The 110465-nt window shown below is 38.7% G+C and overlaps 4 protein-coding genes across 10 annotated transcripts; 2 read left to right on the top strand and 2 right to left on the bottom strand.

Moving 5' to 3' along the window:
- Positions 1 to 33205: 33205 nt before the first annotated feature.
- LOC127442365 (glutamate decarboxylase 1-like) lies at positions 33206 to 53509 on the top strand. Of its 3 annotated transcripts, none has more exons than XM_051700335.1 (15): positions 33206 to 33240; positions 33673 to 33816; positions 34640 to 34882; positions 37586 to 37676; positions 37819 to 37931; positions 38083 to 38198; positions 38479 to 38558; positions 42950 to 43004; positions 44056 to 44172; positions 44265 to 44329; positions 46605 to 46683; positions 46771 to 46920; positions 47667 to 47774; positions 48740 to 48829; positions 49008 to 53509. In XM_051700335.1, the coding sequence occupies exons 2-15, from the start codon at positions 33681 to 33683 to the stop codon at positions 49161 to 49163; spliced, it is 1599 nt and encodes a 532-aa protein (XP_051556295.1). In that variant the 5' UTR covers positions 33206 to 33240; positions 33673 to 33680; the 3' UTR covers positions 49164 to 53509. The 3 variants fall into 3 exon arrangements, with proteins under 3 accessions (XP_051556295.1, XP_051556294.1, XP_051556296.1); XM_051700334.1 differs by having other exon boundaries at positions 48990 to 53509; XM_051700336.1 differs by lacking the exons at positions 33206 to 33240; positions 33673 to 33816; positions 34640 to 34882 and adding an exon at positions 35551 to 35682 and having other exon boundaries at positions 48990 to 53509.
- A 1228-nt stretch (positions 53510 to 54737) lies between these two features.
- LOC127442378 (E3 ubiquitin-protein ligase rnf152-like) lies at positions 54738 to 69259 on the bottom strand. Of its 4 annotated transcripts, XR_007897474.1 has the most exons (5): positions 69152 to 69242; positions 67883 to 67983; positions 64495 to 64820; positions 64324 to 64384; positions 63910 to 64166 (listed from the first exon to the last, which is right to left on the bottom strand). XR_007897474.1 is itself a non-coding variant. In XM_051700365.1 (3 exons), exon 3 carries the CDS (start codon positions 56057 to 56059, stop codon positions 55442 to 55444), a length of 618 nt encoding a protein of 205 aa, XP_051556325.1. In that variant the 5' UTR covers positions 56060 to 56223; positions 57962 to 58069; positions 69152 to 69259; the 3' UTR covers positions 54738 to 55441. The 4 variants fall into 4 exon arrangements, 1 of the variants encoding a protein (XP_051556325.1); XR_007897473.1 differs by lacking the exon at positions 67883 to 67983 and having other exon boundaries at positions 69152 to 69245; XR_007897475.1 differs by lacking the exon at positions 67883 to 67983 and having other exon boundaries at positions 63910 to 64162; positions 69152 to 69245.
- A 2334-nt stretch (positions 69260 to 71593) lies between these two features.
- Positions 71594 to 75892, bottom strand: LOC127442714 (bucky ball-like). The gene is made up of 6 exons (XM_051700905.1): positions 75828 to 75892; positions 74423 to 74610; positions 72822 to 74348; positions 72624 to 72725; positions 72412 to 72519; positions 71594 to 71649 (listed from the first exon to the last, which is right to left on the bottom strand). Exons 1-6 carry the CDS (start codon positions 75890 to 75892, stop codon positions 71618 to 71620), a joined length of 2022 nt encoding a protein of 673 aa, XP_051556865.1. The 3' UTR covers positions 71594 to 71617.
- Positions 75809 to 103157, top strand: LOC127442352 (E3 ubiquitin-protein ligase RNF31-like). 2 transcript variants are annotated; one of them, XM_051700309.1, is made up of 23 exons: positions 75809 to 75948; positions 76629 to 76828; positions 77284 to 77430; positions 77520 to 77675; positions 77768 to 77824; positions 79215 to 79371; positions 81066 to 81225; positions 81323 to 81468; positions 81685 to 81827; positions 82027 to 82278; positions 82690 to 83013; positions 88425 to 88610; positions 88851 to 89057; positions 89505 to 89678; positions 89868 to 89966; positions 92624 to 92713; positions 92833 to 92947; positions 95138 to 95250; positions 95481 to 95591; positions 98924 to 98972; positions 99464 to 99557; positions 102252 to 102417; positions 102511 to 103157. In XM_051700309.1, the coding sequence occupies exons 2-23, from the start codon at positions 76631 to 76633 to the stop codon at positions 102559 to 102561; spliced, it is 3195 nt and encodes a 1064-aa protein (XP_051556269.1). In that variant the 5' UTR covers positions 75809 to 75948; positions 76629 to 76630; the 3' UTR covers positions 102562 to 103157. The 2 variants fall into 2 exon arrangements, with proteins under 2 accessions (XP_051556269.1, XP_051556270.1); XM_051700310.1 differs by lacking the exons at positions 102252 to 102417; positions 102511 to 103157 and adding exons at positions 101721 to 101782; positions 102103 to 102135.
- The last annotated feature ends 7308 nt before the right edge of the window (positions 103158 to 110465 follow it).

Genomic DNA, 110465 nt, shown 5'->3' with positions numbered 1-110465 from the left:
GCAGAAACAAGAAAACGAGAAAATTAATTAAAATAATATATTACAATAAAAATAATAAATGAACGAATGAAAAATTAATTAGGCCTAAATTAATAAACAATAGGCCTACCTTTGTGCACGAGTTGGTACAAAGTGGCCACATGATATTGTATTAAATTCAGAAGGAATGACGTCGATGATACTGTATCTATGGGGAAATTGTCTATCTTGGCGCATCATCCCACATTCCTTCTCTTTACAAACTCTCGTCTTCTTCTCTGACACCGAAGGGCGCTGTCACGCGCACGTTGTTATGCATTGAAGTCACCGGAATCAGTTTGGGTGCAAAGCGCAGACCTCTGCTTAATCAGTTAATGTTTGTACATTTACCCTATGTCAGTGCTTCCAACGCCCTATTGTGCACATGAAATAGGCCTGCCAACACGTTAACCTCTTTATACATTTTATATAGTCTTCACACACCCTAGAAGATTGCACCATGATGGTCGACCCGCAGATGATAAATGAAACATTGCAAACGCACATGTGATGAACAGATCCTAGCCTCCAGCACAAAAATAATTACAAAGTTATGCACAAATCTATGAATGAGCGACACTATACGGTCAGATTTCAGCACTTCACAATGGACAGCAAAGAAGCACTTAAAAGGGCGTTGCGCATTCGTGTTAAGAGCAGGTTTGGGGAACGCACGAGAAAAAGAAAAGAACGTTGGCAACTTCGCATGCTAAGACCCATAGTTGTCGGGAAAGCATACAGCCTTTGTTTCTCATGATCAGTGCACTTGGCTGGGAGCGCTCTCCGTTTCAGTTTTAAGTGTTTAGAAGCAGTGGCGGCTTAGAAATAAATGGCATGCAAATAAAATAGTGCAAAACAACGTACATAAATTAAGAGAAATGTCAAGAGATATAAAACTCTCGCTCCCTCATTACACATGAGATTTGTGCAGTGTAGGCGGTGCTCGCGTCGCGGTTTCAGGGGCGGCTGTGGCCATATTTACACACACTCACATATTTGTATTTACTAAATCCAATGTAATTAAACACAAATTTCATTATCCAAAGTCGTTTTGGATCTGTTTAACCTTACCTCAAAGAGAAGTGCCCTGTCAACACTCTTTAATTAAGATACAGTTGACCACAGATTTTAAACTGGGCTCACTTTGTTTCTTCAACTGTTGCACTTCATATAGTAGTTAAATAAAACCAGCAGATAGTAAGTTAAATAATAGAAGTCAGTTGAATCATAATCGGTTGTTACATGAGATAAACAAATGACAAAATAAAAACGGCACTTGTGTTTATTGTTGATGTGTTTGTCTTTGATTTGCCTACGAGAAAACTTGATGCACATTTTGCGCAGCATTTATTTTTATTTGTTTATAATTTCATTAGAATTCAATAAAATATTTTATGGGTATGGTTTATGATTAACATTGACGACATGTCACCCATTGAAATCAGTTCATTTTAAAATTAGGTTTCATTTTGCAGTTTATTTTAACCTGGCAAATCTACTTATGCATTCATATGCTCCCAAGCCCTGGCTTTCAAATAATATCTCTTTGTGAGATTTTCAAAGGATCATGTCATTCGGGAAATTTAATTACCTGTATCTTTTCTTCCATGTTTTCAGCAATCTGATATGAGCTCAGTAAATTGATGTATGATTGGCTGTGAATAATATGCCTTTCAATGACTGCTGCAGAGGCTCAGAAAAAGATAACATATTTTACCTGTTGCGGTAAAAAAAAGAGGGTGCGGTCAGCCTATTACTGCTCATATGTGGCTGTTGTTTGTGTGTTGGATGTTAAGGAGCCAACTTCTATAGAGACAAAACGTGATCAATTATCTGCTGAGCGGAACAAACCTATTCGGTGAGAAGCACGACACGAACGATTTCAATTCACCAAAACCATATACATTTTCTTATTTTAAATAAAATAAAAAATAAAAATTCTAACTACATTTGATGATAAGGAATATGGTGATTATCATGTGAAATATTTTGCGTGCGACAAAATGCAGTTTATTTTTATTTGCAAACTATTAGTAGCCTTTATTCTGGCAGATTTTATTGGGTGGACCAGCCGTCAATATAACATCATTATATTTGTACATAACTTTATAAACATTTGTAATTTACCTCCCTGGAAATGTTTAAAGATATATTCATCCTAATTAACTACATAATTACATTTTGTTTCGCGGTAGTTTTGTGCAGAACGATTGTGTATTTATTTTATAAAATTAATGCTTCGTTAATTAGGTGTGCATTTATCTGCATTTGTATTGTTTAGTTTCACAAATTGCTCTGTGGGTCGAGATGAAAGCTTTCAGGACCAATGAACACAGTAGAGGCCGTATAGTCCTGCCAATTACATTAATTGATTATAACTCACCTTGTTATTGCGGAGCGCCAAACAAGGAGACATGTGGAACCTGTGCTTTAGGGACATTCACCAATTGAGAGGTCTGCTCTTTACTCCCAGAGGTGATAACGGTTACAGAAATGTGGTGCTTCACAGTGCGTGGTGCGGGCGAGAGCGCCCGGGTGTCAGAAAGGAAGAGGAGACGATGAGAATAGTCATTGACATTTTTCTGCTCAATCTGATTTAATTTTATCTGTTCATCTGTTTATATCTATTTTATATATCTATCTATTTTATGCATTATTATTATTATTAGTATTAGTATTAGTATTAGTATTAGTATTAGTATTATTAACCTTGGCTGGGTTTCCAAGCACTAAGTAGGACTTTAGTAGCACTTAAGCAATACTTAATCTCTAAGGCATGTTTCCCAAAAGCATCATAATCGGGGTTGGGGAGTAATGGAATACATGTAATGGGAATACGTATTTAAAATACAAAATATAAGTAACTGTATTCCACTACAGTTACAATTTAAATCATTGGTAATTAGAATACAGTTACATTCAAAAAGTATTTTGATTACTGAAGAGATTACTTTGCATTTTACTGTCATTTGTTTCATTTAATATTTAGTCCTTTCAGATGGAAAACATTTATACATATAAATGATGTAATCCAAAGTGCATTTGAACAGCGGTGAAACACTTTCTTATGATGTGTTACATTCATACGAGCAGACAGAGAAGTAAGTTTGAAGTAAGTTTGGAGCAGAAGAAATAGAAATAAACCTTGTGTAATTTGTCAGCTTTATGCTAAGCTAAAATGCTATTTCTAGCCATTTTACATGCACGTTACCAGGCATGATCATATAAGAAAATTCACGTTGGATCATAATTTCTTTTTTTTTTTCTAGTAAGACCTTTGATATTAGGGCAAAAATCGTATTCTTGATAATAATTTTTGTATTGTTTTCCTGTAAAAATATCTAAAAATCCTTAAAACAAGATCAATTTGATTTATCTTGTTTTAGAAACAACACTGCATAAGATATTTAGGTTTTTCAGAGAATGTATTTTTAACGTGTATTTTGTCTTACTGTACTGGCAGAGTTTTTATAGTCAAAACAAGTGAACAAAATCTACCAGGGCTGAAGAAGTAATCCAAAGTATTTAGAATACCTTACTGACCTTGAGTAATCTAATGAAATACGTTACAAATTACATTTTACAGCATGTATTCTGTAATCTGGAGTGGAATACATTTCAAAAGTAACCCTCCCAACACTGATATTATGGTTTGTAAAAACGTTTGTAAATTAATGCTCTTGAACCGCTCTTAAATCCATTAAGTGCAACTTAAACATATCTTTCTGGCATCTTTCACAGTTTATCAAAAACAATGGGACATTTAATAAATTGTATTAATATATTTTGATCATTGGAAAGCCATTGTAAACTATTCCAGAAGATAAAAAAAGTGTTGAAAAAATCGATATGAAATCAATAGGCAGTCTCTGCAGTCTTAACATGCAACGTGATAGATCTAAATTTACAAGACATGTAATACCATGTATCGTTATATTAGCCTTCTTTGATAAGCATAATTGTAATGGCAATAGAAAGACAACATGTTCTTATTAAACAGATTATTTAAGAAGACATGTGAGTAATGTCACCACGCAGTTTAAAACTTAAATAAATATGCCTTAATAAATAATTAAAATATGGTTAACAGAGGAGATTAGAGCGAGAGTATGCAATCAGAGATCCTCTCTCTCTTCCTCCTCTTCTTGCTTCCTCCAGTGGCTGGTTCAAATCAGCTCGCCTAGTCTTTTTACAAGGCAGTAACAAATTGCTTGATGCATAATGATGCCTAATTTCTTTAATAAAATTCTGTGATAGTTAGGCGATACATTTTGGCGCCTTGACAAGGTTACAAACAACGTCCATGTTTGTCAGTATTTCCACCTTATTTTCATTTTGAGAAGACAAACACCTGAACATACTGGCCAAAGTGATCAGCACATTTGAACTGGACAGCTCCCATAACAAAAACTTAAGTTCTACTTTATAACAAGCGATCTACGTGGTTTGGGAAACAGACATTACACTATCGTAAAATAACAAGCGACATTAGTTAAGATGATCGTTAAAGCTTAAGTTGCAACGTTATCGGGAAACCCAGCCCTTGTCTATTAAGATGCTTTAGCTCTGTAGGATTACTCCAGAGCACTCGTAAACCTACAAGCATTTTCAAGTTCTATTTTTTTTTTTTTTTGTTTGTTTGTTTGTTTTGTTTTTGTTTTTTGCCAATGTGTGAACGGCTTGTAACGCAACTTGAAAAAAATAGCCCTTCCCTGACTTCATAGGTTGCCTATAAAAGCCTGTAGACTGATTTTCATGCAAAAGGAGCAGGTCGCTTTTGCCAGGAAAATCCAAATGATGCGAAGTTTATGCGCGCTCCGAGAAGCTTGCCTCAGTGCTTCTCTTCCTCTATTCAACAGTACCAACAGTCTGCAACACTAGGTAACGTTATCTTAGAGATGGAATCCAGCAAACCTGGCTCCCAGCACAACACCTACTCTTACACAAATTCTGAGTAAGCAAAAATAAATAAATAAATAAAACATTTATCTACTGAATCTTGTCTAGCTAAGCGGGAACTTGATCGTGGTCGAGCGAAAACTAGAGTGAACATGGGCAGGGCATTTGATTCATGGAGGGACCTTTATTTGGTTTTGGGGATCAAAACCGACCCTAAATTGGCATTCTTCTTATTGGACAGGTAAGCTTACACAACTGCAAAGCATGTGAAATATAGTGCCATAAGGATTGATCTGTGTAATTTTAGCTAACTTGATCTTGCCTGCTAACGCTGACGAATTGCAAGCTACCTTGCTTCATAACTTTCAAATAATTTCAACGATCTTCTCTTTATACTAAAAGTCAGGTATGCTGATTCACAGTAACTGACATAATGTTCATCTGTAATTATTCAGCAAGGTAAACTACAATAACACATGAAATGAATGCTAGACTATGTTCAAGATAAATCTCCATTCATTAGTGTAACGTAACTTGGTTATACAGAAAATATATACATTCTATTATTATAAAACAATAGCGCATCGAAATATCAAAATGACAGTTGTCATGGAATCACCAATACTGAATTGTGTCAACATATTTATAATGTGTAGTCTATTTTATAAACCGCTACTGTCATCATCCATCAAATTTAGCTAACAGATATTGATAAAGCTGGCTAGCTATCTAACGCTGACATAGGCTATCGTATAAATGCAATCAATGTATCATGCAAAGAAAAGTAATTACTTCAAACTACAGTCTCACATAGTCAGACCTATATCCACACTGTGTTTTAGCCCTGTTCCAGCACTGGAGAATCAAATATAATATACAGTCTCAAAGTTTGTAGTAAAACAATCATAACTGTGTAATTTTAATTATGCTACCTCATCTGTCAGCATGATGTCGATGAATCACATTCATTCTCTTTGTACGTTACGTCATTGTTTTGGTCGATGCTTGCTGGCCTCCCTATGGAGTGTGTGCGTGAGCAACAGGTAGCTGGCTGCAGTTCACTTAACGGCCACAGATGTCATTAATAACAAGGGTTTCTGAATCTTACATACGGGCACGGCTTTGGGAAACAGGAGGCAAAACTAAGATGGGCTGCGTTTCCCAATAACGATTAATCTTTGCGGTTAAGAGCGTTTTCTACTAGCGATTTTACGAACGTTCGTTATTATTTACATGCGTTTCCCAAAACTGCACTTAACATGAATGTGCAAGGACGCGCTTTAATGCTACTTAAGAGAGGCGCTGTCCATAAAGGTGAAGTGCTGAAATGTGACCATATAGTGCTGATCGTCATTGCAACTTCATTATTTTTGTGCGTAACTTTAAAAACGTTTCTAATTTAGTTAGCTGGAACTATTGTAAAATATTTTCTTAAAGGTACAACTTAATTCACCACATAATTGCATTTTGTTTCGCAAGCGTTTTATGCAGAATGATATATTTATTTTACACAATCACTGATTCGTTCATCAGATGTGCCTTTTAATATTTAATATTCAAAATTTGCTCTGTGGGTCGAGATTAAAGCTTTCAGAATCAGTGAAGACAGCGGATGCCTTGTGTATGTTCTTGCTAATGACAGCAAGCATTAATTGTATATAACGAGGTTCACCGTGTTATTGCGGTGCGCAAAATAAAGAGATGTGTGGAAGCTGCGCTTTAGGGACATTACCCAATCAAAGGGAGATCTGCTCTTTACTCCCAAAAGTAATAACGGTAACAACAATGCTACACAACATGTGCGGTACTACACAATCCGTGATGCGGGCGAGAGCGCCCTTAGGTGTCAGAGAGGAAGAAGAGATGAGGATGAGGAGCCAGTATACTGGACGGATGATGTTCATGCACTGCAGCAAGTTATTGACTTTTTTCCTTCTCTCTCTCTGATTGTAATTTTTACAGTTCTCTGCAACAATCATCCCACCACTTTGTTGTTACCAACTAGTCCACAGATAACTTTTATTTGTTTACTTATTAATTTATCTGTTCATCCAATATTGACTAACAATTTTATGCATTCATTATTATTATAATTATTATTATTGTTGTTATTAGCCTTGTCAGTTGAAAATAATAATAATAAAACAAAACGTATGTATACGGATATTAAATTAGCATAAAGTGTAGCTAAAGGTATTTAAATTGTATTAGGTGTAATTTCGCGATTGTCCTGCAGGTGTCTGCATAAGTCTGTGGCCTTACGATGCTCTTAATGCTGTAGGAGTACTCCAGAGCATTCGTTAATCTACGAGCATTTTCAAGTACTACTTAAGTTACGATGCTTTTGGGAAACGGGTCGCAAAACTAAGATGAATAGTAAGATGGATTCTACGATCTACTTAGGCTTACGATGCTTTTGGGGAAACGAGGCCCAGAGCTGCGCAGTGCGCTCACATCTGTTTAGGCTAATAAATTCGTTAAAATGTAACGCGGGGCTGAATAGAAAATACATTTAACGCTAAAAATGCTTACATTTGTGAATTGCAATAGTTCTTGAACACAGTTTTCCCTTAGCACACCCAAAGCCTTGTCTCTGGCTATGGCTTTCTAATGATCCAAATATATCAATACATGTTATTAACCCCCAGAGACCCAGGATAGCAGAATTGCAACGTTTTTACAAATAATACCTCATTTTTATTACATACTGGTAAAAAACTACAGGTAACAGTAGCTGACACTCAGTGCTTTCTCACTACATCAGTTTTGGCTAGAAAAATTTGCATGTTAACTGCCACAGCTTGCTTAAGTCAAAACAAAAAGGTTCCAGTTTGCTGACACAAAGTTTAACACTTCTGGAAAAAATTAAGCCATTTTTAAAGTAAGTATCTGACATCTTAATTTCTGACATGTATAGTGATTGTAAAAAGCTTGCATGCATGAAATTATCAAATTAATTTGATTATTACAAATTATCAATCTGAGACCACTTTTTTAAGTGTAGCAAAAATGCTATGTTTTCTGTGCTGTTTTCTCATTACTGTCTCATTAATTAATTTGTTTTATTTAAATTGTACAACATATATTATATTGCATACAGTTGGTAAGAGAAGGGCATATTCTAAATCTTTTCAGAATGCCATTGACAAAAGGAGGAAGATGTTTTTTTCAGTTCAGGATGTGATGAAAGCTATTGTTAACGGAGATACAAGTGATTTTGAAATTGAATCAGAGGACAGTGATAGTGATGAAGAAAGTACAGAAAATGATGTAAGAAAACAGAATCTTACTAATGAAAGTGAGGAAGAGGGACAGGAACAAAGTCAAAGTGAGGAAAAAGAGGAAAGTGAGAATAGTTCCTCTGATGAAAGGTGTGATTCAACACGTAGCAAGAAGAAATCTGACAGGTGTCGCTGGTACCACAACCAGTAGAGTAGATTAAGCATTGGGACAAATGCACAAAGCCTTATCTTGAAGTCAGCAGACCTTCTGTTGTGAGGGTGTACAACCAGTGCATAGGTTGCATTGATTTGCTTGATTCCTTCACAGCCAAGTACAAGCTGAACATCAGGTCCAGACGTTGGTACTTGTATATCTTCTGGTACACTATCATACTTGGAGTAGTCAATGCTTGGTTGCTGTACAGGCGTGATTGTAAAGCCTGGCAAATCCCAGAAAAAGACACCCTGAAAAGGAAGCCGAGATGGCTTGGACTCAAGATGGCGCCGAGTATGGCTGCTGCGTTGCGAGCTCCGACACAACATAGCAATGGTTTGTTTGTTTTGTTTACAATTCTTATGTTTTTTGTCTTGGATGTTGTCTGCCTTATTGTCTATGACAGACAAACACTTTTGGACATTGGCTCAGCGATCTCACACCGTAAACCGGACTTCACATTCCTCAATGCCGACCCGCTGTTTACAAACACGCAAGCGGAGCCCTTTGTCTGGGCAGCACGGCCGCGGAAACGCAGGAGGAAAAGGGGAAACAGAGCCGGCGTTCTCATCAGAGTAAGACGCCGCGCAAATCGACCCCCGCTACCCACTATTCTACTGGCAAATGTTCAGTCTCTGGATAACAAGCTCTGCGAGCTGAAAGCGCGGATCTCTTTCCAACGAGAGACGAGGGACTGCTGCGTTATCTGCCTTACGGAAACTTGGATGTCTGCGGAGATTCCAGACTCAGCCATTGAACCCGCGGGGTTCTCCATGCTCCGAGCGGACAGAGCGAAAGACCTCTCAGGTAAAACTAGAGGAGGTGGTGTATGTTTTATGATCAACAAATCCTGGTGTGATCAGAGGAACGTACATTCCATCAAGTCTTTCTGTTCTCCTGATCTGGAATTTCTTATGCTTCTGTGTCGACCATTCTGGCTACCGAGGGAATTCACAGCGGTCATTATCACTGCTGTGTACATTCCCCCACAAGCCGACACAGACCGGGCACTCAAGGAACTGTATGGGAGTATAAGTGAGCAGGAAACCGCGCACCCTGAGGCCGCATTCATTGTGACCGGGGACTTTAATAAAGCCAGTTTAAAATCAGTCGCACCAAAATATCACCAGCACATTAGTTTCAACACACGAGGGGACCGGGTTTTGGACCATTGCTACTCTCCGTTCCGGGATGGCTACAAATCCCTCCCCCGCCCACCATTTGGCAAATCGGACCACTCTTCCATTCTGCTTCTGCCCGCTTACAGGCAGAAACTGAAACAGGAAGCACCCACCCTCAGAACGATCCAGTGCTGGTCGGACCAATCAGACTCTATGCTACAAGACTGTTTTGATCACACGGACTGGGAGATGTTCCGGTCCGCCTCTGATGACGACATCGAGCTTTACGCTGATAGCGTAATGTGCTTCATCAGAACGTGTGTAGAGGAAGTGATTCCGACCAGAACTGTGCGAATCTATCCGAATCAGAAGCCATGGATCAACAGCGATGTTCGCGCGGCACTTAATGTGCGGACCTCCGCTTTTAATTCCGGGAACGCGGAGGAGCATAAACAAGCCAGTTATGCCCTCCGAAAAACTATCAAAACAGCAAAACGCCAGTACAGGAGTAAGATTGAAGGACAGTTTAACACCACCAACTCTAGAAGCATGTGGCAGGGAATTAACATCATCACGGACTTTAAAGGGAATAAAAACTCCGCCATGAACACCGCTGCCTCTCTACCGGATGAGCTAAATACTTTTTATGCTCGTTTCGAGGGAAATAACACCGCCCTCGCGGAGAGAGCTCTCACGGCCGAAGCTACAGAGGTTAGTTCACTCTCCGTCTCTGTAGCGGATGTAACCCGATCCTTCCGACGGGTGAATATCCGCAAAGCCGCGGGTCCAGACGGCATTCCGGGCCGCGTCATCAGAGCGTGCGCGAACCAGCTGGCTGGTGTTTTTACGGACATTTTCAACCTTTCCCTCTCTTTGTCTGTAGTCCCAACATGCTTTAAAACATCCACCATTGTGCCTGTTCCAAAACAATCGAAAATAACTTGTTTAAATGACTGGCGTCCTGTTGCTCTGACCCCCATCATCAGCAAATGTTTTGAGAGACTAATCAGAGATTACATCTGCTCTGTATTACCACTCAATCTTGACCCGCTGCAGTTTGCTTACCGCAACAACCGCTCCACTGATGATGCCATTGCATCTACAATACACACTGCTCTCTCCCAACTGGAAAAAAAGAACACTTATGTGAGAATGCTGTTTGTAGACTACAGCTCAGCATTCAACACCATAGTGCCCTCCAAGCTAGATGAGAAACTCCGGGCTCTGGGCTTAAACAGCTCGCTGTGCAGCTGGATCCTGGACTTCCTGTCAAGCAGACGCCAGGTGGTTAGAATAGGCAGCAACATCTCCTCATCACTGACCCTCAACACTGGAGCCCCGCAGGGCTGTGTTCTCAGCCCACTACTGTATTCCCTGTACACACATGACTGTGTGGCAACACATAACTCCAATGCCATCATTAAGTTTGCTGATGACACGACGGTGGTAGGTCTGATCACTGACAATGATGAAACAGCCTACAGAGAGGAGGTGCACACTCTGACACACTGGTGTCAGGAGCACAACCTCTCCCTCAATGTCAGTAAGACAAAGGAGCTTGTGGTGGACTTCAGGAGAAAAGACAGAGAACACAGTCCAATCACCATCAATGGAGCACCAGTGGAGAGAGTCAGCAGCTTCAAGTTCCTGGGTGTCCACATCACTGAGGAACTCACATGGTCCGTCCTGAAGTCGTTGTGAAGAAGGCTCATCAGCGCCTTTTCTTCCTGAGACGGCTGAGGAAGTTTGGAATGAACCGCCACATCCTCACACGGTTCTACACCTGCACTGTGGAGAGCATCCTGACTGTCTGTATCTCCGCCTGGTACGGCAATAGCACTGCCCACAACCGCAAAGCACTGCAAAGGGTGGTGCGAACGGCCAAACACATCATCGGAGGTGAGCTTCCCTCCCTCCAGGAAATATATACAAGGCGGTGTGTGAAAAAAGCTCGGAGGATCATCAGAGACTCCAGCCACCCGAGCCATGGGCTGTTCTCACTGCTACCATCAGGTAGGCGGTATCGCAGCATCAGGACCCGCACCAGCCGACTCCATGATAGCTTCTTCCCCCAAGCAATCAGACTTCTGAACTCTTGATCTCCCACGATCAAAATACATCAGCCCTGCACTTTATTACTCTTTTATCTCACACCGGACTGTCATAAATTATATTACTGTCATTATATTATGTCTCTCTTAACAACTGACTATCAACCGACAGCCTGAATGTCAATACAGTACAATACTGTACATTCTATATATATACTTTTTTCATATATATTTTAATTTTTATTGAATAATGTGTATCTATATAGTATCTATATAGTAAAAAAAAAAAAAAAAAAAAAACAGCATATTGTACACTGTACAATGTATGTTATTATTGTATATTGTTGAGTGTAATTGTGTATAACAGATGTTTAAATTGTGTTGTGTTAATTTGATGTTTTAAGTTGTGTAATTATGTATAACAGATGTTTAAATTGTGTTGTGTTAATTTGATGTTTTAAGTTGAGTGTAATTATGTATAACAGATGTTTAAATTGTGTTGTGTTAATTTGATGTTTTAAGTCGAGTTTAATTATGTATAACAGATGTTTAAATTGCGTTGTGTTAATTTGATGTTATTGTAAATTGGTATATGTCTCATCACTGTCACGACTGCTACGTTGATCGGAACTGCACCCAAGAATTTCACACACCATTGCACTTGTGTATATGGCTGTGTGACAATAAAGTGATTTGATTTGATTTTGATTTGATTGAAGCACTTCCAGGCTACCTCCCTCATTCAGATCAATACCAACACACTCTCATGGCGAAATCGTCAGGATGCGTACGACTTTTCTAAATTTGGCTAATTCGCATGATATTGTGCAACTGCACTCGTTTGAACTCCTATGACTTTCACTACAGCCAATGACATCGCTGGACATTGTTTCCATCTAATACACGACAATTACTTGCTTCTGTCACACACAACAGCTTCCTATCATGTTTACACACTCTACTGATTGGTTACGTTTAGATTAGGGGTTTGAGTAAGGGCATATTGTTAACAAGTATGTCCTTAACACCTCATGCGTAACTCATGCTTAATTCCGCATTAGACATCCGGGAATTTGCATGTGATGAAGTCGTACAAGTTTATGCGAACAACATCGTGCGAGACCATACGAAATAGCCAACTTGTAAATTATGTTTGATTTTTCATGAGATCGGGTTGTCAGTGCTGCAAAGAGAGGCAGACCATCCACAGCTGAAGAGAGGTCATCAGCTCCCAAAGAGAAAAAGATGCGCTGCAACGTCCCACCCCCCAGCATTCGGCAAGATAATGTGGGGCATTTGCTGGTGAAGACAGAAAAAGAGCCAGATGTAGGCATGGGAAAATGTACTATCACTACGAGTTGTAGTGTGAGCATGTTCCGGGCCAGTTGAACTTGGGGGCGCATCTGCTGTTGGAGAATAGACATTACATCCTCAGATTATGGAACAAATCTAGAGGAGGTTCGGCATACCAGAAGTGGACCTGTTTGCTTCGAGAGAGATGTCACACTGTCCCCTCTGGATTTCTCTGTCACCCCCGGCACCACTGGGCATCGATGACCGAGAGTGCATCTTTACGCAATCAGTCTGCTGCATGCAGTTCTGCAGAGGGTTCAGGAGGATTGGGTTCAGCTTCTGTTTGGTGCCGTATTGGCCATCTCAAGTATGGTTTTTGACTCTGGTGTCTCTCCTAGAAAAGATGCCTTGGGAGATTCCAGCCAGAGCGAACATGTTATCTCAGGCGTGGGGCAGCATTTGGCACCCCCGGCTGGACTTGTGGAAGTAATGGGTGTGGCCCCTCAATGGGGTGCACTTATGAATGATGGGTTATCCCCCGCTATGGTTGATACCATTCTAAATGCTAGAGCTCTATCACCGAGGAGGCTGTATATGTTTAAGTGGCATATTTTTGCTTCTTTGTGTACAGCACAGAGTGAAAATTCAGTTCACTACCCTGTCGGTACAGTGCTGTAATTTTTGCAGGAGTGTTTCGGGGCCAGGGTTGCCTTAAAGTCTATGTTGCCGCTATAGCAGCTAAACATGCGCTTATCAGTGGAGTCTCTGTCGGTAGACATTCTCTTGTCTCTTGCTTTATGCGTGGAGTACGCAGGTTTAGACCTTTTTATCTGTTGTTTTAGAGGCGATCTTGGGTGCTCAGTTCGAACCCTTGACAACAGTTACTGATACGTTTTTGACTCTCAAGATGGCACTGCTAGTGGCATTGGCATCGTTTAAGAGAGTCTGTGATTTGCATGCCCTGTCGGTCAATCCTTTGTGTATGGATTTTGCACCAGGGTATTCAAAGTTTGTGTTAAGACCTTGTTTGAGCTTTTTTCCCAAGACTATTTCTAGGTAATTTTGCTTGCAGACCATTAATTTTCAGGCTTTCTCTCCTCCCCCATTTGAGTCGGAGGAGCATGAAAAGTTACATATGCTTTGCCCAGTTCGGGCACTGCAAGTTTATCAGAATCAGAATGAGCTTTATTGCCAAGCATGCTTACACATACAAGGAATTTGTCTGACAGAAGCTTCCAGTGCACAAACAATACAACAACAAGACAGAGTAATAAAAAATAGAATAAAAATTAAAAGTGAATAGAAAATATAAGTACATATAGAAATACACAATAAGACACATATATATATATATATATATATGTTATATATATTTATTAAGTCACAAGCTGGGCTAGAACCCAGGTCACTGGTGTGGTGGATGAGAGATCTGCCCCTGAGTTTTATTAAAAAAAAAAAAAAAAGCCCTTGTAAAAACAAATCAACAAAAGTTCTTCTTGGACCGAGGTATAAACCACATAAACAAAAAACAATGGGCAAAACCAGAGGAGAAAATAAAACTCCACGAGGGGATAAAACAAAGCCAGTGAACAATAACAATCAGTGAAAGGAACACAGGATATCTTACTTTGGGTAGCTAGAGAGGGTTTAGCGAGACAAGGCAGGAAACACAGGGCAGAGACTCAAAAACCGAGTGAGGAACCAAGGGAAAAAAACACAGCTTAAATACACTGGGGGAAACAAGGCACAGGTGAGCTGGATAACACTAACAAGGCCACACGAGGAATAACTAAGGTAGAGGAGAACACAGGGGACCTCTAGAGGCATGGAGGCAAACTACAGGAGGTAGGATGCTGACATATATATATATATATATATATATATATATATATATATATATATATACAGTACATACATATGAACAAATACAAATCTGTTATATACAGATAGTGCAAGGGAATGTAATGGCAGAAGAGGTAGGATATGCAGGATAAAAATAAATAGACTAAGCTGTGTATTGCACATAATTATTCCTCAATGGAACAGTTTTAACTGTTCATGAGATGGATAGGTTAAGGGGAAAAACATTTTCTTGTGCCTGATGGTTCTGCTGCTCAGTGCTCTGTAGGGCCTGCCAGAAGGCAAAAGTTCAAAAAGGTAGTGGGCTGGGTGAGTGGGGTCCAGAGTGATTTTTCCAGCCCTTTTCCTCACTCTGGAATTTTACAGTTCTTGAAGGGAGGGCAGGGGGCAACCAGTAATCCGCTCAGCAGTCCGAACTGTCTTTTGTAGTCTTCTGATGTCTGATTTCATAGCTGAACCAAACCAGACAGTTATAGAAGTGCAGAGGACAGACTCAATGACTGCTGAGTAGAACTGTATCCATAGCGCCTGTGGTAGGTTGAACTTTCTCAACTGGCGAAGGAAGTATTACCTCTGCTGGGCCTTTTTCACAAAGGAGTCAATGTGGGTCTCCCAATTCAGGTCCTGTGAGATGGTAGTGCCCAGGAACCTGAATGACTCCACTGCTGCCACCGTGCTGTTCAGAATGGTGAGCAGGGTCAGTGTTGGGGTGTTCCTCCTAAAGTCCACTATCATCTCCACTGTTTTGAGTGGGTTCAGCTCCAGGTTGTTTTGATTTCACCAGACAGCCAGCTGTTCAGCCTTCCTTCTGTATGCAGACTCATCGTCATCCTAGAAGAGGCAGATGACAGTAGTGTCATCTGCAAACTTCAGGATCTTGACAGAGGGGTCCTTGGTGGCACAGTCATTTGTGTACAGGGAGAAGAGTAGTGGGGAGAGCACACATCCCTGAGGGGCACCTGTGCTGAACGTACAGGATAATGAACCCATTATCACTAGCTGCTGCCTGTCCATCAGAAAGCTGGTGAACCACTGACAGATAGAGGTGGGAACAGAGAGTTGGTTTAATTTAGTCTGGAGAATAGCTGGGATGATAGTGTTGAAAGCCTAACTGAAGTGCACAAAAAGGATCCTTGCATATGTCCCTGGACTTTTTAGATGTTGCAGGATATGATGCAATCCCATGTTGACTGCATCATCCACAGACCTGTTTGTTCGATAAGCAAATTGAAGTGGATCCAGAAAGGGTCCAGTGATGTCCTTCAGGTGGGCAAACACCAGTCTCTCAAATGACTTCATGACCACAGATGTTAAGTCCTGTGATTTTGGGTTTCTTTGGGACAGGGATGATGGTGGAGCGTTTGAAGCAGCAGGGAACTTCACGCTGCTCCAGTGATCTGTTGAAGATCTGTGTGAAGATGGGGGCCAGCTGGTCAGCATAGGATTTTAGACTTATGTTGACTGTACTAGCCAGTGGCATAAGTCAGAACAGTTGTTTGTGTGCTTTGTTGGCCACAACAGAGGTGTTTCAGTGTCCAAGCAAAGAATGTCTCATTGGCATATTGATGCAATTTTTAGTGTTTATGAAACGCAGGTTTACCTTCGCCTTCAGGTATTCGAGCCCATTTTATGAGGAGCATGTCATCCTCATGGGCTTTGGCTAGAGGTGCGTTCTTGGAGGACATTTGTATGGCAGCAGGGTGGTCCTTTCTGCATACATTTGTTAGATTTTATAATCTGGAAGAGGGACTGACTCCTGCTTCCCAGGTTCTCTCTGTTGGAACAGGAGTAAATGCATAATTCCTTTTTTTATTCAGATGCATTTGCTTGCTTGTGCGCCACTATATACTTGCCACGTGGGCTTAGACAGTTGGCAGCTACTGTTCCCATGGCGTGAATGTATTCGTTCCCATAGCGGTCATATGTAGCTCGAGTTCTCCGAAATGGAACATCTTGGATGCATACGTAACCTTGGTTCCCTGAGGGGAACGAGACGCTGCGTAGCTGGCCATAATCTCTAGCAGCTGCATAGGCTCATGACTTTTGCAGAAAATCTGACTCGATGGTGCGAAAGCGAGCGTCTTTATGGAGCCCATGATGTAGCTCCCTAGGGGGTGTTGCTTAAGCGCCATCAGCCAATAAATTGCTGTGATTGTATAAGGGCTTCAGACCACGAGACACTCGGATGGTGTCCTATAGCGATTATACACAATGTCTCATTCCCTTAAGGGAACCAAAGTTACGTACGTAACCGAGACGTTTTCATCAACACCTGTTTGCCCCACCTAGTGGTGAATATCATCAGCAGCAAATAAACAATGTGCATTGGCACTCTACTGCTTTTCCTGCAATGCCAGGATGTAAAACGTTGAATTTACAGGCGATTTTGCAAATTGAAATATAATCGACTGAATATTATCTGTTGAATTATAAAGATATTAAAAAAATGGACGGTGATGAATTGTTTTTAATAATGATGACATTTTCTGCTAAATGGTTTCAATTGAAATATTCACAGCTTAAATATACAACCATATGAAATTGCATCACCAAAAAATACAAGTACTGTTAATGCAATGCATTTATTTTTTAATTAGTAAAATTCAGTGTGCTTTTTTTTTTCAAAGATATTTGTCATTAATTTACTTCCATACTTTATAATGTTAAATACAGATATTTCAAATATGTCAGATAAAACACAGAGCTGAAGCATTTTAATTAGACAGGCTACATGTTTAAGGAATAGTTCACCCAAAAATGAAAATTCTCTTATCATTACTCACCCTTATGCCATTCCGGAAGTGTATGATTTTCATGAAGAATTTTAGAAGAATTTCTCTGCTCTTTTGGTCCATACAATGCAAGTGAGTGGGTGCCAAAATTTGAAGCTCCAAAAATCCCATAGGTCAGCATAAAAGTATTCCATTTGACCCCAGTGGTTAAATCCATGTCTTCAGAAGTGATTTGATACAGTTGTGCTCAAAAGTTTGCATACCCTTGGAGAATTGGTAATATATGTACCATTTTAAAAGAAAACATGAGTGAGCAGGCAAAACACATTTCTTTTATTTCTTATGGGATTCATATTCAACTGTAGGTTATAACAGAATGGCACAATCATAAAACAAAACATGTTAACAATGAAAAAAATGAAAATACCTCTGTTCAAATGTCTGCATACCCTTAGTGCTTAATACTGTGTATTGCCCCCTTTAGCATCAATGACAGCGTGCAGTCTTTTGTAATGGTTGTCTATGAGGCCCTAAATTCTTGCAGGTGGTATAGCTGCCCATTCGTCTTGGCAAAATGCCTCCAAGTCATGCAAAGTCTTTGGTCGTCTTGCATGAACCACATGTTTGAGATCTCCCCAGAGTGGCTCGATGATATTAAGGTCAGGAGACAGTGATGGCCACTCTGGAACCTTCACCTTTTTCTGCTGTAACCACTGAAGGGTCAACTTGGCCTTGTGCTTAGGGTAATTGTCATGCTGGAAAGTCCAAGAGTGTCCCATGCGCAACTTTTGTGCAGAAGAATGCAAATTGTCTGCCAGTATTTTCTGATAGCATGCTGCATTCATCTTGCCATCAATATTCACAAGATTCCCCATGCCTTTAGAGTTCACACACCCCCAAAACATCAGTGAGACACCACCATGCTTCACAGTGGGGATGGTATTCTTTTCACTATAGGCCTTGTTGACCCCTCTCCAAACATAGCGCTTATGGTTGTGACCATAAAGTTCTATTTTGGTCTTGTCACTCCAAATTACAGTGAGTCAGAAGCATGTCAAGGTGTTGTCATTTGTGGCATTGGCACAGTAAAGGCTTCATTCTGGCAACTCAACTATGCAGCTCTTTTTTGTTTAAGTATCGTTGTATTGTGCTCCTTGAAACAACCACACCGTCTTTTTTCCAGAGCAGCCTGTATTTCTCCTAGGTTACCTGTGGGGTTTTCTTTGTATCCCGAACAATTATTCTGGCAGTTGTGGCTGAAATCTTTCTTGGTCTACCTGACCTTGGCTTGGTATCAAATGATCTCCAAATTTTCCACTTCTTAATAAGTGACTGAACAGTACTGACTGGCATTTTCAAGGCTTTGGATATCTTTTTATATCCTTTTCCATCTTTATAAAGTTCCATTACCTTGTTACACAGGTCTTTTGACAGCTCTTTTCTGCTCCCCATGGCTCAGTATCTAGCCTGCTCAGTGCATCCACGTGAGAGCTAAAAAACTCATTGACTATTTATACACAGGCACTAATTGCAATTTAAAAAGCCACAGGTGAAATTAAACTTTAATTGCCATTTAAACCTGTGTGTGTCACCTTGTGTGTCTGCAACAGGGCCAAACATTCAAGGGTATGTAAACTTTTGATCAGGGCCATTTGGGTGATTTCTGTTAACATTATGATTTAAAAAGGAGCCAAACAACTATGTGATGATAAATGGCTTCATATGATCACTATCCTTAAATAAAAGACAGTTTTTTTGCATGATCAGTCATATTTTCAAAATCAATGCCAAAATTTCACAATTTCTGCCAGGGTATGCAAACTTTTGAGCACAACTGTAGGCATGGGTCAATGTTTACAATAAATTCTCCTCCCTGCTCAGTCAACCTCCACTTTAACTTTCACTTTCATATTTTTCTTGTGTTTTTGGTGGTTCACATTCTTCATGCTCATGCCCACTACTGGGCAGGAAGAAGAATTTCTAGCAAAAATGGACTTATATATTGATCTGTTTCTCACCCACACCTATCATATCACTTCTGAAGATATAGATTTTACCACTGGAGTCATATGGCTTACTTTTATGCTGTCTTTATGTGCTTTTTGGAGCGTCAAAATTTTGGCACCCATTCACTTGCATTGTATGGACCTACAGAGCTGAAATATTCTTCTAAAAATCTAAATTTTTGTTCTGCAGAAGAAAGAAAGTCATACACACCTGGGATTGCATAAGGGTGAGTAAATGATAAGAGAACTTTCATTTTTGGGTGAAGTATAAAATATATTTGCATATCATTCAAGATTGTGCTTTTTCCAATTCTGCTGTGGACATTTTATCATTGAGATGCTGTTTACTTGAGTGAAGACTGAAAAATATGAAAGTTCCTTACCCATTGTCAACAAAATAACGAAACACAGTATGGAGAGAGCTTTTGACATGTTGGAAAGAGTTTCTGAACAATCAAATCACCACCAACTTTGGGAGCGTGAAAAGAGCAAATTACGTAAACTACATCACTGAATTAATGTGAATATAACACTTTACAATTAGGTTGTAGTCATTCATATTTGTTAACTATATTAGTTTACATGAACACTTTTTACTCCTGGTTAATGTTAATTTTAACATATACTAATAAACCAAGATTAATAAATTCTGTAAAAATATATTGTTCATTGTTAGTTCATGATAAATAATAAATTTACTAATGTTAACAAATATAAATATACTGGGGTACAGCGGGGCTAAAAAGCACACCTTAAGGAAAATGTGTATTTTTCTGGTCACAGCATGTATCAAGATTGAAAAAGTTTTCTTTTATTTATTTATTTTTAATTATTGAATATCAATGGAACAACATCATCTGTGTGAAAAGAAATAATAAGGTATGGTTGTTTTGATTAAAATTCAGTTTTTTTCAAAAAAAAAAAAAGTGGTGAGGGGGCCTTTTACCGCACACTTGGGGTAAAATTTGGTGATAATATCTCATTCCATTCAAGAGTTATAACCGTTTATAACCGAGTAATTCGTCATAATCCAAGGAATCACAGGAAAAATTATTTTGTTTCTAGCCCTTATTGTTCAAAAGTTATGACCCAAAATGTGAGATTGTTTTTTTTTTTTTTTTTTTTTTTTTCGCTATAGTGCCATCTGTTGGCTGATCAGGTGGATTCCATGCGTATGGGTAGTCCGCCAGGGTACTACCATTCCCCAAAGTTTAATGTCTTAAGCCTTAGTTTTGGTCCGCACAATCAGTTTTAGGTCATAATAATAATAAAAATCCTAGAAAATACAATAGGGTTTCAGCACTTCTAGCTTGAACCCCTAATAATAATAATAATAATAATAATAATAATAATAATAATAGGAAAATCCTAAAAAATACAGTAGGGTTCCAGCACCTTCGGTGCTTGGCCCCCTAATAATCCTTACAAATACAATAGGGTTTCAGTCCTTCAGGCTTGAACCCCTTATTAGATCAAATTGCCTACAAATCAAACTTTAGATGCCACATGCAAAGATCTCATGGATCAGGAAAATGTTGCAGCATATACTGTCAAACAGGTGTTTAGGAAAGTTCTGTGATAGGTTTTGTTGCTATTTAGTGTTTTGGGAGAAAATAAAATCAAAGGAGCATTTTACCCCGTGGGGACTTTAGCCCTGTTGTACCCTAAAGTGAGTAACAGTTTACAATAAGGTTCCATTTGTTAACATTAGTTAACAACATTAGTAAACATGAACTTACAATGAACAATACTTTTACAGTATTTATTAATATTGGTTCATGTTAATTTCAACTTGTAGTAATAAATATTTAAATCAAAAGTTGTATATGTTAAATTCAGTTAATGCACTATTAACTAACATGAAGTAACAATGAACAGTTGTATTTTCATTAACTAACATTAAGATTAAGAAATGCTGTAAAAATATATATATATATATACTTGTTACTTGTTTTATGGTTTTATCAAAAAGTGCCTTGTTCTCGCATCACTTGAATAAGGGCATGTACTCTCACCCTCTTTCACACGCGCAGCGTGCGCACAGAGAGGGAGACACGCAAAGCAAAGCTGGTTGAAATTACACTGATACACTGTATATAAATGGCAAACAAACACGTATTTATGACATGTATCCATGTATGACTACAGAGAGCACTTCAATATGAAAACAAGAAAATCCCAGGCATTTAAGGCGATTTAGAAATCCTGGTCAGACTTTTTTAAAGTCCCTTTCGGGGGTAAGGATGTATTGTCACCCTAGACAAGGAGATACTGTATTTAAGCTTTTCCTACTTACATTACAACTTGTGGACAGTTTTTCCACTTCCTTTGGTGATTGTTGTGTTGCCCTGATAGACTGAACACCGGGGCAGGTGAATGCTCTGACATCGTGATCAGCGTATATCTTCTCCCTCCTAATGAATATTATCCACAACAAGCTAATTAAACATTAAACATGATTGTCACTAGAGGGCGAAATGCTGCTGTCGTATCCGCAGGTCGGAGATGGTGAAACGGGGGTGGTTTTGCCTGTCAGTCATTGATGCTCTAAGGCAGTTTGGGCATACTAAGATGGCCACTGGAACACTTCCAGTGGCTTCACCTCCTGCTGGCAGTTTAAAGTTGTGTCAGCAATCCAGTTATATATATATATATCAGTGGGAATAACCCTGATTTTAAATGACAGCTTTCATGCTTATTGTCATACTCTCTTCCAGTCTTTCACATTGCTGCTGGGTGAATTTATGCCACTCCTGGTGCAAAAATTCAAGCAGCTTGGCTTTGTTTGGCTTTGGCTTGGCTTTGTTTCAACAAGAAAACTTGTTTCCTTCTGCTCTGACAATGTTCCCCAACTCTGAGGATTGGATTTTCCAGCAGGACAATGCTCCAAGCCACACAGCCAGGTCAATCAAGGTGTGGATGGAGGACCACCGGATCAAGACCCTGTCATGGCCAGCCCAATCTCCAGACCTGAACCCCATTGAAAACCTCTGGAATGTGATCAGGAGGAAGATGGATGGTCACAAGCCATCAAACAAAACCGAGCTGCTTGAATTTTTGTGCAAGGAGTGGCATAAAATCAACCAACAGCAATGTGAAAGACTGGTAGAGAGCATGCCAAGACGCATGAAAGCTGTGATTGAAAATCTGGGTTATTCCACCAAATATTGATTTCTGAACTCCTTAGTTAAAACTTCAGTATTGTGTTTAGAAATGAATATTAACTTGTTTTCTTTGAATTATTCGAGGTCTAAAAACACTGCATCATTTTTTGAGCAGTTGTCATTTTCTGCAAATAAATGCTCTGTCAATATTTTTATTTGGAATTTGGGAGAAATGTTGTCAGTACTTTATAGAATAAAACAAAAATGTTCAAATACATAATACTTGAATTCTCTATATAATAGTATGCAGATGGTGCAATACTGGAGAAAAACCTCATAATTCAATTGCACTTGACCCAGCCTATTAATGCTTTGCGAGCACAATTTCACCAAACCCACTTGCGCCAAGACTTAGTGCATGTTTTCACGAAAACACAAAAACTTCATGGCCATGCCCATTGACTTTACGTGAATGAATTATGGCATTGTGCTGTGCTTAGTGTTAGCTCTCTTAAAATAGGGCCCTGAATCTGAATTCCTCTGAATTCAAAACTCCTGTTTAACACATATGCAACTGAAGAGATTTATAACCTGTTGTTACCTGCCATAACTAGCTGTTGTGGGGTGCGGGAGGAACACAATGTATAAAAAAACACTTACTTGAGAGTTCTGGAATCCATAAACTACCCCAACTCTATAATTATCTATCAATGTTATACAATCTTTAAAATAAATTAAGTTTGGTAAGCAGAATGGTCATGCAACTAAACAAGTACTGTAGGCTGTCATTAAGTTTAAGCATCTAAAATGTTTAGAAACAGTGCCCTGAAGCAACCTGAGTTTAAGTGCCTAACTCCAGGGAACAATGTGATTCTGTCCTGAACATGGGTCTCAAATTTGCTATTAATATAATTTGTTTTGGCTAACAAAGCTAGATTTATCACAATTAAAACACAAGTATTTTTTGCAGGAGGGTACATAGATTTGGAGTGATGGTTCAAGTGTATCCTACACCTTGTGGGCTCCCGGCCAACTGGATAATAGTGAAAGGGGTAGCAAAGGAACAGAGAGTGTCGAAATACATTTCCAAGGTGAGATCTCCTGTTTGTCCTATCATTTATTGCACATGTCAAAACCAAATGTCACATGTTGCTCTTTTCAAAAAAGCTGGAATTTCTTTTCTTTTTTTTTTTTTTTTGGTAGACTCTGGATTGTGGAATGATTTCATGTGTGACCAAAGACGACCATTCGTCTGTGCCTGCAATTAAGAAGCATAATGGATCATATTCCATAATCTCTTCACTTCCTGAAATGCCTATAATGAAATCAGAGCTGTATCATGTACTAATAATTAAATGCATCAAAGATGTTTCAAGCTTTGGAAAATTTGTTATTTAACGAGGAGATATTTTGACAAAACACACAATTACATTATATATATACAGTACTGTGCAAAAGTCTTAAGCACATAAGACGTTTCACAAAAGCATTTGTCTTAAGATGGTTATTTATATCTTCAGCTTTAGTGTGTCAATAGGAAATATAAATGTTAGACTCCCAAACATTACTTTTGCAAATAGAAAAGATTAGAATAGAAGAACAGAGAGCCCTGCAACAGATGCCATGGCCCCCACAAAGCCCCCCACTGAACATTGTGTCAGTCTGAGATTACATAAAGGGACAGTAGAAATTGAGACAGCCTAAACAGAACTGTGGCAAATTCTCCAAGAAGCTTGGAACATCCTATCTGCCAACAACTAAGAAAAACTGTGTCCAGGTGTACCTAGGAGAATTGGTGCTGTTTTAAGGCAAAGGTGGTCACACCAAATATTGATTTTTATTTTTTATGTTTACTGGACTTTGTATGACATTAAGTGATAAGTGAAAACTATTTATTTCATTATGTTTAAAGACATCCTCACTATGCAACATTTGTCACAAGAGCCTAAAATATTTGCACAGTACTGTATATATATACTCCTATTGACACGCTAAAGCTGCAGATAACAACACATGACCACATATATACAGCACTGTGCAAACGTTTTAAGCACTATATATATATATATATATATTATAGTTGAAGTCAGAAGTTTACATACGCTTAGGTCAAAGTCATTATAACTCATTTTTTAACCACTCCACAGATTTAATATTAGCAAACTATAGTTTTGGCAAGTTGTTTGGACATCTACTTTGTGCAAGACACAAGTCATTTTTCCAACAGTTGTTTACAGACAGATTGTTTCACTTTTAATTGACTATATCAGAATTCCAGTGGGTCAGAAGTTTTCATACAATAAGTTATCTGTGCCTTTAAGCAGCTTGGAAAATTCTAACAGACAATTAGCCAGTTAGCTTCTGATAGGAGGTGTACTGAACTGGAGGTGTACCTGTGGATGTATTTTAAGGCCTACCTTCAATCTCAATGCCTCTTTGCTTGACATAATGGGAAAATAAAAAGTAATCAGCCAAGACCTCAGAAAAAAAAATTGTGGACCTCCACAATTCTGGTGCCTGAAGGTACCACGTTCATCTGTACAAACAATAGTATATGAGTATAAACACCATGGGACCACGCAGCCATCATACCGCTCAGGAAGGAGACGCATTCTGTCTCCTAGAGACAGTGCAAAAAGTTTGGTGCAAAAAGTGCAAATCAATCCTAGAACAGCATCAAAGGACCTTGTGAAGATGATGGAGGAAACAGGTAGACAAGTATCTATATCCACAGTAAAACGAGTCCTATATCGACATAACCTGAAATGCTGCTTAGCAAGGAAGAAGCTAATACTCCAAAACCACCATAAAAAAGCCAGACAACAGTTTGCAAGTGCACATGGGGACAAAGATCTTACATTTTGGAGAAATTGCCTCTGGTCTGATGAAACAAAAATTGAACTTTTTTGGCCATAATGACCATCATTATGTTTGGAGGAAAAAGGGTGAGGCTTGCAAGCCGAAGAACACCATCCCAACTCTGAAGCATGGAGGTGGCAGCTTCATGTTGTGGGGGTGCTTTGCTGCAGGAGGGACTGGTGCACTTCACAAAATAGATGGCATCATGAGGAAGGAAAATGATGTGGCTATATTGAAGCAACATCTCAAGACATCAGCCATGAAGTTAAAGCTCGGTCATAAATGGGTCTTCCAAATGGACAATGACCCCAAGCATACTTCCAAAGTTGTGGCAAAACGGCTTAAGGACAATAAAGTCAAGGTATCGGAGTGGCCATCACAAAGCCCTGATCTCAATCTGATAGAAAAGTTGTAGGCAGAACTGAAAAAGCGTGTGCGAGCAAGGAGGCCTACAAACCTGACTCAAGTTACACCAGTTCTGTCTGGAAGAATGGGCCAAAATTCCAGCAACTTACTGTGAGAATCTTGTGGAAGGCTACCCAAAATGTTTGACACAAGTTAAACCATTTAAAGGCAATGCTACCAAATACTAACAAAGTGCATGTAAACTTCTGACCCACTGGGAATGTGATGAAAGAAATAAAAGCTCTCTACTATTATTTTGACATTTCACATTCTTAAAATAAAGTAGTGCTCCTAACTGACCTAAGACAGGGAATGTTTTCTACGATTAAATGTCAGGAATTGTGAAAAACTGAGTTTTAATGTATTTGGCTAAGGTGTATGTAAACTTCTGACTTCAACTGTATATACAGGGTTAGGGAGTAACAGAATACATATAATGGGATTACGTATTTAGAATACAAATATAAGAACTGTATTCCAAAACAGTTACAATTTAAATCATTGGTAATTAGAATACAGTTACATTCAAAAAGTATTTTGATAACCGAAGAGATTACTTTGCATTTTATTGTCATTTGTTTCATTTAATATTTAGTCCTTTCAGATAGAAAACATTTATACATATAAATGATGCAGTCCAAAGTGCATTTGAACAGCGGTGAAACACTTTCTTATGATGTGTTACATTCATACGAGCAGACAGAGAAGTAAGTTTGAAGTAAGTTTGGAGCAGAAGAAATAGAAATAAACCTTGTGTAAATTGTCAGCTTTGCGCTAAGCTAAAATGCTATTTCTAGAGATTTTAGATGCACATTACCAGGCACGATCATATTTTTTTTACCAAGAAAATTCACGTTGGATCCTAATTTCTTTTTTTCTAGTAAGACCTTTGATATTAGGGCAAAAATCGTATTCTTGATAATAATTTTGTTAATTTTGTTAAACAATAATTGTATTGTTTTCCTGTAGAAATATCTAAAAATCCTTAAAACAAGATCAATTTGATTTATCTTTTTTAGAAACAACACTGCATAAGATTTGTTTCAGAGAATGTATTTTTTACATGTGTATTTTGTCTTACTGTACCGGCAGAGTTTTTTATAGTCAAAACAAGTGAAAATATCTACCAGTGCTGAAGAAGTAATCCAAAGTATTTAGAATAAGTTACTGGGTAATAAGTTACCTTGAGTAATCTAACAAAATATGTTATAAATTACATATTACAGCATGTATTCTGTAATCTGTAGTGGAATACATTTCAAAAGTAACCCTCTCAACCCTATGTGTATATATATACTATATGAGCCTATGTATATATGTTGTGCTGGATGCTCAAACTAACTGATAGGGCTACAGAGACACAGTGTTTACACTTTCCAGAGGAATCAGCCTACAAATGGCTTACTTACAGTATGTTTGTCTCTGCATATAAAGGTGGGAGGGAAGAAAGTATATTAACATTGACAAAATTACACACTTCAAGTCACCCTTCAGTTATACTTCATAAGTATGCTGAGACTTGGTTAAGTTTTGTTGACCCTGTTCAGTCGGATATGATAGCATCATACCGGTAAGAAAAGGAGACAATAGAGACTGAGACACAAAAGAAGGACCAGGAAAAGGAAAAATAATTGGACTGAATAGTAAAGAATAGTGGCAATAGCCGGTGATAATTACAGTGTGTAATGATTAAGTTAATTGAGACTTGCAGTATCCTGAACATCAGAAAAAGAGAACATGCTTATTACATTCAAGCTTATTACACATAATAGACAGGAGATGATTATTAATGTGCAATTTCATTCATTTCTAAATACAAAAAGCAGCAATAAATAATAAATAACAATGAATGTACAATGTGTGGTCAAACTAAGATGAGTGCAAAATACAAAAATCCAGAAAATGTTTGATGTAGCTTCAAACATTGATTTGTGATATGTGAGAAAGTTCATATAAATATATATATATATATATTTATAACTGGATTGCTGACACAACGTTAAACTGCCAGCAGGAGGTGAAGCCACCAGAAGTGTTCGAGTGGCCATCTTAGTATGCCCATACTGCCTTAGAGCATCAATGACTGACAGGCAAAAACACCCCCTTTCACCATCTCCGACCTGCGGATACAACAGCTGTATTTCGCCCTCTAGTGACAATCATGTTTAATGTTTAATTAGCTTGTTGGGGATAATATTCATTAGGAGGGAGAAGATATACACTGATCACGATGTCAGAGCATTCACCTGCCCCGGTGTTCAGTCTATCAGGGCAACACAACAATCACCAAAGGAAGTGGAAAAACTGTCCACAAGTTGTAATGTAAGTAGGAAAAGCTTAAATACAGTATCTGCTTGTCTAGGGTGACAATATATCCTTACCCCAGCAAGGGCAAGGAGCGTGCACGCGCCACTGAAAAGGACATCCTTCTCTTCCTTTCAAGGGCGGTTGAAGAGCTCGGTCTCGAGTAATCTCCAGAGAAACCTGAAAAACCTTGCCTTGATAAATGGTTCATGCAGTCCGGACGCTGTCAAGAGGCTGCATTCCACAGATCTGCCCCACTGAATGACTGCTGAGTAGAACTGTATCAGCAGCACCTGTGGCAGGTTGAACTTCCTCAACTGGCGAAGGAAGTACAACCTCTGCTGGGCCTTTTTCACAATGGAGTCAATGTGTGTCTCCCACTTCAGGTCCTGTGAGATTGTAGAGCCCAGGAACCTGAATGACTCCACTGCTGCCACAGTGCTGTTTAGAATGGTGAGGGGGGTCAGTGTTGGGGTGTTCCTCCTAAAGTCCATAATCATCTCCACCATTTTGAGCATGTTCAGCTCAAGGTTGTTTTGACTGCACCAGACAGCCAGCTGTTCAACCTTCCTTCTGTATGCAGACTCATCGTCATCTCGGATGAGGCCAATGACAGTGGTGTGGTCTGCAAACTTCAGGAGCTTGACAGAGGGGTCCTTGGCGATGCAGTCATTGATGTAGAGGGAGAAGAGTAGTGGGGAGAGCACACATCCCTGGGGGGCACCAGTGCTGATTGTACAGGGCTGGAAGTGAATTTCCCCTGTCTCACAAGCTGCTGCCTATCAAATATGAGACACTCCCATATTCGTCAGCTTAGTGACGCAATGTCTCGTTCCCCTCGTCTCAGGGAACCGAGGTTATGTACATAACCGAGACGTTTGCTCACCCCTGTGTTGTTATAACCCCATATGACTTTCTTTCTTTTTCTTAACACAAAGGGAGAAATTGTGAAAAAAAAAAAATTCTCAGTGATGTCATGCAATGGCAGTTTATGGTGACCACCTCTTCAAGCTTCAAAAAGACACAAAAGTATAATTCAGAAGCCTAATAAATTATTCCATGAGTCTCCTGAATGTTATGAAAGCATACGATAAGGTTTAGCGAAACAAACTGAAATCTAATGTATTATTTAGTGAAAATATTCACTGACTGGTATTCTCGTGTGCGCATTCATGAGTCTGCATAAGAGCTTTAGAGCTCTTTGCACAAGAAAAAACAGTAGTTACGCACCATGTACGAGATGGGGCATTCAAGCGAAAACTTGTTTTGTTTCACTCCAACAGGACCACCAGCGATATTAACAACAGAATACATAACATAGCTGCAAACAAATCAGAGAACAGAGCAGAGTCCTCAATCAGAGAGATGGGGCTGAAGGTAGCTACAGTCACATCGTGTCCTACTCAGACGCAAAACGACATGCAATAAAAGTTATCTTTTCTATGTTAATCAGAGTTTTTTGTCCTGAGCAGCTGCGAAGAGCAACGGGACACTCTGTCAATCGCTTGGTTTCTATATTCGGTGTCGCGCCCATAACCCCGGCCACTATGAACTGGCACCGCAAGGCGATCGTATGTGTTCCATGACTGCTTTCGGGTCCTTGAATAAGGTATAATGTGTGACAGCCGGTGGAGTTTCTGGTAGCCCCCTCGGGTAAGATGGTACCCCCACTAGGCACTTGGTGCCCTACGCAGACTGTGTAATATGCAAATAGTGTTGAAGCGAAACAAAACTCGCTTGAACGCCCCATCTTGTGCATGCTGTGTAATTACTGTTGCTCTCGTGCAAAGAGCTCGCATGCAGACTCATGAACGCACACAGAAGAATAACGGCCAGTCAACATTTTTGCTAAATAATACATTAGATTTCGGTTTGTTTCGCACCAAACCTTATCGTATGCTTTCATAAAAATCATGAGTCTCATGGAATAATTTATTAGACTTCTGAATTAAACTTTTGTGTCCTTTTGAAGCTTGAAGAGGTGGTCACCATAAACTGCCATTGTATGACATCACTGAGAACAACATTTGTTCACAATTTCTCCCTCTGTGTTAAGAAAAAGAAAGTCATATGGGGTTATAACAACACAGGGGTGAGTAAACAATGACTGAATTTTTATTTTAGGGTGAACTAATCCTTCAAAAACCCTTCAGTGAACTAATACTATATGGAAAATGTTTGCTAGTCAGGACCATCTAACAACAGTGGACAGAGTTGTATAAAACACAAAATATTACAAATTATTAAACCACTGACTTTGGAACCATTTAAGGTCTACGATCTTTTATGAGTGGTTTGGAAACTTCTTTTCCTCAGGTGCTTTCACATGCAATGAGCCAGTCAAACAAATTCATGTAAACCGCATTGCAAATGAAAAACACTTCTTTTAAATTTTCAAGTTTGCCCAGGGTACTTACTTTTATAAAACTTGTTTACAACCATGGTGCATGTCATATGGTAAAGCACATTCAGACTGTTAAAAAAGTTAATTGTGAATATAATTCTCTTCTATGCTATTACCTCAAACATACAGTCAAGAAAGTCAGCAGAGATCATTATTTATATAAATTGCTAATTAGGATTGCTCAGATTTACTTGCTCACGCTGGGTTAATCTGAGAATGTGACTTTAAAAACTTTCCCATACAGGACGTGCTCTAAATATACACCTTGCATCTAAAAAAAAAAAAGGCTCTCAAGCATACAGTGCTACTAAACCTGCTGGGATGATTACCAGATGCATGCTTGGGAAAACAAACTGCTCTTCAACTTGAACTGCGTGCTGGAGGAATTATTTTCAATAAACAGACCTCTTGCATTGAAGTGGAACCTTTAGACCTAGGAAAATGAATGTGGGAGTGTGATAGGTTTATTTATATGGTGGGCACATTGCACATATTGGATATTTCAGTGGGCCAAGCCAAAGGTTGCCATAGGCCAACTCCTAATTTTCTAGCTCATGGAAACTTATTTGCACATCTGCATGGACCAGAATCTAAAGCCGGTACGTCTAGCACCAGGTGCACATGTATACTTTGGTCTACTGTGACACATGACGCTTTGTCTCTCTGAAAACATAGCATACAGTATCATTGTTATGTTGTTCCATCTATTTTAGCAAGCATCATATATAACAACAATTTTATAATTTCCCATTGGGGAATAATAAGCAATATAGATGAAGAAATAAGATTAAAAATATTTGATGTCCTCTCTTGCAACTTAGAAAACCCGCATCACTCCATTAGCCAGTGCTTTTACAAAGATGTGGAATCTTCATTTAGAGAGGAAATGCACAAAAGGGAGTACTCCACTGAATGAAGTTACCATGGCTGCGTGCGTTCCAGGCAAGGTACTGTAATATTCAAGGACAAGCTATAGAAATCATTCTATATTAATGAGGCTGATGGAAGCAGCATGGTCAGTCAGATTAAAAAACATATTAAAAAAAATAAAATAAAAACAAGCCTTCGTCTAGCACTCATCAATCCCTCGACTCTATTCACTTTGCCCAAGCTATTTGCACACTATTTGAAAAACAGAGCTGCTTTGTGTTCTCTTAAATGGGATCTCTGCTGGCCTGGCAGCATTGAAAAGCTAACTTGCCTGGTTTTGTATCTCAAAAAGAAGACATACGGAAAGAAAATTAAACCTAATATTAGTTATATGAGTAAAAACAGCTAAAAACCAAAACAATCCCACATGTACAATGAATGTACAGGGGAAAAAATGTCAAGAGTACTTACATTGTATCTGTTTCCGTAATAATGTGATTTTTCACATTTAAAAAATCTGGTTCTTCATGTGGTAACATCTAAATTAACTGGCTTTATTAAAATCTTAGATGTTTGTTTTAAATATGTGGATTTAAATACAGCTATACTCATTAGAGAGACCAGTATGAAAAATGAAAACCAGGAGTCAAAGTAGAGTTTCAATCAATTGAGAGAGTGTTTACTGAAGACAAAGTTCTCCACATTGCCAAAGGCACAAGAGAGAAACAGAAAATGAGTTGAGGATCTAACCTCGAATTAACTTAGACTACTAAAACAACATTAATAACAAGAATATGCAAATTAATTGACATCATCTCTTACAATTTCAGAGATCTGATAGGTGAACAGTACAGATAATTCTAGAAACGTCCAAACAAAGTTCAACTACGTAAACGCAATCATTCAAAAGATTATATTGTTAAAACACTAAGTCAAGTTGGTCAGCCGATAAGGGTCAGAGGTGAGTCATAGATTGAGAGGGCTCTTCTCCTTTTAGATACCCTTGATGACCAGATCCTCTGGCTTAGTCACATGACTCTCAAAACTCCAAATAATCCTGCAATGACATCATTAGACAAAACAGGGGGCTATCTTTTCTTCAAGGTTAAGGCAGACCTTATCGCAGGCCTTATCCAGCTGGAACAATAGTGATGAGAGAACAATACTTCCAAACGCAACAGAGCAAAGTTAGGCTGAAATATACTTGTAGTTACAAATACTAAGAATTCATTTGAACATATAACCTGAATAAATGAACATGGTAAGAAGACTTTTGATAACCTTTTGATAACATTTGCTAGTATTCAACACATCAATAGGCCAAAGAGACAGAGGTGAACCCAACTCTTCAAATATGACTAAAATAACCTGATAAATCAGGTTTAGAGCAATGAGAACTATCCATTTAATAGATCAAGGCCTGACAGCAACAACAAAAAAACAAAACAAAAAAAATTCCCCATGAAAATAGCAGCATGTGTTAACCAAACCAACAGGTTTCAAGAATGAGAAACATTTAGCCTTGAGGCTTAGAGCTGCAGACTGTTGAATGCTGCAAGATTTGGCCATGTTTTGTTCTTCACATAAACTTATATTTTTACACTTAGGTGTCTGAGGCTGTGTAGAGTATGTGCATATGCATATCAATTAGCAATGGAAGACCAAGAGATAGTCTGACTGTGGCCGTTTTATCCTTGTGTGATAGCATAGTTTCCATTTAAATGGAAAGTTGTGCGCTATGACAGAGTCCACGCCTAGTTTGATTGAAGGTTGGGTGAATTTTAGCCCTGGGGGGTGAATGGAACTTGAAAAACTCTCAGCCATTTGGCAAGGAGTCTAGTTACTAACAATCTACAACAGTGGATGACTCGATGAACAGGTAAACCATATGCTGACTTTTTGTCTTTCTTTTATAAAAACTCAGAATGTCATTCAATAGTTTTAAATAGTTTTTATTAATTTTGTGCAATATAAAAGAAAATGATTGGGTACAGGTAAAATAGGACAATTTCAGATACTTTTTTCATTGGCATTGCTTTTAAAATGTGACCCAAATGCCAAAAATAAATAAATAAATAATAAATAAATAAAAATGTCATAACATACTTGTCCAATATAATAAGGGAAAACAGTTGTTGGGGCCCTTATTCAGGTATGTTGTTGTTGTTCATCAAACAACTTAAAACCAAATAGTTTAGGTCTTGGTTTTTAATTTATGTTATATTATGTGATTGTTGAAGTTTGCATGTTTGTGTGTATCTGTCTGCACTTGTTTGTGCTTGCCTGTTGACATATACATACATGTTTCCAGGAAACATTATGGAGCTCAAACAAGCTGATGAGCAGCATTTAGGCAAGAGCAAACAGGACAGAAGTTCTATAGGAAACACCGATGACGGCCTGAAATATAATAGTGGGCGCGTAGCCTATGACTTCAGCTGCATCCATAGCAAAGGTACAGCAAATACATAGATAAAAGGGTGGTGAACTCTCGAGCTACTCCCACATGCTACAACAGAGGTACTTGAAACCAATTCAGCACAGGAATACAGCCCAGTGTTGTGGGATATTTCTTTTCAGTTTGATACCCACAGTAATGATTGTTTTGCTTGATTAGATACGAATTGGAAATTTTACTCTGACACTCTGCACTTAAACTAAAAATAGTTCTGCTATATAAATGTTTACAAGTTAAAGCAACAGCAAATGCGAGTTCAATTCTGCATGGTCTGACACTGAAATTTCTAGAGTATTCAGATATTGTTCCCAGGGAACACACTGATAAAATCTATATGGTACATTTGAATAAATAAAAGTGTCTGCCAAATTCATGGATGTAAATTCAATGCAAATGTAATTATTGATATCCAGCTTTCAAGAGATTGATTTCTAATGCTGCACATGATCTCATATAATATAATATATACAATGTATATATTTTACCCACATATGGTGCATTAAAATCATTTTGATTCAGAAAGCTTTTGATTAATTTTAAAAATGTATGTTGTGTAATTTGAAACTATTTCAAATGTACTGTAGAAAGTAAATTAGACCACTGAACTACTTTGCCATGGCTCAAGACACAAGATGCTGTACAAACGAATAAATAAGACTTGCTGATAGACAGTAAATTATAACCTAGACCCAACACATTGATTGACAGCCCATACCTGTTAATTTGCTGCAGCTGACACATACCTACAGTCTTAGTGGACTAGTCTTGGCATATAAATCACATAAAATGAGAGATTGATGTGCAGTTTGTGTTTGCTCAGATCTGCTCCCAGCTGAGGATGGAGAGGAGGCAACTAAGCATTTCCTGGAGGAGCTGGTAAACATTTTGCTGGCCTACATCACTAAATCCCAGAAACGCAGCTCCAAAGTTCTGGACTTCCATTATCCTCACCAGCTTAAAGAAGGTCTGGAGGGATTCAGCCTGGAGCTCCCTGACCAGCCAGATAATCTTGAGCAAATACTGGTGGATTGCAGAGACACACTGAAATATGGAGTTAAAACAGGTGCAAAGAACAAGCAATTTATCTTCATGCTCATCTGTTTGTTTAGTGCAGGTTTTTTTATTTTCATTTTATTAAAGTGACAGTTTACCAAATAATGCAAATTCTGTCATAATTTAATCACCTGTATTATTTTCAAACCCTTATGACTTTATTCCATGGAACACAAAAGCTATCATATGCAGCAGAATGTCCAAGCTGATGTTTTCCATACAATGAAAGTGAATGATGACCAAAGGTGTCAAGCAAGATATTTAATGCAAGATTTTCAGTGATAAACAACTGAAATTTCAGTCTGTTCCCCGAAAAGCTATCATATGGCTTCACAAGACATGAAATAGACTGCACAAGTCGTATGCACTTGTATGATACTTTAATGGTGCTTTTTTTCCCTTTTTGGAGTTTTTGCAGCCCCTAGTCTTCATCCAGTAAGACTGATCTCGCTGTGAATTCAGCAACAGTATTTCTAAAGTTCTTCAGCTGAAATCAGTTTATGCAGGGGTGTGTCCAGATGCTGGGCAAGTGTAATTTGATTGGCCACCACAGGTGCCTCCCCAAATTCTAAACTATGATTGGTCATTTCCCAAGCCAGAGGCGGGCCATCAATAAGACTTCAATAAAACCAGGTAGAACCTCGTTGGTTTAAATCGGAGCCGGAAGCAGTGAAATGACAGTTAATCGAGTGGACTCGGGAAACACTGCGTACAGTCATCCGAAATGAAATATGGCTTGATCTCATGGCATGTCACATCCGCGACACCGGAACATTGAAGCCAACCGTGAAGCGGGCTCGATGAAATCAGGTAAGGGATCATTTCACTATAAACAATGGTTCCATTCACTGCAAACACCATACAACATGACAACAAGCACATATGATCATCCGTCCCAACACCAGTGCTTGAAGTGAACAGGCCGGTACTCTCAGGCCATTCTATGCTGTAATATTGTGCATCATCCTATTCTGCCCAAGAACCATTTATTAAGATATGAAATTTCTGACTGACATGTTAAACCATTCATACTTCACTTTTTAAGTGATGTTTTAGCTTGTGTATAACATTGGTGTGCATCATAAGTAGTTTGTCAAACATGCAGGGATATTCTCATTTACTTACAACTATCTAAGTTTTTAAATATCACACAAACCTTGTCAATTTTGGCAGGTTCTTTATCATGATCATGTTTTGGAGTTTTTAATTAATAGGCCTATACATTTTTGAATTTGCAGAAATTTGCATCTTCATATAGCTTATATTTATTTTCTTTTATAATGTAATGCATTCAGTCTAGTCTAGTATATCTTTTAAGAAAATAAGCTAAATAAAAAAAAAATTGGAGATCAGGAAAAAAAATGATTAGTTTAAAGCAACGTTTAATTAATCAGATGACCTTTGGCAGTCCCAAATACACTCACTGAGCAGTTTATTAGGAACACCTGTAAACTTACTTATTCATGCAATTATCTAATTAGCCAATCATATGGCAGCAGTGTAATGTATAAAATCATTCAGATATGGGTCAGGAGCTTCAGTTAATGTTCACATCAACCATCAGAATGGGAAAAAATTTGATCTTAGTGATTTCGACCGTGGCATAATTGTTGGTGCCAGACAGGCTGGTTAAAGTCTTTCTGTCACTGCTGATCTCCTGGGATTTTCAAGCACAACAGTCTCTAGAGTTTACTTAGAATGGTGCCAAAAACAAAAAAACATCCAGTGAGGGGCAGTTCTGTGGACAGAAATGCCTTGTTGATGAGAGAGGTCAACACAGAATGGCCAGACAGGTTCGAGCTGACAGAAAGGCTACGGTAACTAAGATAACCCCTCTGTACAACTGTAGTGAGCAGAGTAGCATCTCAGAATGCACAACAGTTCAAACTTTGAGGCAGACTGGCTACAGCAGTAGAAGACCACATCGGGCACTTTATTAGGACCACAGTGTTCCTAATAAAGTGCTTGGTGAGTGTATATGTCTATATTGAGACACAAAACTGAAATATATGCACATTCTTTATGTGCAGACCTATGATAAGATTAAGAAATATCTTCAATATTATCTTTATTGTCTAAAAAAAAGCCTACTTGATAGTATTACGTCACACCACAGTAGCTTAATCTCTAAAAAAACTGCACAAAACTACCATGTGCTCAGTGTTACGTGAATCGCTGTTATTAAAGAGACAGTAACCATATTAGCAGTGTCCATAACATTAATGCAGTTTTAAGAGACACTACATACATCAAAATTATACATTAAAAAATGTATTCTGAAAATATTTTTAAAATACTGGACGCACTACTTTGTCTGTGCTTACCTAAATGCAACATGTGATTACTTCCTGGTTTCAATTGGTCCAGAACTCGTGTCTTGAAGTTGCTCGCGCAACACGCTATCAGTAGTGGCACAGGAATAGGTAAACACATTTGAGTTAACGGAAAGGTGTCTGATGGGAGATTGCGCTTGTCAGTAACTCTGCAGAATGGGGTCAATGTCAGGTTACTGGAACATTTGTAACAACATGTCGACTTCCCGTGTGATCATGTTGATCCAGTTTTATTGTATGGAAGAGAGCAGCACGGACATTCTGATAAACATCTCCTTTTGTGTTCCAAGGAAGAAATACATGAGGTTGAGTAAATGATCACAGAATTTTCATTTTGGGGTAAAAACTATCCCTAAATGATGTCCTTCCTTAACCACCAGGTCATCCTAGGTTTTTCAACCAGCTGTCAACTGGACTTGACATCATTGGTCTGGCCGGAGAATGGTTGACGTCCACAGCAAACACAAACATGTCAGATTAGATTTATGTCATTTCTTTTTATTTCCTATTTTTTGAATTAACAAAAAAAAAAAAAATTAATAAATAAATATATATATATATATATATATATATCTTATATGTACATTTCATCAGAATACTTTTCTGCTTACAGGTTTACTTATGAAATATCCCCAGCCTTTATACTAATGGAGGAGGTAATTCTGAGAAAAATGCATACAATTATTGGATGGCCTGAGGAGGACGGAGATGGCATCTTTTGTCCAGGTAACAAGCTGATAGCACAAAATACCAAAAGCATTTATATAGTGAAAAGCAGACCTAGTGAGATCTTTTTTCAAAATTAGAAAAGTTTTGAAAACAATAGAACTTTTCCATCATTAGTATTTCATTAAATAATGAATAGCTTTCTCCGCAGGAGGTACCATGTCCAATCTGTACAGTGTGTTGTTGGCTCGGTTCCATTTCTTCCCGGCGGTGAAGACCCATGGGATGTGCGCCATTCCTCGCCTGGCACTGTTCACCTCTGCGCATGTACATGATCTCATTATTGTTTCCACCACTCTCAGCAGGCATACTGTGACAGTTCCACTTACTCAATCAAACACATAGCACAACACATTTCAGCCATTATCTCCTGACCCACTGATTAGGAGGTCAGACATTACATGTCACAGCAGTGTTATAAAAAGTCCCGATAAACTGGTTAATTCAAATTTTTCATGTCTTATTATGGTAAAGTAAAAGGTCAGGTCATGTTAGCTGTTTGCAAGAAGATTGCCTATGTATGTGTAACATTTGCTTTCCTTATTAGAGTCATTATTCAATCAAGAAGTCTGCAACGGTCCTCGGAATTGGCTCTGAAAACGTTATTGTCATCAAATGTGATGAAAGGTAAGTTCCCTATCTGTCACTCACTCGACGTTGTGTTGATGTAGTAACACTAGGGGTCACTCTTGGGAGCCCGAGACACCTCTGGTCTTTGATAAAAGGCCAATGAAAATTGGCGAGTGGTATTTGCATACCACTCCTCCGGACATACGGGTATAAAAGGAGCTGGTATGCAACCACTCATTCAGATTTTCTCTTCGGAGCCCAACGGTCGATGCTCACTGAGCTGAATTCCCACGGCTGTTCATTCACCTCTGCTGGATCTGACAGCGCATTTCAGCGGCTTCTCCCACCTCTGCACTGGTGCACTGCAGAGAACGCCCCTGGGCGCTTTGGCAGAAATAAAAGAGTATATTTCTCTAAAAGAGTATATTTCTCTAAAAGAGCTGCACACACGGAATGTCTTTTTAAAGACGCGTCTTTTTAAAGATGCCTTTCCGTTTGTGTGTTATTCCTGGTTGCGCTCGTTATCTCTCGCCCTCTGACGGCCACGATCACTGTCTTTCGTGTCTGGGCGCTGCACAGACAGAGACAGCGTTCGTGGATGGGTCATGTAATCATTGCGAGAACATGTCCATGGCAACGATGTGGTCGTGGCTTACCTTTGTAAGAAAGCAAGCCACCCTTGAGGCTCCCCGCCTCGGTCCTTCTACCCACGGGTATGAGGCCAGCGCTGTTAGCACTGGGGGCGATTTGGGGACCCCAATGGGACCACCTCCACCGGGTATCCCCCCACGGACCTCCCATTCCCCAGCACGCTCATCTGCCCCGATCAGGCTTCCGGACGAGTCCGCCGGCTCGTCTCACGGCAAGTTCGATCTCTTATTCGGAGCCCGTGAAGGTGATGAGCTCTTGAGCGCAGCATCGGAGAGCGGGCTCATCCAGTCGGACGCGGAAGCCTCAGCTGGGCTCCTCCCTTCAGGTGTGGTCGCCCAGTCACAGGCTGACGTGGAGATGATGACATGCTTTCCTGGGCAGCCGCGAGTGTCGGGCTAGAGTGGAACCCTCCGCTCTCCCCTGAACTCTCGCGGCTCGATGATTGGTTCCTGGGCTCGCGGCACTGCTCACAGCCACGCCCCGCCCCCGTTCCTTTCTTCCCGGAAGTGCATGAAGAGCTGACAACCAAAGGAGGCACCTTTTACTGCCCGGTCCCAATCTTTCAGCTTCCCCGCCCTTACTACCCTCGATTGTGGGGCAGCCAAGGGCTATTCTAAAACACCCAAAGCTCCCGTCCAAGGCCTGTAGGTTTACGTTGTCCCTGACGGCCAAAGCCTGTGGTGCCGCTGGACAAGCCGCCTCCGCCCTGCACACCATGGCTCTCCTGCAAGTCCACCAAGCCAAGGCACTAAAGGAACTGTACGAGGGTAGTTCCGCCCTGGGATTGATGCAGGAGCTGCGCTCGGCGACCGACCTCACTCTCCGGGCGACGAAGGTCACGGCGCGGTCTCTCGGGCGGGCGATGTCCACCTTGGTGGTCCAGGAGCACCACCTTTGGCTCAACCTGGTCGAGATGGGAGAGGCTGACAAGGCACGGTTCATTGCTGCCCCCATTTCCCAGGTTGGCCAGTCTGGCGACATCATCGAGGACTTTGCCCAGCAGTTCTCAGTAGTGAAGCAGCAGACGGAGGTTATCCAGCACATCCTGCCCCGGTGCGGCTCAAGATCCTGCACCCCGTCTGCTCATCGCCAACGGAATCCCCCTGCGGTGACTGCACCGGCTCCACCACAGCCCGCCCCTGCGGCCCAGCCCCGGCGTGGAGCCCACCGCAGAAAGCAGACGCCACCCGTCTCACGGCCGCCAAGAACCTGTGAAAGGCTTCGAAGCACCCCTGAGACGGGCAACCCAGGGATGACAAAACCCGCTGCTCTGGAGCTGGTAAGCAGACCACTCCATCACCCGGTGGAGGGCCGGGAGGAGAATCTTTTGTCACCTTTGCATTTAATTGCACCGCATGCCCAAGTGGCTGCTGTACCCAAGAGTTCAGCAAGAGCGGTTTCCTTGTTCCCTGGATCACATACACTGTGTGCACGGCCATCATCACGACCACCGTCCACCACTCCATTTTGGCAGGTTTGGCGCTCCAGCGGCGGTCTCCCTGCTCCTGAGCGCCCAGCTGTGGCACAAATCCGCCCCCGACGTGACAGTCTCAATGGGTCATGAGGACAGGCCTCTTCCTCCCCCGTCCCAGGCTGTTCCGGGGGTGGTCACAAGGAGCCAGGTAAGTACTTCGATGTCCCTGAACTCCTGTACCGAAAAAAGGCAGTGGGTTTCGGCCAATCTTGGACCTGCGAGTACTGAACTGGGCTTTACACAGACTCCCGTTCAAGTTGCTGACGCAAAGACGCACACTAGCGAGCATCCGGCATCAAGATTGGTTCGTGGCGGTAGACCGACACAGTGGACAGTAAGTCCTTAGGGAAGCACGACCTGATCATCAGGTTCCTGAGAGGTGCCAGGAGGTTGAATCCCTTCAGACCGCGCCTCGTTCCCTCATGGGACCTCTTTGTAGTTCTTCAGGGTCTACAGAGAGCCCCCTTTGAGCCCTTGCAGTCAACTGAGCTTAAGGCACTCTCTTTGAAGACTGCCCTCCTGATTGCCCTCACTTCCATCAAGAGGGTAAGAGACCTGCAAGCATTCTCTGTCAGCAAAACGTGCCTGGAGTTCGGTCCGGGCTACTCTCACATGATCCTGAGACCCCGACCGGGCTATGTGCCCAAGGTTCCCACGACCCCTTTTAGGGACCAGGTGGTGAACCTGCAAGCACTGCCCCAGGAGGAGGCAGACCTAGCCCTGACGTTGCTGTGTCCGGTGCATGCTTTACGCATCTATTTGGATTGAACGCAGAGCTTTAGTGTCTCTGAGCAGCTCTTTGTATGCTTTGGTGGACAGTGGAAAGGAAGCGCTGTCTCCAAGCAGAGGATCGCCCACTGGCTCACTGACGCCATAACAATGGCATATCACGCCCAGGACGTGCCGCCCCCAGTAGGGCTACGGGCCCATTCTACCAGGGGTGTAGCGGCCTCCTGGGACTTGACCAGTGACGCCTCTCTAACAGACATTTGCAGAGCAGTGGGCTGGGCAACACCCAAGCCTTGCGAGGTTCTACAATCTCCGGGTGGAACCGGTTTTGTCCCGTGTAGTGAAACACAAAAGCAGGTAAGTCCGGGACAGCCAGCCGGGTGTATCGCTTGTGATTAATGCTTTTCACTTCCCCTGAGTTGAAGACGTGCGCCGTTGACTCCCAGTAGTGTTCACAAACTGTGTTCCCTGGTTGATTTCCTCCGAGCCCTGTGGCAGACGAGTTTGCGGAGAAATTCGCTGCCAGCTCAGTACACGTGCTAACTAAGCCCTGTACTGGGGAAGGTGCTCCGCATGTGGTGGTTCCCCATAGGTAACCCCATGCGACGTATATCTTCCGCTAATCCGTTTACCTGTTGGTAAACTGCATCTTCCTTGGGCAGAGGCCTCTCTGCCCCAGTCACCATGCTTGTAGTAACTCCTCTCCTGTAGGGTAGGACCTACCATGGGACTTCTCCACATGGCATACTTCCGACAAAGCTCGGCAAGACCATGTGACACATTTCCACTTAAATACCCCCCCCCCCCCTTCTCTGGGCGGGGTGTGGTCTCTGCGGTGTCTTCCCCTTGGGAGGGACACCCCCCCCCCGACTAGACCTGGTGGCCCCAGTCGGTTAATTCCCTTTTTTTATGGGGGAGAGGGAAAAAAAAGGGGAAAAGATGCCACGACTGGGCTAGCCCGTCTCTATCTTTTGGGTAGTCGACTGGGCCGTTCGACACTCATAACAGTGTTGGGGGAGGTTACGTGTTGGCCTGGTGTGCTGGCTATGAGACACACAGTGGTCTGACCGTCACACACCGCCAGTTCAAGTTACACAGTTCAGCCAGTTGCGGCATTTCGTACAGGGACCCCTAGTGTCACTACATCGACACAACATCGAGTGAGTGACAGATAGGGAATGTCCTGGTTACTTGCGTAACCTCCGTTCCCTGATGGAGGGAACGAGATGTTGTGTCCCTCCTGCCACAATGCTGAACTACCCGCTGAAATGGCCGGGACCTTGTCTCGGCTCCTCAGCACAAATCCTGAATGAGTGGTTGCATACCAGCTCCTTTTATACCGTATGTCCAGGGGAGTGGTATGCAAATACCACTCGCAAATTTTCATTGGCCTTTTATCAAAGACCAGAGGTGTCTCGGCCTCCCAAGAGTGACCACTTGTGTCACTATATCGACACAACGTCTCGTTCCCTCCATCAGGGAATGGAGGTTACCCAAGTAAACAGGATGATTGGTGGACAGAATCGTAAATTCAGAATATGCATTGTATCAAGTTTAAAAACATTCATAATACTCGTTGATTTCTCTCTGCAAGGGGGAAAATGATCTCATCAGAACTGAACTTCAGCATTGATGCAGCAAAGGCGAAGGTTGGTCAAATAAGCTGATATAAATATAAAAAATGGCACATTCCATGAATATGATACACTTCGGTGTCCCGTTACGTTTTTTAAGGAATTAGAGTCACAAATGACATGTTAGTAATATTGACTGCATTCAGTTTTTATACAATTTGTCTATTTAATTTTGATGTTTGGGCCTTTGTGACCAAGGCAGTCACAAGGAGATTCACGCTGGAGAGGAGTAATGGCTGTCCAAAAGGTTGTTTATTCTTGTAGCAGAGGTACAAATGTGCAAATAAATAGTGTTTTAAGAGCAAATAAAAACCAAGGTCATTTTAAAACTAGAACAGTGGGCACTAAAAGCAGTACCAACTCCCTGCCTAAACAATTAGTGCCAAAGTCCATTCCACTCAAGGAGCACTAAACATTTGCAAATTGGAACATACGATTATTTTAAATAAAATTAACCCTCACCTCCCCATTCTTAAATACAATATAATTGAATAAATACATAAGAACAAGAGATAAATGAGAGTTAAAAATACCACAAGTAAATATAATAAATAGGATGGATAAAAACATTTTCACAATAAAACCCCAATAAATATTGAAAATGGTGGGTAAAACAATAAAGAAGTCCTTGGGCAAATTAAAATCCTGTGATGGAGAGGGTCCTATTTTATGTTTATTGCAACGTAATGTATAGGCCTAAAAAAAAACTAAACTCTGAGGCTTGTCGCAAATCTTGGTACGAGGGTTGCAGAAATTGTAAACCTTATAGAAAATGATACAAAAATAAACACCTCATAAAATATTTTGTTTGACTTCCTTAGGTTTACTATCAACATTTGCTAAAGTTTAAGCACATAATTTCACTGATCATTAGATGAGAAAGGAATATATATTAAAAAAAATAAAAAATAGGATTCAGACACATTTTTTTATATACTCTATTCATGGCTAGCTCCCAATAGTAAAGCAAGGATTCTTACTTGGTTTCTACACTCTATTAGAATGTAACAATATATTTTGTATCAATTAATCTTTGTATTTGTAAATGCCTGTTTGCTGTCTATAGGGTCTGGTCCCATTCTATGTCAATGCAACTGCAGGAACCACAGTCTATGGAGCTTTTGATCCTCTAAATGAAATTGCAGACATATGTGAACACCATGGCCTATGGATGCATGTGGATGTAATACAGTTTATCCTATTGTGTACATTTTATTAAATATACAAAAAAAACAAAAAAAAAATGCAATTCCTTAATGCTATGATCTCATTTAGGCTGCCTGGGGTGGTGGTTTGCTCATGTCCAACAAGCACCGTGTAAAACTGCAAGGAATTGAAAGGTAACCAAAATCTGGCATTTGATTGGACAAGGGAGCAACATTTAGGCTAACAGGAGAGTCGTTGCCATTGTTTATATATTGTTTAATAACCTCTTAAACTCTATGTACCCGCCGGTGGATCCAAAGGGGGCGCTATATTGCAAATAAAGTTTACACTTAAAGCGTTAAAGTCCCCGTATGTAAGTCAGGCATATGAGGTATCATTTGAAAGCTTAGAATCTGAACTTTTCAGAGATAACCATAACTTCTGCATTTATGTTACATAAAATAACAAAATAAGGTGTCAAAATGTTTGCATTGCAAATAACTGCCCTCAAGAGCTAATGAAGTAGAAATAAAACTCTGGTGCATTTTTAGGCTGCTGCCCACAATTTCTCCCACTCAAATTTAAAAGCTCACAATTCACACATACTGTGGACTTATTACAAAAAATTATAAAAAAGACTCCAATTGTTCATAAATAATATTGTATGTGTTTATAATCTTATGATAAACAAAATGTGTGTGTGTATATATATATATATATATATATATATATATATATATATATATATATATATATATATATTATTATTATTATTATTATTATTTCTTTCTTTTTTTTTTTTTTTTTTTTGTCCAAATTTGTAAACATAATTCTGGTTCTGTTCACTCTACTTAACTTCGAAAAGTCTCATTTCATTCCACTAGATGGCAGAAAGTACTAGAGAAAAGTTCACATTCCATCACAATATACACATCTGAAATGTAGGTGGTGCTCTTAATGCATTTTAGCCCTTACAGAGTGGACTAGAAGCTCAATCTAACTGTCATTAGAAAGCTGCCATGATATATATAACATTTTATCATCAATAGTTGAAAACATATTTTCTGATGAATTGTTTGGCATGCTTTTCCTGCTGGATGGCATATTTTGTTCTGGACATAACACTGGAGTAAGCTCACAGACAAGTAAAAAATTGCTTTTGTTTTTTATTTTATTTTTTAGAAAACTGCCTAAGATATAAAGTATTTGGCTACTTGGGGTTTACAGCAGCAGTGATCAGCACATACAAGAGACGATTGTATTTAATGACTTACAGAAATAATATATCACTTTGTGATTCTTTTGAAAATATTTTGAACTGTGGTATTAGGGCAAAAATATTGACTGTACAGTCACATTCCTGGGAATGAGAGCTCTTGGTCCACAGTATGTGTGAATGGTAAGCCTTTAAATACGAGTGTAAAAACTTTTGCAGGCGGCAGCCCAAAAATTTGCCAGAGTTTAAGAAAATTGTTTTTTCTATTGGACTGGAATATACTGCGTGTGGCATTTCAGGTTTAAGCTTTATTAACTTCATGATTTGTCAAAGGTGAGCAATGCAATTCACCATTGCACTGCAAGCTGCAGGGCATTTACAAATCCAAAGACTGCACTGTGATCAATTTAAAGGGATAGTTCTCCCAAAAATGAAAATTCTGTCATCATTTACAGAGTGTTCAGCTGGTGTCCTAGTGTCCCTGGTGTTCAGTTTTCTTTGACAGCCTTGGACCAGGGCCACACAGCCTGAGACTTTGGAGGCCCCGAGGCATTGGCCCCATTTGCCCAGTCCATAATCCAGCCCTGTCAATCATGTCCATAATTTCACCACTCAGAAACAGTTTATTCCAAATGAAATTCCTGCCATAAAACAATAAACCTGTCTGATTGTCATGTTTTACTCGTGATATTTGTGCTGTTCTACCAATTAAACTTGTACTGTTCTACCAATTCATGTTCCTGTACATATGCTACCTGCTCATCACTAGTTGATTTTAAATCCTGTTGGGTTAATGTGAGCACGGGCTGCTTCATCTACCTTAAATGTCAGCAGCCGTTTCTCTGAACACTTCTCTGACATCCTTCTTTTTCATTTTCTTTTAATCAACATAAAGTGCAGTCTTTATCGCCATTAAGTTTGGAGTTCTGCTGGATAATTCAAGTAATTTCTTTGCAATTTGCACTGTACATCTCCAGGAGTGAAGTAGTAGTTTTCTCTGTGAGGGAGTATTAAAAAAAACTCACTTAACCCCCTCAACCTGAAAAACTTCCTTAATTTGTGTCCCAGTGGTTGATCAGAAACTGCAGCTACAGTCTTGCACCTAGAATTCAAAGTTATAACATTTTCTGTCTAATGGATTCTAATGCAGTTTCACCCCGGCTTCTAATATACTTTTTAAATATGTGTACTTTGAATTGGTGAAATTATTTTGACATCTAACATCATCTTGATTTTCATATGCTGTCAACCAGGGCTGATTCTGTTACCTGGAACCCCCACAAAATGATGGGTGTCCCATTGCAGTGTTCAGCCATTCTGGTAAAGAGGAAGGTAGGTTGAGCTGTACAGATACATTCATTCAGTCATAATGACTATACACAGCACGTATTCTAGTAGCTGGATATATGTTGTTCTCAGGGCCTCCTGCTGGAGTGCAATCAATTGTGTGCCGAGTATCTCTTCCAACCTGACAAGCAGTATGATGTGTCCTATGACACCGGAGACAAAAGCATTCAGTGTGGAAGGCATGTGGATGTCTTCAAACTGTGGCTCATGTGGAAGGCGAAGGTAATGCCTATGACAGCTTTAAAATAAATTAAAGAATCTCTTTACTTAGGCAAAATGTACACTGACCTAAAGAAATATTTGGGTACTTAAGGCACACTTGAAAATGCATGATTGATTTGTGTCACTGTATATAACAATATCACAAACTCACTTTTCAACTAAAAAAAAAAAAAAACATTCTTTTAAAAAATGTTGAATTAAGACAAAAGGTATTTGGGCACTTTGTAGAACTTGTCCATAGTTTATGCCATGAAATATACCCATGGTTTCTCTGCTTAGGCACCTGTGTGAACTGACTTCATACACCCAATAAAAGTCACCTTGAGGCCAGTTAGCTGAAAGTGTTAAAAAAGAAAAAATAGTGGTATATGTATTCTTCTGTTGACTGGGGGGAAAATATTGTATAAAAAAGACAAAAAGGTACAACACCAGAATTGAAATGTACATTTTGTTCCCCAAATTACTAAAAAATATATTTAAATTATTTACTGTAAATATGCTTTTTTCTGTGAACAAAACTTTTAAAATAATTTTCAATTCAGATTTTGTTTAATGCTTCAAAAAAATACAAAAAGTTGGTCCAATATGGGTACTCAGGACTGATTTTCAGTTATTTAAATAGAGCACCACAAACAGCTTTCATTCAACAAGGTCTCCTCACTGAAATTTGATGCACACCATTCCACAAAAATTGTCTCTTTTCCTTTAAAAATTGAGTGAAACAAAAATGAGTGAATTCTTTTCAGGGCTCGGAGGGTTTTGAAGCACAGGTCAACCACTGCCTTGAAAATGCAGAGTATCTTTACAACAAGCTGAAGAGGAGAACAGATTTTAAACTTGTCTTCAAAGCAAAAGTAAGTGCTAGTTTTAAACTCATCACCTTTTAAAAGTGGAAAAGTGTCAAATGATTTAAAAGGATAGTTCACCCAAAAAAATGTAAATTCTGTCATAATTCACTTACTGTATTATCATGTTGTTCAAAACCTTTGGCTTGGAACACAAAAGAAGATGTTAGGCAGTCTCTATTCACTTCCATTGCATCTTTTATCCATATGAAAGTGAATGGTGACCGAGGCTAACATTCTCTCTAACATCTCCATTTGTGTTCCACATAGGGCTGTCAAAGTTAACGCGCTAACGAATGTGAGTAATTTAAAATGTTTAACACGTTTTCTTAAACGTGCTTAACGCATTTACCGGTTTGAAATTAGATTCTGGCATTTTATCAGCTCCGTTTGAGTTGTAAACACTGGTTGGGATGGCGGAACCTTTGTGATGTCAATGATGAAGTGATGGAGAAAGGGCCTCTTAACGCTATTTGTTATACAAAACAAGCCCAGATGGGACTTGTGACAGAAATCAAGTACTTTGCAGCCTCTGTAAGGTACAATTTAATTACCACAGAAGCACGTCAAGGCTTAACTATCACGAAAATGCAGAATTAGACGTTGTCTGCAAGCGCTTTTCATGTGGAGTTCAAAGCTATGCTTGATGCTGGCGTTGATGCCCTGACACGAATAGTGAATGCGGCTGCACGACTGCTGTAAGAAAAGTGGATGGCCACAGTCTGCCAGCCAATTAATATTGAGGAGTATGAGAGGTTAAGAGATTTTATGCCCATTGCAATGAATACTCATCTCGACTGACAGCACTAATTCCGCACAAATGGAAAGTCATTCAGATTTGGAACAACATGAGGGTGAGTAAGTGATGATAGAATTTGAATTGTGAATTATGTTTACTTGTCTGCGTAACCATTGCATATGCATGCCCCCACTATAAAGTTTAAAGATTTAATATGCTTCCTGTATTATTTCAGCCCGAACACAGCAATGTCTGCTTTTGGTATCTCCCAAAACGAATGCAAAACTTTCCTCCTGGCCCAGAGCGAGACAAAGAACTTAATATGGTGAGTCAAGAAATGGTGCCTTTAATAATTCAACCAGTTAAATTACCCAACAGGACACAGGTAGACTGGGAATAAGCCTCCATTTAAATGTAAATGATATAGAGACCTGCTCCCATTATCTGCTTGTAGCTTTACATGTTCAAGTTATGAATTCCCACAGGTGGCTCCAAAAATCAAGGCAAAGATGATGGAGGAAGGATTTGCAATGATTGGCTATCAACCTCTCGAAGATAAAGTGAATTTCTTCCGTTGCGTTTTCTCCAACGCAGCTACCCAGAGGGAGGACGTAGACTTCCTATTAGATGAAATTGCTCGTCTGGGCTGTACACTCTAAATCTGCCAGAGAACGATTTCACTCCTGTGTGGGGAAAGTATGCAGGATAAATAAACTCAGCAAAAAAAGAAACATCCTCTCACTTTCAACTGCTATTTTTACGTTAATTTTCAGCAAACTTAACGTGTAAATATTTGTATGAACATAAAAAGATTCAACAACTAGGACATAAACTGAACAAGTTTCACAGACATGGAATAATGTGTCCCTGAACAAAGGGGGGTTCAAAATCAAAAGTAACAATCAGTATCTGGTGTGGCCACCAGCTGCATTAAGTACTGCAGTGCATCTCCTCCTCATGGACTGCACCAGATTTGCCAGTTCTTGCTGTGAGATGTTACCCCACTCTTCCACCAAGGCACTTGCAAGTTCCCGGACATTTCTGGGGGGAATGGCCCTAGCCCTCACCCTCCGATCCAACAGGTCCCATACATGCTCAGTGGGATAGAGATCCGGGCTCTTCGCTGGCCATGGCAGAACACTGACATTCCTGTCTTGCAGGAAATTACACACAGAACAAGCAGTATAGCTGGTGGCATTGTCATGCTGGAGGGTCATGTCAGGATGAGCCTGCAGGAAGGGTACCATATGAGGGAGGAGGATGTCTTCCCTGTAACGAACAGCGTTGAGATTGCCTGCAATGACAACAAGCTCAGTCCGATGATGACACACCACCCCAGACCATGACGGTCCCTCCACCTCCAAATCGATCCCGCTCCAGAGTACAGGCCTCGGTGTAACGCTCATTCCTTCGATAAACGCAAGTCCGACCATCACCCCTGGTGAGACAAAACCATTACTTGTTAGTGAAGAGCACTTTTTGCCAGTCCTGTTTTGTCCAGCGAAGGTGGGTTTGTGCCCATAGGCGACGTTGTTGCCGGTGATGTCTGGTAAGGACCTGCCTTACAACAGGCCTACAAGCCCACAGTCCAGCATCTCTCAGCCTATTGCGGACCGTCTGAGCACTGATGGAGGGATTGTGCGTTCCTGGTGTAACTCAGGCAGTTGTTTTTGCCATCCTGTACCTGTCCTGCAGGTGTGATATTCGGATGTACCGATCCGGTGCAGGTGTTGTTGCACGTGCCACTGCGAGGACGATCAGCTGTCCTTCCTGTCTCCCTGTAGCACTGTCTTAGGCATCTCACAGTACGGACATTGCAATTTATTGCCCTGGCCACATCTGCAGTCCTCATGCCTCCATGCAGCATGTCTAAGGCACATTCACGCAGATGAGCAGGGACCCTGGGCATCTTTCTTTTGGTGTTTTTCAGAGTCAGTAGAAAGGTCTCTTTAGTGTCCTAAGTTTGTGACCTTAATTGCCTACCGTCTGTAAGCTGTTAGTGTCTTAACAACCATTCCACAGGTGCATGTTCATTAATTGTTTACGGCTCACTGAACAAGCATGGAAAACATTGTTTAAACCCTTTACAATAAAGATTTGTAAAGTTATTTGGATTTTTACAAAATTATCTTTAAAATACAGTGTCCTGAAAAAGGGACATTTCTTTTTTCTTGCTGAGTTTATTTAATGGCTTTTTATTTAATGTCTTCTTTCTGTATGTCTCTGATAGCAGCTGACATTATACTGTATGTTCTGTGAGAAGAATTTACTTTTTCTTTTTGTTTTTTTTTTTTTGACTTTATATATTAAGAAGGAATTATTGATGGTTTATTATTTGTGGAGGTAAACATAGTGTGGTATAAAAGTCATCCTCACTACCACTGATCTTGTAGCTCATGACAGATAAACCTGTTAATATATCAATTACATTTGAAAAGCAGAGTTGATGTACTGTACAAACTCAGTGTGTTCTTGAAGTGGAAGCTTGAATTACTTACAGTAGGACTTAAATGGCGTGAGATAGCTCTATTGTTTTGCAGTCTACTAGTGCCTTCTGCTGGAGAGTTGTTCTAATGTCGGGAGCTTCTACATTGTTCAAGTGTCAAAGTAATTTTTTTCCTTCAATTATGAGACTGTACTGAAACACTGTAGAGGAGTAACATATTTAAGCATAAGTATAGTATATTCTTATAGAATATAAACAATAAATGTTAACTTAAACTTCAATTCTGATTTAATTTAATTTATTACAGTCGATGTGCTTAAATCAAATAGCACTTTTTTTTTCTGCTTTTGAATTTTCTCAGCTTTTTGGTTCTTCACGCTTGCCTGTTTGTCCTTGATAAAAGCAATTTCATGACAAAGTGACTTTATTTATTTATTTGAATACCACCTACTGTTCTAACCCCATTACCACAGTAATAAAATTATATAGCATGAAGGTCCCTCAGAAAATTGGTTTCTTACCACAGAACAACCAGTAAATTATTCATCCATTAATACACAAAAGACATTTTAGATGAAGACAGTCACCCATTTTTACCCCTAGCTCCTTTTATTGATGGTAATATTTATCCATTTATTTATCAAATCTAACTTTCAAAAGCAGATGAAAACATCCTTGTGCAGATGACATGATTTGTGACTGTGTGACTGTGAAGATGGATTGTGTCAGTGTTGTGTGTTAATGGCCTGTTAAAGCTCCCTTTGGATAGGTGATTTACTAATGTTACAGAAAAGAACTCGTGTTCCAGCATTTAGACAACACAATCAATCACGTACAGTGTGGCCTGACACTCTTGCATGATTTCAGCAAATGTATGCAGTTTTCTGTAGCATGTTGACAGATGCAGAATGAGGTAAATGAGGTGTGCTCTTTTGGCATTTTTCTGTGAATGGACGGAGCTCTAAATATGCATACTAATATATGTTTGAATATTAGAGAGCTTAATGATTGTCATTTTTCTTAAAGGTATAATTCACCCAAAAATTTAAATTCTGTCCTTATTTACTCTCCATCAAACAAGGTTATTATAGCTTTAGGTTTTTAATTTAGTTTTAATTTTAATTTAGTATTCAATTTCAAATTATTATTTAGTTTATATTCAGTTATTTTACCAAGGACTTACAAATGTGGAGGTTCACTTTCACTGACCACTTTATTAGGTACACCTACTTATTCATACGATTATTCAATCAGTGTGGCAGCAGTGCAGTGCATAAAATCATGCAGATACGGATCTGGACCTTCAGTTAATGTTCACATCAACCATCAGAATGGGGAAAAATGTGATCTCAGTGATTTAGACTGTGGCATGATTGTTGGTGCCAGTCAGGCTGGTTTGAGCATTTCTGTAGCTGCTGGTCTGGAAAAAAAATCCAGTTGTACCTTTTGTCTGAAAATCTCATCTGAGGTAGTATAGATCAAGAATTTATTACCTAAATTAGATATATTCAAATTAAAAAATTAATGAAATGGAACACATTTTAAATTTGCATAGTGCAGACACAAAAATGAAATAAATGATATGTGCAGATCAACAGCAACACAAACACTTTATTTATAGTGAGAGAAATCTGTTATTGATCTGTAGTCAGACAACTTGCTGATAACATCATTAATAATGTCTGTGGCACAATGATGTGATGTGATAAGGGTTTGTCAATTAAATGTCCTGGTGGCTGTGTTTCAAGGAGGCAGTGTCTGTTCAGAATGGAATATTTGCTTCTTAGAATACTGTAAACTACACTGTACTGCCTACTGCTCACTGTTATATAGTAAGTAAAGCATTGGTATTATTCCACAATACACATTTTAAACAATAGTTTTCTTGATTGTTGTCATGACCTCATCATGTTGCATGTTTATTGAACAAGTGCCATTCATTTATCATCCAATTTTGTATATAAACGACTTAACATTTGGCAGTTCAATAAAATAATGAGTCAAGAAAAATCCAGTTCACTTCCAGTTCATTCATCATACTGAAAATGGAAGGTCAAGTTAAGCGCAATGTTGTGGAATACAGTATTCCACACATTAAGCTCTGTCATATCCTCCTGAGACCTGAGTGTGACTGATTTATGCATTTTTCCATTTCCCTTTTTGATTTGTAACTAGTAGCAAATTGTCCACATATTTGGACAGCAGGAATACAGCAAGTTATACAATTGTAAATAATACCAAGCTATAGAAAGTCTTTATTAAAGTGTTTATTATGTTTCCAGGAGTGTTGGTTATTCATGTTTTTGAGACGTTACAGACATTATAGCGGATTTACTGTAAAGTTGCTTTGGAATAATGTGTATTTGGAAAAGCACAAATAAAAAACTACAAATAAAAATGATTTGACTTATGTTGCAGTGGGGTTTTTCTACTTTGGCAACAAAATCTCAATGTTTGCTCTTTGCACTGTCAAACAAACAAGTGATAGCCAGTGCTGAAGCATTTTACCAGTCAGAAATAAGCATAATTAATTCTGATACAAGTAATGGCCATCATCATCCAATCACTGCCAACCATGTTAAAATAAAATTATAAATTCTATGTACTGATTATCATTGTACCTTGTCTGCCAACCATGTTGAGTGGTTCAAACATCATCTGCAGCCTGAAACTGAACTTTTGATAGGAAGTTTGGATTGAATGCACTTGGCTCCATAGGTAAGCTATAGGTTTGCTCCCTTGCTCCCTATTTAGTGAATGACTTAACCTCCAGTGTGCTGTCTGTCTTCACTTGTCTTAGAACAGTTCACCCCATATTTTCATCCTAACTACATTTAAAGCCTCTGAAAGCAAGGTTTTTCAGCTTTTGGATGAACCCACTGATTCTCAATGTGATAATGCCAAGTACATATTGGATTTCTAAGAAAAAAAAAGAACCCTAAAAATACACATTAGTGTACATTGCGTTTAGCAGCCTGCCGTTTTCACGATAAATCGCTCAAATTTTAAAAATGGCAAATCTAATGAAAAGAGACTAATCTTTTTGACTCAAACAGGTATCAATCTAAAAACGTAATTAAGTTTCTTACCAGATGTAGTTTGTCATTTCTCCCAAAGACAAACTCCGCTGTGATCAGCGCCATGTTGTTTTGTCATATGACGCCATATGTCGAAAGTTTAACCCTTACTGACAGCCCAGAGTCTTCTGAACTGAGATCAGTCGGTTTAAATGTAACTAAGTTAACAGAATTTGCCAATTATTTACACTATATACACAACAGAAATAACAAGAGCAGCAAGATAGTATGCAATTTCAAATATGCCATTGGTTTTGGGGTTTTGAAATGGGCTATTCCTAAACAATATTACATCAGCAATGCAAAAAAGTCTTATAAACAAATCTCTTGCTCTCATACTGACGGCTTTTACATTAACATCATGTTATATTATTATCATCACACCTTGAAATTACATAAAGCAAAGTGTAAAAATAGAGCCCAGAATTAATTCAGTTGAGCAGAGTATTGAAGAAATATTATTCAAGGCAGAAAGCCTATTCTTCAGGCAGTTCAAGAAGGCCTACCAATATTCAACCCATAAAATCAAGTTCAGGGCACCAGGGCAAAGGGACCCATCACACTTGGGTCATAGCAGAAACTAACAACAAAGCCATTTAGACATATTTAAGTAGCTTTAAAATAAAACAGCCACAAGGCTGACTGTTTTGCATCCTAGTACTTGTATGAAGAGGAACTGTAGCAAAGCGATGAAAGAAAACAAGATCTGCCATGTTTAATAACATGTTTTTAATCGTTTAATCAAGGACAAACTCAAAAAAAAAAAAAAAAACACACACACACACACACACACACACAATACAGTTTGCTACCATTGAAAACACTAAATTTGTGATATTTTATTATACAGCTTAGCTGAAGCGCACTGTATATTTCGATTACGATCCCTAAAACAATGACTCACTCAGGCAGTGGAACTATGTTATTTTGTAACATCGTATGCTGTATTTTAGTTCAGACAAACTGCACAAACCTATTACAAACTGTCAACAATACACAGGTCTAGTTAAGCACTAGAGATTATGGAAAATGAGATTTTTCAAAGCTAGTTTCCCTCATGTACATACAAGACAAGCAAATACATTGCCAATACTGCTAGATTCATTAATGACATTTCTGCCCATTAACTGAACTAATTCCCCAAGTAATTGCTAAGAATAAATCAGTGCTTTCATTAACATTTGAAAAACCTTTATGTCTGCATAGATAGTGCCCTTAACTTCTACTTGAAGTCAAGTATTCTTTTATTCCCTTATTCTCTATATATATATATATATATATAGTTAGCATATCCTTTCATGTACTGTAGGTCTGTATGATGCACATAATTACAATTTAACATCAAACAAGACATCTCAAACTACAAGAGTTCATCGATCCATTTAATTTCTTAATTGTTCCACAGTCTACCATCTCATCCACAGGAGATTATGGTGAACCGTTTGGACATACAGGACATGTTGTGCAACACAATGCCTAGTAGAAAAATTAAAATAAATGCCACAAGTAGCACAGTGCAAACTCCTGTCCACGCCGTGGTCTGAACCGCCACCTCCTCCTCCATCCTGTCCTCAACCTGCTCCTCCCCCAACACCAGGCTCCTCCCATCCGAGACATTTAACACACCAACACTTTTGGGGGCAAAACGGCATTTCTGATCTCCAGGGAGAAGCGCCCCATCTGTGTCCAGAGGAACGGGAAGCAGGTAGCAGCCATTGTTTGGTAAGTGTATAAAGATGGGCGTGTGCTCCGAGGACTGAGAGAGACTGATGACCGAGAGCACTTCCGGGTCATCGGGAAGATGGGCGACAGAGATGCCGTTGGGGAGATGTGTTATGCACCTGCACCAAGGACAGCGGATCTCTCTCTGACTGAGCCTCATTTGGCTTAGACACATGGAGCAACAGGTATGCTGACAGTGCAGGAGCTTGGGACGGCGCCTTTGGCTAAAGTTGTTAAAACAGATTTGACACTCAAGCATGGAGCTCTGCGACAAGGTCTCCATCATCCTCAAAAAGTGGCTGTTGCACATAAAAATCTCAAGTCATAAAATCTGTAAAAACTTTCTTGATGTAGTCACGCAGACACCTTTGGCTTCTTTGACGACAGTCTCCTTGCCAATTTCTATTGCCACACTCCTTCGACCACTCTCTGTCTTTATTGGCCGTCAGTGCTTTAATCCATATCTGGCTCTGCCTGTGAAACCAAGATGAGGACGTTGCATCAAAACAGTCAGTCAAGAGTGTAATCCAGGGTAAAGCTTTTGGCACATACACAAGTAGGCTGAGTGGTGAATTTATTATGCACTAGCTGTGAGCTGTATCTAAACTGCTGTCAGGCTTGACTCAGATGCAGACGTTTTGGATAAGTAAACAAATCAGCAGGGATTAGGACTGTCCACAGTCACCCTGAGCTTAGACATGGACTGTGGAGAGAAAACTGATGCTAGATAACTAAACGGTGTAAGTAGATTCAAAACAGATCACTCAAATAGCACTTTTATTTTCATGTTAGGCTGATTCTTCAATTAGGGGAACTTTTCTGCCCAAAGTTTGATTTTAAAGAAAACAAAATAATAATAATAATTATTTATGGCACTTTATGCCATCCCAGATGTATATGACCTTCTTCTGCTGAACACAAACGAAAATTTTTTAGAAGAATATTTCAGCTCTGTTGGTCCTCAAAATTAAGTCAAAGGGTATCAACATTTTGAAGCTCCAAAAAGCACATAAAGGCAGCATAAAAGTAATCCAAAGGACTCCAGTTGTTTAATCCATATCTTCAGAAGGTTTGGGAGAGAAACAGATCAATATTTAAGTCCTTTTTTTATTATAAATTCTCCTCCCTGCCCAGAAGGTGGCGATATGCATGAAGAATGTGAATCGGAAAAAACTAAAGAACAATGTGAAAGTGAGTGGAAAGATTGATAGTAAAAAATAATTTATATACTGATCTGTTTCTCACCCAAACTTACAGTATTATAATCACAGAAGACATTGATTGAACCAGTGGAGTCTTATGGATTACTTGTATGCTGTTTATGTGCTTTTGGAACTTAAATTTGATAACCATTCACTTGCATTGTATGGACTAACAGAGTGGAGAAATTCTTCTAAAAATCTGTGTGTTCAGCAGAAGAAAGAAAAGTCATACACATCTGGGATGGCATGAGGGTGAGTAAATGATGAGAGAATCTTCAGTTTTGGGTGAACTATTCCATTAAGGTTATGATACATTTTATTAAGAGAAACAGCTAGCTACATTTTTGGGTCAATAAGTTGGGTCAAGCAAAGTAAAGAAATTCTCAAATATTTGTAAAAAAAAAAAAAAAAAAAAAAAGAAAAAAGTAATTACCATCACACACACAATATCAAAACTCCACACCATATTCCAAAATCTACCAACTCTAAAATGTACTTGAATATTGATCAAGGCCATGTTTAGATCCTTATTCCACGACGTGATAATTGTTTATAATGTGAATTAAAATTATTCTTCAAGATTTTTAGTCAAAAGTGCCCCTAATTTAAGAATCACAATATACATGTTAAAGGGTTAGTTTACCCATAAATAACAATTTTGTCATAACTTGCTTATCCTCGTGTTGTTCCAAACCCATATGACATTATTTCTGCCATGGAACATAAATGGAGATGTTAGGCAGAATGTTAACCTGTACCTGTATAATGTTAATGTGTGCAAATACTGTAAGATGAATTAAATCAATGAAAGTCAATGGTGACTGAGACTAACATTCTGCCAATCATCTCCTTTTGTGTCCCACAGAGGTCAGAAAGTCATACGGCTTTGTAAGAACATGATGACGAGTAAATGAGATTTTTAATTTTTGGGTGGACTATCCCTTTAATTATCAATGATTCATTTTCTCAGTATACAAAAGTTCTCGATTGCTTCACGAAGTGAATCTTACCTTGAGTTTAGCACAAATCTAGGCAGGTATTCAGATAATTTGATGAGTGCAATAAGAAATAAAGGCAGTCCAAAATAATCTCCTGTCCCATTAAATGACGAAATCAGTCTGTAAAATAAAAGGCCACTACATGAAAAAGAATAGGAAGTTATATAGTCGTGTACAGGTTTTTTTCCACCAAAAAGTGTTATGAATTTACATTTGTCATTGACTTACTGTACATTACTTCTGCAGAATTTCCAGTTATTATCGCAAATTGAATACATAAATTATTTTTTGTAACATTTTTTTTTTAGTTTTGTAGAAGAAACTTCAGATATGCAAAATATTTACATAGATTTCTTTGACACATGTAAAAACTTGTTGCTAAACACAACATTTATATTTTATGTGGTGGGGCAGTATTGGCATGGCAAGTAAAAATCTGAACTTCTTACCCAATCAGGCCCTCAGATGAAATGTTTATTGTTGAGCCCTGTCTTATGTTATCAACATAAACCTGTACTACAGTTGTTTCATTGCATAAATGCTGTACTTTAGGATGGGCAATATAATGCACATTCAGTAAGTATTTATGTACACATAATGCACATAAAAAATTACACTGGATGAACAGACTCCTCTTACAAGCACCAGCCAAATATGACCTAGTTTAGTTGAGCCCGTAGGCAAAATTTCTGAAACCTACATGACAAATGACTATTAGCATGCATGAAGCTGACTAATGAATGTCCAAAAATCCCTCAAGCACCTCTGCTTCCTTCTGACCTTAAATTCAGAGCTTCAAAATATTTCCTAAACTCATTTAAAATTGATTTGAGGGCATTTGTTTCCTTCAGGTACTGTAAAGCTAATATGCATTTTAATTGCTTGGCTCAAAGCTCATCACTAAGGGAGGAATATTTAAAGCAAAACTGAAATGTGCCAGTGCCACAAATGTCAATCACCTGAAGCAAAAGCGTAAACAGTTGTCAAGTGGCTATTTCACAAGATAAAAATAAAATTACTCATGTCCACCTACACTTCATTCCAGAGTTCTTATTGTTACACATACTACCATACCTTAATAACTTGCTCATGTGACCATGACATTCAAAACAAAGTGATTTAGGGCTGTTAATGTATTGTACTCTTCTCTTTCAAGTGTATGGGTAAAACCATGTGAGTAATTGCTCGTATAAGTATAATTTTCCACCCACCTCCTGAGAGGAAAAATAATTAATAATGCAATTAAACCCGCTAAAGTGCAATGAATGGACGGACACCCCTGAGGGTTTATTCATTATTAGGTGCATATTATCTTGTGAAAGGGAAGTGGAAACATTTCCCTTTTTTTGGGACTTCCAATCAAAACACATTAAAACAATTTCACAGAAAGCTTTAGGGACTTACAGACATTAATATATTTAACTTACAAATAATTCAGAGGGGTGCGGAAAAAAAAAAAATTGTCTTTAATTTTAGTATATTAAACCAGTTTGATACTTAAAGTTATGATCATTTCATGATCACCAAACTGCTATCATAAGAAATCTGGTAAAGAGCATCTGAAATGAAAGAAATGTGGAAATTCAGTGCTGCATATTACAATTCCATCTTGCTGTGGAAGAGAATTGAAGTGCACCATGGTAATTATGTTGCCATGAAAACCACTCTTACAGTAGCTCAATTTCACATTGCATAATTTCCTTCAGCAATTCTGGTACAGCACACAGGGGAGAAAATGTGCCAATCTATTAAAAGTCCTGTGGGCAAATTTACTAAATCATATTAAATCTTTGAGAAGACTTAACCTTGACAATGTGTCCTTGGAGTTCACACTTTCATACTCGCATCAATCTCTCCTTTTATGCTGAGCATGCTGGCTTTCACCTGCCATCTTGTCCTACCGTGGACCTGGAATATCCATTGCTTTTTTTTTTTTTTTTTTTTACTATAGATGAAAAGCAACAGAGGCACATAACTAAGGAAATAAAATTATAACGGGATTGGTACCTTAGATGCACATCATATGATATCATCAAATGGGAAATCATATTAACAACATACTTATATAGACTTTAAAGAAATGTGAATATCTCAAAGGGAGCTTCTCTGTAGGTCAATCTTTGGTCTGTTGTCTCACGATACTAAGACAATAAAACAAGCAGTTAACAAACTGTCAGCTGCATGCTACAGCGGACCATCAACCTGATGGATGCAGCTGAATCAGGGATTTGTCAGAAAGCGGGTAAAGAAAAGGGGAAAAAAAATGTCCTTTACTTGAGCAGGTGGGGTGCTATCCATGCATGCCCACGGCCTTTACTTTACTGATAACCTTTTTCATGCAACATACTGTAGGATGCCTGTGGGTTGTTTGTTCTACATACAGTGCTGGGTAGATTACTTTTGAAAATGTAATCAGGTACTGATTACAAATTACACAAATTCAATTGTAATCCATTATGAAATCTAGTGGTGCAGTAACTAACTAACTTTTCCCACACTATTTTTAAAGGTATTAAATATGGTGCCATGCTATGACGTAGAAAAGTTAATAAAAGGTGATAATATTAACATTACACTTTTTTGTAGATGTCTTTATGAACCCAAGAGCATCATATACATATTGGTGCAGTATATGTCTGCAGTGCCTATATTGTAGGCTTTCTTTTATCATATCAACTACAGAGCAATGCAATTTAATTACAGTATACGCCTAGCGCCAAAATACGCTCTAAAGTAAAAAAATAATAATGTTCTTGAAAATCTGAGAGCGTAGTGGGAGAGAGAAAATAATAGACTTACGAAATTAAACATTACATTTGTGTATTTCTATATATACTTTATTTTCTATTTGCTTTATTATATATATTTTGTGTGTGTGTGTGTGTGTGTGTGTGTGTGTGTTTTCTCTCTGTTTTGTTGTTGCATTGTTTGTGCACTGGAAGCTTCTGTCACCAAGAAAAATTCCTTGTATGTGTAAGCGTACTTGGCAATAAAGCTCATACTGATTCTGACTGTGATCATTTTCTAGATATATGAATCCAAGAACATAATATAAAATAGGTAAAGTATATTGCCTATCCAAAGCCCATAACTGTAAAATAAAATTAATAATATTATCAAAAGATGGTGGTGGGTTTGAGTAAATTATGGATTAATAATTAATAATTAAACATTACATCATACTTCATCATTGAGATATGAACCTCAGTACACAGTGATACACAGGTACAGTGTATGCCATTGCTTATTTGCATGGCTATTTTATTTCAAATAATCTAAAAGAAATCAGAGGACATTGTGCCATAGAGGGACTCATACACAAACGAAATGAACAAAACCACCATATTCTGATGTGTTATATTTGAAATATGATCCTCGCAACACAGTCATCCACAGGTACAGTTTATGCCGACTGCGCCTATCTGCAGAGCCCATAATTATATTATTTCAAATATTTAAAAATAATAATAATAATAAAAAAAAAAAAGATCGTAGTGGCATAGAGGGACTCATACACTAATGAAATGAGCAATTTCATCATACTCTGATATGCCATTGTTTCAATATGATTCTCTGAACAGAGCAATACATAAGTAGCATGTATGCTGATTGTGCCAAACTACAGAGCCCATAACTAATTTCTCAAATATGCTAGATAAATACATTCACTAACAAAATCATGGATTACATCAAATTCTGATGCAAGATTATTCAAAAATGATCACCAGAACACAGCCATCTGTGCCAATCTACATAGCCCATAACACATTTTTTTCAAATGTTCTCAAAAATCAGAGACTGTAGTGGGCTAGAGAAATACATTCACTAACTAAATCATGCATTGTGTCATATTCTTATGTGTTATATTTGAAATATGATCCTCGGAACACCGCCATCCACAGGTACAGTATATGCCAATTGCAGCAATCTGCTGAGCCCATAATTATATTATTTCAAATATTCTCCCAAAAAACGAGATTGTAGTGGTCTAGATAAATCCATTCACTAACAAAATCATGCATTATGCCATATTCTGGCTATAAATTAATAAATTAGGTAAAACCATAACAAAACTGAATAAATTAGCTGTATTTACTGTAAATGTAGTAATCGAAACAATTATTTCTATATAATTTGTCAATTGACCGTACCTCAATACCGTTATTCTACGCTACCTGTTGTCTAATAATAATCAAATAATTATTTTGTATATTATATATAATGAAAGAAGCACCCTCTAATGCAGAGGTGCCCAAAGTTTTTCCTATGAAGGGCCAAAAATCAAACTTGATTGAGGGCAGTGGGCCAAAAGTAAACGTTGCATATATCAAACTGTATTATTTTTTAAAATAAATATTAATACTGCAAAATACACAGAACTCTAAAATCTAAATCATCAAGTGTCCTATACTTGCATAATTCACATAATTGATTTCAATATAATTTTTATGCATGTTTTTTCTCTCATTTGCGAGAAAAATGTAAACGTCTCATAAAACATGGTTACTGTCTCTTTAAGAACAGCGCATCTCCTCACATTGAACACACGGTAGGTCTGTGCAGTTTTGGAGAGATGAAGATACAATGGCATGACGTAATACTATCAAGTAGGATATTGTTTTGTTTTGGAACAAAGAAGATATTAAAGATCTTAATCACAGTCCTGGATTTCACTCAGTACTACCATTTATTGGGACTGCCAAATGTAATAGGATTACTGAATTAAACAATGCTGTAAAAATGTTTTTGCGTAGTTAATGCATTTAGCCTACTTTTATTTGACATTAAAGCTGTTTTCCTGTTGTGATATCAAAAACTTGAATTGTACTTTTGCTTCTTGAGAGGCGATGGATTAAGGCTGAATGCATTAGCCTACATTATGAAAGGAAATAAAAGCTGCGAAGCACATTTCTGAAAATTTAAAAAAGTTGAGAGGCATATTAATTTAGTTGACTCCAAAATATGATTATGATTAAGAACCTGACGAAATATGGCATTGAATCTTATGGTTATTAAAAAACTTTTGAAATTAAAAACGTGTAAAACTCACGTTTGACAAACGAATTACAGTATGATGCACACAGACGTTATATACACCCCAAAACGGGCTAAAGTCAGAATAAGAAGATGAAATATGAAGAATTAGATTACTGGCAGGGCAGAAAAGGGGTTATTGAGAATACTGGTCTGTTCAGTTATTGTGCTTGTCGTAATGTTGTGCTGTGTTTGGAGTGTCGTTTAGACTGAAATGACTCACCTGACTTTATCAAGCCCGCTTCAGTAATCGCGTTCACGCGGATATGAAATGCGGCACAACGTATTGAAGCCATATTTCATTTCGGATGACTGTACGCACTGTTCCGTGAGTCCACCTAATTACCAGTCATTTCTTGACACTGCTTCAGTTCCCGCTCCATTTTAAACCAACAAGGTTCAGTCGCGGTATTGAAGGCACACCTCCGACTTTGGAGCTGGCCAATCGCAGTGAAGATTTTGGGGTGGCACTTGGGATAGCCAATGGAGCGAACTTTCAGACAGCACTTATCATTGAAGGTCATTGAAGTACACATATACATTTAAAAAAAATTAAATCACTTACACTCTCTACTTTTTAAATATGCTATAGTTTTTGTAATGCAAAAATAAAACAAAAATGTTTAAACAAATAGATTAATTAAAAACAAAGAGCTGCATCAATGCCATATTTTATCCCCCTTTTTTCATCTATGGCAAGGTGGGCCAAATCAAAGGTAATCACGCGGGCCATTGTTTGGGCACCTATGCTCTAACGGCTGTGGGTGATCACACTTAAAATTAAGAGTTAAGGTTCATGTTGCTCGTGATGCATGATGTTCATGATTCATGACACACACACATTTCTTCTGTACCCCTCTATCTGGTCTCATAATACATTGTAGTCACTATTAGGGTTTTACGGTGAAAAAAAATAACAGCAATGCTTGTGTCAATTAAATACTTTTATTTTCAATTAAAATGGAAAACTGTAGTAAGAATGCTCTTGTATCAATTATTAGCTGAATACATTAATAAATGATTGGGATGAAATAATTGAAAATCGAACATGAATAAATATTTTAACAAATAAATATTCCATTGAAATATCAGTCCTCTATAATGTCTTCCCTGTGCATCACTATATGTGTGTATTTTGGTGAGTGGTAGTTCCTCTCTCTGGAAGTTGTGTGACAGCATCTGTCTGGGTAGAAACACACAACTCTGTTCAGAGACAGTCTGTCTCTTACAATATGAAAAAAGTGATAGTCCCAGGCTAGCTTTTGGGTAAACAAATTTTGGATAAAAAAAAGAAATATCTCCATCACTTGCTTAGTGGTGAAGAGGATAGAAGTAGTTACCTATGTACTTCTATACCATTTAAGTCAGGGATATGCTGCATACTGCTTGTGGGATTGATACCTGAGATAACAATAAAAATGAAAAATATGACTTCCTTTTTTAGGACATGATGCCAGAATTTTAGTCTAAGTAACATGAATGATCATGTATCTTTAAATCATATAACTTACATGGTTATGCCAGTGACAGACTTTTTATTAGAATGGTCCTCAGCTTAGATGTCTAAGGGCAACTGAAAACCTGCTCTCTCCTCTCCAGTGCAGTTACCAATATGGAGGAAATAAAAAGTTACACTTGTCCAGCTCTTTGACTGGTTACAATTGTTCTGGTACAGAACTTTATAGAACAAATAATTAGGACAATATGTTTGGTAAAAAGTTCCATAAAGTTTTGATTTGTAAAAGTTAGAATCTAAAGTCATTAAGAAGATGTATTAAGTGTACCTTGAAAGTGTGTTGACCATCTGCGTATGGTTGAGCTACCAGGAGTAAAGTGCCTTAGAAAAGCAGTTGCAAAGTTACAGAGTTAAAAAAAAAAAAAAAAAAAAAAAATCAACAATTATAATAACCATTTCAGTATAAAAGGGTTATTCAGGAAGATGTGATTCACAAATTCACAAATGATTAATGACATTCATATACGAGTATTTATTATAACCCTACTTAATTTAAATGTTATCATTCATGTGATATATATATATATATATATATATATATATATATATATACACACACTGGCAGCCAAAAGTTTGGAATCATGTACAGATTTTGCTCTTATGGAAAGAAATTGGTACTTTTCTTCACCAAAGTGGCATTCAGCTGATCACAATGTATAGTCAGGACATTAATAACGTGAAAAATGACATAAAAAAAAACAAAAAAAAACATTTAACTACTTCACATAGTATTCATCAAAAAATCCTCCACGTGCAGCAATGACAGCTTTGCAGATCCTTGGCATTCTAGCTGTCAGATTGTCCAGATACTCATGTGACATTTCACTCCACGCTTCCTTTAGCACTTGCCATAGATGTGGCTGTCTTGTTGGGCACTTCTCACGCACCTTACAGTCTAGCTGATCCCACAAAAGCTCAATGGGGTTAAGATCCATAACACTCTTTTCCAATTATCTGTTGTCCAATGTCTGTGTTTCTTTGCCCACTCTAACCTTTTCTTTTTGATTTTCTGTTTCAAAAGTGTCTTTTTCTTTGCAATTCTTCCCATAAGGCCTGCACCCCTGAGTCTTCTCTTTACTGTTATACATGAACTGGTGTTTAGCGGGTAGAATTCAATGAAGCTGTCAGCTGAGGACATGTGAGGTGTCTATTTCTCAAACTAGAGACTCTGATGCACATCTGGCCTTACACATCTCTTTCTGTCCTTGTTAGAGCCAGTTATTCTTTGTATTTGAAGACTGTAGAGTGCACCTTAGTATAAAATCATTTGGCAACTGCAAGCATTGTATAGCCTTCATTCCTCAAAACAATGTTTGAATGATGGGTTTTTAGAGAAAGCTGTTTCTTTTTTGCCATTTTTGACCTAATATTGACCTCAAGACATGCCAGTCTATTGCATACTGTGGCAACTCAAAAACACAAAGACAATGTTAAGCTTCATTTAACGAACCAAATAGCTTTCAGCTGTGTTCAATATAATGGCAAGTGATTTTCTAGTACCAAATTAGCAATTTAGCATGATTACTCAAGGATAATGTGTTGGAGTGATGGCTGTTGGAAATAGGGCCTGTCTAGATTTGACAAAAAATAACTTTTTTCAAATAGTGATGGTGTTGTTTTTTTACAGTAATGTCCTGACTATACTTTGTGATCAGTTGAATGACACTTTGGTGAATTAAAGTACCTTATGAAACAGCAAAATCTGAACATTATTCCAAACTTTCAGCTGCCAGTGTATACACTACCGGTCAAAAGTTTTGAAACACTTGACTGAAATGTTTCTCATGATCTTAAAAATCTTTTGATCTGAAGGCGTATGCTTAAATGTTTGAAATTAGTTTTGTAGACAAAAATATAATTGTGCCACCACATTAATTTATTTCCTTATAAAACTAAAATTTAATTAAAATAAATAAAAAAAGTTTTTGAAATTGATGACTTGGACCAAATAATAAAGAAAAGCAGCCAATAAGTGCCCAACATAGATGGGAACTCCTTCAATACTGTTTAAAAAGCATCCCAGGGTGATACCTCAAGAAGTTGGTTGAGAAAATGTCTAGGCAAAGGGTGACTACTTTGAAGACGCTAAAATATAACACAGTTTTGATTTATTTTGGATTTTGTTTAGTCACAAGATAATTCCCATAGTTCCACTTATGTTATTCCATAGTTTTGATGACTTTACTATTATTTTAAAATGTGAAAAAAAAAATATAATAAAGAATGAGTGTTTCAAAACTTTTGACCGGTAGTGTGTGTGCGTGTGTGTGTATATATATTTCATTATTGACTCTGGCAATGTTCACACTGAAAGATTGGTCCAGCTTTTTGCATATCTCCGGTTGCATTAGTATATATTGAGTCAGGCACAATGTTAATTTTTATTCAAGCTGTATATGCAATACATGTGACATTGTTATATGTTTATATTTGCAGAAAAAAACCATATACACAGCTTTAAGCCATTTACTATTTACCTCGATTTCTGAATTTCTCTTCCTTTCTACATTTTTACATTCAGATTTTTGAGAATATTTGCCACATATACAGTACCTGTGGGTGGCTGTGTTCCGAGAATCATATTTCAAACATAACACATCAGAATATGATGAAATTGCTCATTTCATTAGTGTAAGAGTCCCTCTATATGCCAAAGTTTATTTTTTATTTTTTATATTTTAAATAATATAGTTATGAGCTATGCAGACAGGTGCAATCGGCATATACTGTACTTGTAGATGGCTGTGTTCCAAAGATAATTTTTTAATAATGTTACATCAGAATATGATGTAATGCGTGATTTCATTAGTGAATGTATTTCTCTAGCCCACTACGGTCTCGTTTTTTTGAAAATATTAAAAAAAAATTAGTTATAGGCTATGTAGTTTGGCACAGATGGCTGTGTTCTGATGATAATTTTTGAATAATGTTACTTCAGAATATGACATAATCCATGATTTTGTTAGTGAATGTATTTATCTAACCCCCTACAGTCTCATTTTTTTGAGAATATTTAAAAAGAATAAAGTTATGGGCTCTGCAGATTGGTGCAATAAGCATACACGCTACCTGTTCAGAGAATCATATTGAAACAATGACAGATCAGAATATGATGAAATTGCTCATTTCATTAGTGTATGAGTCCCTCTATGCCACTACGATCTCTCTTTTTGCTTTTTTTTTTTTTTTTTTTGAGAAATAATATAATTATGGGCTTTGCAGATAGGCGCAGTCGGCATAAACTGTACCTGTGGATGACTGTGTTGCGAGGATCATATTTCATTTCGTTTGTGTATGAGTCCCTCTATGGCACAATGTCCTCTGACTTTTTGGATTATTTGAAATAAAATAGCCATGCAAATAAGCACTGGCATACACTGTACCTGTGTATCACTGTGTACTGAGGTTCATATCTCAAATCTACATGCAAAGAGAAAAGGGCACTCGATGTTGAGTGGATCATTCAGCATCTGATAGCACATCCCTGAGATGAGATAATGTAAGATAATGTCAGTGGAATTTACTAATCAAGCCACAAGGACACAGTAAAGTCAAAGAGCTTTGCAAACTGCCCCTGATTTCAAAATGTCTGTTAAAGTTGGAGACAGAAACACATTTTAAGAGACAAAGGTTGGGGTTTTAACCCAAATATTTTGCATGGCGTGACATGCACAGGCATTATCAAGGAGAGTCTGTTTTCAAAGACTTGCATATTTAGACTAGTTCCCATTGGCTGTGTCTCAAAACCTGAGCTGCTTAGCATTTTTGTGCGTTAGCATAGGTGCGCAGGACTCGGAAAGCCCCTATGATACCCAAAGTTATGTCTAGGTAGGCAGCATACTAGGTTATTTAAACACACCCATTGTGGTTTTTCTCTGAACAATCAAAACAAAACTTCAACCGGAACAGAGACGGAGATACAGAGCTGCTCAAGATGATCCTGGAATTAACAGTGCAAGATCCTCCTACCGTACTACACGGTTGCAATAAAATAATAAAACAAATTAGGCGCCTGTTGTGTTCTCCAAACAAATACTATTTTGGAAAACAATCCATTACATATATCGCCTTACTTATTGTAGTCAGGTTACAAAATCGGTGTAATAACAACAACAACAACAACCTCATAACCAGACGCATGGCATGTCGTAGGGGCCGTTCACACCGAACACATCCTTGTGCTAAAAAAAAAAAAAAAAAAAACAGAAAAAAGTGCCACGGAGAAAACACGTCTCGAAATGCGTTTTTAACTTGACAAGGCGTCTTGCACGAGACGCTGAAAAATAAATAAATAAATACCGAGACGCGTCGCAACGATCAAAGACGTCCGTCTAGCGCATGATTACATGCGAAAACAATTTAAAAAACAGTGCGGACGGGCGTAAAAACGCATTGTGTGTGAATGGCCCCTTACACGTTAAGCGCAGTTTATAACTGCAAACCCGCTGCTAAGGATGTTATCCAACAAGCATATGTCGATGTACTATAACAAAAACTGATTTGGAGCACAGAAAGGTTTTGTTTGTTGTTTACTATGTCGATCACATGGGGGAACACTGATAATTTAATTTAGCACAAACTTTGTGCGAAAACACAAAGCAGGAAAGCCATTGTGTCTCAATTGTTTCTCTTACAGCATAAAAATAACTCACCCTCTTCTAGTTCATAATGTCTTCTTTCATCTCTCCAAACGCTGAATATCGTATGAAGAGCAGCCTCGTCTGTCATACTTCACTCTCTGCCTTCTTCAAAGGCTATACTGTAAAAGCTATGTGCTACTCCCGCAGCAAACGTGACAGCCAATAGAAAAGCCCTCAAACCCTATTGCCACGCCCTTAAATAGCAGTAGTCTTCACAGGTTTGACACCTTCAGCCAGTAAAGCGGTTTATTATATTCGTCAACAAAATAAGACAATGCTCGATATGCGCTAGTAGGATAATGAATATTACAATTCGTCAGCACAATTACAATAAACAGCGTGAATAAAGAAATATTAACCATAGACAAATACTTCTGTAGTTTATTAGCTCGCTTTGAGCGCTAAGTGGCGTATTAAGTAGGATTTATAGAAATGAATCTTAAAACGACCAAACTGCTGTGAATAATTGCAGACACTAAAAAATGTAGTTAGTGAAAGAGTATTTCTGAGCACTGTTGAACAATATTTCACGGCGAGCCATTTATCCATCTCCATATCAGTCCTATGGTCAAAACTAGGTTTTTAGTGCCAGAGATTCTTTAAAAGTCAAAGATGCCATTTAATGTGATACCACAATGCTAAAATAATATTAAAAAATCAGATTAAAAATCCATGACAGTTTGGCTAATATACTTTTGTCTACACCATAGATAGAAAAGAAACACACAATCACAGAATGTCAATTTTTTTTCAGGTAAGTGGGTTTATGGTTGGTCGTGTGGTGGCTGTCAAACCAGTCACATATAGTCAGTTTCCTGAGGTGTCTCACAATCATTTTTTTTTTCCACCTCAGGGTGGACATCACAACCCTTATGTCATAGGTTTCCACTAATGTAAGCACTCGAAATTCCCACCTAGATCATTGACACAATGCTGTTGTTATCTTAGCATAAAGTGTATTGTTAAATTATCCCCAACATCAGCTGTGGTTCTAAAATTTGTTGTGGGTTTGAGTGGCCTGGATGAGTGCTAGACTCCCAGCCTGAAATTATGTCCCAGTCCAGCCTGGTGCTCGTGTACAGTAACGGACAAATAGTTGTCCGGTAGTGTTCCATTCTCACAGCACAGGTTTGCCAAGAATGTGGTTGTGAGACCTGAACAGAATTTGGTTTGGTTACAGAATGCAGTTTTAACACACAAGATGGTTATTTGAGTGTGAACAACTGTATTAAGCACTCAAAAACAGGTCTGACAACCATATTCTACTGCTGTGTGAACAGGGACTATTTGAAAAACTAGACCCTGGGAATTCAGTTGAAATAGGGAAGTGAATGGGGCCAATTTTGAGTTTTCTTTTTTAAAAACCTTGTGACTGAGTACTTCCATTAAAACCTATGCATTGAGCTGTAAAAAGTCACTTTTAACAGTTGTTTAGTTTGTGGCATCATGACTTGACAGCACCAAAGCTGTAAAACTGCATATAACTTAAAGGTTAGCAAGCAAAATTCACTAAAATCATGTTACTGCACATTTGTGTTAGTTTTGAAGCAGTATTTCAACATTTATGGATAGACCCCAATGTAATGCCTCACCCAGATTTAATTTTTGTAGCTATCACACCATAAATGTGGTCCTTAGTGCTTTTCACAGTAGTCCTTTAATTGGTCCCATTTTAAAAGATCAATACCCATTTAGTTTGAGGTACACACAATGGTGAATACTAATCTCAGGCTAGAGTTAGTTTCCATTGAGAGTTCACCACCAACTGAGATACTGGAATCACAACAAATCCCCACTAATAATGCCCTCTCAATTAAAAACCACATCAAGAATGAATCCAAACAAACAATGCACCTTCGAGGGAGAAAACATCCTTGAAACAAAAGTTCAGTGCACTTACGAGACACAGATCAAGTGCAATGCATAGACTTTAATGACACAATAACACTGTACAGCTAAATTGATTAATTTTCTGCATGTCGACATTACACTGCGATGTATAAAAATGGCGCAGTAGGCCTAATAAAACAGACACATCTGGACTAAGAGTGGCCAAACTGCCAAATTGCCCACTTTATTTTTCCATCCTCACTTTTTTTTTTGCATCACCCCTTAAACCAGCTGCATCTCCAGTGCCCAACATTTGAAACAGTCTCAGTGGACCAGGCCAAGACTCAAGAGCTCACACGTCAGGTGAAAGTCACATCTCCCAAAATCAGGCCACATCAGAAAGGGGCCTTTTGGGCATAGGTCAGGGCATGGTCCAGTGAGAGTAGCCTCCATGGAGTAGATTAAGATGAATGCATTGCACTCAAAATAGAAAATTAACATGAGCACTGGAAATGCAGCAAGGTATACATCATACATTTTCCAGTTACATACAGTGGAGAACGGTGTCCATGTGTTCATTTCACAGTGAAGTGCATTTTACACAAGCATCGGGTAATACATTTAAGCATTACAGAAGTGCATAATGGTTCAGTATCTTGTGCCCCTTTTCTTCAGTGCACCTGATGGGACAAGGCAAAAATAAAAAGCATAAATGCACAGCACCTGTAAATGGTGTAATATAGTCACACACACGGGGAGTAACGGAACACATGTAATGGGACTATGCACTTAAAATACAAAATATAAGTAACTGTATTCCACTAGTTACAATTTAAATCATTGGTAATTAGAATGTTATATTCAAAAAGTATTTTGATTACTGAACAGATTACTACGCATTGTCATTTGTTTCATTTAATATTTAGTCCTTTCAGATGGAAAGCATTTATACATAGACGCAATCCAAAGTGCATCTGAACAGCGGTGAAACACTATGCACTACATTCATAAGAGCAGAAGACATAGAAATAAACCTTGTGTAAACTGTCAGCTTTACACTATGCTAAAATGCCATTTTACATGCACGATCACTTTAAATAAGAGTCACATTGGATCATAAATTTTATTTATAACCTTTGATATTAGGAACAAAATAGAACAAGTTTCTGTAAATCTCTAAATCAAGAGCAATTTGATTTCTTGTTTTAGAAACACTGCATAAGATTTAGGTTTTAGAGAAAAATTAACATGTATTGTTTTAACTAAACTCTGCCAGTACAGTAAGACAAGTGGGGGGAGGAAACCCCCCCACTGCTGTAGTAATCCAAAGTATTTAAAATACATTACAAATTACATTTTACAGCATGTATTCTGTAGTGGAATACAAAGTAACCCTCCCCACCATGAGTGCATATAATATTTAAACCCCCACCCCAACTCACCTCTGCCCCTTTGGCAGTAGGTAAATTCAGTCTCGCAGTCATCATATTCACTTCTTGGCCTCTGCTGGAGGAACGCCTTACAAGATGGCCTTCTCAATGGCGTTCTCCCTTTAAAAATTTGGACATGGACAAAATGGAATTTATACTTGCACTGAAATCATTTAAGCATCTAGATAAAACGCATGTGAACTGTTCCACAGTACACATCCTACCTTGATCTTGAGGGCCACCAACTTGCCTCCAAGACCTTGGCTTGACTCCACAGCTTGCCCAGTTCTCTTGGTCAGACACAGCACCCTCTCTCCATTGCCGTTCTTAAAAAAAAAAAAAAAAACCACACACACTTTGCATTAGTGGACCATCTTAAGCAGCATTAAAATGCAAATACAAAAAGGCAGTTAAACCCTTACCAATACAAGGCCTGCACAAGGCACCCTTTTGAATTCTCTTGTCCACTTTAGCCAGAGCAACATACTCCTCACTGCACTCTCCCTTGGGATGTCCCCGAACCTGCTCGCAGCTCTCTTGGCCTTCACATTTCAGCTTCCTGTGCCTGTGCTTAGCACAGCAATGACCACAAGGGGGCAGTGCATGCCTGCTGTAACACTTCCTCTTGGAAACCCTTGGAGACTCACAATTACTCCGCACCTCTCCCTCAACATCATACTCAATATCTTGATCAGACACTTCATTAGCAAGGTCCCTCTCAGGATGGCTGCAGTGCTCAACCATTTTGCTCAGCCCTCCCTCATCCTGTAGGCTTGAGCCACAGCAGGCACAGGTTTTCTGGCAGACCAAACAGGTTCTCTCTACACTCAAGAGCTCTTTTCGGGAGCGAACGGGCACATCACTGGTTTCAGCCAGTCTGCCACCACCCACATACACGTGCCCAGGAATGAGATCAAGATCCTCCACATCCGTAGAGAACATTTCATCTCTGGAGGAAAGCTCATCTATGGAGGGACTCAGAACACTCTGGCGCTCTTGGGCCACCGGAGGGTAGTAGCTGTAGGGATATGCACCACCAATTGAGGACAAATGGTTTTGGTGGGGCAAGAGAGTAGATGGAGAATGGAAGTATACAAGTGGGTCAATCTCTCGTTCAAGACAGAGGCCAGTTGTAGTCTTATTGCAGGGCAGGCGAAGAATTTGATATTGTAGGTCAAAGTCTTCAGAAAGATTTATCAGAGGTTCCACAACAGCATCAGTGGAAATATTTTGTACCTGCTCATCAGGGACCACACCCTCGTGTGAGGCAGGTTTTTCTAAATCATGACTCTCTGATGGACATGAAGTGCTTTTGGCACCACTACAAAACACATTGCCAGTGGCATTGGTTGCAGACATTTCACTTTGGTAGCAAGTTTCATCAGCAATGCACTGTTGATTATCTTCCTCATTCACATCCTCTTCCTCATGGACAGAGGAACTGTCAAGAGGCAACACATCTGATAACACACATTCATCCAGTCTGCCTTGGCTTGACTCTGCATCATATGCAGAGTCACTGTAGGTTGTGGGCCTGACTTGATTGACCTGCTCCTCCTTGCCCTCCTTTGAAGCAAGTTGCAACATGGACTCTTCATTTAAAGATGTCTGCTGCTTCTCTCCCTGAATCACATCAGGAGTAGAAGAGACCACGGTGTTCAACCCCTTGTCACTTGCTTTCTGTTCACAGGCCTTGAGACACTCAATTTTGTCTATCAGTTTGTTGACTGAATCACTAGGGTCTGTTTGGACCTCAGAACAGGCCGTCTCATGCTGCATACCCTGATGTTGGAAGTGGTGGCGGACTCGCAAATCATACGACGCAACCGAGGGGAAGTGGGGGCTGATTCTTCTGTAATCAATTGGCTGCATGGGTGCATGTGGAATCACATACCCAGGATACTGCATAAACTGATAAGGGGGCATGTAGGGACGGCCATAGTGCAAAGCTGTTGAGAGTGGAACTTAATGGTTGAGAAGCTACAAAAATAAGCAATGTTTTAAATAACCAGACTGAACTTACCTGGCCCGGGAAAGCCATAGTGGCCATATGGATTCATGGGCCACTGATACATGTAATAAGGCTGAGATGGTGGCTGAACGTAGAAAAATGGTCTGGTGTGGTTTACTGGATGGTGAGGTTGCCCAACTCCCATTGACTGTGAAGTGTTGTTTATGCCTAAAACAAAGATGTTAAAATTTTTGCTCTGCCTAAAACAAGCAAAAATAAGACTGACTATCATAAGCATTCTTACCTTCCATTGTTCTGTGAGGAGACTTAAAGACAGCACAGGATACAAAACACCACAATACTGTAAAAAATTAGCAAAACTTTAAATATTATAACATGATAGATTAGAATGACCATTTAAACTGGAACAGCATGTTAGTTTTATTGTAAGGATCACATCAAATTTAGAATGTTATAACTCAACACATTACTAACCTTAGCTGTGAAGGTGACAAAGTGGACTTAAATGTGTTTACAGCGAGAGCAACTAACTCTGCAGTTAAAGCTTTGCACTTTAGATTTATAGGTTCTGTGACCGTTTTTCAGGGAGCAACATTAATGCAATCAGTGGCTGCCAACAGGTGTGCCCAATCTAAACACCTGTCATTTTTTAAAGCCTGCGCATGTTGGTTTTTTATTTAAAAGCAAATGTTGAAGTGCGAGCAATTTCTACTTAAAGGTGCACTAAGTAATCTTTTTCCTCGTTAAAAAAAACTGTACTCCTTAAGAAATGAATTGTAATTTTGAAACATATGTAGGAAATCATGACCACTCACATTAAAATGAAGACTCCAGTCATATCATTATCCTTCTAAAAGCTGTTTTATTCTACATGGAGAGGGTCCGCACATGAGGGCTGCCATGTTAGATTCACATGACCAGCCAAATACTACTTTGTTAATCTCAGTAACCATCCTGTTATTTGACACTTTCAATAACTGCATACAGGCCACTAGGTGTCACTGTAACTCTAAGATGAACAAGAACTTATTGCACCTTTAAGGTTCGTTCACACCGAACACGTTTTTGCTTTTGTGTGTTTTTTAGTTCCTGTGCGCTAGGTGGATGTCTTTGACCTTTGCGCGGCGTCTCGAGCAGGAGAGTGGCATTGTTTTGGACGCCATGCTGACTGTTAAAAATGAGTCTCGATATGCTTTCTTTTAAGCGCAAGGATGCCCTCTCTGTGAACAGCTCCTAATATCTCTCAATTTTAAAAAAGTTACTAATAAATGTATAAGTATTTTTTTTTCTGTGACATTCTAAAAGTTGCTTTATTGACCATTTTTGTTTGGTAATAAAATTAAATCCCTTAACACCACTCCATTAGAATCCATAAACCCTGACTTTGGTTTATGTAATACCTCTTGTCGTTTATTTATTCATCTTTAATGTTTTAAGCATTTATCCATTCATTCACCATTTGTTGGTGTAATGCGGCGCGTGAGTCATCACAGCGCCTCTATGCGGATTGATAACAGTCATGTCACGTGTTTCAGTGTTACTTGTGAGTGAATGAGTGCTGCGCTTCTCTAACTACGGTAAGTATATAAATATTTATTGACAGCTGCTAGAATGCTCCAAACAGTTGACCTAACTGAACAGTATTAACGCATACGTATTTAGACTTTCCTCTATAATCTCGCTGGCCAGTTTTTGGAGATATTTCTTCAGCATTAGCTTGTTAGCCTACGAGTAGTTCGTAGTAGACGCGTTTAACCAGAGGTACATGTTTTGTTTTTGTATACTGTATACGTCTGTCAACCTGTGTAGGTTTGACGAATAACAATGGAGACTGTAAAACATCCCTTTTTCTATGAATTGAGATTTATTTTGAATAATTAGGTAGCTAACTTAGCTTCGGGTGAGTTGTTATGGTTTCACTTTCCATTCACCAGATAGCTTCTTAGCTAACCTTGATTTGGTGTTAATAAAATCCATTCATGTTATGTAAACGAGGTGACAGTCATACATGCCTATTAAATATAAGTATTAACTGTAAATAAGCGGTAAAATTTATGTGTATGTTTGACAAGTTAATCAACAAACGTCTGACTCTCTTTGTCTATGCCTCAAACATTAATAAATCACTAAGCCACCTTGTACAACGCCACTAAACTTTAACTATAAAGTTTATATTTGTTTACTGCTGCTTTGTCATGAGAAATTGTGATCTCAGGGAATGTAGGCCCTGTTTTTAAATGCTTTGAATCACTTTCAGATATGGCTTCTCTCAGTGATCAGCTGGAGGAGGTTAGGGCAAATGCGGAGGAGAGTTTATCTTCTTTAGGCTCTGCCCATGAGATGAGGGCAGGGGTGGCTGCCATGGCCAACATCCCCCTCCCTCCATCCAGTAAATACCGGTGCATAGCAGCTGAGTGCATGCTGAAGGAGAACTGTAGTGGAAACTCCAGGAAGGAGGTGAGAGCTGGTGTAGTGAATAATTTTCTTGAGAGTTTATGATTATACAACAGGAAACAACTGTTGCAAATGTTTGACTTGTTTCATGCTGCTCTCTTCTCTGTCATGTTTAGGCATCAGGCACAGTTAAAGTCATTTGCACATAGTGACTTATATGTAATGTATGGGGTTCTATTGGCCTGGCTGTGTGATTGACTAACATAAAGCTCATTATAATGCATAGTGCTGGGTAATGTGTCACAGTTTCCTGAGGTATTTTGCAATAATATGTTTTTTCATCCTAGGGTGGATATCCCATCCCTTAAGTCTGTCATCCGTTTCCACTAATATAAGCACTCAAAATTCCTGCCTAGTTCATTTTTGACACATTGTTTTGTTTTAGGGTTGTGATGTTGAACTCAAGCATTCTTGTGCAGGCCATTTTGTTGCATATTAATATCTCCTGATCTTTTCAGACCCTTGGCTCCCTGCAGAAACTTTCCACAGCTCTTAACATCTTGGAGAAGTATGGTTCTAATCTTACCAACTCCAACAGGCCAAAGTACTGGCGTACAGTGAAGTACAACAACCCTGTCTTCAGGACCACCGTAGATTCTATTCAGGTGTGAGGTGGATGAGATCATAAGACAATAAATGTCCTCCCATAACCCCCACAAAACATCTGAAACCTACTTTAATCATCTTCTTTTAGGGTGGCAGAGCAGTACTGTACCTTTATGGGTACACCAATCAGCAGCCTGATGGCTTGAGCTTTCCTGATGATGTTCTTGGGCCAGATGTTGAGACGGTGGCATCGGTGACTCTTGAGGTCATGAGCCTCCGAATGGAGCTGGACATGTTCATCAAGGTCTGGTACAGCAAAGCATAAGCACTCTACATAACTGTGTTATTATTACAAATGAACTGAAAGCTCATATAGATTCTTTTAATTTCATGTAGGGTGCCCATCCTCATCCAGAATTCTTTGAAAGACTTATTCCCTCCCTCACTCTGCAGGTACTGTTGTTTTGTCCTTCTATTCAAAGAGTTTATTTTTCTGACTGACTAAGTTCTAACTAATTCACAGTTGTGCATCTTAATTGTATTGGGTTTATAATTTTTGTGGTTAAAGGGATAGTTTACCCAAAAATTAAAATTCTCATCTCATCGTTTACTCACCCTCATGCGATCCAAGATGTGTATGACTTTCTTCTGCTGAACACAAACAAATATTTTTAGAAGAATATCTCAGCTCTGTAGGTCCATACAATGCAAGTGAATGGTGATCAGACCTTTATAGCTCCAAAAATCACATGAAGGAAACATAAAAGTAATCCATAAGGCGCAGTGGTTAAATCCATATCTTCAAAAGCGATATGATTGGTGTGGGTGAGAAACAGATCAATATGTAATTCCTTTTTTATTTTTAATCTCCACTTTCAAATCTCCAGTGTCACGTGGCACCTGTTTAGTTTCACTTTCACATCTGAAAGTGATATTGATAGTGGAGATTTTAAGGTAAAAAAGGACTTAAATATTTGTTGCTCACCCACACCTATATATATCACTTCTTAAGATATGGATTTAACCACTGGGGTCTTATGAATGACTTTTATGCTGCTTTTATCTGCTTTTTGGACCTTCAGATTTCTAGTCACCATTCACTTGCATTGAAAGTACCAACAGAGCTGATATATTCTTCTAAAAATCTTCAATAGTGCTGTGCAGAAGAAAGGGAAGAAATGCACATCTGGGATGGCATGAGGGTGTGTAAATTAAATTAAATTTTCTTTTTTGGGTGAACTATTACTTTTAAAGGGATAGTTAACCAGAAATGAAAATTCTGTTATTCTGTCATGCTCCAAAACCAATTGACTTTCTGTCTTCTGTGGAACACAAAAGGAGATTTATGACAGAATAACAGCCTAAAACAAAAATTATACTTCGATTTTGACGCGTCTGCGTACAGTCGAAAACTAGCCTGTCAAAGTATACTTGACTGTGCGCGCATACACAGGCAGTTGGCACATGCGTGCTATGACTGCTATGAGACACCGGACTATTTCTTCAGGAGTTTAGACCCATAAAGATGTCTTTATATTCTTTCAGACTGGAGTTATATAAATGCAGGGATTTCCTGACATCCTCACACACGCGTTCTTGAGGTGCACGTCCACTGTTGCTGTCTTTACATTTGTCTCCTGTTGTTTAGTGGCGATTAAATCTTCTAGCACATGGCGAAATTTGAGGCATGCTTTGCGCTTCAGTCTCCATTTATTTAAAAAAAAAAGTTGCAATGAAACTGAATGGTGACTGAGACTAACATACTGCCTAACATCTTTTTTTGTGAAATATTTCTTTAAGATTTACTTCACAAACTCTGTATTGTCATATAAAATATGTACAGGATGATGAGGAACTCAGTCCAGATGCAGTTGCCTTCTCTTCTAGTGAAAAACCATGGGACAAACAGACTACCTCGCCCGTGTCAGGTCCTTCTCAGCCCAAATCTCCATACAGTCCAGCGCTACCTCTCTCTTCTCTAGTGCCCTCTAAACAGACAGGTGAAAATGTCACACTCACCATTGTATTTCGAACAATACTGCCTTTCCCTTTAAAGGAATAGTTCACCCAAAAATGAAAATTATCTCATTATTAATTTACCCTGATGCCATTCCATATATGTATTACTGTCTTTCTTCAGCAGAACACAAATTAAGATTTTTAGAGGAAGATAGAGCTCTGTCAGGCCCTTATAATGGAAGTACATGGGTGCCAGCACTTTGTTGGTCCAAAAGTCATATTTAGGCAGCATAAAAGTAATCCACACGACTCCAGTCGATCAATGAATGTCTTCTGAAGCAAATCGATATGTTTGTGTAAAAAATAAATAGATAATTAAAACATTATTAACTTTTAAAAAGTGCTTCTTGCCGGTAGCTGATGCGAAGCGTGCCATAAGCATGTCGGTGAGTTCATGCGAGAATTCTGAAGTGGCACTTATTTACAACAGAAAAAGGAATGTCACACGTAGGGCTGCCCCCTAATCGTCGACCAAATGTTAGCCAATGAGAAGAGTCTTGGTCGACCAAGTTTTGATTGGTCGGTTTGTCTCAGAAAAAAAACTCCACAGGAAGTGGCGAAGTCACGCAAACAGTGACAGACAGACATGATCGTTTACATGGCTGGTCTATGTGGTAACTAATTATGTCGGGCAGGAAATCCAAAGTGTGGGATCATTTCGAGAGGGTAAAGGATGATCTCAAGAAGGTGACATGCAAACTCTGCAGGCAAATATTTGCCAATCATTCATCAACCTCAAACATGGCTTATCATTTGAAACATGTAAGTAGCCTAACGTTAGCCATTTAGCATGGCCGCTCGCTCTAATGTTAGATAACCTAGATAAATATGCGCTATTAGGCTTATCCAAGTGTTCGTGGGGAGTGGGGATGCTAAATTAGTACCTCGCTTGCTGCATGTTTAACTTAATGTGCATTTCTCTCTATAAATTAATGAAATGTTCAGACAGTCTACTTGCTGGTTTTTCCGACACATTCAGAATCATTACCGCTTTTGCCAGTGTCACTGTGGCTCGCTTCGTGCGTGCGCTTGTAAAATGTATATTTTAAAGGCTCATTATTATGGTTTAGTATTTCTCTGTAATGTAGAACAGTGGAACTCAAACCATTTTCTGATGTCCCCCAAAAAATATTTATTTATATATACGTATTTAATGTGCAACAACTAGTCAACTAATGGCTTAAACTAATGACTACTAGTCGACTAGGAAAATCTTTGGTCGGGGGCAGCCCTAGTCACGCGAGAGTTAGGTTATTTCAAACCGCATCAGAGCCCTGGATGGAAGCTCCGAGTTAAAGTTAAAAACATTTTAATTATCGACTTGTTTCTTACATAAACCTATCGGTTCGCTTCAGAAGACATTCATTGATCGACTGGAGTTGTGTGGATTATTTTATTGCTGCCTAAATATGACTTTTGGACCATCAAAGTGCTGGCACCCATGTACTTATATTATAAGGAACTGACAGAGCTCTATCTTCTAAAAAATCTTCATTTGTATTCTTCTGAAGAAAGACAGTCATACACATCTTGGATGGCATCAGGGTAAGTGAATAATGAGATAATTTATATTTTTTGGTGAACTATTCCTTTAAGGAATATGTTTAATTGTGGGTATCCTCTCTGTTAGGCTTTTTTCTGTTTCCAATTTCATTCATTTTCAAATGCTCTACAGACAACTGCACCATATGTGGTATTAATCCGGTCTCCGCTCACTGTCCCACCTGTACTCAGCGGCTGTGCACAGAATGTGACAGGCTGTATCATTCCCATTCAGGACGATCCACACACATCAGGATCCCTGTGACTTCCTCCAAACCCACAAAACGGCTTAGGTTAGCATTTTTAAAGAAAACGTTTTTTAACCTGATTTTTTATTATTATTATTTTTTTTTCCAAAATACATATTCTCAGTCTCTGCTATTTCTTTAGCTCATCTCTGTCTACATGGCAGTGTTCACACTGCACTACAGTAAATACAATGCAGCAGGTTTTGTGTGAAACCTGTGATCGACCACGCCTGTCCTCCGCTGCCCCCTCTGTACAGGAGGATCCATCACAGCCCTCCACAATAGCTGGTGAGTCTGTACATTCTGTATAGGTTTAATTTTTCAAAAATCCTGCATTTGTCATAGTTTCTGCACCAAATAGGCTGGATCCCACTTTGTTTAAAATGCATATATGACTTTTTAATCAGTTTTGCTTGAGCATTTAAAAAACATATTTATTAGTAGCTTATTTTCCTTGTTATCAACTTGAAATCTAAATCTTTGAACACTGCCTTTGTCAATTAGAGTGGCAGTGTAAAAGCTGCACAGTGGTGAACTCAGGCAGCAGTATTCTCTGTGTGGTGTGTGAGCGCCCTCGTCTGGCCACGCGGCCTCCTGTCGCACCCTCACGGCCAACTCCCTCTGCTACAGGACTAATGGACAGCAAGGTGCCAATTTCTGCTTTACACTAAATATTTTTTCAGATTTGTAGGTACAGATAGTATTACAGTTAATGTTGCCACTTCTATCTATGCATATATTTCATTCATGAATTTGAGGATGTGATAATCATCCTTTTGTTGAGCATTTGTAAGCTTAAAGAATTGTTCCTGTTTTTACTTTTTCTTTTTTCCTTCTCTCATTCAGTGGGTTTGCCAGTTCTGTACATATGTCAACCACATGCCATCACCTGTCTGTGAAATGTGTTGTCTTTCGAGATCAGACCCTGCCCCGTCACTCTCTAAAGTCCTGCCACTCTCTAAAGTCCTGCCACTCTCACCAGTCAAGGACATCACACCGCTTTCAACCACACTCAAAATCACACCCACTGAGGACCCTGATATAAAAAGACAGAGACTAATGAGGGAGGAGGGGCTTAAACTGATTCAGCTTATTCGTGTAAGTCTTATATTTTTACTATGTACAGTTGTTGTAGCCTGGACACCATCCTTATAAGCTTGCAGGGATAGTTAATGCCAAAAATGAAAATTCTGTCATTATTTACTCACTGTAATGTTGCTCCAAACCCATATGAGGAGGAGGTGAGCTGCAGTCATCATTCACTTCCGATGGATCTTTTTTCCATAAAATGAAAGTGAATGGTGACTGGGGCTGTCATTCTACTTAACATCTCCTTTTGTGTTCCACAAACGAAAGGAAGTCATACAGATTTGGAACAACATAACTGCAAATTATTTGTTTATTTTTGGTAGAACTGTCTCTTTAAATCCAAGTGGTTGCTTTCACAAGAGAGAAGTTCCTCTCTGGATTTATTATTGGTACATTTATTATTTCTATTCCTTACTTCAGGAGGGAGAGAAAAAAGGGGTGAGCCCAGAGGAGGTATACACAAGCATGTGTGTGTCAGGGAACAGCAGTGTGACCCCATATGACTGGCTGAAGGCAGAGCTTCCTCACGTGCTTGATGAGATCTGTGTGATGGCTGCATCCTGTCAGCAAGAACTCAACGCACAATCCAATCTGTCAAACTTTTCAGGGGAGAACGAGGGCCAGAATGGACAGAAGAGCATCGCTGTGCCCCTGTCTAGAGCAGAAGCCAAACGGGCCTGGCTGGCAGCAGGGGGCGATAATGAGAAGGCTGTCAGACAGGCTCTCCGAGACCGCAGAGCTAAAGTGAGTTCCTGACAGACCAGCCTTGTGCACCTCATCACAATGAAAAACTTGCTGGTTTGACTACCTATTACATTAATATTATGACTTCATAAATGTTGCTAGACCTTTCAGAATGGTTTATGATGTGATTTAAAATGCTAACAAATGGTCTGTATGGGCTGCATCATGAAATGGATAATTGTTAGTTCTCGTCCTCTAATCTGATTGAACAAGCGGCATTGAAAGAGAGCTGATATTTAGTATAACAGTATAGCACTAGGATGCTTTACTGTTTATATCACTCTGCTTGTCTGTTTTTGCGGCTGTTAGTCTTTGCGTTTCTATGTCACACACTACGGTTGATCCTGCTTTGGCTTTGTTTGGAACTGTTTTTGTTAGCCAACCAACAATAATCAAAATAACTGTCCATATTGTGCCTAATATGTAAATGCTTCGTATTAACTTCTTTTTCATAGAACTGTTGTAGAAAAGCAATATTAGATTCGTAATCATGCTATTATAATAAATATTAGCATAACTGTGATTACCTGCAGCCTCATGTCTATGGCTGAATAACAACCATGCTGCTATTCAGTACAACAGCACTCTTGCTTGTGTGCCATTGCATAATTATATTGGTCAATGCAGGGACTTGTCATCCATTTAAGCAAGTTAAGCAGTTTAAATATAATTGTTAATATAAACTACTGTTTTCGTTAAAATTCGTCATCTTTCATCTCACTTGCGCTGCAGACTGTTATTCATTTATTCCCTTTAGCACCACCCTCAGATATAAGCACTTTAGGTTATGCTTTGATTCCATTGTTTACCGCCCTTTCAACAATGTGCGTTCATCCAAACTGAATCAGGCCTGCTACTACAAATGGCCAAGGTAAGCATGCTTACCAAAATGAGTAAGCTGATAGTCACGCTATCTGCTAGGCTAGGTTTTAGATTGTCAACAGGTTCAAGTTCACACAATTAATGTATTAAGTGCTAAAATGGATATCTGCAGTGTAAGCATCGGCGACCTATGCAGATTTCGGTTATAAATTTGAGTAAGAGGGGCTATCGAAACTTCAACAAGTGAGCGACTTTTACAACAAAGTTTTGTGTTCAAGTAAAGGTAAGTTAATGCAGTGTTTCCCAACCACTGTGTGCCGTGGAAAATTATCAAATTCCACGAAATAAACAAATGCATGAAAAAACATTTCAGGGATCCAAACTCCTCACCTTTCGGAGACATTCGCCGTTTTGAAACCATAATCGGTCACTTTTGTGATTGTGAAGAGCAGTGATTAATGTGCAAAAGTTATATGTGTTAAGGGTCTTTCACATGACTCACGTCAGCGCTGCAGAACACAAGTGTTTTCACACACACGTTTTTGCTTTACCAATAATGTCTTAGAGAGTACCAAGCAACAAAAAATATTTAAAAACTGTCCAAATTTGTGAAGAGACATTGAATGTCTCATAATTTCTTTTAATTGAATATTACCTTATCGTTTACGAATATCGGAGACCCCAGTTATTGAACTAATTTAAATTTACCAAGAAAACGCTTAGACCTAAAGAGTCCTTTTATTACTTTCTGCTATCAAAGCAACTGCAAGCTTTTCTCTCTCTTCCAAATACATGTTTTCAACGTTTATTGTGCACACCTCCCGCTTTTTTACGTGGCAAACTCGTAAAATCGCCCCTCTGTGACGCTTTCTGCTACTCTTGTCATGTGGAGGGCAACGCGGCGCTTGACGCTTCCGTTGAACGGAGCGTTGACGCCTCGACTCAACTCATGTGAAATGCGCTTTACAATGACGAAAGAACATTATTGAAACTCAAAATTATTTGTCTATTATTGTGGTCTTTTCTGATAAAAGCCATGCTCAGCAGTTTAAATAAGCTACTGTAGGAAAATGATACCGTAGATCTGCTTTGTGTTTGTAGTCCTTATACTGAAGTCAGTAGATTTGTAGCCATGCAAGTTTTAATAAAGGAGAAGGTAAGGACGTTTTTGAAACTCACTATTATTAGACTATTATTGTTGTCTTTTTGGATGAAAAATAATGCTCAGCCTGAAGGAAGAACTATAGATCTGCTTTGTTCTTTTAATGCTTAAACACTATAAAGTATCTTGGTAGGTAAAATGAGTTTGGAAGGCTGCATCCTCCGGAGGTCGCATTTGTCGGCCGCATACGTCATCGAGGCTGTCTCGTTTCATAAAAGCTGGTAGGACACTTCGAATGCGATCTTCTTTCACGGGAATTCGGAGGATGCATGAGCTGTATCTTTCGTGGGTACTCGCAACCCACAATTCTTTGCTTCAACGGAAATGTCTAAAAAAATAAATAAACCGCCAATTTCTACGTTACATTTGCCTTGTGCATTCAGGTTAAGATCGTTGTCTTTGGTGGTCAGATTAGTTAGTTGCTACTGTCCATTCCGGTGTTTCTGAACTGTGGGAAAAGTGAAGTGTGTGTTATCTTTTCCTGATTCGGCCGCTGGTCTGTGATGAAGCGGCTCAGGTAAGCTGCAGCTCTGAGCTCCAGGGCAGAGCGAATTGATGAGTGAGACTACATTCCTTCGAAGTGCTCGCGTTTATTCTTGCCATCAACAATATCTCGCATGGTATGAACATAAACGTCGGGGTGGGCAAAACTTAAAACTTTTCTCTTACACCGAGCAGCATGGCTTGCACACACACCCGCACAACACTACCCAAAATCCTCGAACTACAACAAATCCCACAATCCTTACACATCATAAAGTGGTACACCCCGATTTCTCATAACACGTGAGGACAATGATGTTGAAACTAGTAACTGGCAATCTTTTCTTTTTGTTGTATGTCAAAACAAGCTTTTCTGGCACTATAGTTCATTGTATGATTTAATGGACATAAACACGCTCGGCTCAAAATACTGCATGACAATCTTTTATTTGTGTAATATGAGCAATATTACTGTCCTGAATTGAAAACAATTTGGTCATGAAGTTTGCCACTGTGACTATTGTTTTCATTGGCTGGTGGGTTCTAAGGCAACAGTTTACGTCAATAACATTTCCACAATATTACACTCACCCGTATAACGCATTTTGAGCACAGCGTTATATAATGCTTATTAAAAGTCTTGATGCTTGCCCAGTCTCAAAGCCCACGGCACGTGCCTAGGACAATGACGGTTCTGTGCTCGATATATATATCAAATGAATTCCATCTCATGCTCTGATTATGTGCGTACAGATCAGCTGTGCTCTGTGTTCGGTTCGTGTACGTCGCTAACGTGTGCTGACCGCGTTATATTTACAGCGCTCCAGATGTACTCAAGTTGCACATTTGCGTAATTGACCCTTCGGGAAGCCCTGCCTTAAAACCGTTTATGACCAGTCCTGTCTTAATAACGGTTGCCCCGCCGCCATTTCTCTGACAAGCGTTTGCCTGTTTACAATTAGAGCCTATGGGTGTAATGTGTGTTTGAGTAGTTTTAAGCTGGATTTGATCAAAATGATCCAAAAAATGTAAAAGACGTTGTTGCTGGTCACTTGTTATAGTGACACGGGGTACCTAGAGAGGATACATGCAGTGTGTTTTCTTTCTTTTTTAAAACATCTTTAAATAAATACTGAGAAGGGCATGCTATGGATTAGAGTGTGTCATTCCTCATTCCCATGTGAACATGTATAACATTAACGAGTACACCTACATTTGCTCCAGGGTAAATTAAAGCTAATAACTTAACATTAATTCATTTAGGTATTGATTCAGGTCTTAGTAAAGGTGATAGTAAATAAAGATTTCACAGCAAATTGGATAAGACGTAGCGCGATTACGAAAATAGAGCCCCATATATAAATATTTTGGGCACATTTTGTTCACGTCATTTGGTGTAACCCTGAGAAAACTTTTTGATATTTTTGACCAAAAAATGCATGATATGCATGAAAAAAACAAAAACATTTTTTTATAATGATTAAGTTGCGTACACTCGTGTATTCAAGGTGCAAGGAAAGTATTTTAATACTTTTTACATGATGTTTACACCACATGACATTTTCATTAAATGTCATTAAATAAATTATTATTATTATTATTATTATTATTATTATTATTTATTTTTATTTATTTTTTAGAAAAAGCTATAGATGTTTTTCAAAAATTTGGGAAACCAAACTGGACTCAAAGACCCTGTTTAAACCATCTCGGGTGATCTGATCACATGTGGTCAGGCGAGACACATCGCTGTTTACATGTTATTAAACCGTAAAAAAAGTCATAAAAGACAAAGGAAGCGCAGATAAAACAGTTTCTCCCAGATGCAGTTGAAATTTAATCTAAGCAAATGCAACATTCCGAGCAGAATTATCCGTTGTTTTAGTGGAGTACTTGTATAAACTTGAGCTTCAGATGTGTGTGCTTGTCATCTGTGTCCCTACATGTTGATATCAGACACACTGAGGAAGATCCTTATGTTCTCATCATTGTGCATGTATTTGCTTTTTTGAAATTTCCGATCGCACGGTTATTTTTTCCGTCCGGCAAATTTTAAACTCTTGTTGTAGCGCAGCGGTTGATTAACAGGTGAGGGGGTGGCGCTTCAATGCTTTCTGGGACGCATTCAGGACGGATTAGTGTTTACACTTCAAATGCGATGTGGTCACTTACGTTTTTGACTACCTCCGTGTGCGTTTTTTGTGTGGTCCGATCATATAACTTTGACCACGTTTACACCTGTATTTAACGCTGACAACTTGTGATCTTGTGAAAGCATCTTAATACCAGGTGTAAACGGCATCAAAGATTACATTTCTACAAACTTGACGTGTTTTAAACTAGACTTTTAAAAGGTTTCTTATTTTATCACCTCAAATAACCTTATTATTCAATGACCCATATAGTCAAGTCAAGTCATTTTTATTTGTATAGTGCTTTTCGTAACACATCCTTTCAAAGCAGCATTACAGAAGATCAGGCATTAACAGAAGATAATACTGTAATATCTAATGTCTTAGAGTCATCATTGTGTAGTTTGATAAAATGCGATTGTGTATCGTTTAAAAATAAGTAATTAAATAATAATTGTATTTATAACCCCAGTGAGCAAGCCGAAGGCGACTGTGGCAAGGAACACAAAACTCCATAAGATGTTGGTTAATGGAGAAAAATAACCTTGGGAGAATCCAGGCTCACTGTGGGGACCAGTTCCCCTCTGGCTAAACAACATGAATATAATATTAATATAATATGCTACGTAATTAGAAATATCATGAAACTTTGATTTATTTATATATCCCGGAATGTCTATCAATCTAAGCTTTTAAATATTGTTTGTAATTGATTTATCAGTGAAAGTAATTAAAGTTTTACCTAGGTTTTCATTTAAACAAAAGCTATTTTTGAACATGACGTCTTGTCTTTCTTTGTATGTGTTTGTTAGGTAAAAGAGCTAGGTTCTATGGGCTTTAATGATGTAGCTCGCTGTGAAGAAGCCCTGAGGCAGAGCGGAGGGGAGGTGAGGGGTGCTCTCGTCCTGCTGCAGCGGCATTCATTGGAGCCCTTCCATCAGCGCATGTGGAGCGATGAACCAGAGCCCCCCATCGACATCAACCATACTGATAAACAGGTGACTGACCTTTTACCTTTGTGTGGATTCACTGAAAGACTGCATTGTGATCTCGCCAGTAGATGCACAAAATAGTTTAAGCAGCTTAGCCTATTATCTTTTTTATATGTGGCAACTTTACTTTTTTTTTTTACATTTTGTAACATTGGCTGCTTAAGATATTTAAGGTGGTCAGTGGTAAATTGACTGTTATGTTCAAAAAAATACATACTAAATAGAGTATCCTTCGCCTGTGTTCAGCGTGTTTGCCGTAGGTTACTGGCGGTGTATGATTTGCCCAGCTGGGGGCGCTGCGAGCTGGCTCTATCTTTGCTTCGGGATCCTGCAGCCCCATACACACTGGAGGATGTGGTACAGGCCGTGCGTGAGTCACATGATCGAGACTTCATTCGCCGCGTTCTGAACAAAGAATGCCCAATCTGCCTGTCCGTCTTTCCCCAAAGTAAGGTACTGAACAAGTTTTTGGTGACACATCAATTTTCTGTCCACACTGACACAGCAGAAACAGAAATCAAGTAATCAACAAAATGTCATGTCACTTGCTGCGGTCGCTGCTGGTTGGGACAAATCTCAGATATACATAGAGAATGGAGCTTTTGTAGCTTGTGGCTTTATCATGTCATGCCTGGTTAGGACAGTGTTTATGATCTTGTTTATAGTTATTCTATTTAGAGTGGTGAGTAAGACTGGTATCAGCCACTTTCGTATTTGAAGCTTATTAAATTCCCACTAAATTAAAACTCCTTGAGCATTTTGGCACATGATGACATCTAAATGGAAAAATGCTTTCTAGTTTACAGCAAAGACTGTATGTGTAAAAGCACTGTCAGGACTCTGCTTAGTATTAGTACAATTTTGTTTTGTGGTCTCTCTGTCTCATCTGCTGTGTCTCAGATGCAGTCTCTGACATCGTGCCAGTGCTCTGTGTGCTGTGGCTGTTTCAAGCAGCATTTCACCATAGCAGTGAGGGACAAGCATATCAGAGACATGGTGTGCCCTGTCTGTACTGAGCCTGACATCAACGACCCAGAGCACCTTAACAGCTATTTCTCCACTCTGGACATACAGGTAAAAAAAAAAAAAAGAGAGAGAAAAAAAATAAATCGAAAAAGAGATGCTGCGGATATGGACAGCGTAATAATGGGAAATTACTTCCTCAAAGAGCAAAGCAGCATGTAACTGTGATTCAGGCTACTACTCTATGTGACTTCTAAAATTAGCTCACTGTGTATTTTTTGTGTATGTGTGATTGCATAGCTCAGGGATTGTCTGGAACTGGATGTGTACGAGCTTTTCCACAAGAAGCTGACTGAACAAGCTCTCATCAAGGACCCAAAGTTCCTGTGGTGCAGCCATGTGAGTGGCATTGCTACTAAGCAGTAGTCTCATTCAAGAGCATTTTACAATGATCTGAATTGAGCTGTATGAATTAGTTGACGCTAACAAGTGAGGTGCATTTATGTTTGCTGTTTGCATCACAGTATATGTGTGTCGAGGTCCAAAATTAACACTTACCAAGCACCAAATGAGAGTAAAAATTGCAGTTGGCCTGTAACTTTTCTAAGAACTGCTAAATAATGCTTGGTTGAAATCGCAAAGTATGGGAAAAAAATTATATGATATTCCGCCCATGTTTTATGTTAAAATGTGTGAATCAAATCAAAGACATTCAAACATCTCCTGAAGGCAAGATCTGTGGCTATTGTGTGTCTTTTATGGCATTGGAACATTTATGGTAATAAGTTTATTATTATGGTAATAAAATGTTTGTTTCTTTTATTGTCGTAACTTCAGAACTTCATGTGGAGACACATTTCTGGTGTTATACCACCTCAACGACAATAACAAGGAACAAAATCACAAGGTGGGGTTTCAGCGAGAGATGCTGTGAGTAGAGGTCAACCAATTTTACCAATACGATAATTAAGGTGGAAAAGGCCAATAACGGATTAATCAGCCGATAGTTTTTAAGATCGATTTATAGAATGTTAAAGAATTTTCTTAATCTTTCCTTACTATAAGGGGCACAGACATAGAGGCTACAAGAGTCCAAAATGAATAAATTAACGTTTTCAGCCAGCAAGTGGCGACAAAAGACCGTCTTTTATTTATTCATGTGTTTAAGAGCGAATTGAGTTGATGTTGAGAGAGACTGCGTTGTTAGTCAGTGCACAAGGTTTATTGAACTCATTGTCTCTCGCTCCATGATTGTTCTGGTAACTACTACACTAAAGCTGAGAACTACCGGCAATTATAATATAGCTTAACTAACAGCTTCAGCATAACTGCCGATCACAGCTGTGAGCCGCAAAACACAGAATAATCAAACACGTTCATGGCACCTACCTGATACCCAAAGTTTCTGAATTGGGAGGATACTAGTGAAGGACTACTTTTAACAAATCTTTTACAGACTCTGGAAGAACGTGTACTCTCAGAGAGTGTTTCGTTTATTTTGTTGTAGCCGCACATGTGCAAAATTTATAGTTTGTGTTTCGTTCATTTGACACTTGACAGCCACATACTGTTGGCTCTGAATTGGAAACAGAAATTAGTTCATAACCTTCCTTAAATACTGGCATTTACCCTGGTTTTATTTTTGCCCTTACAGTTAAAGAAGCGTTTCTGGTTTCATATTTTAGCTTCTTTATTTCTTGCAATTTATAACTTCGTGAAAATAATTTTCCATAACATTGAATCTAGTTAAAAAATTAGTTCATAAATGCTTTAAACTTTATAAGTATGGTGGGAAAAATAACATTGTTTAAAAAAATGAACACTAAAAAAATTGTTTCCTGTAAAGCCTATACGGCTGTCACGTAACAAATGAACGAACTGACTTAAAGATTTGTTCATAATGCTGAACGAGATTCATAGATCCAAGTCAGTAAAATTACCTGATCTTCCCATCACTAGAGGACACGTAAACTTTCAACATGGCGAAGGAGAGTCTGGTGTCTGTGTCAAAATAAAAGTTCCCAAAGAAATATACAAGAATGAAACTGGCATCCTCCATGTTTTCTCTCCTACAACAAAACACTTAAACATGAGTGAAATACTCATGTTTAAGTGATATTTCTGATAGCACGTCCAATAGGCAGCATCACTCCATGATCGCTCGGAGCGAATTACTACCACACTAAAGCTGAGAAATAGAGTTAAACTAACAGCTTCAGCATTACTGTTCATCACTGCTTGGGTATCGCTACAGATGCAGGTACTTACACACTCAGTCTCTCTCTCTCTCTCTCTCTCTCTCTCTCTCTTCCACACAAACACACACACGTCCTTGTTACTCTAATCATTTGTTAGAAACAGCCTAAGCCGTAGTTAATACTTCTAAAGGGACGCTTTTGTATTAGTAATGGAGGCTTGGGTGCATCTTTTGAACTAGCAATGGCAGATCCTGATCCTTGATGTAAGAAAGAAGTTCCACACACAAGTGTTTTTTTGGGACAGTCTTTAGTTTTTACTTATTTATTTGCATGTTTGTTGAACTGTTGTATAAAAGCAAGATCTCGCACTCAATCGTGCTGTTGTCCGTATATCAGCACTGCTGTAATTACCTATGATTGAATTGCAGCCGTGCTGATATACGGCCATAACAGCACTCTTGTATGATATTGCTGTAGAATTTTCTTGAGGAGGAATAAAATGGAAAAGGCAACTATCAGCATAGATGTGTGCTGATAAACGATAGTTCCAATAAGGAACTAATGGCACAAATTAATCTGTAAAACTGATATATCGGTCTACCTCTAGTTGTGAGTGACATTATAACCTGCCGCCTGCAGTAACAGAAAAGCATCTGAATAATTTTGTCATATGGTCAAAATAATATAGATTATAAGAAAATTGATATTTTTAAGGAAATAATTCAAAATACAGTTTCATGGCAAATAAAAAATATTAATGGCTAGTAAATGTTCTCAGTTCACATGCCATTTAACAGACAAAAAGTTTATTCTTGAACCTTTGTGCATCTCTCTCACTCTCTCATCTTGTTCCCACAGTGCTCGTACGGCTTTATCTACGATGGCGATCAGCTCAAGGTCACCTGTCCGCAGTGCAGGAAAAGCTTCTGCGCACAGTGCAAAAAGCCGGTAAGCATTCTGAGGAAGCAAACCATGTATCAATCATAGTCCTGCATGACTGAAGGAGATGAAGGAGATGATTGTGTTTTCTTCTGCCTCACCATTTGTCTCTCTGTCTCGCTCTGCAGTGGGAGCCCCAGCATTTGGGGCTCTCATGTGAGCAGTTCCAGCAGTGGAAGCGAGAGAATGACCCGGAGTACCAGCGGCAGGGGTTGGCCGGATACCTGCGTGACAATGGGATCAGTGAGTCACTTTTTGATCTGCTGCAGAAGCCTCTTGGACCTGTGTTAATGCTCTTTCCCCATCTTCTGACAGCTAACAGTACCAGCACCACCTCAGGAGCTCAATATCAAATACTACCCCCTACTCCTCTCTGACTACCAGACTGGATATGAGCAGAATTAACCCTAAGAAACATGTTGTTTGCTCATATAGTCTGTTTGTTTGTTTGTTTTTGTTTTGTTTTGTTTTGTTTTGTGTTGTTTTGTTGTGTTTGGGTATGGTCCAGTGTAAAACCCTTAAATAAAATATTAATGTTGTGTATTTCTCACTTGCAGGCATTTTTATTCTGACTTATTCACACCTCAAAAGAGATAGCCGAGTTACTGCCTGAACAAGTTGTTTATAGTGGTGCATGTCACTTACCACTTACATATCAAGGCTGTCTATCTTTGTTTCTATGAATCTGTCTTTCTTTTCTCTGAATCTGTCTCTCTCTCTTTATCTGTCTGTCTGCTCTTCTGTATCTATCGTCCTTTCATTCTATTGCTCTATAAATCTATCTTTCTGTCCTGTTCTTCTCTCTGTCTGTTCTTCTGAATCAATCGTTCTGTTATTTTTAAAATTTTCATTCTGATCCTTTGATCATGTTACATATGCACCGATCAGCCACAACATTAAAACCACCTGTCTTATATTGTGTAGGTCCCCCTCGTGCCGACAAAACAGCGCCAACCCGTATCTCAGAATAGCATTCTGAGATGCTATTCTTCTCACCAAAATTGTACAGAGCAGATATCTGAGTTACTGTAGACTTTGTCAGTTCGAACCAGTCTGGCCATTCTCTGTTGACCTCTCTCATCAACAAGACATTTCCATCCACAGAACTGCCGCTCACTGGATTTTTTTTTGTTTTTGTCACCATTCTGAGTAAATTCTAGAGACTGTTGTGCGTGAAAATCCCAGGAGATCAGCGGTTACAGAAATACTCAAACCAGCCCATCTGGCACCAACAATCATCCATGCGAATATCTAATCAGCCAATCGTGTGGCTGCAGTGCATAAAATCAGGCAGATATGGGTCAGGAGCTTCAGTTAATGTTCACATTAACCATCAGAATGGGGAATAAATGTGATCTCAGTGATTTGGAGCGTGGCATGATTGTTGGTGCCAGACGGGCTGGTTTGAGTATTTCTGTATCCGCTGATCTCCTGGGATTTTCACGCACAACAGCTCTAGAATTTACTCAGAATGGTGCCAAAAACAAAAAACATCCAGTGAGCGGCAGTTCTGCGGATGGAAACACCTTGTTGATGAGAGAGGTCAAAACAGAATGGCCAGACTGGTTCGACCTGACAAAGTCTACAGTAACTCAGATAACCGCTCTGTACAACTGTGGTGAGAAGAATATAATCTCAGAATACTATTCTGAGATGTCTGCTGGCACTGTTTTGGTGCACAAGGGGAACCTACACAATATTAGGCAGGTGGTTTTAATGTTGTGGCTGATCGGTGGGGCTAGTTGTCTCAAGCACTATATGTCAATATCAATAAGAATTGGAGATTCAAAATTCGCAAATGTGTGTTTTCTCTAGCAGAGGATTTGTATGTTGGTTTCAAACAATTACATTTTCACTGAGATCATAATTTTGTTATCGCTCTTGGATAAACAAGCTAACATAATCAAACCACACTGGCATACACCAAGGCAAGAGTCAACTTTATGTTGGCAGATTTTTTTGAATTTTAAAGGTTTAAGTGTGTTCTTAGGAAAAAAAGTATTTTTTGTGAAAGTGACGTTGGGGCATGTTGTCACATGTGTTTTAAATGTCATAAATATATACAGTTGATCAATTACAATATTTGTTGGCCAAAACATTATTGTGATATTTTTGTGTATTACCTTTTTCATTTTCCTGTACTTTTTGCCCACTGTTGGGGCATGTTGTCACAAAAGGTTAACATGTGTTCAATGAACTGTAGCTTTTTCCTGGCCAATATTGTTGGAAAGGTTCAATAGCTTCTTTTTTTTTTGTAACCAATACCTCAAGGAAAGTTGCTATGCAGAAACTGACTTTCAAAAATAAACCTGCCCTGAGAAATATAAAGTAGATAGTGTGACAACTAGGCTGGTTTCCCTATATTTTTATATGCAACTCTGAATTATTTATAAATTAGTAATATTAAGAAATCTCTCTCACTTTCTTTTAAAGCTTGTCCTAACTGTAGGTTCCAGTATGCCCTGGCCAGGGGCGGCTGCATGCACTTCAGTTGTTCCCAGTGCAGGTATCAGTTCTGCAGTGGATGCAACAACCCTTTCCACACAGTGAGTCTCTCTCAACTCAGTGCTTGTCTGTTCTTTTCTGTCTTGTAGTGGGATTGTTCATGCCAATTTTTGGGTTTGTGTGCATGTTATAAAGAGTCACATACATGATTGTTATATTCAGTTTGAGGCCAGCTATGTTTGTGCTAAAAGTGGAAGCCTTCTCCTCTCTTTTCCACTCCCTCTCTCCTTCCCTCACACTCTTCCTCACTCCCTCTCTATCTCTCTGGCAGACATGTGCAGTGAACCAGTGTACTGTGACAGGTCTGCATGCCCATCACCCCAGAGACTGCCTCTTCTACCTCCGAGACTGGGAGCCAGCCAGGCTTCAGGCCTTACTGCAGGTACACACACACACACACACACACACACACACACACACATACTCTCTCTCTCTCTCTCTCTCTCTCACTTTCAAAAGTAACAAAGCTTTATTGGCATGATTGTCAGCCTTAGTCATTGAAATATTGAGACAATACAAAAATAATTAGACTAAAGCAAATAAGGAGGTACAAGAAAATAAGGGGACAATTAAAGAAGGACAAGGTAAAATATAATAAAATATAGTAATAACCTCAGACATCTCAGCTCAAGAGGTGCTTTGAGTTCAGTTCACTTTATTTCCACAGAGCAGTTCATTGTGACCACAACTCTGCAGTCTATATATCTGTGATTAAAACATAAAATAATATGAAAACACGTTCACCTCGAACCATGATTTATATTTCATTGATTATTACTGATTATTATTACTTTTAATCGACTTTTATCAGTCGAATAAAATATATAATCGTGATTAATCGAATGCTTTTTCATAGTTAATTGCGATTAATCGCAGATTTTGAAAGTGCTGAAATTTGACTTGAAGTATACATACTACATTTCCTGTCAAAATGTACTTAGTTCCTTCTTAGAAAAGAAAAGGAAACAATATGTAACAAAATTGTATAAATATTTTCCAAACAAAGCATTCCACAGTATAAAAATAGAAATGCACTAAAATAACACCAGTTCATGTAACATTAAATGTTTCCTAACGTCTAAGTGGGAGGTTAACTAACTGAAATATTTAGTCCCTGTGGTTTGTGTTTTCATTGCAATGGGTATTAAATCTCTTAAACCCTCATTCTCCACAATATTATTAATGGCTATTCACTAGGGCTGCCACCTAATAGTTGAACAAACGTTAGTCGATGAGAAGAGTCTTGGTCGACCAAGTTTGGTTGGTCGGTTGGTCGCAGGAAAAATAAAACTCCACAGGAAACCGACAAACACCGGTGGTTGGACGCTAGGTGGTACTATGGGGTAATTTTCATTAAGCAGGGTTAGGGTTAAGCCTACACAATAAAGCAAGACACCTTGATTTCAAACTTTGAACTTTATTTTTTGTTTATTTTAACTTAAAATTCAAATGAAACTGGAAAAAAATTAAGTGCAATTAAAATGCGTTGTTCAACTTTTTGAAAGATGGCTTTACAACAGTTGTGAAGGGCAACATCTCTCTGGCAAAGAACCTACTTCATCCACATTCACTACCGGTCGGGTATTTTATTGTCCGGTAAAATACATCATGTGTGAATAAATTCATTTTGTTCCCTACTTCACGATATATATATATATATATATATATATATATATTCGCAATATCCAATTACATCAGCAACCCCTGGGCTGAGGGATCGGTGAATAAAAACCTAAAATCAAATACATTTCTAAATTCAAATTGCACTCCAAACTAAATGAAAAAGCAATTAAAATAGTGAAGTGATAAAAAAAATTATATATGTATATATGTAAGTAACCACCTTTCCATTTACCGTCAGGCAAGTATCCAGCTAAACATGCAGGCAGAAAATTACTCACACAAATGAAGAGATAAAAACAATTATAAATGTAAAAATAATAATTATAATGATGATAATAATCACTGAAATATAAATCATGGTTCGAGGTGAAAGTGTTTTCGTATTATTTTATGTTTTAATCACAGATATATAGGCTGCAGAGTTGTTCACAATGAACTGCTCTGTGGAAATAAAGTGAACTGAACTCAAAACACCTCCAGAGATGTCTGAGGTCATTTGCAGCACTCCTAGACGATACTGTTCTTGCAACAAAAAAAATAAAATTCAGAAGACAGAAACAAAGAAAGAGTGAGAGCCCTTTACATACATGTGTTCCACGAAACGGCACGCCTCAAACAGCGTCATAGACGCATAGACGGCTTTTCTGTCATCTGTTCTTAATAATATAATAAAGTGTGTCTCTTCAAGCGCGTGTCTGTGTCCATGGGAAAATTATTTGTAATATTAATTTGATAGTAATAATAGCCTAATAATAATATTAATAATAATAATTTAATACATTAATGGGAAAACGAGCCAAATATCATCTTGGCATTGTCAAAAGCATCGGTTATTGGCGATCACTCTGACCATCGTCAATCCCCGAGATCATCGTCTTTCGGCACAACCCTAACGTGCATTTCTCTCTATAAATTAACAAAATGTTCAGACAGTCTCCTTGCTGGTTTTTTCCGACACATTCAGAAGCATTACAGCTTTTGCCGGTGTCGCTGCGGCTCTTTTCATGTGTGCGCTTGTAAAATGTATATTTTAAAGGCTCATTATTACAGTTTAGTATTTCTCCATAATGTAGAACAGTGTTAGCAATGTTACTTATAACATTCTTTCTCAGCCCTGGAACTCAAACCATTTTCTGATGCCCCCCAAAATATATATATTTAAGTAATTAAATTAATATCATAAACATGCGACAACTAGTCTACTAATGGCTTAAACTAATGACTGCTTGTCGACTAGGAAAATCTTTGGTCGGGGGCAGCCCTACTATTCACTTTGCTATAGAAATCGTGAAGCCGTATTTACATTATTTGCCGCTTTGAACTCCAAATGAAAAGCACTTGCAGATAACGTCTTGTTTTGCCTTTAGCGCTGGCACTGTCCACGTATTGATATTTCAACCAAAATATCTGGAACACAATGTCTGGGAAATGCTGATGCTTCACTCCAGCAGGTCATGTGAATGTGACATATCACAAGTCATATCTGGGTTTGTTATGTACAAAAAATTACGGTTAAGAGGTTCTTTCTCTATTACTTGATCATTGACACGAAATCGCTGTTGTGTGTTCTGTTTGTGGTGTGTCCATCAGTGTAACACAGTGCAAAGGTTCCACCCTATTCCAGCCAGTTTTCAGAACTCACACAGAGCTGAATAAAATGTCAGAGTCTAATGTGAAAATTGGTAAATGCATTAATCTCCATTAATTAAAATTAACGCATTAAATATTTTAAATTAATTGCATGCGTTAACACGTTAAATTTGACAGCTCTAGTAATAATAAAATTAAATAGTGTACAATGGAAATGATTGTACATGTAAAATATTGTTTATACAAAATGTTCTCTCTTGTCAGAGAAATAAATCACCCATTAACAAAAGAAATGTTAATTTCTCTCTCTCTCTCTCTCTCTCTCTCTCTCTAGCTCAAGCACAATGTGACGCTTTAACACAGATACTTAAATTTCCTCCTACACATCCACACTCACAGCACTTGTGTGCCAGGGTTGGATTGTGAAATATTGTCTTATCTCCACAGTTTTATTTTTGCCTACTTGTTTAAACACCACGTTGTCGTTGTGTTTCCTCATAGAAAAAGGGGGTGAACTACAATACTGACACTGCTCCTGGAGCACAAACTGGTATGTCTTTATTTGTAAGAGTATAAAAGATTAAAAAAAAAAAATGTGTGTTTAGTTTATTCTGACAGTGTGACTGTGTTTCAGTCCGTCTTAACTACCTCAGCGCTTTTGATCTGTTTGTCTGTGTTTTTCTGCCTGTCTCTCTTTTCATCTAATTTATCTGTCTCTGTCTTAAGTCTAGTTTACTTCCAATTTCACTCTTTATCTCAACTGCCCAGTAGAACAAAATTGCTTTTACTGTAATGAAAGTCTAAAAGCCGGACATCATAAAGCAAAGCACTGTTTTCAGACTAAAACTGGCATCCAATTACTGCTTCTCAGACCGAGGCTATATATGTACCATGAAATCACTCTCAAACGCACACATACACCTACTCCTTACAGCTTTATTTCACACTCTGTCCCACTTCTCCATCCTGAAAATATCTCCCTCGAAAACTCTGCCTTTCCTCTAAATAGATCCTTGCTGTGTTTTTGCACGTGTGCTTCAGGTGTATGCGGAGTGATAGAGCAGAAAGATGAAGGGCCTCGTCCAGATTCTGCATGTGGGGCTCAGACTCAGCCGGGCCAGGCGGGACTCTGCGAGTGAGTGAAATCATTGTAACCTCCCTAACTGCCTCAAAACTTTGGCAACTCATTTAATAGTTTTTCAGTCATTTCTGTTGTATGGTGTTAAATTAATTTGTTCACCCCAATATGAAAATTCTGTCATTATTTACACAGCCTTGTGTCGTTCCAAACCTGTATGCTCTTATTTGTTCCTGTGAAATGCAAAAGGAGAACTTTTGAAGAATTTTTACACACTTACTTTCCACTCATTGTCACAGTAACTATCAAGCTTCAAAAAAGGACAAAAAAGAAAACAATTACAGGTGCATCTCAATAAATTAGAATGGCGTGGAAAAGTTAATTTATTTCAGTAATTCAACTCAGATTGTGAAACTCGTGTATTAAATAAATTCAATGGAAACAGACTGAAGTAGTTTTAAGTCTTTGGTTCTTTTAATTGTGATGATTTTGGCTCACAATTAACAAAAACCCACCAATTCACTATCTCAAAAAATTAGAATATGGTGGCATGCCAATCAGCTAATCAACTCAAAACACCTGCAAAGTTTCCTGAGCCTTCAAAATGGTCTCTCAGTTTGGTTCACTAGGCTACACAATCATGGGGAAGACTGCTGATCTGACAGTTGTCCAGAAGACAATCATTGACACCCTTCACAAGGAGGGTAAGCCACAAACATTCATTGCCAAAGAAACTGGTTGTTCACAGAGTGCTGTATCCAAGCATGTTAACAGAAAGTTGAGTGGAAGGAAAAAAGTGTGGAAGAAAAAGATGCACAACCAACCGAGAGAACTGCAGCCTTATGAGGATTGTCAAGCAAAATCTATTCAAGAATTTGGGTGAACTTCACAAGGAATGGACTGAGGCTGGGGTCAAGGCATTAAGAGCCACCACACACAGACGTGTCAAGGAATCTGGCTACAGTTGTCGTATTCCTCTTGTTAAGCCACTCTTGAACCACAGACAACGTCAGAGGCGTCTTACCTGGGCTAAGGAGAAGAAGAACTGGACTGTTGCCCAGTGGTCCAAAGTCCTCTTTTCAGATGAGAGCAAGTTTTGTATTTCATTTGGAAACCAAGGTCCTAGAGTCTGGAGGAAGGGTGGAGAAGCTCATAGCCCAAGTTGCTTGAAGTCCAGTGTTAAGTTTCCACAGTCTGTGATGATTTGGGGTGCAATGTCATCTGCTGGTGTTGGTCCATTGTGTTTTTTGAAAACCAAAGTCACTGCACCCGTTTACCAAGACATTTTGGAGCACTTCATGCTTCCTTCTGCTGAAAGATGCTGATTTCATTTTCCAGCAGGATTTGGCACCTGCCCACACTGCCAAAAGCACCAAAAGTTGGTTAAATGACCATGGTGTTGGTGTGCTTGACTGGCCAACAAACTCACCAGACCTGAACCCCATAGAGAATCTATGGGAAATTGTCAAGAGGAAAATGAGAAACAAGAGACCAAAAAATGCAGATGAGCTGAAGGCCACTGTCAAAGAAACCTGGGCTTCCATACCACCTCAGCAGTGCCACAAACTGATCACCTCCATGCCACGCTGAATTGAGGCAGTAATTAAAGCAAAAGGAGCCCCTACCAAGTATTGAGTACATATACAGTAAATGAACATACTTTCCAGAAGGCCAACAATTCACTAAAAATGTTTTTTTTATTGGTCTTATGATGTATTCTAATTTTTTGAGATAGTGAATTGGTGGGTTTTTGTTAAATGTGAGCCAAAATCATCACAATTAAAAGAACCAAAGACTTAAACTACTTCAGTCTGTGTGCACTGAATTTATTTAATACATGAGTTTCACAATTTGAGTTGAATTACTGAAATAAATGAACTTTTCCACGACATTCTAATTTATTGAGATGCACCTGTAGTTGCTATTTTTTTTTCTTATGAAGCTATAGGATGCTTCCAGTGAGAAACAGATAGAAAATTATGCTATTATTCATTGATAATCTTACCCACTGCCATAGCTTTGAAATCTTGTTTGTGTTCATATATATATATATATATATATATATATATATATATAATGTATAAAAAGGCACTTCGACATGGTGTTCTAAATGCAAATGAGAGGTAAACAAAGCAGACTTATCCTTAACCACTTATCCTAAACCAATACCTAAATCTAACCAATACTGTGCTTCTATGACACTTTCGTCTCATGTCTCAGCTTATGTGCTTGGCTGGTATCGAGCTGCGGTCTTCCAAGTCCAAAGTCCAACACTCTATGAGGTGAACTGGAATACTTACGTAAATATAGTTGCATCTGTAATACAAGCGCTAAAATGTATTGTTTTTCAAATGTTGCGTTATAGTAAAAGTGTTTTGATATCTTAACATAGCAGTGTGTGAGAAATAGTGTAAAGGATAAGTGTTTATAAAGTCATAAACAACCATTGCACTTGGGAATTGTTGTAGCGCCTCTTTTGTTAATTTCACTAGAAAACAGTGCTGTGAAATTTAAAACGCGGCACATAAAAGCCAGTTTGCAAAAATGTACTGTAGTTATAGTAACGTTCATTCTATGAGACTAAGTTGAACCTATTGTATAGCTTCAGAATGCTATGAACAGAGTGCACAAGTCATTTGGAATACAGCATACAGGTATGTAAGGACATGAAGGTAAATTACAGAATTTTCCTTTTTTTGCTGAACTATTCCTTTAAATCTTATGTAACTTTAATGTTGCCCTCTGTTTCAGGAAGCATTATAGAGAATATCTGGTTAGCCTCATTAATGGTCATTCGATTGACCCTGCACTCCTCTTCAGTCCCGAAGAGCTGCTTGTGGCCTGCAAGAGATACCATGTGGATGTCATGCGGGGAGAGGGAGAAGACGACAGAACATACTTTGCAAGACTTCTTAAGGTGTGTGGATCCTGTACATGACTGTCCAGTTTTTCAGTACGTAAGCCTTTATTTGTACACCTCTAACTCTTTGTTTACCTCTTATATCTGCAGAAACTCATGGATGACGTGCCTCTAGGTGACAAGGTCCCTCGCAAGAAGTGAAGACCCCTTTTCCTCCATTTAACCGGTGCTGACTATTTTAACTGGGTGCATGCCTGTAGCTCTGCTTCATTGTATGAGCTGAGAAGCCAACTTCGTCCTTCCCTGTTCTCAATGTGATGTAGTTGTACACATTTGTACAATGCACACACTGTTGTATGTTTTAATCATATTTTTTTTTCTTCAAAGTTTTCTGATCAAAATGTCATGCATTTTTTATTTTTGCTCTGATTTTAATCCATCTCAAATTGCCATATACTATATGTTGATCATTTGAAAGAAAAAAAAAAGACAAAGAAAAAAGACTGATAACTACAATGAAACAATTTATGGTCGCTATTGAGAAGGCAGAAAATCATAGCACAGCAGCATTTTAAATGATTTTAAGAGTACACTTTTGGGTGCTTCATGCAGTAGACTTCATTATCAGAATATATTAACAGCTAAACTGAGTTCAGTTAAACCAGAAACTAAATATTAAGAATGACAGGTGTCAGATGATGTACAATCAAAGTATAATAATGGCATGCACTTTTAAATCTGGGTTTAAATGTAAATATATACAGTATATACGGTATGATTAAAGATAATGTATACAACTTTGTTGCATCTGAGTCAAGAGAGTGAAATGGAGGGGGGGCCTGGGTAGCTCAGTGGTAAAAGACGCTGGCTATCACCCCTGGAGTTCGCTAGCTCGAATCCCAGGGCGTGCTGAGTGTCTCCAGCCAGGTCTCCTAAGCAACCAGATTGGCCCGGTTGCTAGGGAGGGTAGAGTCACATGGGGTAACCTCCTCGTGGTCGCTATAATGTGGTTCGTTCTCGGTGGGGCACATGGTGAGTTGAGCGTGGTTGCCGCAGTGGATGGCGTGAAGCCTCCACATGCGCTATGCCTCCGTGGCAATGCGCTCAACAAGCAACACGATAAGGTGCGTGGGTTGACGGTCTCAGACGCGGAGGCAACTGGGATTCGTCCTCCGCCACCCAGACTGAGGCAAATCACTATGTGACCACGAGGACTTAAAAGCACATTGGGAATTGGGCATTCCAAATTGGGAAAAAAAAAAAAAGAGTGAAATGGTCTGGAAAGAAAAGGTCACAGTCTTTTTAAAAAGACAAGGCAATGATGTCACCATTCATGGTAAAGTCATTCAGAATCTAAAAGACAAATTTAATTATAATTTTTTAATTATTTCAAAGTTGTCTCTGAGATAAGAGCCCTTAAAAACAAGTTTCTGCTCATCTCTGTATGTGTTAAAGCCATTTAACAGTGGGGCTGTAGTCAGGGAAACCACTGATCAGGTGCTATTTTTGGTCTGAGGACATTTGAGCAGCTAGATATTCCTGAATTTATTCATTTCATTTTTGACACACATGATAATGGAAAAGTGAGAGACCCTTTTTAAATAGAAATTATGGGGACAAACAATGAGATTTTCAAGAAGCCAATATTCTTAGCCAAGGGAATTGCATGTCCTGTAAAGTTGATGCTGATTGGTCACACATACGGTGCTAATTAATCAGATTCATTCAAATTTTGTATGTTGAAGTAATTTAGAAAAACCAACATATATAATTTCACTTTACCTTCAGAAACACTATATTCTTTGAGGTTCATTGATGTAGTGTTTTTCAGAAGCTCACTTGTCAGCTGTAAACAATGTTGGGGAAGATACATTAAAAACTAGCTTGAAGAGCTACAAGCTACTTATATTTTTAAGTAGTTGAAGAGTAAAACATAGTTAGCCTTTTTTTGGGAACTGCAGCATAATTCGTATTGTAAGAATTATATTCTGATGCTCGCTGACAATGTGAGAGACATGAGCAAATCAAATGACATACAGAATAAACAGTCAACTAAGAACATCTGTTGCAACTCAAGTCTTACAACTTTCACCTCAGTGGAAAACTTAGCTGCACAAATTTATCTAGGATGCATAAGGAATTATCTGCCCCACATTTTTCATTGAATATCCTGTTTCACTCGGAAATATGTCAGATTACAAAAGTAAAATGGTTTGCGAGCGGCATTCCTCTTTGACTTTAAGGATTGTTGATAGCTCTTAGTATGTGGTGAATATATGTGGTATGCTGGGGGTTGACAGATGGGACAAGGAAATGGGCCTTAGGAAATAGGTTATTCATCACTGGGATCATTCTGATATGTCTTCAGGCCTTTGTTCTTTTTTTAGTGTTCAGATCTGGATAGAGCCATGAATAAAGCCAGGAGTGTCATGGATACATGATGTAAACTTGGCATGGAGCGCGCAGACTTGTAAGACAATTTAAAATAGTCCTCTAGTAGTGTTAACATTCTCGGCATATAAACAGTTGCAGTCTATGGACCACGATTTACACAATTTTAGTGATGATAAATATTATCTTTTTCTTTGGGCACAACATCTATCGAGTTCAAGAACTAGTTAAAGTTTATGCAAGCAATTTCCCTTGTGCTAACTTATTCTGGGGCCTCAGGAAAATGACATCCTGACAGCTCTGATTGGCTGATGACACCACAAGAGCGCTCAAAATCCCAAGCCCTTCACTGGCGACTATCCTGCATGAGCTGTGACATGAAAGGCAGCAACCAAGAAAGTGGGCGCAGGCACTGATTTAGTGTATTTTATGGTACATCTATATGAGACCTGTTGTGGTGCCATCATCCAATCAGCTGCTGTTTTGAAAGATAAGACATCTGTCTTGCTGCATCCCTGTCCATTAATTCAGACTTAAACAGGCCACGATTTGCATATGAAGGCACCTTGTAAGTATGCTGGTTTGGAGAGCCTTCAAAGGCACCATAACGTCATGACTAATGATCAGTGTTGGGTAAGTTATTAAAAATAGTGATCCACTACAAATTACTAATTTTAAAATTTTAATATAATTTTGATGATTTCTTAATGGAAAGTTACTCTAAAACAATTTTCACAAAAAGTTTTTTTTTTTCCATCGAACAAATTCTAAATTATGTCTATATTTCCTCCTTGTTCATTATCCCTGTCCCTTCAGCTGTCACAGAAACACAAACAGACATACATAGGAACATACACTCACTGAGCACTTTATTAGGAACACTTGGGTGTGTCTGATGTGGTCTTCTGTTGCTGTTGCCCATCCTCCTCAAGGTCCGATGTGTTGTGTATTCTGAGTGCGAACTGCCACTCACTGGAAGTTTTTTTTTGACAAGTTAAAGAAATACTCAAACCAGCCCGTCTGTCACCAACAATCATGCCACAGTCTAAATCACTGAAATCACATTTTTCTGATGGTTGATTTGAATATTAACTGAAGCTCCTGACCTGTATCTGCGTGATTTTATGCATTGCATTGCTGCCACAAGATTGGCTGATTAGATAATCACATGAGTATGTGTTCAGTTTTTGTGTAGATCTCATACTAAATTGATTCAAAATTTCAAACAAAATAAAATCAAAGGCAATCTGAGTAAACAAAATACAGTTTTTAAATGATAATGTTATTTATTGAAGCAAAACATTTATCCAATACCAGCTGGGCCTGTGTGAAAAAGTATTTGCCTCCCCTTCCCTTAGTTACTATATCCCCAAATCTATGAAATCGCATTCATTATGGGATTCAGCTGGACTAGACACATTCAGGCCTGATTAATGCCAGAACTGTTAAATCAAATTGCCACCTAAATAGAACTTTTTTAGCAGTATATAGTTGGCTAAAAGGTCTCACCCAGTAGCATACTATGTCAAGGTCGAAAGAAATTCCAGAAATGATGAAAAAGATGGTTGAAATACATCAGTCGGGGAAGGGTTGCAAAGCTATTTCAAAGGCTCTGGGATTCCAAAGAACCACAGTGAGAGCCATAATCTCTAAATGGAGAAAAGTTGGCACAGTAGTGAAAGTGAAGTGGCTGACCTTCCAAAATTCCTCAAAGATCACTGTGATGACTCATGCAGGAAGTCACAAAAAAGCCAAGGACAACATCCAAGGAACTGCAGGCCTCTCTCGCATCAGTAAAGGTCACTGTTTATGACTCCGTTATCAGAAAGATAGTGGCCAAAAATGGCATCCATGGAGGAGTGGTGAGGCTAAAACCACTGCGAACCCAGAAGAACATTAAGGCTCATCTGAATTTTTCCAAAACATACCTTGAAGATCCTCAAACCTTTTGGGAGAATGTTCTGTGGACTGATGAGTTGAAAGTGGAACTGTTTGCAAGACAGAGGTCCCATTACATCTGGCGTAAATCAAACAGAATTCCACAAAAAGAACATCATACCTACAGTGCATCCGGAAAGTATTCACAGCGCTTCACTTTATCCACATTTTGTTATGTTACAGCCTTATTCCAAAATGGATTAAATTCATTATTTTCCTCAAAATTCTACAAACAATACCCCATAATGACAACTTGAAAGAAGTTTGTTTGAAATCTTTGCAAACTGATTAAAAATAAATAAATAAAAAAAGAAAAAAAAAAAATCACATGTACATAAGTATTCACAGCCTTTGCTCAATACTTTGTTGAAGCACCTTTGGCACCAATTACAGCCTTAAGTCTTTTTGAGTATGATGCTACAAGCTTGGCACACCTATTTTTGGGCAGTTTCTCCCATTCTTCTTTGCAGGACCTCTCAAGCTCCATCAGGTTGGATGGGGAGCATTGGTGCACAGCCATTTTCAGATCTCTCCAGAGATGTTCAATCGGGTTCAAGTCTGGGCTCTGGCTGGGCCACTCAAGGACATTCACAGAGTTGTCCTGTAGCCACTCCTTTGTTATCTTGGCTGTGTGCTTAGGGTCGTTGTCCTGTTGGAAGATGAACCTTCGCCCCAGTCTGAGGTCCAGAGCGCTCTGGAGCAGGTTTTCATCGAGGATGTCTCTGTACATTGCTGCATTCATCTTTCCCTCGATCCTGACTAGTCTCCCAGTTCCTGCCGCTGAGAAACATCCCCACAGCATGATGCTCCCACTACCATGCTTCACTGTAGGGATGGTATTGGCCAGGTGAAGAGCGGTGCCTGGTTTCCTCCAGACATGACCCTTGTCATTCAGGCCAAAGAGTTAAATTTTTGTTTCATCAGACCAGAGAATTTTGTTTCTCATGGTCTGAGAGTCCTTCAGGTGCCTTTTGGCAAACTCCAGGCTGGCTGTCATGTGCCTTTTACTGAGGAGTGTCTTCTGTCTGGCCACTCTACCATACAGGCCTGATTGGTGGAGTGCTGCAGAGATGTCTTCTGGAATCTTCTGGAAGATTCTCCTCTCTCCACAGAGAAATGCTGGAGCTCTGTCAGAGTGACCATCGGGTTCTTGGTCATCTCCGTGACTAAGGCACTTCGACCCCGATCGCTTAGTTTGGCCGGGCGGCCAGCTCTAGGAAGAGTCCTGGTGGTTCCAAACTTCTTCCATTTACGGATGATGGAGGTCACTGTGCTCATTGGGACCTTCAATGCTGCAGACATTTTTCTGTATCCTTCCCAAGATCTGTGCCTCGATACAATCCTGTCTCAGAGGTCTACAGACAATTCCTTGGACTTCATGGCTTGGTTTGTGCTCTGACATGCACTGTTAACTGTGGGACCTTATATAGACAGGTGTGTGCCTTTCCAAATCATGTCCAGTCAACTGAATTTACCACAGGTGGACTCCAATCAAGTTGTAGAAACATCTCAAGGATGATCAGTGGAAACAGGATGCACCTGAGCTCAATTTTGAGTGTCATGGCAAAGGGTGTGAATACTTATGTACCTGTGATTTATTTATTTATTTATTTATTTTAATAAATTTGCAAAGATTTCAAACAAACTTCTTTCACGTTGTCATTATGGGGTATTGTTTGTAGAATTTTGAGGAAAATAATGAATTTAATCAATTTTGGAATAAGGCTGTAACATAACATGTGGAAAAAGTGAAGCACTGTGAATATTTTCCGGATGCGCTGTACGGTCAAGTACGGTGGTGGTAGTGTGATGGTGTGGAGATGCTTTGCTGCTTCAGGACCAGGGCGACTCGCAATAATTGAGGGAAACATGAATTCTGCTCTCTACCAGAAAATCCTAAAGGAGAACATCCAGTCATCAGTCCGTGAGTTGAAGCTCAAGCTCAACTGGATTATGCAGCAAGACAATGATCCAAAGCACAGGCGTAAGTCCACCTCTGAATGGCTCAAAAAAGCTAAATTAAAATTTTGGAGTGGCCTAGTCAAATTCCTGACTTGAACCTGATTGAGTTCATGCTCAAAACCCTCCAATGTGGTTGAACTAAAGCAGTTCTGCAAAGAAGAGTAGGCCAAAATTCCACCACAGCATTGTGAAAGACTGACCTCCAGTAATCAGAAGCATTTGTTTGCAGTTGTTGCTGCTAAAGGTGGCACAACAAGCTATTAAATTTAAGGGGGCAGTTAGTTTTTCACATGGGTGATAGTTTTTGTTTTTTTTCAGTCATTAGTTGAAAAAATGTATAAACAAATTACTGCTGAAAACTGCTCCATCAGACTTTGGTCAATACATCCAGCCCCTCTCACAGGTAGAGTTTGTAAGTGGGGGTCCGAACCTCCTGAGAGAGTAAGCTCTAACGTGCACCATGTTTCGTTTGACCTTCATTAGCTTGCATAACCAGATAGCAGTGCAGAACAAATGTAGTGGTGGAATGCTGATCAACCAACTGTATCAAAATAAATTGGCACCAGCAGTCAAATTAAAATGAGAAAATTCAATGCTTCAAAGAACAAAAAGCACCGTGTTATATAAAATCCAAAGCACATACTTGTGATGGGGAACAGATAAACAATTTACAATATTATTAAATTGTTATTTCGGTTATGACAAAAGATTCAAGTAACATCATCTCTTGATTAAATTCTATTAATGAGACATAAGAAAACCTTTTCCATTCCTACTTAAAGGAGGATATAAGGTATTTTGACAGAATCCATTATACCGAAATGTGCAACTAAAGCTTCATGCTTGCTGATTTTTTGACTGACGTTATCTACAGCTTTGACTTTTTGGACTGCAACTGTTATTTAGAGACTCACGTCTGTTTTGGAGCTTTGTTATATTCAAAAGTTGCTGATATGCAACAGGACAATTAAGTGCTATTGGAGAGGTGAAGACAAGGGGTGAAATGATACTATTTGCATTAGAAAAAAAAACTCAATTTGACTGTGGAAGTGAATGTATGTTGCAGATCTTAGATCACAATATAAACATCCTGTCCTAAGCAGTATAGATATAATGGGGTCCAAATGTCTAAGACTATTAATAAAACTGCTTCTATTTGCATTTTTCACATTTGATAAAAACATTGTTAAAAATTACATTATCAGTATAACATTTTTGAGTTAAAAGTTTACTGAAAATTTTATGAATTTCCCTTTTGCTTTAATAACAGTATACACTCAAGCTGGCATGAACTCAGGTTTGTGCAAAAACTAATGATTAATTTTATTATTCCAGTATGATATGATAATTTCCAAAGAACATCTTGTGTGCTTCAATGAAAGCAAGGAAAACTTACCTTTTGTAAAAGAATAAAATAAAAATAATATGAGTTAACATTGTCAATATCACAAATTTGATTAGTGACCTAGAATTTATTTTACATCATAACTTTTCTTTGTTTTACTTTTTCTCAAAATTCTATCCCCTATTCCATTGAATACATTTTTAGACCATCAAATGTGAGTAATATAGTTTTATTAGAAATCTTGCTTTGTAATTATGAAATCATGTAGAAATCTTCAATCTGTTATAAAACAATCTTTAGTAATTGTGCTGCATGCTCTTTGAATTTCCAGCACAGCAGGAGTGCAACAAAGGAACTGGTAATAGAACTGATGCATATGCATAATCCAACATGGATTGCATCAAGGCCAGGCTACCTCTCCCTGCCGCCCCATATGATCTCTGCATTGGCTCCCTGGGGGTCTTATCAT

Source organism: Myxocyprinus asiaticus, chromosome 6, assembly GCF_019703515.2.
Source record: "Myxocyprinus asiaticus isolate MX2 ecotype Aquarium Trade chromosome 6, UBuf_Myxa_2, whole genome shotgun sequence".
Taxonomy (NCBI): Eukaryota; Metazoa; Chordata; class Actinopteri; order Cypriniformes; family Catostomidae; genus Myxocyprinus; species Myxocyprinus asiaticus.
This window is presented reverse-complemented; position numbering and strand designations above follow the sequence as displayed.

What these genes read in the sequence shown, in the direction of transcription:
- LOC127442365 (XM_051700334.1), top strand. Translation starts at nt 33,681, where the DNA reads ATGGAGCTCAAACAAGCTGATGAGCAGCATTTAGGCAAGAGCAAACAG. An exon ending in GCCTATGGATGCATGTGGAT is followed by an intron (nt 44,173 to 44,264) that starts GTAATACAGTTT and finishes GATCTCATTTAG; the next exon opens with GCTGCCTGGGGTGGTGGTTT. An exon ending in GAGACAAAGAACTTAATATG is followed by an intron (nt 48,830 to 48,989) that starts GTGAGTCAAGAA and finishes GAATTCCCACAG; the next exon opens with GTGGCTCCAAAAATCAAGGC.
- LOC127442378 (XM_051700365.1), bottom strand. Translation starts at nt 56,059, where the DNA reads ATGTGCAACAGCCACTTTTTGAGGATGATGGAGACCTTGTCGCAGAGC.
- LOC127442714 (XM_051700905.1), bottom strand. Translation starts at nt 75,892, where the DNA reads ATGACTGTTATCAATCCGCATAGAGGCGCTGTGATGACTCACGCGCCG. An exon ending in CCGCATTACACCAACAAATG is followed by an intron (nt 74,611 to 75,827) that starts GTGAATGAATGG and finishes TGCTTGTTTTAG; the next exon opens with GCAGAGCAAAAATTTTAACA. An exon ending in CTATGGCTTTCCCGGGCCAG is followed by an intron (nt 74,349 to 74,422) that starts GTAAGTTCAGTC and finishes CACTCTCAACAG; the next exon opens with CTTTGCACTATGGCCGTCCC.
- LOC127442352 (XM_051700309.1), top strand. Translation starts at nt 76,631, where the DNA reads ATGGCTTCTCTCAGTGATCAGCTGGAGGAGGTTAGGGCAAATGCGGAG. An exon ending in TTCCCTCCCTCACTCTGCAG is followed by an intron (nt 77,825 to 79,214) that starts GTACTGTTGTTT and finishes AAATATGTACAG; the next exon opens with GATGATGAGGAACTCAGTCC. An exon ending in TCCGAGACCGCAGAGCTAAA is followed by an intron (nt 83,014 to 88,424) that starts GTGAGTTCCTGA and finishes TGTGTTTGTTAG; the next exon opens with GTAAAAGAGCTAGGTTCTAT.